This window comes from Oncorhynchus masou, chromosome 18, assembly GCF_036934945.1.
Source record: "Oncorhynchus masou masou isolate Uvic2021 chromosome 18, UVic_Omas_1.1, whole genome shotgun sequence".
NCBI classification, from domain to species: Eukaryota; Metazoa; Chordata; class Actinopteri; order Salmoniformes; family Salmonidae; genus Oncorhynchus; species Oncorhynchus masou.
Genome location: NC_088229.1, coordinates 53755279 through 53898988, shown reverse-complemented (window position 1 = coordinate 53898988; position 143710 = coordinate 53755279). Strand labels below are relative to the sequence as shown.

The following is a 143710-nucleotide window of genomic DNA, read 5'->3' as shown; positions in this document are numbered from 1 at the left end:
ATTTGTGTAAATGTAATATACTAACTATTACTCTTGTTAAAAATATGAATTTCTATTCAATTTGATGAAGAGCACATGACTTAAGGACTTGGGACTTGTCGGTTTGGACTTGGGACTTGAGTTCTAAGACTTGAGACTTACTTGTGACTTGTAAAAAGGGTGCGACGCAATGGCGGAGGCATGCAGAGGCCAAATTGAGTTCCGAACCGCATCGCCATGCGCATCCCAAATTTTGTAACAATGCGGTGGTTCTGTATAGCTCTGCATTGACATGTTTGGTTGATGGTAGGTGGGGGCGGGGCGGGAGTTCCTGTATAAACACAAACTCACTTCCTTGACAACAGCTCTGCGCTGCTCTGCGAAGCACAAGAAGTATGAGCGTAAATACTGCACGGCCAATGCAGATGTTGTATTGACCATGCAGGGCTTTTTACCCTGCAAGGTCCAGAGTAATGCTGGTTTTCTGTTCTACCAGATAATTGATTGTTCCCACCTGTTGTCCCAGGTCGAAATCAGTCCCCTACACTAACGTAAACCTAGGAATAGGGAGTCTAGAGCCCTGATTTGGATTGGTCACATGACAATTTATCGTGGAGATTTACTAAGCTCTATCTGTCTAACTCAAGATCTTGTTTGTTTTTGCCAGGGCCAGGAGGGAGCCCAAACTCACACTCCGACAGTGGGAAGACTTCCTCGGAGTCAGGGGAATCAGACAGAGAGCTGCCCAAATCAGACAGACCGTACAACTGCTCTCTGTGCGGAAAGGGATTTTCCCAATTGGGGCATCTGAAATTACACAATAAAACGCATACAGGAGAGAAACGCTATGGCTGTATTCAATGCGGGAAGAGTTTCGCAAGGTCAGACTATTTAAAAAAACATGTGAAAATTCACAGTGTAGAGAAACCATACAAGTGCGCTGTGTGCGGCAAGGTATTTGCTAGGTCAGACATCTTAACCATACACAAGAGAGTTCACACTTCAGAGAGGGTGCAGCGTCCCACCAAAGAGAAACTCTATCCCTGCTCTCAGTGCGGAAAGCGGTTCTCTCAATTGGGAAACCTCAAATCGCATGAGAGCGCTGTGCATGCAGGAAAGAAGCCTTTCAACTGTCCTGAATGCGGAAAGGGGTTCTCACATTTTGGTAACATGCAAAAACACCAGCGTGTGCACACTGGAGAGAAACCATACATGTGCCCTGATTGTGGGACAGGTTTTTCCAGATCACATCACCTCAAAACACATCAGCAAATTCATAAAGGGGAGAAGCCTCACTTATGCACTGAATGTGGGAAGGGTTTTGCTAGGGCAGACTCTTTAACGGCACATCAGCGAGTGCACAGGCTAGACAACAAGCCGTACGGCTGTTCTGACTGTGGCAAAGCCTTCTCTTCATTTGGAAACTTAACACAGCATCAGAGAATTCACACCGGAGAGAAACCATATCAGTGCTCTCAGTGTGAGAGAAGCTTTGCTTTTTCAACAGATTTGAAAAATCATCAGAGGAGACACACTGGAATGAAACCATACTATTGCTCGGACTGTGGGAGAAGTTTCACAACGGCATCTTCCCTAAAATCACACCAGAAAATTCACAAATTATAAAAGTCATGGTCTCTGTGTAGTAGTAATGTCTCTCTACATTGTCAAACACTAGCGAAATACTCAGCTGTCAAAATCCTGCCGATGGGGAAACCTTGAGGAGGCTCACATTTTTCTTAGGAATACTAGAGGCACAATATTCTCATGGTTTAATCCTTGGTTGAAAAACAGCATAGGAATTCAATGTTTTGTTTTTAATACAGTGATTTTTGTTAATTGGATGGTTATTTTTACACTGAAACTACCTGAATTGTTTTTACCCAGAAATATCTTAATGTTTGAATGTGTTTACTAGATAGCTCCAGTTGTATGAATTTGATTCTATATATGTTGCTAATGACAAGCAAAAAAACATGACTATAGGGAACCAGAATCTCCTGCAAATTATGTTAAGTTTTTGTTGTATAACCTGCATTTGTCATAAGAGGGTCAGGACACATTACATTGCAATCACAAAACATATGCAAAGTTATATTGACAATAAACTTTAGTTGCAAACTCATTTGAAGCGTTTATGCTTTAATTTAGTCTTCTGACACTAGTTCAGTTGGTAGAGATAAGAGTGTCTGCTGAATGGCATACTGACTGGCTGCATCACTGCTTGGTATGGCAATAGCACCCCCCTCGATCGCCTGGCGCTACAAAGGGTTGTGCGGACAGCTAAGTACATCACTGGGGCTGAGCTCCCTGCCATCTAGGACCTCTATCAGGTGGTTGACTTGACAGCTCATGCAGTTTTAGTGTTCTGATTACAGAGTTCTGATCATGGAACACCATGTGTCTACACCTACACAGTTGCCACATTAAAAAAACTGTGATACTCTGAAAAATACGAGGTCAAATCATGACATCCGTGATCTTCAGGTCGGAAAGTTGGAACTCTAGAAAGAGGTCCGAGGTCCCGAGTTGGAATTCCAAGTTTGATGACTGTTCAAAATGATTTTTCCCAGTCGGAGCTCGGGAGGCTGGTCTCAGATGATCCCGCAGGCGAAGAAGCCGGATGTGGAGGGCCTGGGCTGGTGTGGTTTCACATGGTCTGCGGTTGTGAGGCCGGTTGTACAGTGCTGTGAAAAAGTATTTGCCCCCTTCATGATTTATAATTTTTTTGCCACGCTTAAATGTCTCAGATCATCAAACAAATTTTAATATTTCACAAAGATATCCCAAGTAAACACAAAATGCAGTTGAAGTGATAATTTTATTTATTAAGGGAAAAAGCTATCCGAACCTTCATGGCCCTATGTGACAAAGTAATTGCCCCCCCACCTTGTTAAATCATGAATTTACTGTGGTTAATCAAATTTTTTGGAAAGCTGAGTTCAATTTCACTTGCCACACCCAGACTTGATTACTGCCAGACCTGTTGAATCAAGAAATCACTTAAATAGAATGTGTCTGACAAAGTGAAGTAGGCCACAATATCTCAAAAAGCAAGACATCATGCCGCGATCCAAAGAAATTCAGGAACAGATGAGAAACAAAGTCATTGACATCTATCAGTCTGGAAAGGGTTACAAAGCCATTTCTAATGCTTTGGGACTCCAGTGAACCATGGTGAGAGCCATTCTCCACAAATGGAGAAAATTTGGAACAGTGGTGAACCTTCACAGGAGTGGCCGGCCTACCAAAATTACCCCAAGAGTGCAGCGACGACTCATCCAAGAGGTCACAAAAGAACCCACAACAACATCTAAAGAACTGCAGGCCTCACTTGCCTCAGTTAAGGTCAGTGTTCATGACTCAACCATAAGAAAGAGACTGGGCAAAAATGGCATCCATGGCAGAGTTCCAAGGCGAAAACCACTGCTGACCAAAAAGAACATTGGCTCGTCTCACTTTTGGCAAGAAACATCTTGATGATTCCCAAGACTTTTGGGGAAATATTCTGTGGACTGACGAGACAAAAGTTTAACTTTTTGGAAGGTGTGCATCCCGTTACATCTTGCGTAAAAGTAACACAGCATTTCAGAAAAAGAACGTCATACCAAAAGTCAAATGTGGTGGTAATGTGATGGTCTGGGGCTGCTTCAAGACCTGGATGACTTGCTGTGATTGAGGGAACCATGAATTCTGCTCTCTACAAAACAATTCTGAAGGAGAATGTCCGGCCATCAGTTTGTGACCTCAAGCTGAAGCGCACTTGGGTTCTACAGCAGGACAATGATCCAAAACACACTGCCAAGTCCACCTCATAATGGCTTTAAAAAAACAACAAAATCAAGGTTTTGGAGTGGCCTAATCAAAGTCTGGACTTAAATCTGATTGAGATGCTGAGGCGTGACCTTAAAATGGCAGTTTATGCTCTCAAACCCTCCAATGTGACTGAATTAAAACAATTCTGCAAAGAAGAGTGGGCCAAAATTCATCCACAGTGATGTGAAAGACTCATTGCCAGTTATTGCAAACACTTGATTGCAGTTGTTGCTGCTGAGGGTGACACAACCAGTTATTAGGTATAGGGGGCAATTACTTTTTCACATAGGGACAAGAAGGTTCGGGTAGCTTTTTTTCACTTAATAAATAAAATGATCACTTAAGTGCATTTTGTGTTTACTTGGGTTATATTTGTGTAATATTAAAATGTGTTTGATCTGCAACATTTGTGTGACAAATGTGCAAAAAGAAATCAGGAAGGGGGCAAATACTTTTTCATGGCACTGTACGTACTACCAAATTGTCTAAAATGACATTGGAGGCGACTTAATGTAAAGAAATTCGCTTTCAATTCTGTGGCAACAGCTCCGGTGGATGTTCCTGCAGTCAGCATACCAATTGCATGCTCCCTCAACTTTTTATTTATTTTTAGTGTGTAGATCAGCTTTAATATTGCAGATTGTAGCTTCGATCAGCGCAATTGTCTGCATTATTTCCAATCCCCCATATTCTTTTGCAAATATATACAGTACCAGTCAAAAGTTTGGACACACCTACTAGGTTTTTGGATTTTTCTTTTCTTTTGACTATTTTCTACATTGTAGAATAATAGTGAATACATCCAAACTATGAAATAACGCATATAGAATCATGTGGTAACCAAAAAAAGTGTTAAAAAATATATATATTTGAGATTATTCATAGTAGCAACCCTTTGCCTTGATGACAGCTTTGCACACTCTTGGCATTCTCTCAACCAGCTTCATGAGGTACTCATCTGGAATGTATTTCAATTAACAGGTATGCCTTGTTAGAAGTTAATTTGTGAAATTTATTTCCTTCTTAATGTGTTTGAGCCAATCAGTTGTCAGATGACCTGGCCTCCACAATCACCCGACCTCAACCCAATTCAGATGGTTTGGAATGACTTGGACCACAGAGTGAAGGAAAAGCAGCCAACAAGTGCTCAGCATGTCGGAACTCCTTCAAGACTGTTGGAAAAGCATTCTAGGTGAAGCTGGTTGAGAGAATGCCAGGAGTGTGCAAAGCTGTCAAGGCAAAGGGTGGCTCCTTTGACAAATTTAAAATATATTTGGATTTGTTTAAACACTATTATTCTACAATTTAGAAAATAAAGAAAATCCCTTGAATGAGTAGATGTGTCAACTTTTGCCTGGTACTGTAAAAAACAAGTCACTAGGTGAGGGCAAGGCCATAAGCAAATAGGTAAAATGGTATTATGGTGATTTTCCTTTCCACGGTAGCAAGAGCTTATCTATTTTTGCCAATGTATTGTAACGAGAATTTCTTTCAGGTTATGAATACTGAGTAGGCCTATGTCCGCTTCACCGTCAGAATACAGTCAGAAAAGTTTTTGGGGGATCCAATATGTAATATCATAATATATCACTTATCATAATTTTGTTGTAATCCAGAGAGGTTAGAAAAAGTATCTAGATCATCTATGAGGCTGTGGAGGGATCCAAATTGTGGATTTGAAAGAAAATGTGAATCCGTGTACAATGACACATTTTGTTTTCAAACCCTTGATTTCTAGTCCCTTGATATTCTTGGATCTGATTTTAATAGCTAACGATTCGATGTCCGTAATAATAATTAGCTATGCCAATAGTGGACAACCTTGTTTTACTCCTCTTGACAGTTTAAAACTTTCTGAGAAGTAGCCATGATTTACTATTTTACACCTAGGGTTATTATACATACAGTTGAAGTCGGAAGTTTACATATACCTTAGCCAAATTTAAACTCAGTTTTTCACAAAACATTTCCTGTCTTAGGTCAGTTAAGATCACCACTTTATTTTAAGAATGTGAAATGTCAGAATAATAGTAGAGAATTATTTATTTCAGCTTTTATTTCTTTCATCACATTCATTGTGGGTCAGAAGTTTAGATGCACTCAATTAGTATTTGGTAGCATTGCCTTTAAATTGTTTAACTTGGGTCAAACGTTTCGGGTAGCCTTCCACAAGCTTCCCACAATACGTTGGGTGAATTTTGGCCCATTCCTCCTGACAGAGCTGGTGTAACTGAGTCAGGTTTGTCGGCCTCCTTGCTCGCACACGCTTTTTCAGTTCTGCCCACACATTTTCTACAGGATTGTGGTCATGGCTTAGTGATGGCCACTCCAATACCTTGACTTTGTTGTCCTTAAGCCATTTTGCCACAACTTTGGAAGTATGCTTGGAGTCATTGTCCATTTGGAAGACCCATTTGCAACCAAGCTTTAACTTCTTGACTGATGTCTTGAGATGTTGCTTCAACATATCCACATAATCTTCCATACTCATGATGCCATCTATTTTGTGAAGTGCACCAGTCCCTCCTGCAGCAAAGCACCCCCACAACATGATGCTGCCACCCCTGTGCTTCACGGTTGGAATGGTGTTCTTCTGCTTGCAAGCCTCTCACCTTTTTCCTCCAAACATACCGATGGTCATTATGGCCAAACAGCTCAATTTTTGTTTCATCAGACCAGAGAACATTTCTCCAAAAAGTATGATCTTTGTCCCCATGTGCAGTTGCGAACTGTAGTCTGGCTTTTTATGGCGGTTTTGGAGCAGTGGCTTCTTCCTTGCTGAGCGGCCTTTCAGGTTATGTCGATATAGGACTCGTCTTACTGTGGATATAGATACGTGTGTACCCGTTTCCTCCAGAATCTTCACAAGGTCCTTTGCTGTTGTTCTGGGATTGATTTGCACTTTTTGCACCAAAGTACGTTTATCTCTAGGAGACAGAACACGTCTCCTTCCTGAGCGGTATGACGGCAGCGTGGTCCCATGGTGTTTATACTTGCGTACTATTGTTTGTACAGATGAACGTGGTACCTTCAGTTGTTTGGAAATTGCTCCCAAGGATGAACCAGACTTCTGGAGGTCTAATAAAAAGATTCTGAGGTCTTGGCTGATTTCTTTTGATTTTCCCATGACGTCAAGCAAAAAGGCACTGAGTTTGAAGGTTGGCCTTGAAATACATCCACAGGTACACCTCCAATTGACTCAAATGATGTCAATTAGCCAATCGGAAACTTCTAAAGCCATGACATGTTTTTCTTGAATTTTCCAAGCTGTTTAAAGGCACAGTCAACTTAGTGTATGTAAACTTCCGACTTCAACTGTAAATGTAACCCATTGTATAAGAGATTCTCTAATATTGAAATATTCCAGGCATTTATTTATAAATTCCAATCGTACTTTATCAAAAGCCTTTTCAAAGACAGCTATGAATACCAGGCCTGGTTTTTCATAGTGTTCTATTGTTTCCAGTACTTGTCTTATATTATCTGCAATGTATCATCCATGTAAAAAACCTGTCTCATTAGGATAAACAATATCAGATAAGTCTTTTAATTCTATGCTAGTTTGCTTTATTCTTTATAATATATTACACAAGAAAGATCAAGTGTAAGTTCCTCCATTTCTTTTTGTATTTCCTCTAACATATTCTGTACCTCTATGGTACTGTTTTTATTGCTTTCTGTACTGTTAGTCCCTCTATTTTCTTTCTTAATATGGATTATTTTGACTTAAATTGCTTTTGTTTTAAAAATGAGTCTTTAAATTGCATGGCCTCTAAAGGCACATTTAAAAGAGTCCCATACAATAAGGGGATCTGCTGTACCTATTATGTAGGAAAAAGTCAGTTATGAATTATTCTGTCCTGGTTAAAAACAAGATGTCATCCAATAGGCTTTGATTAAATGTCCAATATCCTCGCCCATGTGGAAATTTTGTAAGAGTGATGTATTAAGCCAATGTTTTGATGGCCTGACCACCAATTGCACGCTCCCTCAAAACTTAAGACATCTGTGGCATTGTGTTTTGTGAGAACTGCACATTTTAGTGTGGCCTTTTATTGTCCCTAGCACAAAGTGCACCTGTGTAATGATCATGCTGTTTCATCAGCTTCTTTTTATGCCACATGTTAGGTGGATGGATTATTTTGGAAAAGGAGAGATGCTCACTAACAGGGATATTAACATTTGTGCACAACATTTGAAACTTTTTGGGCGTATGGAAAATTAATGGGATATTGTATTTCTGCTCATGAAACATGGGAGTAACACTTTACATGTTGTGTTTATAGTTCAGTATATGTTTAAGAATGTTCAAACTAGTTTTCATTTGGAAGGTAAATAAAGTGTTTTTATCAAAGCAATCACTTTTGCATGTGAAACCACAGAATTCTACTCATTACTCCACGTGCTTAACCTATGTCACTTTTGTTTTCAGAATAGGGCACCGGGGCAGCCCAGTTCCAAAACTAATGCAATCAACTTCAACACTTTGACTCGGGCCAGGCCTTAGCCATTAATAGAATCCCCTCTATGCTAGGTGTAGCTAACAGTGTTCAGCCAATTAGGTGACCCTTAACAAAGAGTCATGCCCTGGTCCATTTGTGCAGTGTTTGGCTGAACGCCATATGCAACTTCCTGGTATAGCACTAGCATGATGGTGATAACTGTATGTCAGCATATTTAAAAAATAAAATGTTTTGCTCTCCTTCTAAGTTGGTAAAAGATAAAACTGATGCTATTGCAGTCTGAATAGAACATGCTTAATGTACCTGCTGGCTCAAGGGCCGAATTGGTGTGCTAGCCGACGTAGCCTACAATGTGCGTCGACGATAGTGGACCCGTTAAAAGACAGGTAATTAGCGACCACTAGCGGCTGTCCAGATTGTGTTGTTTGGTCCTCCCTTTACGATTTGTAAAAGCTGTTTATTAGGCTTTAGGGGGGGGGGGTGAAAGTGCATGGTGATGATCTTGATGCTCATTTCCAATAAATGTATTTCTATAACCAGTTTTCTTAAATAATTCCTTATTTCTTTATAAAATAAACTGAAAACATATCAGCTAACCACAATATGGCAATCAGAAGCAGACTATGCAGTTGATGATATGACGCACGTCTTCAATCCACCAAACTACTTGATGTTTAATTCTGTATCGATCAGCCGTGTAAAATGGTGCTGGAAGAAATGGCAGCAATTTTATGGGCGCCTAACCAATTGTGCAAAAAGAAATTGCATTATTTGTAACTTATTTTGAACATAATGTTTCTGCCACCGTATTTTACTGCAAAAAAAAGCTTCTGGATATCAGGACAGCGATCACTCACCTAGGATTAGACTAAGATTTTTTTCTTCAACAAGCAGGAAGCACAGGATATACTGCGAACACCCGACAAGGCCGACATCCCCGTGATTGGCAAGAGAAAGAGACGCAGGTATAGAGGACACAGAGCGGGGTGCCTCATAAGAATCCGGAGAAGGCGAGAGGAAAAGCTGCCGTTACCGTCAATATTACTCGCCAATTTACAATCATTGGACAATAAATTACGATACGATCACGAATATCCTACCAATGGGACATAAAAAAACTGTAACATCTTATGTTTCACGGAATCTTGGATGAATGATGGCATCAGTAGCATGCCGTCGTTCTGGGGCCTGGGCCTTCAGTGAAGTCCTACACAGTCCCACCCGAATTAATCCACCTCTTATTACCATCATTATGATGCCATGGCTCTAGACACTATACATTTAGACAGAAACGCAGTATAACCAGGCCTTGCGTCACCTTGAAATTTACATTTTTTTTCCGAGAATTGCAGGGGAAGAGTACAATATAGTACAGTTCAACTAATAGGCAAGAACATAGTCGAGTGCAACAGAGTTATATTAATATTCTTCTTCTATACATTTCTTGTCCACAAACTTTGAGCTTTAAGCCCCCCCCCCCAAAACAAATACAATGTGTTCACTAAACAGCACATTGTCGCACCCAAAGCAGTTTCACCGTTATGATAAAGACATAACTGTTCACCGGAAATAATAGAAAGAAAACAAATAATTTGCAACAGGTTATTTGCCATTTTATTTTGTTAATATATAGGCTATTTAATATTAACGAAATAAAATGCGAAACATACATACACCTTTTAATAAAAAATAAAATGCATTGTATGCCTACTCAAAGACTGATTATTTGAACACAAAATCCTTCCTCCTTTCTTTCCTCAAGAATATTTCAATGACTGTTGTACAGTCTATCTGTGCGTTTTAGTTCCACCAATAAGTCCTTTTCTATCGACATGGAGGCTAATGCTGAAAGCCGAGTCTGTCCAGTAGCATTTCTGGAATACGTTTTGATTCGCTTTAAGGCCGAGAATGACCGCTCGACAGAAGCCGTGGACACAGGGATGGTCACTGTCACACACGCCAATTTTTTAAAGTTCCACCATTTCCTCATTCAGATTTTTCTGTTTAAGGAAAACAACGAGATCAGAGGGACTTTTCCCTTCAAAATCAGTCATAGCATACATTACAGTCAGTTCTGTTTTTAGCTTGGATAGGTCGAACAGTGTTCCGTGACTCTCTGTTAAGCTGGAGAAGGCTGTTTGCGGGATTTTTTTCCGGTAGGTCTGAAAGTGCTGGGGGTCCAGGAGGGAGAGAAACATACATTTTTCGTGGTCTTGAAACCTGTTTCGTATCTGGCAAAGAATGTTGTCCAGAATATTGCTGTGGAGTTGTTGGTAGTATGTGCGAGGGTCTCCTTGTGCTGGGTGAACTTCAGATGCGCGCTGTGTCATCGTAGATTTGACTGAACCTGCGCCTCTCTCGCTCAATTGTGTCACAAAACTCGTTCACCCTTGTCAGGCAGAATTGTACATCCAAAGTTTGTTTCTGTAGAATTCTAAAAAGCACATCCGAATAATTAAAAATCCCATTGAATGTTTCAAGCAAAAAACAAAACTCAAAATCATCCAAACGTGCATTAAATCCATCAGCCATAAGCACAGTATCCCCGTCATGGTCATCATGATGTTCCAGTAAGTGGTTAAACAGCTCCTTTAGGGCAACTCTCTTTTCAAAGACTGCATTGACCAATCTAGATGTATATTGCCACCTCGTTGGTGCAACCTTAGGAAGACGACGCTTGCAGATGTCATCCAGCAGTTGCGTGCGCTTAGGGGATCGTGAGAAAAATGCTGCAAGACCATTGAGGTTGGCAAAGAAGACCTTGCATTCTTTAAGCTTTGAGGCTCCTTGAGTCAGTACTAAATTTAGTCGATGTGCATAACAGTGAATGAATAAGGCCATCGGTGCCCTCTCCTTAACTTTAGCCTGCACCCCATTGAGTCCAGATGCCATGACTGCCGCGCCATCAAAACACTGTGCCACAACTTTATCCAGACTACATTCATTTTCCTCCAAGAAACGGAAAATAAGAGCGGCAATGTCATCAGCTCGCTTGCCACTTGTCACATCTTCAAATCGGATAAATCGCTCCTTGACTCCTGTGTCCGTCACATAACGCAGGACAAGTGAGAGCTGTGCTGCATTTCCCACATCTGTTGTCTCGTCCACCATAACAGCAACAAAGGGAGCTTTTTTAATCTCCATTTTGATCTCTTCTCCCATCACTTCAGCAATAGCATAAATTAGGTCATTTTGTATTTTGCCTGACGTCCCAATGAACACTTTGTTAGTGGACAGGTGGTATTGTAAATCTGTGTTGCTTTCAGAAAGAAAAGAAAGAAGCTCCACGTATTTCCCTTTGTTTGTGGAGTCAGCACTTTCATCGTGTCCCCCAAATGAAAGTTCCTGTTTACCCAAAAACATGACACAATCAATGAGTCTTTTTAATATTTCCCTATTTTTCTTCACCTTTTCATTGTGCAGCTCCGTTGCCCTGCGCGCTTGTTCATTGAGCTGTAGATCCACTCGGGTGTCACCAAAAGTTTTCAAAAGCACCATTGCTTGTAAGTGCCCAGCCGTACTTTGGTGTCTCGTTGCTGCCTTGTGTAGACAACTCAAGTTTGCCAAGCCAGTGTGGCTCCAAACACCAAATCGATCACTTGCAAATAATAGGCATTCCCAGCAGTACAGTTTGCAGTGCTTCTCGGAGCCTGTGACCCATTGATAGCACTCGTAGTTGGAACTTTGAAAGTGGCGAACGAACCCCTTTCTCACCTGTGACAGGCTTTGCAGCGTCGGCATCGGGCGACCTCTCCTTACAATGTCTAACTTTTCTTGAAAAGTTTGTCTTGAGAATGGCGTTATAATTATATCCTAGACCAAATCGATATCTTCTCCTCCTTCCGCCATTGTGGGTTGAAAAAACAGCTTAGTAGTACGCAAATTAATTTGTTTATCAAATTCAGTTTCCTAGTTCTAAGGTTCTGTATATACCTGCCCATAGGACCTGCCTCTCAATATTGGTAATCAAAAGATGAGCACGCACTACGCCTGCTAGCTGGCTCCTGTGTAACACTGGAGCCAGCCAGCAGACGTACAATAGCCAACTCTAAAGCTGATTGGTTGACACTAAAGTTTAATTTCCATTCACTTTAAGCTACAAGCGCCCGCACTGTTGATTCTGAAGGCCTGAGGGCATATTTTAGACCCCTGGCAACACATGATGGCTGAATATGATTGGATAAAAGATCTAACATAAAGACCAGCCCTCCAAATCTCAACCTGGGGCTGGAAGCAGTGCAACCAAGAGGAAAGCTATGAAATGAAGAGTATAACTCTTACTCTGGGGAATAATTTAATACATATTTATGGGAAAATATATTTAAAAAATATATATATATTCTGATGATGTTTAGGCCAGCAGAGAAGGCCTTCCTGGCCCTGACGGCCCACCACTGGATGACATGAATATTCAGCTAGCAGGATATACGCTGCACTGGCTAGATAGAACAGCACACTCCGGTAAGACGAGGGTGGGCAGTCTGTGCATATTTGTAAACAGCTTGTGCACGAAATCCAAGGAAGTCTCAAGATTAGAGAGTATCTTATGATAAACTGCAGACAACACTATTTTCCAAGAGAGTTTATCTATACTTTTCGTGGCTGTTTATTTACCACCACAGATGGACGCTGGCGCTAAGACCACACTCAGTCAGCTGTAATAAGGAAATAAGCAAACAGGAAACTGCTCACCCAAAGGCGGTGCTCCTAGTGGCCGGAGACTTCAGTGCAGGGAATCTTAAAACAGTTTTACTTCATTTCTATCAACATGTTAAATGCGCAACCAGAGGTGAAAAAAATCTAGATCACCTGTATTCCACACACAGAAATGCGTACAAAGCTCTCCCTCGCCCTCCATTTGGTAAATCTGACCACAATTCTATCCTTCTGATTCCTGCTTACAAGCAAAAATGAAAGCAGGAAACACCAGTGACTCAGTCTATAAAAAAGTGGTCAGATAAAGCAGATGCTAAGCTATAGGACTGTTTTGCTAGCACAGACTGGAATATGTTCCGGGATTCTTCTGATTGCATTGAGGAGTACACCACAAGTCACTGGCTTTATCAAAAATTGCATCGAGGACGTCGTCCCCACAGTGACTGTACGTACATACCCCAACCGGAAGCCATGGATTACAGGCAACATTCGCACTGAGCTAAAGGGTAGAGCTAGCACATTCAAGGTATGAGACTCTAACCCAGAAGTTTATAAGAAATCCTGCTATGCCCTCCAACAAACCACCAAACGGGCAAAGCACCAATATAGGGCTAAGATTGAATCGTACTACACCGGCTCCGACGCTGGTCTTATGTGGCAGGGCTTGCAAACTATTACAGACTACAAAGGGAAGCACAGCCACGAACTGCCAGTGACACAAGCCTACCAGACGAGCTAAATCACTTTTATGCATGAGAGCATCAGCTGTTCCGGGCGACTGTGTGATCACGCTCTCCGTAGGCGATGTTAGTAAGATCTTTTAAACAGGTCAACATTCACAAGTCCACGGGGCCAGACGGATTACCAGGACGTGTGCTCAGGGCATGTGTTGACCAACTGGCAGGTGTCTTCACTGACATTTTCAGCATGTCACTGTCTGAGTCTGTAATACCAACATATTTCAAGCAGACCACCATAGTCCCTTGTGCCCAAGAACACTAAGACTACCTGCCTAAATGACTACAAACCCGTAGCACTCACATCCGTAGCCATGAAGTGCTTTGAAATGATGGTAATGGCTCACATCAACATCATTATCCCAGAAACCCTAGACCCACTCCAATTTGCATACTGCCCAAACAGATCCACAGATGATGCAATCTCTGTTGCACTCCACTCTCACTTTCCCACTTGGACAAAAGGAACACCTACGTGAGAATGCTATTCATTGACTACAGCTCAGCGTTCAACACCATAGTACCCTTAAAGCTCATCACTAAGCTAAGGATCCTGGGACTAAACACCTCCCTCTGCAACTGGATCCTGGATGGGCCGCCCCCAGGTGGTGAGGGTAGGTAGCAACACATCTGCCACGCTGATCCTCAACACTGGAGCCCTCAGAGGTGCGTGCTCAGTCCCCTCCTGTTCTCCCTGTTCACCCACGACTGCGTGGCCAGGTATGACTCCAACACCATTATTAAGTTTGCTGACGACGCAACAGTGGTAGGCCTGATCACCGACAATGACAAGACAGCCTATAGGGAGGAGGTTGGAGACCTGGCCGGGTGGTGCCAGGATAACAACCTATCCCTCAACGTAACCAAGACTAAGGAGATGATTGTGGACTCCAGGAAAAGGAGGACCGAGCACGACCCCATTCTCATTGATGGGGATGTAGTGGAGCAGGTTGAGAACTTCAAGTTCCTTGGCGTCCACATCACCAACAAACTAACATGGTCCAAACACACCAACACAGTTGTGAAGAGGGGACGACAAAGCCTATTCCCCCTCAGGAAACTAACAAGATTTGGCATGAGTCTTGAGATCCTCAAAAGTTTCTACAGCTGCAACATCGAGAGCATCCTGACTGGTTGCATCACTGCCTGGTACGGCAACTGCTCGACCTCCAACCGCAAGGCACTACAGAGGGTATTGTGTATGGTGTCAGAGGAAGGCCCTAAAAATTGTCAAAGACCCCACCCACCCCAGTCATAGTGTTCTCTCTACTAACGCATGACAAGTGGTACCGGTGCGCCAAGTCTAGGACTAAAAGGCTTCTCAACAGCTTTTACCCCCAAGCCATAAGACTCCTGAACATGCAATCAAATGGCTACCCGGACTATTTGAATTGTGTCCCCCCACCCTCTTTTACACTGCTGCTACTCTCCGTTTATCATATATGCATAGCCACTAACTATACATTCATGTATATACTACCTCAATTAGCCCGACTAACTGGTGCCCCGCACATCGGCTACCCGGACTATCTGCATTGTGTCCTGCCACCCACCACCCCCTCTTTTATACAACTGCTTTATAATATAAATTCTGTTTATCATGTGTGCATAGTCACTTTAACCATACCTACATGTAGATACTACCTCAATTAGCCTGACCTACCAGTGCCAGTATATAGCCTCGCTACTGTTATTATTCACTGTCTTTTTACTGTTTTTTTTATTTCCTTATCTATTGTTCACCTAATACCTCTTTTTTTTTACTTAAAAATTGCACTGATGGTTAGTAAGCATTTCACTGTAAGGTTGTACTGTACCTGTTGTATTTGGCGCTTGTAACAAATAAACTTTGATTTGATCTGTTATCTTTTGACAATGGATAAAGGCCATGATTTCTCATCTGCAGCAGAAATAAGGACTGAGACCGGTGAGACGGGTGCGTATAAAGCTTCTCAGAGCGGTAGTGCTGATCTTGGCTCAGGTTCTACCTTTTTTCAATATGACTTAAAAGGTCAAACTGATCCTAGATCTGCACTCCGACTCTTAGATGCTTTGTGATTACGGGTCTGGTGCAACTTATAAATGTTGAACTGAAGTTTGGACACTGATCTGTTTTAAAATAAACATTATAGTCTATGATGGTGGGAATCGCAACATGACTGGGTTTGAGGTTCATTACAAAGTTCATTGCTGAGATGCCAAGCAGGTTTTTACAGGTGGTTGGCCTACTGTCCATTTCCTGTCTGTGATTGTATTCTTTCTTTCTCCAGTGGTGCAGCGGTATAAGGCACTGTATCTCAGTGCTAGAGGTGTCACTACAGACCCTGGTTCGATTCCAGGCTGTATCACAACCAGCCGTGATTGGGAGTCCCATAGGGCGGCACACAATTGGCCCAGCGTCGTCCAGGTTAGGGTTTGGCTGGGGTAGTCCATCATTGTAAATAAGAATTTGTTCTTGACTGACTTGCCTGGTTAAATGACACTTCTGTGTGATGCAATAAAATAGATAGCCTACAAATAAATAAAACATTGTATAATATAAATTATATAATAAAATGGAACCAGATTTATTCTATCAATAGCAGAAATGTTGTTTTAAGTTCGTATTTCACAAATAGCACCAACATATCAATAGTGACCTCTGTCGGCTGATTATGAAATATAAATGAACAGCTAGATATTTTCGCTGACTGCATTACCCAGATGTCCCCAAATCAATTTATCAACCAATGAATGTTGTCCATGTGCAACCGGTAGCGAGATTGGTCAAATGGGCATGTCTCTTTATCGAAAAAATAATAACAATATTGGACAGTGGTACAACAATGTAGTTAGCCATTAGGAATAGCCAGTTACAGACCAGATTTAAACTTAACTCACATTACCTTGCTACAGCATTTTCACAAGGTAAAGTAACTAACTATTGTCACTCTTCATGTTATTTCTACGCACGAACGCAGTTGTCCGTGCTAGCTTGCTTACGCCGCAACCTACAGTAGCTAACGTTAGTTTGCTCGGTTTTAGTCAGCGAACGTTAGCGACATACTTCAATGATAGCTATGGGTTGTGTATGTCATGGTAGTAAATTGAAGGTGTAGTATTTTGACAATATTCCGGGGTGTACGTCGTTGCCAAGTAAAACTCCACTCTAATTGAAACTAGCTAGCTACTCCACAACGCGGAGTTGAGGTTGGCAATGTCCTGATCATAACCAACGAACGGTAACGTAGTTAGCTTGTTCACGTTAGCTACTTGGCTATCCAGCGAGCTGCAAGTACCAGAAACTAACGGAACAAAAACAAGTCAAGTAGCAAAGCTAACTAAACACATGTCCTCGAATGTTCCTATTTCTTTAGCGAAGGTCAATGTGTCTTATAGTTAACTTAGCTAGCTATAGTAATAAGAAATCATTCGTCTTCGTCCGTGTGTTCAGTCGTTATTGATTTACCAGACGTAGCTACCTACGGTTTTAGTCATTGGTAAAAGGCCAGGGTGACAGCTTTCCCTTAAATAGGTCGTTATCAATAAAACGTCACATTAAGGTGCAGACCCCCTAGCTCCACTAAAAGCTTTGACAACTGCGTGCGGTTTTCAAGGGATTGTTAAATACATGTCAACTATTTGGTTGAAATATCACAGAACTACACATTTCTTATTATTCCATGCAAAACAATTGCGAACATTTAGCGCTATCAGAGTTATACCGCAATTAACTTCTTTCATGGTCAGTAAACATAAATTGATCATGTAATTTCGGATACGTGAGTGTAGCATCACGATATCTCTCAATATTGGCCACAACTAATTGGATATTTGAGTGATATAAAAGTGAACTATACCTGACAGGTATGAGTGGTTTTGGTTAATTTCCCATCCTTTATTAAAAAAATACTTTAGGTCTACTTACCAATATGTTTAACCAATTGTGCAAAATTTCTACCAGTAGATATAATTGCATAGTCGAAACTACTTTGCAATTTCTAAAGTTTGTTTTTAAGAGTTTCATCAAGATTGCAGCTGACAGACATGATAGGCTAGCTACGTGTCAAATGTTCTAGCAGAATATAAGGGATAGCTTGTTATATTGACGTTTTTCAGGGGATAAATTCGATGGCTATATTTGCTCGCCATCTATAGTGCTGAAGACAGTAGTCCGATTTACAACTTTACCTGGAGGAGGGTTTACCCATGTAAAGCTCTTTCCAAAAGCTTAATCTCTGTTGAAGCAAGCTAAATGGCACATGTTGTTTGCTTAGCTAGCTAGGTACAGTACATGCCAATAGGTGAGGGTAGCCTATCTAATCTGAAAATAGATGTTTACTGATCATGAAAAGCATTGCTGTAAAACGCTGATGATATAGTTAAATGTGGAATAATTGGAAATGTGTAGTTCTGACTATGCTCTTCAAGAGGTGGTGATATTAAAGCCAAATAGATAACATTTGTTTAGCAATCCCTTGAAAATGGCATGTAGTTGTCAAATCTTCATTGACCTGTCAAAGGCTTTCTATACGGTTGATCACTCCCTGCTAATTCAGAGGCTTTTCTCAATTGGCCTAGACCAGGCTGCATGTAACTGGTTTAAAAATAACTTGACAGATAGAACTTAGTGTATCCACTGATGGTGTTAAATCAGGTTTCCTGAATATTACGAAAGGTGTCCCACAGGGGTCTATTCTAAGTATATGTTGTATATGTTCTGAAGAGCGCATAAAAATAACTCTGATTTAAGTACTTTGAAAGGTGTCCATATTAGTACCAAAATATACTTTGAAAGGTGTCGATCCCTGCTTACAGATATCTGGATAGATGAAAAAATAACTCCTTGATAAAATAAAATACACATTTCAGCGGCGCTGGTCTCCTTGCTCCCCAGCAGCCAAATTGATCGCTCTGCGTGGTATTGTGACGTTTTATTAATAACAACCTTTAGCTTAGGTAACTAATTAATAGGTATAGGTTTTCCTTAGTGTTTTTTTGTGATGGTGTGACCCTGCCTTTTGCTCTACCCCAGACATTGTGCCAAGCGTGTGTCCCTGCTCCTGTGACACATCTGGCCAACATGTCCATGTTCAGCACGGGCATCCTGGTGCTCACCTCTCCCCTCCACACCCTTCCCCTGCGCATTGCCCCTGTACTCAGCTCGGCTGCCCAGGTGGTGGAGCGCACCCTCTACGTCCATCTCCATCCAGGCCTGAACCTGGGTGCAGGTGGAGGCCAGCCCAGGCCTGTCTTCATCCAGCCCGTGGTGGATCTGTCCAGCCTTATCACCGGGCTCTACAGCAATGCTGCCAATGTGTGCGGCCACCTGGATGTACGAGTGCTCCTCACCAACGTCCGCGCCCAGCCCAACAACGCCTCCAGCCCAGAGACAGGTGGGACAGGAGTAGCATGTAACCCCTTCCCATCCCCACAGCCGCTCTCCCACTCCCCCGAGGTGGTGCTAACAGACTTCGCCCTGCAGGACTCGGGCCAGTCCCCGCTGGTGGCCCAGTGTCTGCAGAGGTACACGGGCCACTGTTACGTCTGCACGCCCGGCTTGGCCTCGGTGCTACTCCACCCACAGCTGCAGAAGCTGGAGGAAGAGGTAGAGGAGGGCCAAAAGGATGACTGGAATAGTAGGTCGGAGCGCATGGAGACTTACAGTGAGGTGGTGGTAGGGGGAACGTTCGACCGCCTCCACGGGGCGCACAAGACGCTGCTGAACATCTCTTGCCTCTTGGCTAACAAGCGGTTCCTTATCGGGGTGTGTGACCAAGAACTTCTAAAAAGTAAGTGGAATGATGAGAAAGGGCAATGATTGCTGTGTAAACAAGTTTCTTTGGGCATTATTAGGTCTCCTTGTCTTCTATCCATACAGACGGTATTAGGTTCCTTACCCCATAATGGGCTATATAATCTGATCTGGATTGCCATTGTTAAAAGGACTTTGGAATTCACTGTGCTCCAGGTTTTTTTCTCTGGATCAAAAAGTGTTTCAGGTGGTGGGCAGGGGGTGCAGACTGTCGGCGGTGCAAAATTTGAGGTCCCCCATCTAGACATTTTAGAATTTTTAAGGCCATTTCCTGTTATTCAAATTCTTGGAGCTGAGAGAAAATAGTTTTGTTTTAAAGTTAATTTCCTATGCATTTTGCCATGGCTAATACTGTGTTGTTTTGCGCAAACATAATAACAAAATCAATACTGCTAAATTCATTGTTTTTGGTATTTTAAATTCTCCCCGGTTGTCTAGTTTTTATTTTGGGGATTGTTAATTGTCAAAGATGATATTATTGAAAAACATAGAGGTCTATTATCTTTTCTACATATTTTCTGTTTTTAGGCATTTAAGTTAACACTGAAAGCGTTTTCCCATCACAAATGTATAAAGTTTGTTTTTTATTATTATATATATTTTTGTACACTGTTTGGATTTAGGAGACCTGGGAAAAAATGCTTAGGTGGCAGAAAAGTCCCTGTACTCAACCTTGACATTGAAGAGTGTGGATTTACGGATACGTTTGCACAATAGCGGAATAAAACGTTTGATGTCCCCTACCCTGCCATTTTCCTTGCCTCTTATTCTTCGTTCTCTTCTTCCTCTTTCTCCACCTCTTTTTCTTATCTTTCTCTGCCTATCCTCAGAGAAGGTGCTAAAGGAGCTAATTGAGCCATATGCTCTGCGGGTGCAGCGGCTCCAAGAGTTCCTGCAGGACGTCAAGCCCTCGCTGCAGTACGAGATCGTGCCCCTTTCGGACCCCTTTGGACCCTCCGTTATTGATGCCCAGCTGCAATGCATTGTGGTCAGCGAGGAGACCCGCAGGGGAGGCGAGGCTGTGAACAAGAAGCGCCTCGAAAATGTAAGTGCGTTGGGTTTAATGGCCTTCTTGCGCCAAACTGCGCATGTGCAGGCCGTCAAATCAAAAGCACTCCTTCGATATAATTTAAAACATTTTAGTTTGTCACTTTCAGGGGTTGGAGTAATAACATGTTGAACTAAAGACATTGGCTCAAATCCAGGTTGTGACTTTAGATTTCAAGACAATTAACAAACTACTACTAAGGAAGAATTCTTCACTCCTCTCATTGACTTCTCAAATCCCAAATTCAGGCCTGGTCTGTTTCGCAAGCGTTCCCGGAAGTCTCGTGATGTTGCGTCTCTGGGTTTAGAAACATACAGTACAACTTGAACAAGCTTCAATGGTATCTAATAGCTGGCAAAGACAGTCATAGTGTTATGAGCGGGCCTCTTGATACAGCACAGGCTGAGGGATGGCTGGCTATGTATTGTTTGTGTTACGTCTGAACGTAGCCTATATATTCTCTTTGTTATGTCTGGTGTCCTTGTCATCAACTGTCTGCCCTATTAGGGTCTTCCAGGACTGGTGCTGCACGAGATCCAGCTGCTGAAGGATGCCCACCACACTGAGATGGAGGAGGAGAAGATCAGCTCCTCCAGCCTCCGCTCACGCCTCCTGGGGACCCTCCTCACAGACCCAAAAGTACACACATTCCCCCTCTTCCCTTCCAGCCTGCTCATGGGTGTCACACATACCATACTAATTTCTACTTGGTATTTGAGACAGAAAGGGATTTTGTGTACCCCTGAGAGTAGTTTGTCGCTGACACCGGCAAAAGATAGGGCTATTTCCGTTTTTTTTTTATCTCTATGCAAATAACAGGGACTGTGTCCCAAATGGCACCTTATTCCCCATATCAGGGTACCCAACTGGATGGCTGAATTTCACCCTCAGGTGGTTTTATTTGACCCCCCCAATTTTCATTGTTGGATATAAAAGACCAAAAACACCAGGAAATCAGCCTCCAAGTGATTTTAATTTTGGAAATCTGTTCCCACGTATTTCCATGCATAATAGAGAGACGTCATCGTAGACAAATTTAAGCAAGATTTGAAATTATTGTTTTAGTCAAATATTGTATCTGTTTGTGCTGATTGCAGTCTATGTGCAATTGACTATTTATCTGTAATCATTTTCCAGCCCCCGATCATCCACTCAAGAAAAAAAAAATCGACCAGCGGCTTAATTTAGTTGATCCCTGCCCTATATAGTGCAATTCTTTTGACTAGGGCTCTGGTCAAAAGTAGTGCACCATATAGGGAAAAAAGGGGGCCATTAGGGACGCAGACAGGGCTTTTTCAGAACAACTGATAGTTACTCCAGCAAGGTTACCAGGGTAGAGAAGGCTATATTCAGGGACTCTTTCTCCTCAAGCAGAAGAAACATGCTTTTCATCCAGCTTCCGCAAATGATCTTTCAGTGGCAATTGCAGTCACACAATAGACTACTATTTCCTAATTGCCAGCGAGTGCTTTGTCAAGCACGTTGTTGGGATGCATCAGGTATCACAAGACCTGGTTTTTCACAATTCAGTTTCTCCTTATCTCATTGTAGTCTAATTGGACCTGAGCCTTAAGTTAGTATATGATTAAATGATGTGTAGTCAGTATCGTAGATATATGATATGTCAGACATTTAGTTTGATTATTTACAGACAAGCCCCCATATGACTGCCAATGCATTTTGATGCCCCGTTCACCTTTACCCCGCTTGCCTATCCCCTGTGAAGCAGAACAAGTCCCATCTCCCCCTGGTGCCCTACGTGATTGGCCTGACCGGGGCCAGTGGCAGCGGGAAGAGCTCCATTGCCCAGCAGTTGGAGGCCCTGGGTGCGGTCCGCATCGACAGCGACCAGCTGGGCCACGAGACCTACCGGCCGGGGAAGGTTGCCTACAACAGGGTGCTGAAGGAGTTCGGATCAGGTGCGGGTGGGTCTTCCGTCCACATAGCTGACAGAAGCTGTCATCATATTCTGTATCATGGAGAATAGATTTAACAGATATAATGTAAGGCTTTACCCAAAGCATCTGTTTCAATGAATGACTCTTATCATTTGCAGATCTTATTAATGAGGACAAAACTATCAACAGACGCGCACTAGGCAGGAAAGTTTTTGGAAACAAGGTAATGTTTGTGTGTGGCATGTGTGAAATACAGCCCAATAATATTTGAGAACATAATATTTGATATTTTATACATAATGGCAAGGGATGTAAAAAAAAATGTTGGTTTATCTAGTTGTATTTAGCATTTTCTTTTCAAATATCAATGGAATGGACTATATCAGCAGAGATATAGTGCCTTCAGAAATTATTCACACCCCTTGACGTGTCAAAGCTTAAATTTGTCACTTGCCAAGACTACCCCGTTATGTCAAAGTGGAATTATGTTTTTATAAATTTTTATGAATTAATTAAAGATGAAAAGCTGTAATGTCTTGAGTCAATTAGTATTCCACTGCTTTGTTATGGCAAGACTAAATAAGTTCAGGAGCAAACATTTGCTTAACAGGTCACAAAAGTTGCATGGACTCACTCTCTGTGCAATGTGTTTAACATGATTTTTGACTGACTACCTCATCTCTGTAAGGCCCTCAGTCAAGCAGTGAATTTCAAACACTGATTCAACCACAAATACCAGGGAGGGTTTCCAATACCTCGCAAAGAAGGGCACCAATTGGTAGATGGGTAAAAAATAATATCCCTTTAAGCATGGTGAAGTTATTAATTACACTTTGGATGTAGTATCAATACATGCTGCCACTACAAAGATACAGGTATCCTTCCAAACTCAGTTGCCGGAGGAGAAACTGCTCAGGGATTTCACCATGACTTTGGTGACTATAAAACAGTTAGTTTAATGGCTATGATAAGAGAAAATTGAGGATGGATCAACTACATTCTAGTTAGTACACAATACTAACCTAAATGACCAAGTTTAAAGAAGGAAGTCTGTACAGAATACAAATATTCCAAAACATGCATCCTGTTTGAAATAAGGCACTAAAGTAAAACTGTAAAAAATGTTGCAAAGAAATGAACTGGGGCAAATCCAACACATAACTGAGTACCATATTTTCAAGCTTGGTGGTGGCTGCATCATGTTATGGGTATGCTTGACATCGGCAAGAAATAGGGAGTTTTTTTTTAATGATTAAACATAAATGGAATAGGCCTCCTGAGTGGTGCAGGGGTCTAAGGCACTGCAGTGCCAGTGATAGCTGTGCCACTAGAGATTCTGGGTCCGAGTCCAGGCTCTGTCGCAGCTGGCCGTAACCCGGGAGACACATTTGGCCCAGCGTCGTCCGGGTCAGGGGAGGGTTTGGCCGGCAGGCATGTCCTTGTCCCATCGCGCACTAGTGACTCTTGTGGCGGGCCGGGCGCAGTACATGATGACGCGGTCGCCAGGTGCACAGTGTTTCCTCCGACACATTGGTGCGGATGGCTTCCGGGTTAAGTGGGCATTGTGTCAAGAAGCAGTGTGGCTTGGTTGGGTTGTGTTTCAGAGGAAGCACGGCTCTCGACCTTCGCCTCTCCCGAGTCCGTACAGGAGTTGCAGCGTTGAGACAAGACTGTAACTACCAATTTGATACCAAATTGAGGAGAAAACCGGGTAAAGGAAAGAAATGGACTAAAGCTAAGCACGGGCAAAATTTTAGAGTAAAACCTGGTTGTCTGCTTTCCAACAGACACTGGGAAACATTCACCTTTCAGCAGGACAATAACCTAAAACACAAGGTCAAATATACACTGGAGTTGCTTACCAAGATGATATTGAATGTTCCTGAGTGGCCTAGTTAGTTTTGAATTAAATGGCAACACTTGAAAATGGCTGTCTAGTTATGATCAACAACCAACTTGACAGAGCTTGAAGAATTTAAAAGAAAAATGTGCAAATATTGTCCCCAAATACATTTCTCAACCAATGAATGTTGTCCATGTCCAACTGCTAGCCATCTAGGTGTCTTTATTGAAAGAATAATAACAAGTGGTACTACAATAATGTAGTTAGCCATTGGGAGTACCCAGCTGCAGACGAGATTGTCACTTAACTGATGTTACCTTGCTAAAGTATTTGTACAAGGTAAAGTAGCTAGCTATTGTCACTCTTCGTGTTTGTTGTTATTTCCACGCACAAACGCTAGTGTCTGTTCTAGCTAGTTTACAGCAACCTACCTTGCTAGTTTTTCCCAGTTTTTTTGTCAGCTAGGGATATACTTCAATGATAGCTATGGTTTGTGTATGTTATGGTAGTCATTTCAATGTGTAGTCTGCTGACTACTCTGGGGTCTACGTCGGTAGCCAAGTAAAACTCAACTACACATCAACGCGGAGTTGACCTGTACTTGTTGGCTATCCGGGGTGTTGCAAATGTTGTGATTTATCATAGCTAACGTTAGGCCAGACACAATTGATTCAGTTTAACAGATTTTCTCCCAGAAAAGTGAGGCGAGCGAGGGAGGGAAGAAAAAAAAATCATTAGGTGGATAAGGAATAACAGTACCACATTGTCCTAGGCTATATGGACATTAACAATTGGCAAAATATTCCATTTGACTGATTTTCAGATTTATTATCATTAATACAGAAATTAACGTTAATGAACATTATTCACATAGAATATTGCATTCTATTTATTATACATCCTATCATATTCAAAAATGATTTAAAGGTTATGAATGTATTATCAGTTTATTAATCTACTTAATTGTATAGCCTAACAAATTCAAGAATGATCAACAATAAATACTTGTAATCAAATTAAAACTTTGATGTATAATAATGAGTTCATTACCTGAATGCGTCTCTATAGCCTAGGCGTTAACAAAATATTCATACAAATATGATTAGGCCTCTCATAGACTAGAGGCCTTGTAGAAAGAGGGTCAATCAAGTTAGCATTGGAAAAAAATACATAAATCCAGCCATAGTGCGTAACCTTTAATCATAAAAAAAAGTTTAACATGCACAATTAGAAGCATCAATCTATATTGAGCAAGCGTGACTAAATTCGAACACAGTAACTTTGTTCACCGCATCCTCCTCCGATTGTCTCGCCTGGCTGCCACAAAGTCCCCACCTGCTGATCTACACGAAGTGTGTGTGTGTGCCACTGGCGATGTACTTTGCTGAACATACTCGCTGCTCTCGGTGGCGCATTATCACTTCAAACGCATTCCGTCGTGGTATCGGTTGTCCTACTACTACTGGTTGTACCGGTAAAATGTAAGTTATGAATCGCAAATCACTGTAGAGCTGACACTGCGATTTCATTAATAATTTTGACAAAATTTTGGTTGTCCAAAATACTACCAGCTTGCACTGCGTCTTTGCTGATGAATGCCATGCTCTCTGGCCAGTCAATTGGTTAAATTGCATTGTTGTTTCGTCTATTCAACGCTTCTAATAGATACCGAAATGATGCAATAACCATTCATTTAACCGACTATTTGTTTATGAGGGACATCCCACGTGTAACCTGGTCACATAAATAGTAGGACATTGCGCTGGCTTCAGCCATGACGACATGAGAGAAATGAAACATCTGCAGGTGTGAGCATGTGTGTGTCACTTTCCAATCCGAGGCTCGGAACAAATGAGTGCTTGATCTGAGACTGTTTGGTCTCTTGGGCATCAACTTGGGAGAGCGGACAATGCATTATAAACAAAGAGCCGCATATATTGGGTGTGTGGAGAGAAGTGAGGCGGGGCATCCGTGAAATAGAAATTCAACTTTGTCCGGCCTCAGCTAATTGGCTGCAATTAACTAGCTAACAAATAAACAAAGAAGTAACTTAGGCTTGCTAGCTAAACACATATGTCCTCCAATTGTCCTATTTCTATAACTATAAGACACCTTGATCTTTGCTAACGTCAGTGAGCAAATAAGAAACCAAACTGTCTTCATCCGTTTAGTTGTTATTGATTTACCAGATGTAGATGCCTACTGTACCGTTAAGTCCTTTGTAAAGTTCCAGGGGGACAGCTTTCCCTTCAGTAGTTTATCAGTAAAATGTCACAATCAGGTGCAGAGTTATTTGCTTTACCTCCGCTAAAAACATTGACAACTGCCTGCCATTTTCATGGGATTGTAAATAAATGTTAACTATTTGGTTGTAAAGTCATCACCTCTTGAAAAGCATAGTCAGAGCTTCAGATTTCTGACTATTCCATGCAAAACAATTGCGCACAATTAGCACTGTCATCAGTTAAACAGCAAGTAACTGCTTTCATGATCGGTAAACATCAATTGATGATGTAATTTCAGATATGTGAGGGTAGCCTCACGATATCTCTCAGTATTGGTCACCTGGATATTTGAGGGATGTAAAACAAGGGAACTACAGTGCATTCGGGAAGTATTCAGACACCTTGACTTTTTCCACATTTTGTTACATTACGGCCTTATTTTAAAATGGATTAAATCGTTTTCCGCCCTCGTCAATCGGCACACAATACCCCATACTGACAATGCAAAATCAGGTTTTGGGATTTTTTTTGTTTTTAAACTTACATTTACGTAAGTATTCAGATCCTTCGGCATCGATTACAGCCTTGAGTCTTCTTGGATATGACGCCACAACCTTGGCACACCTGTATTTGGGCAGTTTCTCCCATTATTCTCTGCAGATCCTCTCAAGCTCTGCCAGGTTGGATGGGGAGCGTCACGACACAGCTGTTTTCAGGTCCCTCCAGAGATGTTTGATTGGGTTTAAGTCCTGGCTCGACTGGGCCACTAAAGGACATTCAGAGACTTGTCCCGAAGCCACTACTGCATTGTCTTTGCTGTGTACTTTGGGTCGTTCTCCTGTTGGAAGATGAACCTTCGCCCCAGTCTGAGGTCCTGAGCGCTCTGGATAAGGTTTTTGTGAAGGATTTCTCTGTACTTAGCTAGCAAATATATTATTTTAGAGTAAGGCTGTAACGTAACAAAATGTTGAAAAAGTCAAGGGGTCTAAATACTTTTCAAATCCACTGTATTTGATCCATTTTGAATTCAGGCTGCAACACACAACATGTGGAAGAAGTCGAGGGGTATGCATATTTTATTTCTTTCCCGCAATCCTGACTAGTTTCCCAGTCCCTGCCTCTGAAAAACATCCCCACAGCATGATTCTGCCACCACCATGTTTCACCGTAGGGATGGTGCCAGGTTTCCTCCAAATGTGATGCTTGGCATTCAAGCCAAATAGTTTCATCTTGGTTTCATCAGACCATAGAATCTTGTTTCACATGGTCTGAGAGTCTTTAGATGTCTTTTGGCAAACTCCAAGCCGGCTGTCACGTGCCTTTTACTAAGGAGTCGCTTCCGTCTGGCCACTCTACCATAAAGGCCTGATTGATGGAGTGCTGCAGAGTTGGTTGTCATACTGGAAGGTTCTCCCATCTTAACAGAGGTACACTGGAGCTCTGTCAGAGTGACCATCGGGTTCTTGTTAACCCCCCCCCCCCCAAACTTCTTCCATTTAAGAATGATGGAGGCCACTGTGTTCTTGGGGACCTTCAATGCTGCAGAAATATTTTGGTAGCCTTCCCCAGTACCCTCTACTAACAACTCCTTTGACCTCAAGGCTTGGTTTTTGCTCTGACATGCACTTTCAACTGTGGGACTTTATATAGACCGATGTGTGCCTTTCCAAATCATGTCCAATCAATTGAATTTACCACAGTTGGACTCCAACCAAGTTGTAGAAACATCTCAAGGATGATCAATGCACCTGAGCTCAATTTGGGAGTCTCATAGCAAATGATCTGAATACTTGTGTAAATAAGGTATTTCTGTGTTTTATGTTTAATAAATTAGCAAACATTAATATAAACCTATTTTCACTTTAACATTATGGGGTATTGTGTGTAGATATATTTTTATTTCACTTATTTTAGAATTAGGCTGTAATGTAACAAAATGTTGAAAAAGTCAAGGGGTCCGAATACTTTTCAAAATGCACTGTATTTGATCCATTTTGAATTCAGGATGCAACACACAACACATGGAAGAAGTCAAGGGGTATGCATACTTTCTAAAGGCACTTTGTGGGCTTCTTTCCCAAAACATTATCGGGCCTGAAAATGTGTTGTCAGTTTGGCTCTGTGACTTAATGGTATCTGCTTCTGTTAATCATTATATCAATTGATATCCTCAAACTATGCTTGTATGCTTTTATGATATGTTATTCTGAACTTGTTTTTTCTTGTAACATTTTTCTTGTATGCACATTAAGATTACACTTGTGTAATGTAATAAATTAGTATTACTATTGTTGCAGGAGAGGTTGAAAGCCCTCACCGACATTGTGTGGCCGGAGATAGCTCTACTCGTCAAGGAAAGGATCCAACAGGCCCGAGAGGAAGGTATGTTGCTGATTGATACTTGTCAAAGTTGTGTGTGTGTATATATATGTATGTATGTTTGTGCGCTTTCACCTGTGTGTACAGACGGTGGGCTTGTGTTCCCCTGTAGCTCAGTTGGTAGAGCATGGCGCTTGCAATGCCAGAAGAGTGGGTTCTGAACATAAAATGTATATACGCATGACTGTAAGTCGCTTTGAATAATTCTAAATGGCATGTATTCTATTATTCCCCCTAGGTAAACAGGTGTGTGTGGTGGACGCGGCTGTGCTGCTGGAGGCCGGCTGGACGGACATCGTGCACGAGGTCTGGGTCGCCGTCATTCCTGAGGAAGAGGTATCCCACATCTGTGCTTTGAACGTCTGAGAATAACCTCATAGATAACTGCGCAACGGGCACACTTTAATTTTGATGCATTACACAACCTGGAATTTAGGCATAGGGGTTTATCTTAACTCCTCAACGCAACTTTGTCCTCAATGTCAGTGACAACATACCAGAACGTTTTGGAATTGAAAATAATAAACAAAATGTTACTTAAACAGTGGTAGTTCAATTACATGATCATTTTACATTTTAGTCATTTAGCAGATGCTCTTATCACAGTAACTGTGAGTAAGACCCTTGCATAACATCTAATGCTAAAAGACACAACACTGATACAGACACTTTTTTAAAATAATTATTTATTTATTATCCACCCCAACACTCCTACCCCCCCAGGCGGTGTCTCGGATCACGGTGAGGGACGGTGTCAGCCAAGAGGATGCTGTGCGCCGGCTGCAGAGCCAGTGGCCAAACACACAGCAGGTGGAGCAGGCCAACGTGGTGCTCTGCACACTGTGGGAGCCCGAGATCACCCAGAAACAGGTAAGGAAGGGAGAGGGAGACCAGGTCCTTGTTCATTAGGAACCAAAAGGAAGAAAACAAGGAGGGACTGGTCCATTTTCCCATTGCAAAACATTTTGTTACGGTATTCCCTAATGAACATGACCCAGGGCGAAGCCAGACACACTGACGGGGGAAAATGGCCCGATAAAGCACATTTGAAAAGTCCTGAAACCTTTACCATCCACAGACAAAGGCTTCTTGCATTTTTATAGGAACAATCATTTTTATGTATCTGAAGCTGCGTCCAGATTCTCCACCCTTCTTTTAAAGTGGGCATGCCACTTGCACACTGCCAATCATGGATTAAAAAGTATTGGATTGGTGTAAACATTGGCTGGAGAGAGTTTCCACTAAAGCTTACCGTATGCTTCCCAGTCAAAACAGTTTGAATTATGACTAAGTTCTATGACTTTTTGGTGCTCGGCAGTTTTTATTTTCTTACAGCTGTTCGAGCACACAAATGTATTTCTTGAGGCAAGCCCAAGTTCGGAATCCCTACATCCCTTCGTCGGTGAGTGGTCGAAGAGTAGGTTTTCTTCAATTAAGTGTTAACTAGTCATCTGTTGTTGAATGACAACTTTCATGCACATTTTGTCACCTTAAAAATACTGCACTTAGATGTAAAATTGTGGCTAAGACCTCAGTAAAAACAATTATGACAGAGTTCTTGATTTATCTTTAGATTGATTCTGGCTATTTTGAGGAAGTGTTACTGTATGTTGTTGCTACGGCGTCTCAAGGGGAAAAACAAATTTTTTCCTCTCTCCTTGTTTTTCAAGCAAATGTATTTTTAAGGCAGTATGCGAGGCACTGATGCTCGCTTCGCGTAGCCGAGTTCTGCTAGGAGAAAACCAAACCTTGTATGCGGACGCCTTTCGGGGGTCACTACTCGGACAAAACGAGTATCGTAACGGATGTATTTTTTGTTGTTGTTATTTTCCATGATTGGGAAAAACATGGATTTAAAAAAATATCTAACAAGTGGAGGGAGGGTAGGAAAAAAGATGAAAGGCTGACGTACGTTCTCAGGGGTTAAAGTTCTCCGTCAATGATTTTGTGTTTTACATTATTGAAAAAGATTGGAATTGGTCAAACTTGCAGTTTAATGTACAAAATTATCCTATTTCCTTAAAAGCATGATGGTCATGACATTTTTACATGGGAGGTTAACTTGGCCCTGCAGACAATCGATCTGAGATCGAGATGGGACGTTTTATTTTAGTATTTTTTTAAATAATTTTTGCTTTAACCCCTGCATTCTGATGGAGTGACAGCAATCGAATCTACCCACTGCTCCTGATCTGCAGCTTCCTTGGTTTATATGAAAGTACAGGGAGACGATTAGGTATTGCCAACCTCTATTTAGGTGTTTCAAAGCAGTTTTTCCAATTACGAGTATTATCCCTGTGAATTTACGGATGCAAATAAGAGTATGGCAAGATCGGCACATCCCTAGTTTCCACCATTGTTAAATCCATGACAGGAAGTGTGGAAGTGAAGAATCTGGACGTAGTTTACACATTAACGTTTAACAACCAAGTATTTTCATTATGGCTTTCAGGGAGGATATAGATACCAGTCAATGCATTGTATAAACAAACCCTTTCTCACGTCTTCCTCTGCATTTAAATCCCAGGTACGGAAGGCCTGGGATCTTCTTCAGAAGCGGATCCAACAGAGTCGGGAAGGAGCCAAGCCACCGTCCTGAGTCAGACCTCCACGCGCACACACATACACACCACAACAACCACAGTGAACTGCACACATACCGACTGTAAGCCCTGCAAGGGACGAGGGTGGCTCCAAAACTGCCAGGGTGCAATCATGTTAGGGACGTGTCTGCCTTAAAAAGAGCACCACAGCGGTTGCTTTGGTGTGCCTGCAAAAGACGCTGGAGCCATACTTGTGAACATTAGAAACAGTTTAAATTTAAACAGTTTCTCCATCTCAATGAGCATCAGCCAATTAAAACGAGTAGAATGCTACATTGTAGCTGGTTCCATCAGATAACCTGGCACACGTTAGCCCTATGCTAACCTCACCAGATGACAGTGATTATTTCCTGGAACAAAATCCCTCATCAGCCTATCAAAGATCTTTATTTCCACCATCTTTATTTCCACCAACCAATAGACATGTTGGTTGTTTAGCAACAAAACCGACAAGTAAGCAATTATGGAGTAAAACTTAGATTGTTGACAACATGTAAACTAATTTTGTCTCCAATATTTATTGAAGACATTAATACATTTGCACAACTTTGATCCATATTAGCATAGACATTACATCAGTCAACACCTCGAAACAAGACATTGTATCAAGAACAAGATAAAAAAAAACTAGATGAAACGAGCCACCTACAATTCCCTACATGGCAGCTTCTTGTCATTGTTGCTAGATATCTGGCCATCCAGAATCACAACACCGACTTCTGCCCCATTGAAGTGTGTGCGTTGTTTTCGTGACATTGGAAGATAACCCGTCTTTGGCATTTCTTAAAATGGGTCAACCCAGGTCATTAAAGGGATATTTTAAACCTACAAATGTAAGGTTTACTTTTGTTCCCGTTGGTCTGTAACAATGTTGCAGTGATGCATCCTTGACTATGCTACTAGTTCTAACGTTAGACAAAATGTTCAAATTTTCAAATATGACAAAATCCCAAATTTGGCCTGTCCATTTCACGCACATTCATGTGCTTTCACAACAGTAAAGATTTAGGAGGATTATACAACATGTACGTTTATATTCATATATCGTAAAAAAAAATATTTTGTAAAGTAAAGACGCTATGACTTTTGGTGGTGTGATCCTCTAAGGCTGTAAGCCCAGAGACTGCAAGGTATGAAGGCCATGAGTTCGAATCCCCCTCAGGACCAGGTTTTTATTGAAGGGAAAAAAACGCTCCCTGTTGGGCCTCGAGTCAAATAACGCATATGTGACAAAGTAGATTTATCAAAATGAATATAAAATATAATCAATAGGTTAGCTTTTCAAACTGCGTGCCCGGGGACTGGGAGCGCACGCAGTGTAGGCTACCTGTGATTTCGTTATCTGATAACTTTTTTTTAATTTCGTGTGTGTAGATTCACTGGATATATTCACTGCAGTATTAAGCCTAGCATTGAGCTAATGAATTATGGCCTAATTTATACGTGTATGCATATCTTAGGCTACACATTTCGAGCCGGTCTGTGTTCGTGTTTTTTTTGCGCATTTACGCACCTGGCTGCCTCTGCTATTCGTCTTAAATCGGGTGGATTTCCAGGTAAAGCCAAATTACAATAGCTTGTTGGACACTTGTTTTGACTTTATATTATTTAATAATAGCCTATTGGAGAAGAGATGCTCTCTTGCTTGCTGAATTAAAAAAATATATATATATTAATAAATAAAGAAAATGTATGCACTCACTACTTTAAGTCGCTCTGCATAAGAGCGTCTGCTAAAATGTTAATGTAAAATAGGCTACAGCTTTAAGAACTGGCGGGGAGTTGGAAAGGCGAAAGAGACGTTTGTGTCAGAAGAAGCCCATATTATCTTAGCACCGATACATCCTGACAAAATACAATTTATGAGTGGCTTGCTAATGTACTCCTTTTCTGGACCTCCCAAAGTGTCTAGAATATACCCATAACTGTTCCAAATGGTTGCACAATCAGGCCTAAGTCGTATGCAGTTATTTCGGCTAAAACAGGACATTTGAGCGGTTATTAAAATTTGATCTATAGACCACAGATTACTCGCTTGATAACAATAATACATTCCTCATTGCTTTGTGTTGTAGAATCGTTAGGGGAGCTTTGAGCAACGAGGCAAGCAATGACATGCTGTAAAATATATGCAGGCTAAACGGTGTTTGCTGTTGAATTGGTACATTTTTAAATATACGTTTTTATATTTTTCAATGTATGTACAATGAAGTATTATTTGCGGTTGTCGCTATGACAAAAACACACTCTGAAAGCACTGAATTGTCTTATGACCTTATTAATATGTCTAACGCGTGCAGTAGGATGTGTTGATCAGACGATTGACAGGTGTGCTGTAGAACGATAAACAATGAACCTTTCCTCTAGTGTGGATGCTTGCTAACGTGAGTTTGAGTCCGGACTCGCGATACATCTTGAAAATAACAACATTGCCGCAATACTGTCATCTGTGGGATGATAACGAGAGACTTTGTTAGACTTCTCTCAGGAGAAGTATTTGTTCACGTCCATCTAGGTCAACATTTGCAATTGGCTGATGCAGAACTTGTTCCAGGAAATAATCACTGTCATGTGGTGTACCAGGTTATCTGATGCGACCAGCTACAATGTAATGTTCTGTCATCTACGATTTTCTGTTTCTAATGTTCGTAAGTATGGCCCCAGTGTGTGTGTGTGTGTGTCTGATTTGACTTTTCACACACTCGTTTAGAAATAGTTGTTTCTTTGTCATTTGGTTGGATATAGTGGGAGACGAAACATGGCCAGAGAATTAGGACTCGATTTCAATCCATATCGCAGAAGATCTGCTGTGTAACGCAATTTAAATTTAAAGATTATTTCCGATTGTGCTGACATATGCAGCATTTACTGTGAATGCAGTCTGCGAACGCAGGAAAAAACATTGCCTTACAATTTAAAATGCGCTATACCGCAGATCTTCCGTGATATGGATTGAATCGAGCTCTTAATGTTACTACTTAGTGAATAAGTTTGAAGATTTGCTGTTTTAATGAACAAATAAAAGTCCCTCGCGACCTGGTTTTATATGGATGTTTAAATGGATCATCGGACATCAGACAATCCTAGGTATAATATACTCTAAAGACCAAACTGTACTGTAAATACAAACATTTCAGACACGAGAATGCATAAATCGAGTCAAATAGCGGTGGGCATTTTGACTACGGTTTCTTTTGTAGGGCTTAGGGTCAATCAAGTATTTGTTAATATAGCTTTAAGTTAAAAAAAAAAAGTGTTGAGTATAGTGAAAAATAATGTTTGGGATGTTTATAAGGAATTGTGGAATAAAAATGTTGCACTAATTTTGTGCTGTTTCTAGATTGAGAAAAGATAGATTAAACATGACAAAAACAGATCTGGGACCAGTTTAGGAGAGCGTAGATACAGTGCCTTCAAAGTATTCATACCCCTCCACTTATTCCTGATCTTGTGTTAGCTGGTTGAGAGAATGCCTAGAGTGTGCAAAGCTGTCATCAGGCAAAGTGTTGCTACTTTGAAGAATCTCAAGTATAAAAAATATCTTGATTTGTTTAACACATGGAATCATGTAGTAACCCAAAAAATTGTCATTTCATAGTTGTGATGTCTTCACTATTATTTTACAATGTAGAAAATCTTAAAAATAAAAAACCATTGAATGAGTATGTGTCCAAACTTTTGACTATTGCTGTAAGTATTCACACCCCTGAGTCAATACATGTTAGAATCACCTTTGGAATAGATTACAGCTGTGAGTTTTTCTGGGTAAGTCTCTAAGCACTTTTCACACCTGGATTGTCCAACATTTCCCCATTTTTATTATTTTCAAAATTCTTCAAGCTCTGTCAAATTGGTTGTTGATCATTGCTAGACAACCATTTTCATGTCTTGCCACAGATTTTCAAGCAGATATGTCAAAACTGTAACTCTGCCACTCGGGAACATTCACTTTCTTCTTGAAAGCCACTCCAGTATAGATTTGTCCTTAAGTTGTAGATTATTACTGCTGAAAGGTGAATTCATCTCCCAGTGTATGGTGGAAAGCAGACTGAACCAGGTTTTGCTCTAGGATTTTGCCTGCTTAGCTCCATTCAGTTTTTTTTTTATCCTGAAAAACTCCCCAGTTTTAAATTATTACAAGCATACCCATAACATAATGCAGCCAACACAATGCTTGAAAATGGTACTCATATGTTGGGAAAATCCAATACTACTGAACACTTTGTATTCAGGACAAAAAGTGAATTGCATTACCACTTTTTTTTTTGCAGTATTACTTTAGTAACTTGTTGCATGTTTTTGAATATTTTTTATTCTGTACATGCTTCCCTTTTTCACTGTCAATTAGGTTAGTATTTTGGAGTAACTACAATATTGTTGATCCATCAGTTTTCTATCTTCTCGCAGCCCTTATTTTGTAACTGTTTTAAAGTCACTATTGGCCTCATGGTGAAATCCCTGAGTGGTTTCCTTCCTCTCCGGCAACTTAGTTAGGAAGGACACCTGTATCTTTGTCGTGACTGGGTACTATAAATATTAAACTTTCATGAAATCACAAGTGCAATACATCAAAATAAAGCTTAACTTATTGTTATTCCAGCCGCTGTGTCAGATTTCAGAAAGGCTTTATGGCGAAAGTAAACCATGTGATTATCTGAGGACAGCGCCCAGCACACAAATGCATAACAAATCATTTTCAACCAGGGAGTTGCGACATGAAAGTCAGAAATAGCGATATAATATATGCCTTATCTTTGAAGATCTTCTTCTGTTGGCACTCCAAAAGGTCCCAGATACATTACAAATGGTCCTTTTGTTCGATAAATTCCTTCTTTATATCCGTAAAAATTCAGTTTAGCTGGTACGCTTCAGTCAATAGTCCACTCATTTTCCCTCATACAAAAATGAATCCCAAATGTTACCAATACTTATCCAAACAAGTCAATCAACCCTTTGGTACCCAAATACGCAAATAAACGATAACATTTAAGATGGAGAATCGTTATTGTCTTTAACGGAGAAAAATACAAAGCACGCGCTGTCATTCACGTGCTTGGAAACACGACATCCAAAATGAGAGCCACCTAGAAAAACTACAATTTGTGGCAAATTTTTCCAAAAACCAGCCTGAAACTCTAAAGACTGTTGACATCTAGTGGAATCCCTAGGAACTGCAACCGGGCATGAGTTTGCCCTATTACAAAAGTGCCAGCCATTGAAATCAGTGGTAGGACTAAATTCTTTTTGGGGGGATGGTTTGTCCTCTGGGTTTTGCCTGCCATTTCAGTCCTGTTATACTCAGACTAGTATTTCAACAGTTTCAGAAACTTTAGAGTGTTTTCTATTCAAATCTACAAATTATATGCATATCCTAGCTTCTGGGCCTGAGTAACAGGCAGTTTACTTTGGGCATGCTTTTCATCCGGACGTCAAAATACCACCCCCTATCCCAAAGAGGTTATAAACACTATAATTGCACACAGTGAGAGTCCATGAAACTTATGTGACTTGTTAAGCAAAGTTTTATTCCTGAACTTATTTAGGCTTGCTATAACAAAGGGGTTGAATACTTAAGACATTTCAGCATTTCATTAATTTGTTAATGTTTATAAAAACATAATTCCACTGACATTATGGGGTATTGTGTGTAGGCCAGTGACGACAAAAAATAATCTACATTTAATCCATTTTAAATTCGGGCTGTGACAAAATGTGGAAAAAGTCGAGGGGTTTGGTAAAGCGTTGTACTTTGCTGGTTTTGAAAGTTGGTGTATCAAATGAAGTGTCACAACTGAATCAAAGTGAATGGAAAGTGGTGTGGTTTGACCTTTCTACACCCTCCTTGTGCATCTAGCTGTGAGAGGCACCATTGAGGAACAGTTTACTGTCTGGAAGTTATGACAAAAATCAACATGGAATAGTGAATTTACCCATCCTTGTGCACTTGTCATTTCTTAGTTTGCCCTTGCTATACATTAAGCTTTACTGTGACTTTTTTAGACCTCAGTTCAGTCCATTGTGTATTATATTGTCTTTGAGCCACCCTTGACATCTGTGGACAGCTGAACAATGACCGTATCTCAAGTCTAAAGTGGCCTTCTCATCTCTCCTACATCTTGCAATGATCGGAAGTCCTAGGAGAGAAACATGACTGACAGTGGTCAATCTATCCCAGGGTCAAAAAACAGAAAAAGCAACAAAGAAATGGCATGAAAACAGGTCTACAGTATCCTAATGAACATCCTGGAATTTGCTTTCACTGGTTCTTCCACCTCAGAGCAGTTCACAACGATTATACATTTTAAACCAAGGTCACCTAGATTGCATTGTAGTTCAATTGCTAATTAAACTATATTTTGCAGTAGCTTGATAGTAGTTAAGCTAAATTAAAATCTTGATTGTGTTTTCAGCAGTTAATTACTTTTTTTTGCCATTAAGCTAACTGCTACACACTTATTTTGCTAAAATATGGGTGAGGTAGGCAATTTCCTTTCTTTTTCGACATCAGACCTGCCTAATTCTCACTTGAAACATTGTGTAATTTGTCCTATTAAGCAAAAAAACATTCTATTAACAAGAGTGATCGGTTCTTGCAATTTGTAGCTTAACTTCTTCCAGTGTGAAGTAATTGGTAGTTTGGTAAACTATCTTTTCAGAGTAGCTTCCCCAAAATTGATTGTAGGCTACATCCCGATTCTGCACCCTTCTCCCAAAGTGTGCACTTCCACACTTCCCGTTATGGATTCAAAACATTGGATTGGGGTTATCATCGGCTACTAGGGAGTTTCCAGCATTGTTAAATCCATAACGGAAAGTGCACACTTTGGGGAAATGGGTGGAGATTAGGGATCCAGATGTAGTTGTTTTGTGTTTTCAGGCTACAGTTCCACGGTAAGTTTGGCCGAGCACAGCGCCTCCCCTAGGTCGTTGGTAGCTCTGCACTTGTAAACCCCAGTGTCGGCAGGTCCCAGGTCAGTCAGGACCAGCTCACACATGCCGTCGTACTCCACGGTGACCCTCGAAGATGACTCCACTGTCTCCTCATCCTTATACCACACCACCTCCGGCTCGGGGTAGCCTGTGATGGGGAGAGACCAGGGTTAAAATGATGAGTGAAAGGGCGAGAAGGGTTGAAATGTTTTGCCCTGTGGCTTGTCAATGGTGCAAAGGGCAAGTGACGGGGATAGCGTTAAAATGGTGAGTGACGGGTTCAAATGACGAGCGACGGAAAACTAAGGTTACAATAACAAGCAACATGAGACCAGGGTTAAAATTAAACTTGAAGTTCACAAGGGTCACCCTGAGCACGCCGATGGGAAGACTGCTTCACTGGCAACAGAGTGCTCTCATTGATCGTGTGTAGCAAATGGGTTTTGAGCAGGGTTGAGGTCAAATCTAACTGAAGTCGCTCAAATTGGAATGATTTGAATTGAAAATTCCAAAATGGAAACACTTTTAAAAATAGCTTCTCCTATTCCATTTATTGAGAAGTCATTGGAAATGGATTACATTTTTTGTTCAATTATCGAATGTGTTTATTCCTGAATTGACTTCAATTCGAATTGGCCCCAACCACTGCTCTTGATTAAGCTTCCAACCAAACGTACCCTGGACGCGGCAGGCCAGGCGGGCGGAAGATCCCTGGGGCTGGCTGGTGTCCCTTAGGACCTGCTGGAAGCGGGGTTCGCTCTGCAGCTCCTGATCCAGGGTCTGGATGGCCTGCTCTGCCGCCGGGCTCCAGCTAACCTCTGGGTGGGGGGAGGAGAGAGGGAAAATAATACTGTCATCTTCCAACAATGGTTATTGAACAGGAGCACACTACCATGGAGCGTACTACTTTGCAGAAGTTGATTTAACATTAAAACCCTGGATGGTCAATGGATGTGTCTCTTACCCTCCCCGGGGCTGCCAGGAGAGTCGGGTCCGTTGGTGAGGTTGGCCATCCTCTGCAATGCCAGGACAGCCTTGCCTGTTTTCTATAATTATGGAGAGAGATAAAACACCACATCACTGAGAACCAGGCATCTGCCATTTGAATCAATGAGACGCTATTAACACACCCCTTGTTGGTTCATTCACTGAGTTAGCCTGCTGGCCCAGTTTGTTTATGCTTTAGCTCACTCCTCTCTGTTCATAGTCGTGCCAAAGATGTTTATATGGCTGGACATGATAACGACTGAAGAGTTGGCTTCAGCACATACCGTATGGGGCCAGGGATATTGTTCATTAGGGCAGAAAACGTTTGAAATGGAATGTGATGTAGAATTGATTTGTGTAAGGTAATATACCTTCCATCTGCGCTTGGCCAAGAAACGTCGAATCTTGTCCTTCTTGAGGGACTTGGTGGGCCGGTGGACCAGAAGGGTAAAAGAGGCCATCCAGGGGTGGGCCAGGGCCTCGTCACACAACAGCCTACACCTGAAGACGGGGTCAGGGTTTGGGGAGGGGAGGGGAGGGGCAAGAGCACACCCTTATACGATTTCTCGCTTCTCACATTCAGTTGCAAGCACAACACAATAACCTGCTCCAACTCCAGTAGTATATTGTTAGCCATTTCTTTGGATTTATACTCCACTAGATGTACTATATAGAGGCTCTGTGACTTCACCACACGCCGCAGGTCTCCACACAGAATTTGGGTGCGTGTCAGAGGTCGTAACTAAGCAAGTGTCAGTAATGTTTCGCTAAGGAGAACATTTTGGTATAAAATCTAGCCTGACAGACTAAACATGCAGGCACGCATGTACACTTGTCCCCAGTGCATAAGACAATATGGATGCCAGCAAGCAGCCATCCAGTCAGCCAACATATTGACAGTAGGAGACACAAACCTTGTGTCCTTCTTGAGCAGAGAGGTGATGAAGTCTTTAGCCTGGTCCGAGATGTCCTCGAAGCTTTGCTGGTCAAACTCATAGCGGGCGGCCGTCACCAGGCTCAGGGTCTCTGCATCACTGTTACCTTGGAAGGGCAACTCACCGCTCAGCCTGGGAGGCAGCAGAGAAGCAGGGTCACATTGCCCATTTCTTGTGTTTATTGAACCATTCGACAGTTCCTATGGGGCACTGTTTGTTATATTTTTATAGCCAGCAGATGGGAGTAAAGGCAAGCTTTACACCCATTGCCACAAAATAACTTACACTTGACCATGTTCAATAATGCACAATGTTGCAAACTGTCTGATAGAAATATATGGTGTACAACAGCCATGTCTCTGTGACATGTAGAGTCAGCAAAAAAAACTGCTCTATTCATGGTATTTCTATCTGAAAGGTTAAGCATGTTGCACCAGTGTGAACGCAACCTAGACATTTTATTCTACAGTGCGCCCTACTGAACACCGGACCCTGGTTTACTTGAATAGAAGCAAGTCGGTGGGCCTGTTCATAACTCACAAGATGAAACAGATGACTCCGATGCTCCACATGTCAGTGGCCAGCCCTACCGGCTCGTAGCTGATCACCTCAGGGGCCACAAAATCAGGCGTCCCATGCATCACCATCAGTGGAGTACCAGGCTCTGGCATTGGAGAGGAAAACAGTTGAAAAACATGCTGGTCAAGGTTATTACATTGATACCGGCCACGTTCCAGGCTCCCTTTATTGCAGTCTCAGAAGACTGCTGTGTCACGTTAATGTGGTATTGTGAGATCTGGTCAATTGCACAGCAAGCCTGTAATAAAGATGACCTGTAACGTGCCCATTGTGTTCAAGATTTTTCATCCATCTCTGTACAGAGCAGATGAAATCACAATGGAACAAACTCAAAGTGAATTTCACATCTAAATACAGTATACTTTACAGTAAAACAATCAAATACATCGACAATAATACGTTAAAGGATGGCAGCAAGCGTCTCAAGAGTTATGCTCTCCCAATGTCCAGTAGTCAAATACAAAAATAAAAATGGGTAGTGGATATCAGAATGCAAAAACGAAAAAGGGTAGTTGGTACTGGATAGCAGGTAGTGTAGGGCCCATGCATGTATCTGCTGACAAGCGATGCTAGCCAGTGCAGCTGCAGGATATGTGGACTGCCCTTTCCTGTTTACTGACCTCCTTCCCCCCTGCTGATAGTGTGTGCCCGGCAGAGTATGTGAGCGAGGAGCGGATCGTGCCCAATTTGACTGGAGCGTGGAGCGAGATGACCAAAGGCTGGTGCGTAGGCTTTCTTTCCCGCTCCAGCCTCACTTCACAACTGAGCTCAGGGCATGCCCGCCCCAGCATGCATTTGTAGTCTACTTGTGTGCTGCTAATAACCGCTTGCTTTAGCTACTGTCATGGAGTTTCATAAAGAAATTCATCGAAACACACAGATGCTAAATCAAGGTGACTTACTAAGATGAGGACCAAGAGCAAGAGAGTGAGTGCGGTGCGGGTCTGTGCCCAAACAGTTTGAGCTTCTACTTTTAAACATCCACCATTCCAGAAATAAGTATCTCACTGTTGCCACATGTTATAGACCCCCCTCAGCCCCCAGCTGTGCCCTGGACACCTTACGTGAATTGATTTCCCCCCATCTATCTTCAGAGTTTGTACTGTTAGGTAACCTGAACTGGGATATGCTTAACACCCCGACCATCCTACAATCTAAGATAGATGCCTTCAATCTCACACAAATGATCAAAGAACCTACCAGGTGCAACCCTAAATCTGTAAACACGGGCACCCTCATAGATATCATCCTAACCAACATGCCCTCCAAATACACCTCTGCTGTCTTCAACCAGGATCTTAGAGATCACTGCCTCATTGCCTGCGCCCGTAATGGGTCCGTGGTCAAACGGCCACCCCTCATCACTGTCAAACGCTTCCTAAAACACTTCAGCGAGCAGGCCTTTCTAATTGACCTGGCCCGGGTATCCTGGAAGGATATTGACCTCATCCCGTCAGTACAGGAAACCTGGTTGTTCTTTAAAAGTGCTTTCCTTTCCCTCTTAAATAAGCATGCCCAGTTCAAAAAATGTAAAACTAAGAACAGATATAGCCCCTGGTTCACTCCTGACCTGGCTGCTCTTGACCAGCACAAAAACATCCTGTGGCGTTCTGCATTAGCATCGAATAGCCCCCGCAATATGCAACTTCAGGAAAGTCAGGAACCAATATACACAGTCAGTTAGGAAAGCAAAGGCATTGGGACACTGTAAAGTCCATGGAGAATAAGAGCATCCCCTCCCAGCTGCCCACTGCACTGAGGCTAGGAAACACGGTCACCACCGATAAATCTACGATAATCAAGAATTTCAATAAGCATTTTTCAACGCCCAGCCATGCTTTCCACCTGGCTACCCCTACCCCAGCCAACAGCTCTGTACCCCCTGCAGCAACTTGCCCAAGCCCAGCCTCGCTTCTCCTTCAACCAAATCCAGATAGCTGTTGTTCTGAAAGAGCTGCGAAATCTGGACCCCTACAAATCAGCTGGGCTAGACAATCAGGACCCTCTCTTTCTAAATATATCTGCCACAATTGTTGCAGCCCCTATTACTAGCCTTTTCAACCTCTCTTTCGTATCGTCTGAGATCCCTAAAGATTGGAAAGCTGCCGCGATCATCCCCCTCTTCAAAGGGGAGACACTCTAGACCCAAACTGTTACACACCTATATCCATCCTGCCCTGCCTTTCTAAAAAAGCCAAGTTTACAAACAGATCACCGACCATTTCGAATCCCACCGTACCTTCTATGCTATGCAATCTCGTTTCCGAGCTGGTCATGGGTGCACCTCAGCCACGCACAAGGTCCTAAAAGCTACCATAACCGCCATCAATAAAAGATGGTACTGTGTAACCATCTTCATCAACCTGGCCAAGGCTTTCAACTCTGTCTCCTTGGTTTCTCAAATGACTGCCTCACCTGGTTCACCAACTACTTCTCAGAGTTCAGTGTGTCAAATCGGAGTGACTGTTGTCCGGATCTCTGGTCGTCTCTATGAGGGTGCCACAGGGTTCAATTCTCGGGCCGACTCTTTTCTCCGTATACATCAATAATGTCCCTCTTGCTGCTGGTGATTCTCTGATCCACCTCTATGCAGACAACACCATTCTGTATACATCAGTCCCTTCTTTGGACACTGTGTTAACAAACCTCCAAACAAGCTTCAATGCCATACAACACTCCTTCCATGGCCTCCAACTTCTCTTAAATGCTAGTAAAACTAAATGCATGCTCTTCAACCGATCGCTGCCTGCACCCACCCGCCCGACTAGCATCACTACTTTGGACGGTTCTGTCTTAGAATATGTGGACAATTACAAATACCTACAGTTGCAGTCAGAAGTTTACATACACTTGGAGTCATTAAACAAATTTTTCAACCACTCCACAAATTTCTTGTCCTAACCGACTTGCCAAAACTATAGTTTGTTAACATCTACAGTGCCTTGCGAAAGTATTCGGCCCCCTTGAACTTTGCGACCTTTTGCCACATTTCAGGCTTCAAACATAAAGATATAACACTGTATTTTTTTGTGAAGAATCAACAACAAGTGGGACACAATCATGAAGTGGAACAACATTTATTGGATATTTCAAACTTTTTTAACAAATCAAACTGAAAAATTGGGCGTGCAAAATTATTCCAAATGTGGGACCTGTCTATGTAAAGGTCCCACATTTGACAGTGTGTGTCAGAGCAAAAACCAAGTCACGAGATCGAAGGAATTGACCGTAGTGCTCCGAGACAGGATTGTGTTGCTGCACAGATCTGGGGAAGGGTACCAAAAAATGTTTGCAACATTGACGGTCCCCAAGAACACAGTGGCCTCCATTCTTTATTATAATACATTTAGAACCACCAAGACTCTTCCCTGTGCAGTTTCCTTCCTCTCTGGCTACTGAGTTAGGAAGGATGCCTGCATGTTTGTAGTGACTGGGTGTATTGACACACCCTCCAAAGTGTAATTAATAACTTCACCATGCTCAAGGGATAGTCAATGTCATATTTAAACATTTTTACCAATAAGTGTGCCCTTCTTTGCGAGGCATTGGAATACCTGGTTAAATCTGTGTTTGAAATTCACTGCTTGACTGAGGGACCTTATAGATTTTATTTTTATTTTACCTTTATTTAACCAGGCGAGTCAGTTAAGAACAAATTCTTATTTTCAATGATGGCCTGGGAACAGTGGGTTAACTGCCTGTTCAGGGGCAGAACGACAGATGTCAGCTCGGGGGTTTGAACTCGCAACCTTCCGGTTACTTGTCCAACGCTCTAACCACTAGGCTACCCTGCCGCCCCTATAGATAATTGAATGTGTAATGTACAGAGATGAGGTAGTCTTTAAAAAAGTCCTGTTGAACACTATTATTGCACACAGAGTGAGTCCATGCAACGCATTATGTGACTTGTTAAGCACATTTTTACTCCTGCTTGCCATTAGAAAGTGGTTGAATACTTTGACTCAAGACATTTCAGCTTTTCATTTTTAATGACACTGAACAAATATAAGTGCAACATGGAACAATTTTAAAGATTTTACTGAGTTACAGTTCATATAAGGAAATCAGTCAATCAAAATATATTTATTAGGCCCTAATCTATGGATTTCACATGACTGGGAATATAAATATGCATCTGATGGTCAAAGATATGTTAAAAATGTAGGGGCGTGGATCAGAAAACCAGTCAGTATCTGGTGTCCCACTCCTCTTCAATGGCTGTGTGAAGTTGCTGGATATTGGCGTGAACTGGAACACGCTGTCATACATGTTGATCCAGAGCATCCCAAACATGCTCAATTTGTGACATGTCTGGTAAGTATGCAGGCCATGGAAGAACTATGACATTTTCAGCATGCGACAGATCTTTGCGACATGGGGCTGTGCATTACCATGCTGAAACATGAGGTGATGGCGATGGATGGATGGCACGACAATTGGCCTCAGGATCTCGTCACGGTATCTCTGTGCATTCAAATTGACATTTATAAAATGGAATTGCGTTCGCTGTCCGTAGTTTATGCCTGCCTTTGCCATAACCCCAACCCCACCATTGAGCACTCTTTTCACAATGTTGACATCAGCAAACCGCTCGCCCACACGTCTGCCATCTGCCCGGTACAGTTGAAAGAGTACACTTCTCCAGCGTGCCAGTGGACATTGAAGGTGAGCATTTTCCCACTCAAGTCAGTTACAATGCCGAACTGCAGTCAGGTCAAGATCCTAGTGAGGACAATGAGCACGCAGATAAGCTTCCCTGAGGCTGTTTCTGACAGCTTGTGCAGAAATTCTTCAGTTGTGCAAACCCCAAGTTACATCAGCTCCGGGTGGCTGGTCTCAGATGATCCCGCTGATGAAGAAGCCGGATGTGGAGTTCCTGGGCTGGTATGGTTACATGTGGTCTGGTGTGATGAGGCCAGTTAGACGTACTGCCAAATTCTCTAAAACAACTTTGGAAGAGGCTTATGGTAGAGAAATGAACATTAAATTCTCTGGCAACAGCTCTAGTGGACATTCCTTCAGTTAGCATGCCAGTTGCACGCTCCCTCAAATCTTGATACGTCTGTGGCATTGTGTTGCATGGCAAAACTGCACATTTTATAGTGACCTTTTATTGTCCTCACTGCAAGGTGCACCTGTGTAATTATTATGTTGTTTAATCAACTTTGTGATATGCCACACCTGTCAGGTGGGTGGAATATCTTGGCAAAGGAGAAATGCTCACTAACAGGGATGTTAACAAATTGTGCACAAAAAAAGAAACAAGCTTTTTGTGCATATGGAACCTTTCTGGGATGTTTTATTTCAGCTCATGAAACATGGGACCAACACTGTACATGTGATGTTACTGTTTTGATTTAGTGTCATTTTTTAAAACATAATTCCACTTTGACATTATGGCGTATTGTATGTAGGCCAGTGACAAAAAACACCATGTAATCCATTTTAAATTCAGACTGTAAGACAAGAAAATATGGAAAAAGTCAAGGGGTGTGATACTTCCTGAAGGCACTGTAGGTCTGTTCTACGCAATATTTATTTTGACCTTAATTCTGAACGTTCCACAACGCTGTGCCCTACTGGCACATGGCCCTTGTATCTGCAGGACACTATGAAGACCCTTTTTACACTACTGGGTTGAGCTTCAGCCAAGCTGTACTGTGCAAACAAAATATCTGAGCCAGGAAAGTAGCAAAATAATGTTTGGGTCAGCACGATAGTCTGAAAATACTATTAGTCTCTTCTCCAAACCCACTCACCCAGCTTGGCTGCCAGGCCAAAGTCGATGATCTTAATCCTCGTGCCCGTGGTGTCCACGCACACAATGTTTTCTGGCTTGAGGTCCAAGTGGACAATGTTCTGCCGGTGGATGTACTGCATGCCCTCCAGGAGCTGATGCATGTAGCGTGCGCTGGTAGGCTCCGTGTGCTCAAAGTTGTCGTCCGCGATGCGCTCAAACAGTTCCCCGCCGGCAATGCTAGAGATATAGATGGTATAAGGGAGACCAAGGTCCTCATGTCAAACCAATCCATAGATCCTGTAGCTCTAGAGGATTGGATAGGCCTTGATGATACAAGCCCATTATTAGACTGATCCCTTGCATATGCACGTTCAATGTAAACTATGTAGATCTCTCAACAGCCGTGTAACCTGGTCCCAGATCTGTTTGTGTGATTTTGCCAAGTCCAAACTTGGCAATGACAACAACCATAGGAGATCTAGGTACCTGGCTACAAGCAGTCACCCTCAATCCTATCTCCAGGAAAGTGCAGAACAGAAGATAAACACACCATAAACATGCACACATATTGACATGCACACATTATATTGTAATGGAAACTCAGTAAAGACATCAATGCAATTGTACTCCTAGAATAATCTTATTGATTGGAACTGGCTGTGCTTACTACTCCATCACCATGATGATTTCGGAGCGGGTGTCATAGGCCCCGAGGCACTGCACCAGCTTGGGGTGGTGGAGACAGTTCATCAGCTCGATCTCCCTGCGCGCCACAGCCTTCGCCCTGGAGCTATGGGCCCGGTAGAACTTCCCTGCACACACCTGACCTGTCTCCTTGTGACTCAGCCTGAACACCTGGCCAAACTTCCCCCTGTTGAGGTTCCAATAGGCAGTTAGCAGGGTTGTGTTTATTAGGACACACAGTAGCAAAACGTTTTCAAGTGTTTTAAAATGGGTCGCCACAGAAAATGAAAATCGACAAGTTCATGGTCATATTCACTAGACGCCAAACAGAAGAAAACTAAGCAAAACTGGGAGGGAATATCTGAACTTGTCCAATGAGAACACTCATTGTCAGTTTTTGTTTGCTATGATGAGCACAAATTAATTCAACCCAGATAGTACTTCAGTTTCATACATTTGTTTTCTGTTTCATGCCAACTGAACACAACCCAGTTCAGCAATGAGTCAATATACTGAGTGAGTGACCATATAATGCTTACACTCCCAGCTTCTCATGCACATTGTAATGATCCTTGACTTTGTGTGTGGTGTCAATGGTGACAGTCACGTACGATTGGGATTCCTCTTTAGGCTCTCCTTCAAAAGCACAGAATCAAGATTAGTCAACAAGAACTACTGTACAGTATATGTGTAGTTGAATTCAACAGAATGTAGATACGAGACATTTAAAGGAAAAACCAATAGACAGAGACAACCAATCAGATCAGCAACTGTTTTAAGATCTAAACTTGTAGTAATCATCAAAGTCACTGTTTGGAGAAAATCAATATCCACCAACCTCTGGTGTCCATCTTGACACAGTCTGACACCTCACTCGGCTCACTGACACCTGCCAAATTGTAGGCCCGAACGCGAAAGCGGTACTCCCCCAGGGGCTCCAGGACCGAGCGGATCCGGTACGAGGTGTTCTTGCAGTGGGTCGTCACCTCAGTCCAGTCCTCGGGCTTCTCAGAGCCTTCTCGTCTCACCTCCACCGCGTAGCCTGTGACGGCAGTGCCCCCGTCGTAGCTGGGCCCCGACCATGAGAGGACCAGGGAGCAGGAGGAGAGCTGGGAGACCATGGGACTAGATGCCGGAGGGTGAGGCCGGTCTGAGAAGACAGGGAGACAAACACAGAGCCTGTGAGATTACATTTGCTTCCTTTTGAAAGTACTGATCTGACATGACTGGTGTGGTGGATTTGGATTCCTAAGGAAGGATGCCATTTGAAAGCATTGGAACAAGATCCAAGGTTGATGTGGTATAGAATTGGAACAGGGCCCAAGTTAGATGTGGTTTCCTAATACTTTACTTAACTCATTAGTTCAGTCATGTTAGAGCAGTGATGATACCTCAATGTAGGAAAGAAGGAAGGAAGTCATTTAAAACTATTGGAAGAGGGCCAATGGTCAACTTTAGATGGAAGCAATTGAGCTCCGAGAGACCAAATGCATAACCTCTTTTGACGTAGTCGAGATCAGCAGCTGTGAACTTTTCCTGCTTCACCCTGAACAAGACTATTCAAGAGGAAGACACATTCCCCGACCCTAAGGGTTCGTTGACATTGAGTTTACTAGCAGGACTATTCTTGGAATTGTTACGTGTGAATAACCATCTCGTCTTGTTCTGTGGTTCTCCAGGAGCAGAATCGAGGCTCATTGGTATTATGTTGTGGTAATGCAATCTATCAGCAATAATTGTTAATTGGGATAAGGCAGGGTCGTATTCATTAGTGTACACTGTAGCCAAATGTTTTGCAACAAAAACCTTAAACAGAGAGGGACAAGCTGGATTTCAGCCCGTCCCTCTCTGTATCAATACGTTTTCTTTCATTTGGTGTCTAGTGACTATGGCCCTAGTTTATTGAACGGTTGAAACTTTAGTGATCATGAACACGCCCCAGGATACTCACCGATAACACTGAGGGTGACTGTGTGCTGAGCCAAGCCCCTGCGATTCCGCACCAATATAGTGTATGTACCCGCATCATCCGGACAAGCCTGAGATATCTCCACACTGCTGTCAGTGTCACTGCTCTCTACACGAGTCCTCGGCCCGCCTGCAACCACCTGCATAGAGGGAGAAGAGGCAGAATAAACCTATTCTTGGACTAAAATGCACTTGAGATTGGTGTTTAATCCAGGACTAGACTTAAGTCCGGTAAACTGGTCCCAGATGTTTTGAGAAGTAAAACATTCAACTTAATCTGTGAAAAGTTGTACATTTATTTAAAGTATCAACAATAGATATGGTAAAGGCATACAGCCTTATTTCTGACCCCAAACCAATTAAACCCAGACCTGCTCTCTGTTGTAGATCCAGCAGGAAGCCACAGGAACACTGCAGCTCCTGAATGCACAGTGGAGTCTGGCCTTCCCTCCCACCCGCACCTCCAACTGCTCTTGGGGGTCAAGAAACTCCAGCAGGGGACCTGGAAGAGGCAGAGACAACGAGTGGTTAACATTGCATCACTAAGAGCAACTCTTTTTTTGCAAAGCATGCAAACTGCCGGTTTGAAGCATATTTCAATTTGGGTAAAGTTTGTCTTGTTCTTGGTACTTTAAGTGTTTACATGCGAATAGGAGGGCCTTTGTCTTGATATTTGTTATTCTAAATCTGACTGGAAGACAAGCAGTTGTCAATGGACCAACTCACCCTTTTCAGTGGAGACTCTTCTCTTTGAGGTGATATCTGAAAAGAAAAGTGTCACATTACATGGGTGATTGACTATGGGAAGATAGCAATTAATATTCAAACTTTTTTAGGGGGGGGGGTGGAAGATCGCAATTGCCTACTTCACGCATCCTCTCTTCTGTCTCATCATCTCCTTCTTCTTTGGGTGCACACATCCAGGGCTGTTACGGTGACTTATTACTGTCACACCGGTGGTCATGCCGGCAGTCAAATTCCACATGACCGTTTAGTCACGGTAACTAGGCTTCTCCAAGCTCTGATGCTGCCGATGGTCATTAGTAGCCTTCCAAACGTGCTATTTGCATGGTACTCAGCACTCTATTGTCCCTCTAATCACTCTGACATCAATGCAAATGCGATTGAGCATCTCATCAAACACGTTGCGCAGCAATTCAATAGGCTATGCAATTGTGTGAGAAAACAGACTGAAGGCCTCTATTAAAAAGAAGAGGATCCCATCAGCTTTCTATAGGCTAGGCCTACTATGTTTATTTCACAACTTTCCTAATATTAAGCACATTGCTTCTCTTTACAACAGGAGTATAGCCTACATGGCTGGCATGAAAATGAACCATGGGAAAAGCGTCCTCTATTCACTATTTAAGTGCATAGATTAAGTAAAAATGTTTCTTCCGCCCCTGTTGAGACAGGTGAATGATAATGGTCCATTCTAAATCAAAACTAATTTTACACATATATTATTTAGTATATGTAAAGGCAAGATTACATCAAGAATAGTCTGATGGGTGACAATATTAGCCTATCACTTGCGAATCAAATCAAATGTAATTTGTCACATGCGCTGAATACAACACCTTACAGTGAAATGCTTACTTACAAGCCCTTAGCCAACAATGCAGTTTTAAGACAAAAAAAGTATTTACTAAAATAAACTGAAGTAAAAAAAAATTTTTAAAGTAGGTGTTCCTTTTGTCCAGGTGGGAAAGGGCAATGTGGAGTGCAATAGATATTGCATCATCTATGGATCTGTTGGGGCGGTATGCAAATTGGAGTAGGTCTAGAGTTTCTGGGATAATGGTGTTGATGTGAGCCATGACCAGCCTTTCAAAGCACTTCAAGGCTACAGACGTGAGTGCTATGTGTCGGTAGTAATTTAGGCAGGTTACCTTGATGTTCTTGTGCTCAGTGACTATGGTGGTCTGCTCGAAACATGTTGGTATTACAGACTTGGTCAGGGCCAGGTTGAAGACACTTGCAAGTTGGTCAGCTCATGCTCGGAGCACACATCCTGGTAATCCGTCTGGTCTTACATCGGCTACAGAGAGCGTGATCACACAGTCGTCTGGAACAGCTGATGCTCTCATGCATGCTTCAGTGTTGCTTGCTTCGAAGCGAGCATAGAAGTTATTTAGCTCGTCTGGTAGGCTCATGTTACTGGGCAGCTCACGGCTGTGCTTACCATTGTAGTTCATAAAAGTTTGCAAACCCTGCCACATCCGACGAGCGTCGGAGCCGGTATAGTACGATTCAATCTTAGCCCTGTATTGACGCTTTGCCTGTTTATGGTTCGTCTGAGGGCATAGCGGGATTTCTTATAAGCGCCCAGATTAGTGTCCCACTCCTTGAAAGCGGCAGCTCTAGCCTTTAGCTCAGTGCGGATGTTGCCTGTTTTCCAGGGCTTCTGGTTGGGATATGCCAGTGACTGATGTGGTGTACGCCTCAATGCCATCGGAAGATTCCCAGAACATATTCCAGTCTGTGCTAGCAAAACAGTCCTGTAGCATCTACGTCATCTGACCACTTCCTTATTGAGTTAGTCACTGCTACTTCCTGCTTTAGTTTTTGGTCAGATTTGCCAAATAGAGGGCGAGGGAGAGCTTTGTACGCGTCTCTGTTTGTGGAGTAAGGTGGTTTAGAGTTTTTTTTCCCTATGGTTGCACATTTAACATGCTTGTAGAAATGAGGTAAAACAGATTTAAGTTTCCCTGCATTAAAGTCCCCGGTCACTAGGAGCGCCACCTCTGGATGAGCATTTTCTTGTTTGCTTATGGCCTTATACAGCTCGTTGAGTGCAGTCTTAGTGCTCAGCTTAAAGCACGAGACAGCGCATGCTTTTTATCCCAACTTTTTCAAATCAAAGTCACACACTCGTGTAGCCTAGCCCGTAGGCCTATATTTTTTTGATAAGGTTTGTATTTGTTAATTATTTTTATTTTACCTTTACCACGTCAGTTAAAAACAAATTCTTATTTTCAAAGACGGCCTAGGAACAGTGGGTTAACTGCCTTGTTCAGGGGCAGAATGACAGATTTTTACCTTGTCAGCTCGGGGAGTCGGGATTCGATCTTGCAACCTTTTGGTTACAAGTCCAAGTCTAACCACTAGGCTACCTGCCGGCCAATATCACATCTAAAGCAGCTAATCAACTTCTTAAAATGAAGGACATTAATCCGTTTTACACGGAGTGTAGAGCCTAACTGACATACATACACAGCGAGTGAGTTTCAAGTTTGGGGAAGATAATTTTCACCATAAAAATGCACCTTTAAAAGAAAAGCATTACATTTGTGGTCACTTTTGAGAATGGTGTTTATACCTGCAAATGTTCCATTTGCGCTTATAGCCTACTGCCCTGTGCACATTGCTATGCTTATAATGTGAAAAAATAGCCTAATAGTTTATCAACATTTTAAGCTAAACGTTCTTATCTGTTGCCTCAGCCTCATTTCTCAAAATGTTTTTTTATGCTAGTGATTGTATTAATTTGGGATCTATCCAGTGGTGATTTTAGCATGTCCATTTTGATGGGGCCAACTCCCCCAAAATTGTGATGATTGCTATCAAAGCCATTACACAACACAACAGTAAACAATACATTAATTGCACTATAAAGGTGACAAACGGTGCCCACAAACTGTTAGGGCCTACATAAAGTCCCAACAGCAGTCTCAACACCTTACCACTGCTACACCTGGCTATCAGCTGAGCCTTGTCTGGCAGCGAAACAATTCATTCAGCCTCATTTACTGCCTTTAAAAAAACATAGCTGATATGGCTGACTTGCTTAAACAAATATGTTTTTTTTACAGATAATTGAGATGTACAAACTATGGCTTAAGGGGACGACGAGTGGATAAGAGGCAATCCGTAATTTTGATTAAGACATTAATGAGCGAGCCAGGACAGACATGGTCAATAGAACTATTTGTTAAGCACTTTTTAAATGTGCAACCACAGAATTCTGAACGTGGGCCGTTCTTACAGTATTCTCCCTGTACACCAAGTCAGAAGCTTTTAAAATATTTGATGACATTTCTCTAAAATAGGCTATAGGCTAAATGTGCACCACCAAGGAAATATACCTGTCACGCTGGTATAAAGGATTTGGAGACAGGCGCAGGAATACATCTGGGTTTTTAATAGACCCAAAACAAGCACATATGCAAAACACTGGGATGTACCCAAACAAAAGAGTGAGGGTAAACCTCGCAGAACAGGCTGAGACGCCGCATACAGAAGGTACTCACATGACCAATGGTCAGAACAGTAGGCTAAGTTATGAGGGGAAAAGGGACCGAATTATTAGGGTGACTAATTTGGCTACTAACTGCTTACTACACAACATACACTTAGTATTTATTTCTTAGCTGCAGTATACACATCTCCCTGGCATATTACATAATTTATGCAGCAGCATACAATACATTTTTGTACAATGTTGTTGTGCTGTGGTCACTTGAACAGGAAGGTGGCGCGGCGGTCCTTCGTGGGTAAATTATGTCATCAAACTTAATCAAATTCTGTCATTCTCTGGATTTATGGTGCTTTCAAGACAACTGGGAACTCAGAAAAAAACAAGGTTGAATCATTACTTCGGTGATCTTCAGATCGGAGCTCTACAAAGAGCCCTGAGTTCCTGAATTGGATGACCGTTCAAAACTTATTTTCCCAGTCGGAGCTTGTCCCCCGGCTTAATTACTCCTGGCTCGATGCCAACTCTAGCCCGGCCGATACGAGGAGCTGCGATGTAGCGCACCGGGCTATGCCTGCGCACTGGGGACACCGTGCACCTCACGGCATAACACGGTGCCTGCCCGGTCAACCTCCTGCCATGGTAAGCACGGGGAGTTGGCTCAGGTCTCCTACCTGACTTAGCCACACTCCTCATGTGCCCCCCCAAGAAAGTTTTGGGGCTGCCTCTCGTGCCTGTTGCGTTGCCGTGCTAACTCCTCATAATGCTGCCACTCGGCTTTAGCTGCCTCCAGCTCTTCCCTGGGGTGGCGATATTCCCCTGCCTGTGCCCAGGGTCCCTTACCATCCAAAATCTCCTCACATATCCAGGAGTCCAGAACCCTCTGCTCCTGGTTACTACGCTGCTTGGTCCGGTTGTGGTGGGTAGTTCTGTAACGATCGTCATAGGTGGAATAAGGAGAGGACCAAGGTGCAGAGTGGTACGTGTTCATGATCTTTTAATTACACTGAACACTAGATAAAAAACGGAACAAACTAAACAGTTCTGTCTGGTACAGAGACAGAAAACAACTACCCACAACTCAAGGGCAAAACCAGGCTGCCTAAGTATAGTTCTCTATCAGAGACAACGATTGACAGCTGCCTATGATTGGGAGCCATACCAGGCCAAACACATAGAAATACAAAACATAGAACAAAACATAGAATGCCCACCCAAACTCATGCCCTGACCAACCTAAAATGGAAACATAAAAAAAAGGAACTAAGGTCAGGACGTGACACCTTTTTAGATGTAAATATAAGGCAGCTTTGCTGGCTTGAACCTCTAAATAGGTGTTATTTATTTTATGTCACCAATGTTTTGGCAATAGGCTCATGCATTCAAACATGTCATAATTATAACTGGAATTAATAGAAAATGTTATAAGTGGTTCAGTTGTATAGATACACAAATGCCTTTGAACATGTTGATATTGTCAAATCAACAAAGCAAAAAAGAGCCTTCTGGCCATACAGCAAGGTAGGATAATAACAACAAACATCCAGCACTAGTCTAGGGGCTTGCTTACCTCGAGAGTCAGGCAAACACCTCTGAATCATATGCTAATTAGGTTTCAGATGATCATTGAGGGTCAGATGCTTGAGTTCAATCACTGAGATTCACATAGGACCAATGCCCAAAAGCGTCCACATAACTACAAAATGATGACTAAAATGATTACTACCATTGCCACGATAAAGCACTATGCTATTTTTAAAGTTGGTCTGAATCCCGTTCTTCAAGAGCCAGAAATATTTGATTGATGACAACAGTAAACTATTTAAAATAGTTCAAACTGATTCCTTACCTGTTGATATGGTTCCCTGCTTGCTGCTACCCCCCCGAGCAGTGTCCCTGTCCTCCAGCTCATTCTTGATCCCCTTCAACACAAACTGCCGAGGGGCGGCAGGCTTAAAATCCATCCGAAAAGTGGACACAAAAGTCTTCTTGGGGCCCATACTGTCTTTGTCCATCTTTGCCAGGTGAAAATAGCCAAATCTGAAGAGGCAACCATTCAATGTTAAGCATACATGACAAGGTTTCCGATTCGCTGTCTGTCAACAACCCCTTTTTCGCAATCTCCTCTTATTGGCTGTCTCCTTTTATTTCTTCTTGATTTCTCTCTCTCTCACTCTTATCTCTTTCACTTTCCATCTCTCTGCAAAGCGATGTGTGAAACTCTCTTATGTTCCCTTTGGTTCACAATTCACACCTCATCTGGCATTGCTTTCACACTGGCTACAGCCCACTGGCTAGCTCTCAACCCCAACACAGGAAACCACTATATTTATCAGGTTCAATTATATGGCTAGCCAGTGGACCGCCTCCCCCTCCCACAACACAACAGACAGAGAGAGAACAGACTCACACACACAGCAAAAACAAAGAGAGATAGAGAGAGACCAAGAGAAAGAGAGACATGGAGAGAAATTAACGGAGAGAGTTCACTTACTTGGTTATGTCCTTCACCAAACACGGTCACCAAACGCCTCTGCCAAGCACACCTAGCCAACTGTCACAATAAATCACATACACACAGAACACACAACACAACAAACAAAAAACAGCCTCGTTGTGCTCCTCTGTGGCATGTTGTTTGGCAATCTCTACGCCACTAATGACATCACAGGAATCTAGGAGAGCAAGTAGGACAGCTTTTTATATTTGTCTAACCCACTGTGTCAAACCACACTACAAATAACAATCTCCACTCTAGCTGAATGAATCTTACAGTTAGGGATTTCTCACAGCGATAGAACGTTGTGGATAGAATTGAGGTACAGGTGATATACGTTCACTTGAATATGTTCACTTGTTTTTGGAAATCCCAATGCAGGCTTGTTGTTTCCGAGAGTGTCTTGTTGTGTCTGTCGTTCACGGTGTGTTCCATGGTTCCAGGGTTTACAGCAGTTTCGCCAGATTGGGCTGGCAAAAAATGTTACTTTTTTTGTGCATTGGGCAGGAAAGTGTCAATAGTGTCTGGCAACACTGGTTCACAGTTGTAGTACAGAATGTCCCTCTGCCTGCTAGCTGGGTGTCATGCATAGGTGTAATAGGTGGCAGGGAAGTCAGGCGCAGGAGAGTAAAATGGAGTGTAAAATGGAGTCTTTAATAAAATTCATGGCGTATGCTCCATAACACTAAATGTACACAAACAAACAAACAAACAAACAAACAAACAAACAAACAAACAAACAAACGAGGACCCGACGCGCACCTATACAACAATAAAACAATCTCTGACAAAGACATGAGGGGAAACAGAGGGTTAAATACACAACAGGTAATGAATGGGATTGAAAACAGGTGTGTGGGAAGACAAGACAAAACCAATGGAAAATGAAAAAAGGATCAATGATGGCTAGAAGACCGGTGACGTCGAACGCCGAGCACCTCCCAAACAAGGAGAGGCAACGACTTCGGCAGAAGTCGTGACACTGGGGCCATTGCTAGGTCCATCTTCTCTCATGCATATATAAAGGACTGTGTGAAGAAGCTGACTTGCCACTCTTATCATTGGAAGGCACATTGTTTACTTGCCCTTAAAAATGTTTTGGAGCGTTCAAATTTTATATTTAGTTTTTGTGACAAAATAAGCAAGTATAGTGTAGAGAATCATTGTACAATCAAAACCGCTCTGAAATACCTTTTACATAACATAAAATATTTTATCTTCAGCTGTTTGAAGCTGGTGCACAAAACCGAAAGTAAAAGCCCAAACTAAATTAAAGAACAGGGAGCATAGAAATACCGCCCATAGAAGAGATCTAACCATTTGTAGATGTTAAATGACAATTACAGATCTATAACACACATTTCAATGTGAATTTGGCCAGGTTGCCCGAAAACATATTGCCCCTTTAATGTTTGGTCAAGTCACATTTTGGCCATTTCAGTTTCATATTTGAGTGCAGTAATTTAGGTCTACCCATTTGCAATCCTCCAAGTCCATTGGATGTGCAGGTGCAAATGGACTCTCGCTCTAGTCCCATGCACGTCATTCTTTGTAATGGGAGCATGCGCAGGTGCTCGGCTCATTCATAATACGCCTACATTTTTCGGCCTGTTGACCTGCAGAACTATTGTGAAGCGTATATTCATTTGTTAAAAGTGTTCCTGTTTTGAGATTGAGCCAGGAACGTTTTAAATGTCTACTTAGCCGGGATATGTACATTTGGGTGAATAGAGCTCCATGGGGTATGGTCCATAGGGAGGGGTCATCTGTATATAATGTACCTGTACCTGTTATCTTCTAGCTCATGTAAGTGAGCTGTGTGGAGAGGCTGTCCATAGCCTGAAGGTACTGTATTCCCCAACTTGCTGTGGTTATTTTGTCAGGGGAGGCCTGATCGAGGTTTAGGTTTTGATATCAGATTATCAAAATAAATTATATGAGAGTCTGATTCATGGCAGGCCCGCTCATTAGGCAGGATTAGGTCGGCCGCAGGCGGCCGCAGATTGACGAGGGCGGCCTTTTCTGAGCTAAACTGACCAATATGCACCTCCAACAACATGTAAAACCTCACAATTCTGCCCTAAACCAGTGGTAAGTTCTCTCAACCAGTGGCATAAGGGATTTTTATTTAGGTGAGTGTTGATGCCGCCCTGTGATAAGCAGCGCCCACTTTGTCAAAGGCAGGGGCGCCACTCTAGGGTGCTGTCAGAGAAACCACCAACGTTCCGTCAAAAAGAAATGATCTAACATAATTCATGTAGCAGATAGAGGATGTGGTAGAAAGAGTATGTGGCCTTTTCTGTAGCCTACACGCTGAAGATAAAATGTATGACAATGTAATGTATAAGGGCACAAGGCGAGAGCCACATGCAGACACAGGGGGCAGATAGTTGGAGTCTTAGATGTTTATTAATCCAAAAAGGGGTAGGCAAGAGAATTGTCGTGTACAGGCAAAAGGTCAAAACCAGATCAGAGTACAGTAGGTACCGAAGGGCAGGCAGGCTCGAGGTCAGGGCAGGTGGGAATGGAGTCCAGAAAACAGGCATGGGTCAAAACCGGGAGGACTAGCAAAGAGAAGAGGAAAAAGGAGTACAGGAAAAAACATGCTGATTGACTTGACACACATACAGGACAAACTTGCACAGAGAGACAGAAAACACAGGGATAAATACATTGGGGAAAATAAGTGACACCTGGAGGGGGTGGAGACAATTACAAGGACAGGTGAAACTGATCAGGGTGTGAGACAGATACTTTTTAAATCATGCAGGTTTCTCCGATCAAATATTGCCCAATCAAATAAAACAATGCATTGTTATCTCAACAACATATCCTAAAAACAGGACAGGTCAAAGTGAAATGGACAATCCCAACTGTTTGTATCTGTCAGTTTTTGACAAGCTGATCATTTTTTTAAATTTTACCTTCATTTTACTATGCAAGTCAGTTAAGAACAAATTCTTATTTTCAATGATGGTCTAGGAACAGTGGGTTAACTGCCTGTTCAGGGGCTGACCAACAGATTTGTACCTTGTACTTGCAACCTTTCGGTTACTAGTCCAACACTCTAACCACTAGGCTACCCTGCCGCCTCATAATGGACAAGAAAATACATCTGCATTTCCTGCTGTGCGAACATATTGCAAATAGACTCCAGTGATGGGCATTCTGGCTCTTTTGGCTCCCAAACGTCTCTTTAAAAAAAGTGTCTTTTTTCAAGTCAAACCGTTTGCGATAGTTTGACTATGATTGGTGTTAGAACAATTCAAATTAAATTATTAAATGAAATCATAGTCTACCTTTACCACAATGTATTTAAAAATGAATTGGTTTGTTATGAAAAAGAATGCTATTAAACATTTTCATGTAAAGTATAACTTTTTAATGTTTATAAACAAAGTGCATATAAATCTAACCAATTTAAACTAATACAATCTGAACAGCATAATAGAATATTGCACCATATCAAAGAAAATAAACAACCATTTGTAAAACTGCAGCATCCCACAAATTGAAATAAATGTAAAAAAGAAGGATGCTATTACACATGTGCATTTAAAGTATAACTTTTTTAATGTATATAAACGTATTTATATAAATGTATATAAAGTGCATATAAATGTAACAATTCAAAACAAATACAATCTGAACAACATAATAATAGAATATTGCACCATATCAAAGAAGAAAGAAAAAACAATGATGCAAAACTGTAGCATCTCACATTAAACTGGTCCCTCTTTTCTCTCTCTCTTCTTTATTGCCATGTTATAACCAGCAGCACACAGCAATGCTGACCATATTTTGCTTTTATGAGAGATTTGCATTCAGAAATGCAAACTGCCTCACTTTCGAGGGGCTGATGTGGTTTCTTCTCTCAGTAATTATTTGTCCCGTTTTCGAGGAGACCCTCTCAGAGGGAACGGATGTGGCCACTATGCAGAGTCTCCCTGTCATGACTTTAGTAAGCCGTGGGTAGACAGATGCCTTGTTCTTCCACCAGCTCAGAGGATCTGCAGATCTTTGGAGGAGGGGCTCCTCCAAATAGGATCGGACCTCCATTATGGCATCTGCTGAGGGATTCCTTCGTGCTGCATACCCAGTTGCTCTCTCTTCAAACAGCATCTAAACAGCAGACGTTTGTGGCACTACTGCTGGTGCTTCTGCTCCATCTGATCCCTCTTCTTCCTGTTGCCCTGGTGCTTGAGCCAGCTGGCTGCTGGGGCTGTCCCTCCCTGCTGCTGAGGTTATTCTTAGAAGAATAACCTCATCAATCGCTCTGGCATCACTGAAGGCTAACTTCTTAAACCTGGGGTCAAGTGCAGCAGTTTCTGATAGCACATGATTATATTCCATTCTGTGGAACTTTCTGTCCATTGATGAACATAGGGTGTTCAGTAACTTATTAGTTTAGGTTCATGTTTTGTCTACTACATACCCATCTGCTGCTCATATACATATATAATACTGGATTAAATAATGATGTAGTAATAACTGCTTACTGTACCTCTCTCCACTGATCTCCACAGTGACCTGCTCAAAGGGTTCCAGGACTCTGCACACCTCCTCCACCACATCCCATTCCTCTTGGGTCAAAGCATCAACAGGTGCATTGACAATGGCCAGGGTAGAGATGATGGCATCCTTTGACTCAAGAAACCGCTTCAACATATAAAATGTTGAATTCCACCATGTAGTGCAGTTTTTTTTAAGCCTCAGCTCAGGCATCCCCATCTGGCGTTGTGTAGACTTTAGTTTCTCAGCACCTACTGTGCTCCTGTGGAAGTATTCCAATATTTTTATAAATAGATTCGGCTCTTCTGATATGCGAGTCGGCTCCCAACGTTTACCTAAAAGAGACAGCTCTTAGAGCCGACTCATTCGTGAACGACCCATCACTAAAAGATGTTATCGGCTACTCCTGATAAAGTTGGGTAGCCGATATTCAGAGCTTAAACATCCAGATTTATTAGTCAGAGGAATCAGGACTAATAAATCTAAAGCAAAGGCTTGCTTTACAAATGGTGGGTCTCATAAAATTCCATTGTGAGCTGACATGATAGGCGACATGTTACATCTACACCCACTCCTCCCCTTCGGCATTCAACATTGCTGGTATACTAACCACAGGTCCTGGGATCCATCATTACGCACACCTGGCATCGATAATTACACGCACCTGCACGTCATCATGAGGCACATCTGGACTCCATTACCTCACTTATTACCTCCCCTATATCTGTCTCTCCCTTAGGTTCTTTCCTCAGTCAGTATTGTTCCTGTAGTTATGCGTAGGTGCTAATGGTATCTTGGTAAATGTTTGGTGTTTCACCTGCTTCTTGACTCTCAGTGTCTCCGTTACAGAATACTGACTCCAACAATGGAGGCAGCAGGAAAACAAAATATCTCCCAGATGGTTGACGAGCCCCTGCTCGTCAACATCATGACAAACTGACACAACTGGGGATGGCTATGGAAGATGTTCATTACGGTACCCCATCTAAATGCCGTGGCCACCTACATCAATGCTCCCTCTACTTCACGCACCAGATGGGAGCCCCCACTACCGAGAGGACCAAGGTTCCCACAGTTATTTCTCTGCTGATTGGGCGGGTGTTGGAATGGGCCACGGCTGTCTGGGATGGGAGAGGAGCTAGATTCATATGAGGGGTTCATGGCTCTGTTCAAATGCATATTTGATCACCCAGAGGGCGGAGAGTGGGGTGAGCGCCTCCTCCAATTACAGCAGGGGCGGCAAGGTAGCATAGTGGTTAGAGCGTTGGACTAGTAACCGAAAGGTTGCAAGTTCAAACCCCCGAGCTGACAAGGTACAAATCTGTCGTTCTGCCCCTGAACAGGCAGTTAACCCACTGTTCCTAGGCCGTCATTGAAAATAAGAATTTGTTCTTAACTGACTTGCCTAGTAAAATAAAGGTAAAAAAAAAAAAGGGGGGGACCATATGGCTGCTGAGTACGCGCTCACCTTCCGGACAGTAGCAGCATCCAGCGGATGGAACGTTGCTGGACATCCAGGTATTTCTCGCACTACCCAATCCGTCTCTGAAATGTACTGCGGCGCAGGATGTCACTCGCTACGCCAAATCTTGTTCTGCATGTGCCCAAACCAAATTCCCTGGAACGCTCCAGCAGGGAAACTCCTTCCCATGCCTCAGCATTGTCACGCCTTGGTCTTAGTATTTTGTGTTTTCGTTAATTAGTTGGTCAGGCCAGGGTGTGACATGGGTTTATGTTGTTGTATTTCGTATTGGGGCTTTGTAGTTATTGGGATTGCGGCTGAGTAGGGGTGTTGCATAGGCTTGGCTGCCTGAGGCGGTTCTCAATCAGAGTCAGGTGATTCTCGTTGTCTCTGATTGGGAACCGTATTTAGGTAGTCTGGGTTTCACTTTGTATTTCGTGGGTGATTGTTCCTGTCTCTGTGTAGTTTTCACCAGATAGGCTGTAATTAGTTTTCACGTTCCGTTTGTTGTTTTGTATTTATTTAAGTTATTTCATGTATCGCTATCTTCTACATTAAAGACATGAGTAACCACCACGCTGCATTTCGGTCCGACTCTCTTTCAACAAACGAAGAACGCCGTTACAGAATCACCCACCACACACGGACCGTGCAGCGTGTCAACAGGCAGGAGCCACAGGAGAAGCAACAAAGGCAGCAACAGCGATCACAGGACTTCTGGAATTGGGAGGAGAAATTGTTCGGAGAAGGACCCTGGAATCAGCCTGGAGAATATCACCGCCCCAAAGAAGAACTGGAGGCGGCGAGAGCTGAGAGGCGCCGGTATGAGGAGGCAGCGCGGCGACGCGGATGGAAGCCCGAGAGTCAGCCCCAAAAATTTCTTGGGGGGGGCTCAGGGAGAATGTGGCAGAGTCAGGAGTCAGACCTGAGCTCACTCTCCCTGTTTATCATGAGGAGCCAAGGAGGAGACCAGAACCGGTGTTGGAGGTGAGCGAAGCAGAGACTGTGAAGGAGTTAATGGGGAAATTGGAGGAGAGAGAAATGAGGGAGTTGCTGTGTTGGTGCTTTTTGCATGGAATTCGCCCGACGGAACGTGTCAGGGATTTAATGGCACCTGGGTCAGCGCTCCATACTCGTCCTGAGGTGCGTGTTAGTCGGCTGGTGAAGTTGGTGCCAGCCTCACGCACCAGGCCTCCTGTGCACATCCCTAGCCTTGCACGTCCTGTGCCAACACTGCTCTCAAGATCTCCAGTGCGCCTTCACGGTCTAGCCCATCCTGTGCCACCTCCACACACCAGCCCTCCGGTGGCCGCTCCCCGCACCAGGCTTCCTGTGCGTGTCCTCGGCCCAGTATCACCAGTGCCAGCACCAAGCATCAGGCCTACAGTGCACCTCGCCTCTCCTGCGCTGCCGGAGCCTCCCGCCTGTTCAGCGCTGTCAAAGCCTTCCTCCTCTACAGCGCTGCTGGAGTCTCCCGCCTGTTTAGCGCTGCCAGAGCCTTCCTCCTCTCCTGCGCTGCCGGAGCCTCCCGCCTGTTTAGCGCTGCCAGAGCCTTCCGCCTCTACAGCTTTGCCGGAGTCTCCTGCCCGTTTAGCGCAGCCAGAGCTGCCAGTCTGCATGGAGCAGCCAGAGCTGCCAGTCTGCATGGAGCAGCCAGAGCTGCCAGTCTGCATGTAGCAGCCAGAGATGCCAGTCTGCATGGAGCAGCCAGAGCTGCCAGTCTGCATGGAGCAGCCAGAGCTGCCAGTCTGCATGGAGCAGCCAGAGCTGCCAGTCTGCATGGAGCAGCCAGAGCTGTCAGTCTGCATGGAGCAGCCAGAGCTGCCAGTCTGCATGGAGTAGCCAGAGCTGCCAGTCTGCAAGGAGCTGCCAGTCTGCATGGAGCAGCCAGAGCTGTCAGTCTGCAAGAAGCCGCCAGAGCTGTCAATCTGCATGGAGCAGCCAGAGCCGCCAGTCAGCATGAAGCAGCCAGAGCCGTCAGTCTGCCAGGATCCGCCAGTCAGCCAGACTCTTCCAGATCTATCAGTCAGCCAGACCCTTCCAGATCTGCCAGTCAGCTAGACTCTTCCAGATCTGCCAGTCAGCCAGACTCTTCCAGATCTGCCAGTCAGCCAGACTCTTCCAGATCTGCCAGTCAGCCAGACTTTTCCAGATCTGCCAGTCAGCCAGATTCTTCCAAATCTGCCAGTCAGCCAGACTCTTCCAGATCTGCCAGTCAGCCAGAATCTTCCAGATCTGCCAGTCAACCAGACTCTTCCAGATCTGCCAGTCAGCCAGACTCTTCCAGATCTGCCAGTCAGCCAGACTCTTCCAGATCTGCCAGTCAACCAAACTCTTCCAGATCTGCCAGTCAACCAGACTCTTCCAGATCTGCCAGTCAACCAGACTCTTCCAGATCTGCCAGTCAACCAGACTCTTCCAGATCTGCTAGTCAGCCAGACTCTTCCAGATCTGCTAGTCAACCAGACTCTTCCAGATCCGCTAGTCAACCAGACTCTTCCAGATCCGCTAGTCAACCAGATTCTTCCAGATCTGCCAGTCAACCAGTCTCTTCCAGATCTGCCAGTCAACCAGAATCTTCCAGATCTGCTAGTCAACCAGAATCTTCCAGATCCTCCAGCCAGCCAGGATCTACCGGAGCCTACTACCTGCCTGAGCTTCATCTCAGTACTGGGCTTCCTCTCAGTACTGGGCTTCCTCTCAGTGCTGGGCTTTCTCTCAGTACTGGGCTGCCCCTCAGTTCCGAGCTGCCCCTCAGTCCCGAGCTGCCCCTCAGTCCCGAGCTTCCCCTCAGTCCCGAGCTTCCCCTCAGTCCCGAGCTGCCCCTCAGTCCCGAGCTGCCCCTCAGTCCCGAGCTGCCCTTCAGTCCCGAGCTGCCCTTCAGTCCCGAGCTTCCCCTCAGTCCCGAGCTGCCCCTCAGTCACGAGCTGCTCCTCAGTTCAGTGGGGTTCTGGGTAAGGACTATTAGGCCATTGTCGGCGGCAAGGGTGGATTATCCCAGGACGCGAAGGGGAGGAACTATGACATTTATGGAGTGGGTCCACGTCCCGAGCCGGAACCGCCACCATGGACAGACGCCCACCCGGACCCTCCCTATGGTTTTGAGGTGCGTCCGGGAGTCCGCACCTTAGAGGGGGGGTTATGTCACGCCTTGGTCTTAGTATTTTGTGTTTTCGTTAATTAGTTGGTCAGGCCAGGGTGTGACATGGGTTTATGTTGTTGTATTTCGTATTGGGGCTTTGTAGTTATTGGGATTGCGGCGGAGTAGGGGTGTTGCATAGGCTTGGCTGCCTGAGGCGGTTCTCAATCAGAGTCAGGTGATTCTGGTTGTCTCTGATTGGGAACCGTATTTAGGTAGCCTGGGTTTCACTTTGTATTTCGTGGGTGATTGTTCCTGTCTCTGTGTAGTTTTCACCAGATAGGCTGTAATTAGTTTTCACGTTCCGTTTGTTGTTTTGTATTTATTTAAGTTATTTCATGTATCGCTATCTTCTACATTAAAGACATGAGTAACCACCACGCTGCATTTCGGTCCGACTCTCTTTCAACAAACGAAGAACGAGGAGAGAGAAATGAGGGAGTTGCTGTGTTGGTGCTTTTTGCATGGAATTCGCCCGACGGAACGTGTCAGGGATTTAATGGCACCTGGGTCAGCGCTCCATGCTCGTCCTGAGGTGCGTGTTAGTCGGCTGGTGAAGTTGGTGCCAGCCTCACGCACCAGGCCTCCTGTGCACATCCCTAGCCTTGCACGTCCTGTGCCAACACTGCTCTCAAGATCTCCAGTGCGCCTTCACGGTCTAGCCCATCCTGTGCCACCTCCACACACCAGCCCTCCGGTGGCCGCTCCCCGCACCAGGCTTCCTGTGCGTGTCCTCGGCCCAGTACCACCAGTGCCAGCACCAAGCATCAGGCCTACAGTGCACCTCGCCTCTCCTGCGCTGCCGGAGCCTCCCGCCTGTTCAGCGCTGTCAAAGCCTTCCTCCTCTACAGTGCTGCTGGAGTCTCCCGCCTGTTTAGCGCTGCCAGAGCCTTCCTCCTCTCCTGCGCTGCCGGAGCCTCGCGCCTGTTTAGCGCTGCCAGAGCCTTCCGCCTCTACAGCTTTGCCGGAGTCTCCTGCCCGTTTAGCGCAGCCAGAGCTGCCAGTCTGCATGGAGCAGCCAGAGCTGCCAGTCTGCATGGAGCAGCCAGAGCTGCCAGTCAGCATGTAGCAGCCAGAGCTGCCAGTCAGCATGTAGCAGCCAGAGCTGCCAGTCTGCATGGAGCAGCCAGAGCTGCCAGTCTGCATGGAGCAGCCAGAGCTGCCAGTCTGCATGGAGCAGCCAGAGCTGCCAGTCTGCATGGAGCAGCCAGAGCTGCCAGTCTGCATGGAGCAGCCAGAGCTGCCAGTCTGCATGGAGTAGCCAGAGCTGCCAGTCTGCAAGGAGCTGCCAGTCTGCATGGAGCAGCCAGAGCTGTCAGTCTGCAAGAAGCCGTCAGAGCTGTCAATCTGCATGGAGCAGCCAGAGCCGCCAGTCAGCATGAAGCAGCCAGAGCCGTCAGTCTGCCAGGATCCGCCAGTCATCCAGACTCTTCCAGATCTGCCAGTCAGCCAGACTCTTCCAGATCTGCCAGTCAGCCAGACTCTTCCAGATCTGCCAGTCAGCCAGACTCTTCCAGATCTGCCAGTCAGCCAGACTCTTCCAGATCTGCCAGTCAGCCAGACTCTTCCAGATCTGCCAGTCAGCCAGACTCTTCCAGATCTGCCAGTCAGCCAGAATCTTCCAGATCTGCCAGTCAGCCAGACTCTTCCAGATCTGCCAGTCAACCAGACTTTTCCAGATCTGCCAGTCAACCAGACTCTTCCAGATCTGCCAGTCAGCCAGACTCTTCCAGATCTGCCAGTCAGCCAGACTCTTCCAGATCTGCCAGTCAGCCAGACTCTTCCAGATCTGCCAGTCAGCCAGACTCTTCCAGATCTGCCAGTCAACCAAACTCTTCCAGATCTGCCAATCAACCAGATTCTTCCAGATCTGCCAGTCAACCAGACTCTTCCAGATCTGCTAGTCAGCCAGACTCTTCCAGATCTGCTAGTCAACCAGACTCTTCCAGATCCGCTAGTTAACCAGATTCTTCCAGATCTGCCAGTCAACCAGATTCTTCCAGATCTGCCAGTCAACCAGAATCTTCCAGATCTGCTAGTCAACCAGAATCTTCCAGATCCTCCAGCCAGCCAGGATCTACCGGAACCTACTACCTGCCTGAGCTTCATCTCAGTACTGGGCTTCCTCTCAGTGCTGGGCTTCCTCTCAGTACTGGGCTGCCCCTCAGTTCCGGGCTGCCCCTCAGTCCCGAGCTGCCCCTCAGTCCCGAGCTGCCCCTCAGTCCCGAGCTTCCCCTCAGTCCCGAGCGTCCCCTCAGTCCCGAGCTGCCCCTCAGTCCCGAGCTGCCCTTCAGTCCCGAGCTTCCCCTCAGTCCCGAGCTGCCCCTCAGTCCCGAGCTGCCCTTCAGTCCCGAGCTTCCCCTCAGTCCCGAGCTGCCTCAGTCCCGAGCTGCCCCTCAGCCCCGAGCTGCCCCTCAGTCACGAGCTGCTCCTCAGTTCAGTGGGGTTCTGGGTGAGGACTATTAGGCCATGGTCGGCGGCAAGGGTGGATTATCCCAGGACGCGAAGGGGAGGAACTATGACATTTATGGAGTGGGTCCACGTCCCGAGCCGGAACCGCCACCATGGACAGACGCCCACCCGGACCCTCCCTATGGTTTTGAGGTGCGTCCGGGAGTCCGCACCTTAGGGGGGTTCTGTCACGCCTTGGTCTTAGTATTTTGTGTTTTCGTTAATTAGTTGGTCAGGCCAGGTTGTGACATGGGTTTATGTTGTTGTATTTCGTATTGGGGCTTTGTAGTTATTGGGATTGCGGCGGAGTAGGGGTGTTGCATAGGCTTGGGTGCCTGAGGCGGTTCTCAATCAGAGTCAGGTGATTCTCGTTGTCTCTGATTGGGAACCGTATTTAGGTAGCCTGGGTTTCACTTTGTATTTCGTGGGTGATTGTTCCTGTCTCTGTGTAGTTTTCACCAGATAGGCTGTAATTAGTTTTCACGTTCCGTTTGTTGTTTTGTATTTATTTAAGTTATTTCATGTATCGCTATCTTCTACATCTTCTATAGGCGCAGGTCCTAATCCAGGCACTTGTCATCTCCCGTCTGGATTACTGCAACTCGCTGTTGGCTGGGCTCCCTGCCTGTGCCATTAAACCCCTACAACTCATCCAGAACGCCGCAGCCCGTCTGGTGTTCAACCTTCCCAAGTTCTCTCACGTCACCCCGCTCCTCCGCTCTCTCCACTGGCTTCCAGTTGAAGCTCGCATCCGCTACAAGACCATGGTGCTTGCCTACGGAGCTGTGAGGGGGAACGGCACCGCAGTACCTCCAGGCTCTGATCAGGCCCTACACCCAAGCAAGGGCACTGCGTTCATCCACCTCTGGCCTGCTCGCCTCCCTACCATTGAGGAAGTACAGTTCCCGCTCAGCCCAGTCAAAACTGTTCGCTGCTCTGGCCCCCAATGGTGGAACAAACTCCCTCACGACGCCAGGACAGCGGAGTCAATCACCACCTTCCGGAGACACCTGAAACCCCACCTCTTCAAGGAATACCTAGGATAGGATAAGTAATCCTTCTCACCACCCCCCTTAATGATTTAGATGCACTATTGTAAAGTGGCTGTTCCACTGGATGTCAGAAGGTGAATTCACCAATTTGTAAGTCGCTCTGGATAAGAGCGTCTGCTAAATGACTTAAATGTAAATGTAAATGTACATTAAAGACATGAGTAACCACCACGCTGCATTTCGGTCCAACTCTCTTTCAACAAACGAAGAACGCCGTTACAAGCATCCCTGGTCCCATCTTTCTATTTTCTTTGTTACTGATTTGGGGCGGCAGGGTAGCCTAAACTAGTAACCGGAAGGTTGTGAGTTCAAACCCCCGAGCCGACAAGGTACAAATCTGTCGTTCTGCCCCTGAACAGGCAGTTAACCCACTGTTCCCAGGCCGTCATTGAAAAATAAGAATGTGTTCTTAACTGACTTGCCTGGTTAAATAAAGGTAAACATTAACTTGTAAGTCGCTCTGGATAAGAGCGTCTGCTAAATGACTTAAATGTAATGTAAATGTAAATTTCACCACCATTTTGGTGGTTGTGGATAGATATTTAAAATCCTGTTTTAATCCCTCTTTCTGATCTCCCTACTGCCCTCTAGATCGCTGAAGCACTATTCCAGCAGGTCTTCTGGCTTTCTGAAGGACATCGTCTCTGACCGTGGCCACCAATTCACATCATGGGTATTGAGAGCCTTTATGGAAAAGCTGGGGGAGGGGTCACATCCTCACTTCCGGGTATAGGCCTCAGTCCAATGGGCAGGTGGCGAGGATGGACGAGGAGCTGGGGAGGTTCCTGAGGAGTCACCGGCAGGGAGAGTGGGCTTGACTCCTTCCATTGGCTACGTCACTCCTCCACTGGGTTGAGGCCATCATCACACACACCTGCACGTCTTGAGGCACACCTCGACTCCATTACCTCACTTACCTCCCCTTTATCTGGCACTCCATTAGGTTCTTTCCCCAGTCAGTATCGTTCCTGTGTTTATGCTACTGTTATGTTTCGTTCCATGTTTTATTCAACGTTTCACCTGCACCTCGACTCTCAGCGTCTCCGTTACACTACAACCCAGTAAGCACGAGCTGATGTCTGGTCTGGACCAAAAGAAAGACATCTTTTTTTTGTTTTACAAATGGTAGGCTTACCACATAGATGGGCATTCTCAAACATTTTTTGGTGCAGTTTGGACTGGCCTTGATTTCCACATCCACTGCCATTGGTTCAGATTTGGTGCGGACTAAAAACCAGTCATCTGTTTGCATCTGTTTTGTACAGTCTAGACCAGCCTTGATTTGGCCCAAACATAGATAAATAGAACCAAAAATTGCCTGATTTCAACATCTGGAAAATACGTATTTTAGACATGTTTTCATTGTCATTTTGCTTACTGAAAATTTTCTAGTTTCTGGACTCTCCTAGGGTGGCAGAACGGCAAGGACCGCCCCTGGTCTGATTATCATAAAATGAACTTTATTTTGCACCTGATCCTGCTGCCTTCTGATACTACTCCAACAAACAGTCCCTACGACAGATCAATGTTTTATCAGTCTGAGAACCCCATAGCATTAAAATACTGAGGGAGTGGTCTCCCTCAGTCTCATACATTATAGTGGTAATTTGCATTTAATTGGGAGTCACTAGGTCAAATATGTGATACTGCAGGTATAGGCTCATTTTTACTAGATACCTCATAGTATCAATCTCTTTATAAACTTAGTTCTCTCCATCCAGCAGTCAGTGAATTATTTCATTTGAATGTATTGGGGAAAAAAGTAAACCTCTACAATGATCGGTAATAGTTCCCATAGTTTCTCATGGAATAGTGTTGTCAACAACTTTTAAATAAATAATGGCGGGTTGGAATTGACAGTAATAACAAAATCATCATGCATTATTACAAATGGATTAAAGAGCAACGAGAGGACAAGAAGGAAAACTAGCATGACACTGGGCTCCACACTTAAAGACTTGGTGAGGCTGGTGGTGAAGTTCAGAAGCATCTGAAATGGTTTAGCAGGTAAACGTGGGCTCGTGAAGAAGCACGGTGATTATTGGGCCAGGAGAAGGCTGTGTGAGTTAAATAATTCCAAGATGGCCACGCTTGTTACTCTTTGATCTCTTGTGAAGAAAAGGTAGTACACCATGCAATCCGGGAAGATCAAACTGTTTTAAAAGCCATGATGTGTTTTCAGTGTCACTAAATAGATTAAAACTACACAGTAGGCAAAAGGTTGCAATGACATTTTCACGTTGAAGTTGTATACTGGTTGTTAAGAGGATATTTTGTCTGACTTTTTAGCAACCAGAAAATATTTCTTCATCTGGTTTTAACTTGGATATCTGACGGGTACATAGTATGACATCTTGATAGAGAGGATTCAGCATGGCCTATCCATAATGTAGAATTGGAAATCCTATGGTTATTTAGAATTGATTTTACATTTATTGAGAAAAAAAGATGTACTGAGTACAAACCAGGGGATTCCACTTGTTTACAATGGATGGAATACAGACAAAATAATGATTCTAACCTGATCTATTCTATGGACCACATTGATTGCGTTTACACAGGATGCCCAAATCTGATGTTTGGAACAATTATTGTTAAAGATCTGATTGGTCAAAAGACCAATAATTGGGCAAAAGATTCAAATTGGGCTGCCTGTGAAAACACAGCCATAGAGTTCATGGTAATTGTCAGAATTACATAAAGGGGATACAATCAGCATTCAAAGCCCCACGCCTTCCTGGTTCTACACACTAATCGTTATCAGAAGGAAATCGCTCAGTTTTGACGAATTCCAAACAGGAAAAGCACAGATGGGGAAGCTCAATTTTTTTTCTGTCTCTGAGTGTGTATTCCAAATATGTTAACAATTCTTCATCCTGTTCCCACACGTTCCATATACATGTTTCAGTGGGACAGGGGCCTTGAAAAATACTCCTGAAATTCCTCAACAAGCAGGTAAAGGGTGAAGCTGCACCTAGACACTGATCTTGGATCAATTTTCCATTTCCCCCACTAATGGTTAAGGTTAAGTTGGAGGAGGGGAAGCTGATCCTAGATCTGTATCTAGTGGAATCTTCACCCCGGAGCCAACAAGCATCAATGTTTCTGAGAGTGAGGCTATTGCCATTAAAAAGACGCTGTAAAAGATGTCTTTGTCTGACGTTGAAGTCACGTTAATTTTCATTTCTAAGTGAAAGTTGAAAATACATCTTTTACAGAAGTTTAAAATACATATTTTACGTATGTTGAAAAGATGACGTTAAAAACATGTATTTGTCTGACATTGAAGACAAGTTCATTTTCAGTTCTAAGTGAAAGTTGAAAAGTGTATGATATGTATCATCATATATGAACATTGAAAATAAGTATTTTTTTGGGTTGTTATTTCTATGGCTACATTTCAACCATACCTCATTTCACTTACATCTATATGTACATTTAAAAGTCATTATGTTACATTCATACATTTTATTTTCAAATAAAATATCAAATTAGAGTAAAATGGAGAACAGTTATTATTGCTACAATCTGTCACTTGCACTTACCTTAGCCTTTTCAAACACTTTAGAATTGGCAGTGAACATGTTCAAAGTTTTCTGACACCACCAACAGAACTCTTTAACTTCTCAGTATGAGTTACAGAAACATTTGACTTTCTCCACACTAAAAAGAAATAGGTTCCTGGAGTGTCCTTTAGGGGTTCTTCAAATTAAAACTGTGGGAGTGTATGACTGTGATATGTAGTTGTTTAGCTACCTTAGTTGTATGCACTGTAAGTGGCTCTGGATAAGTGTCTGCTAAATGACCAAATTGTAAATATAAAAATGAACACTTGCAAAGCACCCTGGGTATTATTCCAATGAGCTCTGCCCCCAAACAAGACCAAATTTGGCAGGTCTGGATTAACCTAACGTAGCACGGGTAAAAGAAACGCCTGAAACTAAATGACCCACATTCTGGTCAAATGTCGGGGAAGGTTCTCTTCTGGACTGTTCAACCAATCCAGTAAATGTGGAGGAGGAGTTAAGATGGAGTGTCACCTTGTTAATATTCAGGATGGAAACTACTTCAGAGAGCAAGATAGCAAGTGTTATCTAGCATTAATGGAATCTCTGCCAAAGAAGACATCAACAAAATTGGTATGTGGTGTCTGTTGACTTTGTGTCAAGAATTTAATCTCAAAGAAAAACAAACAATATTATATATCAAGTTATATCTTTCATCTTTTCACACATCCAAAAGTGGAAGTCGATTCATAGTCTCTCTTCCTTTTCCACTGGAAACCATATGTCTCCAATTTTTGCCAAATGCTGAGGGTGGGTCCGGACTGGACCAAATTTGAACCAATCATAGACGTCTATGTTTGGGCCAAAACAAGGCCGGCCTGGACCAGACCAAATCTGAACAGATCATAGTCTATGTTTGGGCTAAATAAAGACAGGTCCAGATGGATCAAAAATCTAAGTCTGTAGACATTGAAATCAAGGCCATAGCGGACGGAACAACCATCAACCAATAATCAATGTCCATGAATGTCCTGTGTCAGTCAGTGCTCACTGGGGTATATCATTTTGGCCAAATCAAATACATTTTTGGGCCAAACCTAGGCCGGTCCAGACCAGACCAAAAATCTAAGTCTGTGGACTTTGAAATCCAGGCTAGGGCGGACTAAACAAATATCAACCAGTAATGCTCACTGGGGGTATGTCATTGTCTTTTTGTCTATCAAAAGTAGGCTATAACTCAAGTCAACTATTGTCTGATGAGTTCCATTTGTGAAAAAGACTGAACGTTAGGCCAGAGTTTCCCAAACCTGGTCCTCGGGACCCCAAGGAGCGCATGTTTTGGTTTTGGCCCTAACACTACACAGCTGATTGAAATGCTCAAAGCTTGATGAGTAGTTGATTATTTGAATCAACTGTGTAGTGCTAGGGCAAAAAAACAAAACGTGCCCCTTTGGGGTCCCCAGGACCAGGTTTGGGAAACCCTGCTTCAGGCGATAGTAGGATAGCGCCCTCCTCTTCAGAAGTGACTTTATCACGACCACTTAATTCGAGACACAAGTCCTTTTTAAGTCAACATTTGGGAAAGGACAGAAGTGGAATTTGTGATTTTAGGTCATGAGTCATTGACAAGTTGCCAACCATTACATAAACCACTCCCAAACCAAACATGAAGCTTAAACTCTTTACGGAATGAGCCAGTGAAAAATTGTGGGACCGTGAGGTCTGATTTAAGATGTTTATGTTAAAGGGTCCTATGATAATCCATCATTTGAAGACTGCGAGAGCTAAAAATGCTTCTCTTCTAGTTTGGTTTGCGACCTATCGGATATGTTAGACTTGTGAGAGAGCCAGTATCCACAATAATACTTTTTTATCTTGTCATTGTGTCATGCCTGAATTCCATTGTCAGGCAAATTAGTACATGTAGATATGTTAAGTACAGTCAGGTCCAAAATTATGGCAACCTTGATAAAGATGAGCAAAAAAGACTGTATAAAATAAACAATACAAATACTGAACCCTATTGTATGAAGAATATATATATTTTTAATTATTTTATACTAATACAACTGCTCAGAGAAAGGGATTTTGATTGTAAAAAATGCATTAAATAAGATAGGGGTCAAAATGATTGGCACCCGTTCGTTATCAATACTCCGGCACCCTTGGGCACTGAGCCTTTTTCTAAAATGTTTTATGAGATTTTTTGCTCATCTCGGCAACCTGCCTGAATGGCAACATGCCTAAGTGACTACAGACCCGTAGCACTCCTGTCCGTAGTCATGAAGTGCTTTGAAAGGCTGGTAATGGCTCACATCAACACCATTATCCCAGAGACCCTAGACCCACTCCAATTTGCATACAGCACAAACAGATCCACAGATGATACAATCTCTATTGCACTCCACACTGCCCTTTACAACCTGGACAAAAGGAACACCTATGTGAGAATGCTATTCATTGACTACAGCTCAGTCCCTCCTGTACTCCCTGTTCACCCATGACTACATGGCCAGGCACGACTCTCCAACACCATCATTAAGTTTGCAGACGACACAACAGTGGTAGGCCTGATCACCGACAACGATGAGACAGCCTATGGGGAGGAGGTCAGGGACCGAGCCAGGTGGTTGCAGAATAACAACCTATCCCTCAACGTAACCAAGACTAAGCAGATGATTGTGGACTACAGGAAAAAGAGTACGTGACCTAAACGACACAGTCCCGTGTGGCACAAACACTGACACAGGAAACAATCACCCACAAAATACCCAAAGAATATGGCTGCCTAAATATGGTTCCCAATCAGAGACAACGATAGACAGCTGCCTCTAATTGAGAACCAATCTAGGCAACCATAGACATACAATTACCTAGAACGGACACAGCCCCATAAACATACAAAACCCCTAGACAAGACAAAACACATACATCCCCCATGTCACACCTTGACCTAACCAAAATAATAAAGAAAACAAAGATAACTAAGGCCAGGGGGTGACAAGCTGATCTAAGAATAAATGTGATTTGATGTGATTTGAATGAAGTGGCCTTCCGAGCGGCACAGTGGTCTAAGGCACTGCATCGCAGTGATGCGGCGTCACTACAGCCTGGGGTCATTACCGGTTGTAACCAGGAGTCCCATAGGGCAGCATCGTCCGGGTTAGGGGAAGGTTTGACCACGGGGGCTTTACTTGGCTCATCGCTCTCTAGCAACTCCTTGTGGTGGGCCAGGTGCCTGCAGGCCTACTTCCGGTTGTCAGTTGAACAGTGTTTCCTCCGACACATCGGTGCAGCTGGCTTCCGGGTTAAGCGAGCGGGTGTTAAGAGGCGCGGTTTGGTGAGTCATGTTTCAGAGAACGCATAACTCAACCTTCGCCTCTCCCAAGCCCATTGGGGGAGTTTCAGCGATGGGACAAAATCGTAATCACGAAATTGGGGAGAAAAAGAGGGGTCAAAAAATTCAATAGGAAATAATAGGATGTAGTGCAAAATCTACATATTTCTTGCTTTTAATTGGAAATCCTCCATACTCCCTCCATACTCCTTCCATACTCCCTGCTCCCTAATACTGGTTTGGCAGCAGAGGCAAGTTGTGCCTCTCTTCCAGCAGGTCGCAGGGCTGCAGCATGTTGCGGCAGCCACTCCAGCTCCAGCTGTAGGTGGAGAATGTGTCAGAGAAGGCATTGTGGCCCAAAGAGTTGTGGTAGCTCTGCAGCGAGCCCCAGGAGTCCCAGGCATCCCGCTGCTTATACTGGCTCAGTGTCTCCAGGTAGGTGTTCAAGCCCTCTTTGGACTGGGGTTAGAGAGGGACGGATGGAGGAGATTGAGGGAGGGAGGGGAGATAGATAAATATATGTAGTGATAAAGAGAAGTAGAGGGATACAGAGATGGAGGAGAGAGAGAGGGAAGTAGAGAGTAACTCCCTTTAACCAGACCTTTCCAAGCAGAGATATTGTTTGTACAGTAGCCCTACATTGTATTCACACGTATTACATAGCACATAGCACACTGTTACACAAAAATGGCAGGGATAGAGAGAAGAGAGAGGCATCTTTGCTGAGAAGATTTGGAATAGATGGAAGGGGGAGACAGAGACAGGAGGAAAGAGGGGAAGACTCAAACATGGCCATTTCTAACTGAAATACTGCAAAGGTATTGACTAAAATGGCAAATGCATGATGCTGTTGTTATAGTGTGAGCTGGAGCACCTTGAGGCGTATTTGGTTGATGTTGTCATAGGTGAGACGTTCTCTGTCCTTCCCTTGCAGGTCCACCTTGATCTTGACCGGAGTGATCATGTCCTTAGTCTCCTTTCCTGGGTACTTGATTGATAACTGTGGGAGGGACGGAAGGAAGTGGAGAGAGAGAGCAAGAGTGAGCGAGAGTGAGCGAGAGAGTGATAGGGAGATGAGTAACTCACAATCTCCTCCCTATAGGCTGTGTCATTGTCATTGGTGATTAGGCCTACCAGCATCGTGTCGTCGGCAAACTTAATGATGGTTTGGAGTCTTGCGCGGCCACAGAGTAGTGGGTGAACAGGGGGTACAGGAGGGGACTAAGCATGCACCCCTGAAGGGCCCCGTGTTGAGGGCCAGCATGGTGAATGTGTTGTTGCCTACCCTCACCACCTGGGGGCGGCCCGTCATGAAGTCCAGGATCCAGTTGCAGAGGGAGGTGTTCAGTCCCAAGGACCTGAGCTTAGTGGTGAGCTTTGAGGGCACTATGGTGTTGAACGCTGAGCTGTAGTCAATGAACAGCATTCTCATGTGGGAACTATGTTGGTCTGCTGAAACATGTAAGGATTTTAAAGGGGGTCAGGGAGAGTTTGAAAATGCCAATGAAGACACTTGCCAGCTGGTTAGCGCATGCTCTTAGTATGCGTCCTGCTAATCCGTCTGGCCCTGCGGCCTTGTGAATGTTAACCTGTTTAAAGGTCTTACTCACATTGGCTAAGGAGAGCATGATTCTACATTCGTCCGGAACAGCTGGTGCTCTTATGCGTGGTTCACTGTTGCTTGCCTCAAAGCGAGCATAGAAGGAATTTAGCCTGTCTAGTAGGCTAGTGTCACTGGGTAGCTCGGGTTTGGGTTTCCCTTTGTAATCCGTGATAGTTTGCAAGCTCTGCCACATCTGACAAGCGTCAGACTGGTGTAGTAGGATTGGATCTTAGTCCTGTAGTGACGCTTTGCCTGTTTGATGGTTGATTTCTTATAAGCATCTGGGTTAGTGTCCCACTTCTTGAAAGTGGCAGCTCTAGCCTTTAGCTCAGTGCAGATGTTGACTGTAATCCATGGCTTCTTGTTGGGATATGTATGTCCGGTCTCTATGGGGACTATGTCGTCAATGCACTTAATTAAGCCGGTGACTAATGTGGTAAACTCCTCAATGCCATTGGATGAATCCCAGAACATATTCCAGTAAAACAGTCCTGTAGAGTAGCATCCGCTTCATCGGACAACTTCCGAATTGAGCGTGTCACTGGTACTTCCTGTTTGTTCTTGCTTGGAAGCAGGAATCAGGAGCATAGAGTTATGGTCAGATTTGCCAAATAGAGGGCGAGGGAGAGCGTTGCATGTATCTCTATGTGGAGTAAATGTGATCTAGAGTTTTTCCCACTCTAGTTGCATAGGTGACATGCTGGTAGAAACAAGGTAAAACGGATTTCAGTTTTCCTGCATTAAAATCACCGGCCAATAGGAATGCTACCTCTGGATGAGTATTTTCTTGTTGGCTTATGGTCCTATATAGCTTGTTGAGTGTGGTCTTAGTGCCAGCATCGGTTTGTGGTGGTAAATAGACAGCTACAAAAAATATAGATGAAAACTCTCTTGGTAAATAGTATGGTCTACACAGCGTATCAAAGGTATTCTAACTCAGGCGAGCAGAACCTCAAGACTTCCTTAATATTAGAGATTGCACGCCTGCTGTTGTTAACAAAGAGACACGCCCTTGAGTTTACGAGACGCTGCCGTTCTGTCCTGCTGGTGCATAGGAAAAAAACTGTTGAATTGACATAAATCATGTCCTCGTTCAGCCACGACTCCGTGAAGCATAGGATATTACAGTTCCTCAGGTCCCGTTGATAGGATAGTCTCGAACGGAGCTCGTCTCGTTTGTTCTCCAGTCATTGTACATTCACCAATAGAACAGAGGGTAGAGGAGGTTTATTTAATCACTGCCGTAGTTTCGTCAGGGTGCTCTCACGTTGGCTTTTATATCGCCGTCTTTTCATATTTGGGTAAAATATATTAAACTTCCCCTGCTATTATCCTTTTATTTTTAGATTCATAAATAGGGATAATAATGAATGAATTGCTGATTCAGAACTGAAATAAAGATAAGAAGCCAGGGAAGATAACATCTAGATAAAGTTTGGTTACATCAATGAAAAATACTTGACAATATTCAACACAGCATGCAATACAGCGGTGATCCAGATGCATTTTCAGTCAATTCAGGTCGTTATTGTAAAATATAATTGATTTATTCTCGATGACTTACCTGGCTAAATAAAGGCGCAATAAATAAAATAAAGTAATAACCGAATTTACTGAATTTAAATGGAATTGTCTCCAACCCTTCTGTCGTTTTAGCTCATACCTGTCTGATGCGCTCCTCAATCTCCACGGTCTTCCAGGTCTTGGCAGAGGGGACACTTCCCTGTGTCGCCACCCGCTTGCCCACCATGACCTTTGACTTGACGTTCAGGCTGGGCCGCTTAGAGTATGGGCTGGTACTGGGAGCTGAGAGAGTCACACAAACAATGCAGTGACTCGGATTAAATTCAATTCAGGAATCCAATGTTGCCAAAGAAGGTATAGGGTTACTTAGAAATGTGTTTCTTTTCAAAAGAAATACAGAGTAGACAGCTGGAAAACAGCAGATTTTTTATGGAATATCTACACAGGTGTTCAGAGGCCCATTATCAGCAACCATCACTCCTATGTTCCAATGGCACGTTGAGTTAGCTAATCTAACTTTATAATTTTAAAAGGCTAATTGATCATTAGAAAACCCTTTCGCAATTATGTTAGCACAGCTGAAAACTGTTGTTCTGATTAAAGAAGCAATAAAACTGGACTTCTTTAGACTAGTTGAATATCTGGAGCGTTCACATTTGTGGGTTCATTACAGGCTCAAAATGGCCAGAAACAAAGCACTTTCTCCTGAAACACGTCAGTCGATTCTTGTTCTGGGAAATGAAGGCTATTCTACGCAGGAAATTGCCAAGAAACTGAAGATCTGGTACAACGCTGTGTTCTACTCCCTTCACAGAACAGCACAAATGGGCTCTAACCAGAATAGAAAGAGGAGTGGGAGGCCCCGGTGCACAACTGAGCAAGAGGACAGGTACATTAGAGTGTCTAGTTTGAGAAACAGACGCTTCACAAATCCTCAACTGGCAGCTTCATTAAATAGTACCCGCAAAACACCAGTCTCAACATCAACAGTGAAGAGGCAACTACGGGATGATGGCCTTCTAGGCAAAGTTCCTCTGTCCGGTGTCTTAATCTTTACTTTTTATTGGCCAGTCTGAGATATGGATTTTTATTTGCAAATCTGCCTAGAAGGCCAGCATCCCGGAGTCACCTCTTCACTGTTGAAGAGGCAACTCTTCACATTAACAATGTCTACACTGTATTTCTGATGAATTTGATGTTTTTTTAATGGACAGAAAATGTGCTTTTCTTTCAAAAACAAGGAAATGTCTAAGTGACCCCAAACTTTTGAATGGCAGTGTACAGTGTAAAATTGAAAGATAGGTAAGGAGTACAGGAGGTTGCTGAGGGGAGGACGGCTCATAATAATGGTGGAACGAAGACAATGGAATGGCTTCAAACACATAGAAATAATGTGTTCTGATGTATTTGATACCATTCCACTGATTCCGCACCAGCCATTACCACGAGCCCAACCTCCCCAATTCAGGTGCCACCAATCTCCTGTGCTAAGGAGGGGAAGTAATATACACAAAATTAAACCAGGAACTGAAATTATGTAGTTTAGATATGTTTCCCAAACACTGGTCAAACGTTGTTCAGATGTTACACAGACATTGCCCAGACATTGCTCACCATTGGGTTTGATGTACTTCATCAGCTGCTTGGGCTGCAGGCCCACCAGATGGGCCCCCTTGGCGTAGTAGGTGATCACGTGACCCCTGCTCTTGTCCTGATGCGGCGCCACCCGCAACACATGACGCAGCGACTTCTTATGGTAATACCTGGGTGGAGACAGAGAGACTCAAAGAACGAGAACTTAAGCTGACAACATTTTATTTTGGGGCTTTTGTTCTTCATATTTTGTCATGAGCAACAGTTTACTCAAATGATTTACTCTAATATTTATTCTCATAATAAACCTCACAATTCTTGGGACCTCCCGAGGGGCGCAGCTGTGTAAGGCACTACATCGCGGTGCTTGAGGCGGCACTACAGATCCCAGGCTGTGTCACAACCGGCCGTCACCGGGAGTCCCATAAGGCAGCGCAAAATTGTCCCAGCATTGTATGGGTTGGGGGAGGGTTTGGCCAGGGGGGCTTTACTTGCCTCATCGCGCACTAGCGACTCCTTGTGGCGGGCCGGGCGCCTACAGGCTGACCTCTGGTCGTCAGTTCAACCGTGTTTCCTCCGACACATTGGTGCGGCTGGCTTCCGGGTTAAGTGGGTGGGTGGGTCATGTTTCGGAGGACACATGACTCGACCTTCGCATCTCCTGAGCCTGTTGAGGAGTTACAGCGAAGAGACAAGATAGTAATTGGATCGTAATTGGATATCACGAAATTGGTGAGAAAAGGGGGGTATATCTTTTTTAAATATATAAAAAAAATAACAAATAAATCTTGCATACATGTAGTGCCTGACCAGAAGTACTGCTAGTGTATATTTTCAGAGAAGGAACGTTTGTATTTTACCGAACTATCTCCCCAGTGGCACTGCTGGGAATAAGGCCCGCATTCAGCATCTGATTCAAGGCTTTGTAGAATACAGAGTCTGACTGATCCACACTCTGAGATGGGTCAGGGGACTCTGCTACAGAGAGAGAGAGGGAGAGAAAGAGAGAGAATGGAGAGAGAGAGGGGGAGGTTTGATGGAGAGGGAAAGGGGAAAACAGAGGGTGACAATGGAGAGGGATAGAAAGGGAGAGATTAAGGGAGGAGGAGTAGAGAGCAGTTGGCACCTGTTTCATGGCTTGAAAAAAATATGTCATTGTGAACATGTGCATGCCATCTAAAATCTGTCAAAACACACTTTTCTCTCATACAGGCTTTTTACCGTTTATACACCTGGCGAACTTCTGACTGTCTGTCATCACACACAGAAAGTCTTGAAAACCTACCTCACCATCTCCTAGAAACAAATCACATTTGAATTATTGTTCCTTGCAATAAAAGTACAGATAGCTTTCATATGTTCTACGAGGGATGGGGATTTGAAAGAACGTCTGTGTTGGAGTACTCTCATCGAAATCATTTTGAGTCATCAAGTTATTGCATGTTAGCGTGAAACGGGGCTGATGGCAAAAAAAGTATCCTATTGGATCTTCCAATTAAGCCTGTGGTTGTTCTGATACACAACTGAAAATGTAATTCAACATAATTACTGCACTTGACATTCTCCACACACATTTAAACGTTTGAAATGTTCTCTGTGCTTTATACATTGTACCTGATAAATAGCTGCATTTGTGCATTTTTGAGTATTTGTTAATAAGCAATTGAGTACAAACCTTGAATCAACCACTCACACCCACCCCATCATATTCTACCCGTCTTTGATTTCACAAACATCTGAAAGGCTAGTTTGGAGTTAATTTTTAGTTCCTAAATAAATTGAAAATGTATTGGAGCCAGGTTATAAAGGCATTTCACATTCAGTGGAACATGTTAGAATTGCTAATGGAATGTTTTCATCTTGTGAAATTTCCAATAGCATCATTCCTTGATCCTGCATTGGGATACATTGCATGTGTATGTCCTTGTGAGTGACCTCACCGTCATAGTCGGCCCTATGTAGGGCAGCCTCAGTCTGCTCGGGGCTGAGTCTCATGTTTACTGTGTCCAATAGGGAAGAGAGACCCACTATGTCGATGCAGCCATGACTATCGGTGGCAAACAGCTTAAAGACAGCCTGGAAAGCTATGGGATAGGATAGAATAGGAAAGGATTAACTTGATTGTCCCTGAGGAGAAAACAAACTCCTTCTGGTTGAAAATGGATGGTTTGTACACTGATGACGGTCCTATGACCAAAACTTAAGCTTGAGATCCCTTAAATACACAATTTTTCCGATTGTATTATTTTCCTGTTTGTTCGACTGGAATTAACTAACCTTCTTTTCATTTTAAATTCTTTCGACAGGCATGCACAGCGATTGACACTCATTTAAAGTATAGAAATTATTGTGTTTGTCTTTTTTCACTATTGGTGTCACAAGGTGAATTTTGTCACCTTCAACTTGAGCATCTGAGAGTGGCTCCTCTGCAACCATGGTTGCCAAGTCCTTGAGCTGACCCACACCCCTGTTGGTCAGAGCCATGGTGTGACATTGGTAAGTAAGAAGGGACATTGTCATCAAACAGTTCTAAAATTCTAAAACCTCTTTATTTTCAATAATACCGACTCAGCACTGTTGGCATACTTGCTCAATGAATCTATTCTAGATTCCTCGCCTCCTCTCTCCTCGTCTCCTTGCCAAAACGCCTTGAAGGAGAAGGTGCGAGAGGAGGTACCTTGGACCTTCTCCTCCAATACAATTGACAAGGAGGTGAGGAAATAGGATGTGAAAATTGCGGAAAGACAAGTTGAGGTAAGAGATGTAGTTTCAAAAATTTGGAATGATAAAACAGACTGCACTTTACACTGAGTGTACAAAACATTAAGGACACCTTCCTAATATTTTGTCCCCCCCCAGAAACTCCAGAAAGTTGAGTGAAATTCAGTCTTGTGCTTTTCTATGCAGGCTGATTCTTCTTCAGCGCTGCAGCTTAGAGGGAACATTGATGCTGGCCCATGTTGACTCCAATGTTTCCCACAGTTGTGTCAAGTTGGCTGGATGTCCTTTGGGTAGTGGACCATTCTTGATACACACAGGAAACTGCTGAGTGTGAAAACCCCAGCAGAGATGCAGTTCTTGACACAAACCGGTGTACCTGACACCTACTACCATACTCCGTTCAAAGGCACTTAAATATTTTTGTCTTGCCCATTCACCCTCTGAAAGGCACACATACACAATCCATAGCTCAAGGCTTAAAAATCCTTCTTTAACATGTCTCCTCAACTCCATCTACACTGATTGAAGTGGATTGACGTTGATAAGGAATCGTAGCTTTTCACCTGGATTCACCTGGTCAGTCTGTCATGAAAAGAGCAGGTGTCCTTAATGTTTTGTACGATCCATTGGAGGAGTAGGCCTAGTAGCATATAATGCTTGTCTGATTCATGTTGTTCTGATCAAAAATCTGAAGAAGAAAACAACGCGTACTCACAGAGAATCTAGGACTTCCTTCAAGTCTGAGGTTATCCTGTTGGGGTCTATGTCTCTGCTACCCTGACCCACAGGGTTTTGGGTGCCCTAGAAATACAAGTGAGGTGAAGGTGAATTATTTAGGAAATGTGTTTTTATGAAAAATGTTGTAATTATTATTATATCAATAACCTGTTTGTTTTTTTCTCCAGTAGAATATGTTTGTCTTATTATATCAATAGCCTATCTTTGTCTTGCTTTTTACTTTTTCACCAATATAATAAAAAGGCTAAATAGTGGGAAATGTATGTTACTAGCCTAACCTTCAACCTGCCTGCTGGGGTCTCTCTCATTGTGACAGGTATGGGATGGTCCATGCTTCTCAGATAAGCTCACATAGGGCGTTGACCCTGCAGGAAGGACAATTGGAGAGTTTTAGTGCAGTGATGGAGTATAAAATTATATCAAAGCCATGACGTCACAACCAGACCTACATCATAGAGGTCCTATTAAATGACGTATTCTTGATCCTAATTCTATTGCCTAAAAAATACGTTCAAAATAAGCTTACCATCTCAAATAAAAACGCTGAAGTAAACGCTGAATTGATCACATTGGTTACTTAAAGGTCTTCTAAAGTTAACGATCAGAATTGCCCATTTTGTGTTCTCACGGTGAGAGTAAAAGGAATGGTTTCCAACATCACTTCCCAAAGCACCTCTTATAGAAACAATCGAAGGGACTCAGGTTCTCACAGCCATTTCATTTGCACTAATTTTGGGGACACAAGTGTCATGGGTTACCTATGACGTACGCATCAGTGACGTTTCTTATTTATTCGACAAAATTAGCAGAAATCCCAATTACTCCGTCTCGCACCTGCCGTTTTATCTTGAACATTTTTTTCCTCAACAACAACAAAAAGTGTTACAAAAGCATAATACTGTATCTAATGTAGGTTCATTGTCCTGTCATGGCAAAAGTCATGTTTAACTAGGCTATAACACTTGATAGTCAAACTATCATCGCTGTAGAACAAGTTTCTCAGAGACCTTTGCTTAAACCTTGTTCAATACCATTCATCAGATGCGTAATTTGTTTAGGTCTAGCTCACAATTTCAGAAAGTGAGAATAGGATAATTCTATATATTCAGTGGAGACATTACCATTTCCATCCTTCGTTCTCCGCTAATACCCTTACATTTGGAATAATAATTTAGCCTACGGGGTAAGACATTTCATTTCGTGATCAGAATTGAATAACCTTTTTTTTGTGTCACCAAAATTATAAGAATATTCTGCATTAAGTTCCTTTTCATTTTATTTGTATATATAGCCTACCATTAGTCTTTACCATTCATCTTAATAAAGCTAATAACTCACCCAAAAATGTATTGAGAAATAATGCATTTACTGTATATTTACTATATATATATATATATAAAAGCCTATGTGTTATGGCATGAAGGATATATAATTTTTCAGAGCACATTGCAAGGGCTAAATGGCAGATTATTATGCCAAGGTAAATGCTCATTCATTGTAACAAAATGTAGCCTATACTTTTTTTATGATACACTCTATTTAAAAATAAAAAAAAGTTCCAAACACTTTGATAAGATATTTTGATATGATGATATGTCTTCAAGTCTTGTCTTACCAGAACTGGACGAAGTGTATTGACTTTCATCACATCTTTCTTTTTTTGAGGGTCAAAATACTAATATAGGCCTACACTCAACTATACTTAGACTTGTGTCTCAAACCACTTTTAAATGTTTTAATACAACATCTATTTGAAATAGTAATTGTAATTGTAATACTCACAGCTTTATTTCTAGGTGTCTGGCATTGTCCTTATTGTCAATGGGTCAATGTCGCTCACGAAATACACAGAGATAGCGACTTTCACCGGCAGTGGTCTGTCCCGCACCTCCATGTTGCTTATCGCACAGGACATCATCGTAGTGGGCATCACAGTCTCGGTCATCTTCCTTGGGTGCTTCGGGGCGCGGACCGATAGTCGCTCCCTTCGGGCCTCAGTGAGTAACATCCAATTAATTAGACCTACTGCATTTTTGCCCTGTAACCAATGTTAGCATTATAGCCCCTTAAAGTTCCAGTGCAGTCAAACTTGATTTTCCCTTGTTTTATATATATTTCCACGCTATGAGGTTGGATTCGTACTTTGGAATTGTGAAAATGATGATAATGCCATTTTAGTGTAAGAGCTGTTAGAAAAGACCTGACATTTCAGCCTGTTTTGGATGAGAGGGAGTTTTGGCCTTTCAAGATGACATCACCATGAGGTAAATTAGTTAATTGACCAATAAGAAAAAAAGTTCCAAACCTCTCTACCCATAACAGCAAATGTTCTGTTTCCCCTCCCCACTCAAACCACTCCCAGACAGTCCTAGCAAAATTCTTGCTTGGGAAATAGCTTTTTGCTAAGAAGCTATTTAAAAAAATGTTTTTAAAACTATTTTAATTGAAAGCAATCACAGTACGGTACTTAATTGTTACCCAGAAATAATTTGATATTAAGATTTTTAAAAGGCTGCATTGGACCTTTAAAGCTAATTATTTTGGATACCATGAGTGCAGGCTGAATCAGGTTGGAATCAACACCTTGTGGTCATCAGGACCAGAATTAAAGAAAGCCCCATGAGCTTGCAATACGCAGCAGCATACACCCTGCATACCACTGCTGGCTTGCTTCTGAAGCTAAGCAAGGTTGGTCCTGGTCAGTTCCTGGATGGGAGACCAGATGCTGCTGGAAGTGGTGTTGGAGGGCCAGTAGGAGGCACTCTTTCCTCTGGTCTAAAAACATATCCCAATGCCCCAGGGCAGTGATTGGGGACACTGCCCTGTGTAGGGTGCTGTCTTTCAGATGGGTGTCCTGACTTTCTGAGGTCATTAAAGATCCCATGGCTGAAAATAATTAACATATTATTAAAAAAATAAAAAAAAAAAGATCCCATGGCACTTATTGTAAGAGTAGGGGTGTTAACCCCTGTGTCCTGGCTAAATTCCCAATCTGGCCCTCAAACCATCATGGTCGCCTAATAATCCCCAGTTTACAATTGGCTCATTCATCCCTCTCCCCTGTAACTATTCCCTAGGTTGTTACTGCAAATGAGAATGTGTTCTCAGTCAACTTACCTGGTAAAATAATGAATAAATTAAAAAAATAATTTGCATTAACACATTTTATTTGCTCTGCCATTTAATAATGCTAAGATCCTTGTCATGATCCTGACTATGGAGATTGTAGCAGGGATTTCCCTGTAATGTCCTTCGAAGTAAGGTGATATATGTCAATTGTGTGTTGCATTTTGCAAATGCTTTTCAGTATTGAAGATAAATATTTCACAATTAACAGCAGTGCTTCTCGAGTTCCCATGTATTTTGTTGGGCAGAAAGCTACGCCCCTCTGCCTAGCTCTGCTGCCCCCTACTTCAAAGCCCACAATAGTTTCAATAGGAAAGGTTTGTGGCTGCTGCTGCAATTGTTACATCTAAAGCGGCGCCTTGGACGAAATAGTGGGGAACCGATGAGCTGTTTTGGTGAATGTGCTGTATAATTGCAAATGTAATTAATTATGTCCTATACTGCCCTCTGCAGGTGGATGAGACAATCAAAAAGAAAGTCCGCTCCGTGATCTCAGAGTACAGCGTGAAGAACAGACCTGTCATAGATGATGTTCAGGATGAGGTGACACAGTTACCACAGCTTTATTCAACCATTGGCCTATCACTATTGACGAGAACAATGATCACCTGTTGTATCCGTCAGTAACTTGCTGTGATGCATTATGAAAAAGGAAATCCATCCATTGGAAGTTGTATATTACACGCAACTGTAATATTGTGTAATATAGTCTGACATTGGTTGGACCTGTGTGTGTGTGTGTGTGTGTGTGTTTTGCATGTGTGTGTGTGTACTTCATATGTTGCCCTGTATGTTGCTGTGTTGCAGTACCACTGCTGTGGTGCAGAGAACTACACCGACTGGTTCCGCAGTAAGGGCTGGGGCAACAGAAGCTCAGTCCCAGCCTCATGCTGCCTGGTAGAGTATGATTTCTGTGGCCACGTCATCAGTAAAACCACTGTATAACTGAAGGTCAGCAAATACACACACACACACACACACACACACACACACACACACACACACACACACACACACACACACACACACACACACACACACACACACACACACAAATGCATGTCCCTCTACAAATAGACAGACTGCACACATGTGCAGAACACACACACACGCACGCACACACACACGCACACACACACACACACACACACACACACACACACACACACACACACACAGAACGAGAGAGCCATCATAGTGTCATCATATTGATTGATGATAGTGACTGTATGATCCTTAGGGTTGTGTCCAAACCATCAGACAATGCCCGGGGAAGAACCTGGAATGGGTGGCTGCTGCCTGTATTGGTCTGGGAGTTGTGGAGGTAAACAAATGTCAATCTGTCCATCATGTTCTATTTTGACAGCATAAGACATGCGTTATTGTGTCACATTCATACAAACAAGAGGCATATGTAGAACATGTGTGTCAACACATTCACAGCTAACTGACTAATTTGTTGTGTCCTCTAGGTCTTTGGAGCCTTACTCGGAATGTGTTTATTTCAAGACATGAGAAGAAGAAGCTACGAAAAAATGTACTTAAAAATGATACTATCATGACAAATTCCACACATCTGCTACTGTTAGTAAGATGCTGATATTGTGTTTGCTTGGCGTGCTTTCTGTCCACATATATTTTACCTTGTCATTGGAAACCTTTTTAGCTTGAAATGTATTCTTTGTTGGGAATAAAGTTTATTTGATGATGTCATGCTTTATATTTGTTTATTTATAGCCAACAACATAAACATAAAAATATAAGATATAGCTGCCTAAAATACCAATGAGTGTCAACAATGAACTTCAACTCCCAGAAACCCTTACAGGAAATAAGTCCGTCTAGAATTTGCGTCTGATTTAGAACGAACTGAAGCGTTAATTCCGAGGTAGAGGCACGAGTTGAAGCATGCATTGTCACGTTTTACCAAAGTATCTTGATAGGGAATGATAACCTTACTCATCAAAGCTACACGTCAAAGTAAAGGTAAAATATGTGGATATTATTGTGATGATGCAAGCTGAAACTATTTTCACCGGTGCCTCGTTCTCAGAATAAAGCTAGCTAGCTAGCTAGCTAGCTACCACTCGAAAACACGTTTTATTAATGTGTAGCGCAGAAGGTTGGCGGCACCTTAATTGGGGAGACCGGGCTCGAGGTAATGGCTGGGGCGAAATAGGTGGAATGGTATCAAATACATTGGTTTCCATGTGTTTGATGCCATTCCATTTGCGACGTTCCAGCCATTATTATGGGCCGTCCTCCACTGAGAAGCGAGGGTTTTCAGCCGTTACATTCGCCTGCATTTGGCTCCACATAAACTACCATTCCGACGCTGTGTTTTTACGTTTAGAAAAGTAAACCTTCGCTTTCAAACCGGTTCTCGGTTTGAACATGTGCTCATATTGCCCATATCAGCGAGAAAATATTTCAAATAAAAATGGTTATTGTAGCAGTTTTGAACAGATACTCAAGCCTTGTGTTCCTCCAGTTGACGAACTACATTACCTCCCCAGTTATGCTTACACACAGGTGTTCAGAGCAGTTAGATACCTAATTAGCACATGTGGCTGCCTATGTCTTCCATCTGTCTTAAGTAAACAAGCAATGTAACATGGAGATATGGCAGTGTGGGAACAGTAAACCTAACCAATATAAAGCTGTGTAGTGATTTAACCTTTTTTAAATGTATGTTATTTTATAATTTCTTGCTGATATGAAAGATGCGTTCCTTATGTTTCCAAAAATGTATGTCGTGGAAATTCTAATCCAATAATGAAGAGAGAGGAGGTCAATCACCAATCGGGATATGACTTTATGCTCTCCCTATTATTACGTTTTGAATAGAGTAATTAATTGCTTCTATAATAACGAGGCTGGTCATCTCAACACTCCCGTGTTATGGCAAGCAAATTTGATGTACAAAGAATACAAATATTTTATAGCAAAGTTACGCCCTTTTAGTCTACATGAAAAACAATAGATGTATGGAATGGGTCACAAGGTGAAACTTGATATATAAGAAAGGAGTATCCCGGGGCCAGATAGTATTTGCTATGAAGGCTGTTCTTATTGTTCAGAGTTTGGCCCCTAAGACGAGGCGCTGATCTCATCCCTGTTACTTCATAACACAAACACCAACTCATTATATGGCATACATACAATTGTGAACTCCAGACACTCCTATCTCAAGTAAAACCCCTTCTTGACCACATGCCTGGACAAGCTCACTGAGGGGAGTGAGCCTCTAGGTCATACATTATCCCAGGATAGGTGCAACATCCGAGATGACATACAATGGTTTGAGACACTACCCCACACATCTTGTCTCAGACCTCATCTCCCCCAAGGCCAAAGGAGGGAGTGACTGGTGCACAGACATTGTGGAGACAAGTAATTGGTTCCCCATTAATCACACCATCCCTCACGTGGTTTAAAATAGTTAGACACATTCACATATGAAGACGATGTTCCCTCCTGTCCTTCTCTTTCTGATATTCTGCATAGCACCAGGGACATGTGATAGACAAGCCTGACTTCTCCCCTCTCTGGGCCCCAGGTGATTGAGCCCCAACTGAGGGAGGAAGTGCAACTGCCAACACCAGAGTCCGAAGGGAAACATTCTAATAATGAGTTCAACCGTTCAATTATATAAGCATATTATGCAGTTAAGACATCTTATCTATGTTACCTAACTAATTCTGACTTCCGCCACATGTACTGCAAGTAATCCGTATTAATGTTTAGAGCAAGCGCCAGGGGTCTTAACAAAACTCCGGTCAGAAGATACTATCGTCAATAGGCGCTAAAGCATTTACCAACATGCTAACTACATCTGAATCACATACTAGACTAATTAAATTTGTATATCTTTACACAGCTAGCAAGCTGACCTTCTGCAGCAGACAATTGTGTAGGTTAAGTTCGTATGTTAGATTTGTCACTGTCTGGTGACTAACTAAATCAGAAATACTCTAAAAAGGAATGTCTTAGTTACTAGCTACATTCAAACACAGTCCAACTCTTTGTCATTCTAACTTACTTTCCAGATAAGTTATTTTGCCGTTTGCAAAGCAACATGTCTGAGGAATTACTACAGCGAGTGAGAGACCTGGAAGGAGAGGTGGGGAGACTGAAAGCACAGCTGAGAGAGAAGGTCAAGGAAGGAACTGGGGGTGAGATGGCGGTGTCAACCAACTCTGATGGAAAGAAGGATACCAGCAAGCCTGATGCTGGTGGCAGGAAAAAGGGCAAAAGAGTGAGTCGGGACCGACCGTTTGATTTCTCTGCCCATCCTCGGCGCCATGTTGCGCTCCGCTTAGCCTACCTGGGCTGGGCCTATCAGGGCTTTGCTGTCCAGGAGAACACAGACAGCACTGTGGAAGCCCGGCTCTTCGAGGCTCTTCTGAAGACTCGACTGATCCAGGATCGCCAGAGTTCTAACTATCACCGTTGTGGCCGCACTGACAAAGGAGTCAGTGCCTTTTCCCAGGTCAGATAACTTGGCCTACTACACCTCCAACAATAATAGTTCTTGAAAACATTGGCACAATAGCGGGCAACCTCTCCCAACCCAACTATGTTACTTCAAATCATATGGACAAGTTTGTTATGCCTTAGATTAAGCTAGCAAGGCTATATGGTTGCTAGCTGTCCATGCATGGACATAAACATGTATATTGTAACAGATTCCCAACTCCCATTTGTTTTTTGCCCTCATGTAGCCTTAACAGTATATATATATATTTTTTTTTCTTGACATAGGTCATGTCCATAGACCTGCGCTCCACTCAGTTTTGTGGAGGCCTAGGAGTGACTCTCCCGTCCAATGTCGACGCTGATGTCAAGAACGAAGTGGACGTGGCGGAGCTACCTTATGTGAAGATGCTGAACAGAGTCCTGCCCCAGGACATCAGGATTCTCGACTGGTCACCTGCTCCGCAGGGCTTCAGTGCACGCTTCGACTGTCAGTCTAGAACCTACCGGTACTACTTCCCACGCGGGGCTCTGGATGTAACGTTGATGGCAGAGGCTGCCAAACGGTGGGTGGTGCCAAATTATCCTGCATGTAATTTGAAGACGGGTCAAATAAATAATGAGTCATATTGTCTTGTTTACCCTAGATTCTTTCTAGGGCAGGTTGCAAAGCTTAGGCCTTCTAAACAATATTTGCTATTGAATCTAAAAATGTCAAATGATGCTGACTGAAGCTAAATTATTTAGTCAGGTTGGCAGCAGTATGGGTAGGCTGGGACAACCCGCCCTGCTTGATTAAAAAGCAGGCGAAACGTTTCCTGTATGTTCTCACCACCACAGTTTGAAACAATAGTCATTTTAGAAGCTGAACTGAAAGCCCCGCATCTTCTCCTTACTCATTGGTCTACAGCTACGAGGGCACTCACGACTTCCGCAACCTCTGCAAGATGGACGTGGGCAACGGAGTGCTGCAGTTCCAGAGGACCATCCTGTCTGCCACGGTCCAGCCTGTCCATCAAACTCCCCCTCCTGCGCCCACTACCGCAGACCCATACGACCTCTACATATTTGAGATCAAAGGACTGGCCTTCCTCTATCACCAGGTCAGAGAATGCTCCCTGACTCATTGGGCATACATGTTTTCATCTGTGGCTTATTGCATATGTTTTAGCGCTTTGGGTTTTTGAACAGCGCGTTACAAATAAAATGTATTATTATATCACCCAGTACTAACTCCATGCTATGTTGTCTGTTGTTCTTTCCACCAGGTGCGGTGCATAATGGCAGTGCTGCTGCTGATTGGCCAGAAGCTGGAGCCCCCAGAGATAGTGGATCAACTCCTGGATGTGAAGACGAATCCCAGGAAACCCCAATACAGGTGAGTTGGTCTAGGCATTGCTATCCAGAGACTCTTCCAAACACTTATTAGAAAAGCAAATAACATCTATTTTGGACAACAAGACAAGTCATTAGAAAACATGTCCACCATAGTGCTTTGGCGTGTTCATTAGTTACCAAATGAAAGAAAACACTCAAACAGGGAGGTAATGTCTGAACATGTACAAAACGTGTCATTTATCCATTGTAAAATATTTTGCCTTAGTGTGCCCTAATGAACAACCCAGTACAAAAGCGAGTGGTCTTTCTATTTTTCATTCAGCATGGCGGTGGACTTTCCCCTGGTGCTGTTCGACTGCCATTTTGAGGGGTTGAGTTGGCGCAGGGAGGCTGAGGAGGTGGAACATGCCCTGGCCACGCTGCAGCACCACTGGACACAGACAGCAGTCAAGACCCAGGTCATTCACGGCATGATCCAAGGCCTAGATAGCACAGGTCTGTCAATCCTTCATTGAAATCAAATCCGACTTTATTTATCCCTATCCTATTGTCTAGCACTGCATAGGAGACTGTGGTCAAGAAGTATAAAGGCTACAGGTAACTGACAAAATAAAGGAAACGCCAACATAGTGTCTTTAATAGGGCGTTGGGCCACCACGAGCCAGAACGGCTTCAATGCATCTTGTCATAGATTCTACAAGTGTCTGGAACTCTATTGGAGGGATGCTTAACCATTCTTCAACGGGAAATTTCAGTGGTGGAGAACGCTGTCACAGGCACCGTTTCTAAATCCTCCGTAAGTCTTCCATTGGATTGAGATCTGGTGAACGAGACTCCCATGGCATATGCTTTGCATCGTTTTCATGCTCATCAAACCATTCCGGGACCATTCATGCCCTGTGGATGGAGGCATAGCCATGGTTTTGAAAATAATGGCCTGCCCAGCACAGTGGAGCCTCATAATAATGGCCGGAACGGAGCAAATGGAATGGCATCAAACCCCTGGAACACGTGTGTTCTGATGTATTTGATACCATTCCACTGATTCCGCTCCAGTCAATACCACAAGCCCGTTCTCCCCAATTAAGGTGCCACCAACCTCCTGTGATTTTTATACATGACCCTAAGCATGAGCGAATGTTAATTAACTCAGGAACCATACCTGTGTGGAAGCACCCGCTTTCAATGTACTTTGTATCTCTCATTTACTCAAGACTTACCATTATTTTGGCAGTTGCCTGTATGAGCAAGTGCTAGTTGTCTTATACTCAGGTAACATTGGGATTTTGTATGGGGATGTGCAATGGAACATCCTATTTTCTCCAACAGGTGGGACCTCCTCTCCCCATTGCTGGCTGATGGAAGGTACCAAACAGCGGAACTATCGGCCCTTGCTTGAGCGTCCACGCTGCGAGAGCCTGGAGTCCAGAATAGAACACTTTGTTAAAAGAGGCAGGCTTGAACGAGAAGAAGGAGAAAATGGTGGCGAAACGGTACACAAGGGCAAAAGGCCAAAGCACTCGCACAATACCTCCATTTCGTCTGTCCTCCCCGACGTGTCGCCGTCCTTCTGACCCCAGGGCCAATCAGAAACCATAAGATTGACACCTGCTAGAGAAATTGGACTTATCATATAATATTGTCTGAATTCTTAATGCTGTTATTTTACTTTTAGATTTTTTTTTTATGTAATGGAGAAACAATTGTAGGTTTTTGTTATTCTCTGGAATAAATCAATTTGAGATTAATCCAAAAGGGTTTAAAGTGTAATGGAGAACTTGGATAGGGGATTAAAATAACCTTTCATCATTGAAGATTTGTCAAGTTACGTGGCCCACCCATAGAATTAGAATGAATTATAGTAATTTAATAGGATCTCTGTTCCCACCAAGGAAGCTCAAGTCGAAACATTTGTCACGATCAGGCGGAACCTTTCGTAGAATTCGAGTGAATACCGGGAGCTTATTATCGATGCACTGAGCTAAACTAGCTAGTAAGCTAAAGAAAGTTGACTAGCTAACTTAGATGTTTCTTACCTAACCACATGGAACAATGAACCAGATGTATAAATCTGAAGCATCCGGTTGGCATTTCCAATCACCACCAAATATGTTGATGAGAGGAAGCCCAGTGGCCGGCATTGGGAGAAGATGGCGCGAGATGGATTTTGGCCAACATTCTGCAAATGTTCTCATCTATTAAACACTTGATCGCAATAGCTCTGCCTCCTTTCAACGCAGATGCAGAAGTGCGACATCGGCGGATGCAGTGGATTGAGATGCATTCATTGCAAAACCCAGATATCTCTAGCTTAAACTGACAGATTTTGATGATTTAAAAAAAAAATTGTTATATAGATTGACATACCTGTAACATTCTCAGAACACCACCAATTGTGTGCTATTCTAGGTACCCAAGGCAGAGCATCTATCCTCTCAGAACAGAAATTATGTCATGGTTGGCTTGCAAAAGAATCAGGGCACATCAACACAAAGTGATCCTCGAAATGAGATTTTACAAGTTCAAGGTAAACATCAATTATGTTATCACTGAACCAATTTCCATTGCTTATTGTATCAATATTCTCAGCTGTGAATGAAGACAGTTTCCTCTGAGTTGGCTTAGTCGACTAACCTGTACTCCAGCACATTGACTCTGTATTTATTTAGATGTATCCTTTATTTAACCAGGTAGGCTAGTTGAGAACAAGTTCTCATTTACAACTGCGACCTGGCCAAGATAAAGCAAAGCAGTGCAACACAACAACACAGAGTTATACGTGGAATAAACAGCGTACAGACAATAACACAATAGTAAAAAAAAAAAAAGTCTATATACAGTGTGTACAAATGCCATGAGGAGGTAAGGCAATGAATAGGCCGTAGTAGCGAAATAATTATAATTTAGCAAATTAACCCTGGAGTGATAGATGAGCAGATGATGATGTGCAAGTATAAATACTGGTGTACAAAAGAGCAGAAAAGTAAAAAAACAATAAAAAAAAAAACAATATGGGGATGAGGAAGGTAGATTGGATGGTCTATTTACAGATGAGCTATGTACAGCTGCAGTGATCGGTTAGCTGCCCTGATAGCTGATGTTTAAAGTTAGTGAGGGAAATATAAATCTCCAGCTTCAGCGTTTTTTATTTATTTTTATGATAATTTAAAAAATAAGAATATTGCAATACGTTCCAGTCATTGGCAGCAGAAAACTGGAAGGAAAGGCTTTATGGATGACCAGTGAGATATACCTACTGGAGCGTGTGCTACGGGTGGGTGTTATTGTGACCAGTGAGCTGAGATAAGGCGGAGCTTTACCTAGCATAGACTTATAGATGACCTGGAGCCAGTGGGTCTGGCGACAAATATGTAGTGAGGGCCAGCCAACTACAGCATACAGGTCGCAGTGGTGGATGGTATATGGTATCTGTTCCCCCTGTATATAGCCTTGTTAATGTTTTAATGTTACATAAAAATAAAAAAGTTAATATTTCCTTAACTCTATTTCTTGAACTGCATTGTGGGGTTAAGGGCTTGTAAGTAAGCATTTCACAGTAAGGTAACCTGTTGTATTTGGCGCATGTGACTTGAATGCCTTTTATGTTAAAGAATCACATTCCTTGCAGTTGACAGTGTATAAGTGAATGACTTCTTTCAGACCAAAGTGGAGAACCTCCACTACTTATGTGGTCCCTTGTGGCTCAGTTTGTAGAGCATGGCATTTGCAATGCCAGGGTTGTGGGTTTGAATCCCATGGGGGACTAGTACAAAGGAAAATGTATGCACTCACTACTCTAAGTCGCTCTGGTTAAGAGCGTCTGTGCTACATTATTAAAATGTTAATTGCAGCTAGACAACGTGTCTTTGTGCAGCTATTTGTTGAGTGATTCAAATCTATAGCTCACTGATGACTCATGTCTCAGTGCAGTTTACGTGCCAAAGATGGTTGTGACATGTATACAATTTCACAAATGGGTATTTGTCTGAAAATGTGACTACTGGACAAATTCTATGCATGTTTGATAAATATGCAAGGTAGAGGAAAGCTACTAGGTAATTTGATCCTAGCCATGTCCATTTTTACAAGCAAAGTCTGTGGGGCATGAAAGCTTGATCGTTGAGAGCCTTTTGAATTCTTAGATATATTGCGCACACTTCTCTGTCGATTCGAACCAACAAGGTATTTCTTGCTGCAGAAATGTCCCTGGGTTCTATCAGTTTTGTAGTCTGGCCATACACTGCCTGGGTATCACATTGACTGGAAATGTTTAGACTGAATTTAGAGAATATCATTTGTGGGTGGAATTTCTTGAACACTAATGTTCAACTATGTCCTTTACACCACTGTAATGTAGTTCTTGAACCGTGGGTTGTGAAAATGTCACTGAATTCAATGCTTCAAACTGGGAAATTAGACTTTTCCATTGGTTAGCTCTAAGTAAACTATTATGGCTTCCAGAGAATTCTGATGCAGTAGTGAGAAAGATGTAAATGGGTAACATTTTATCTACTGTGTGACTGGAAAGTATTCATACTGTGGAATTACAGAAATTATATCATTCTGAATCAAGTTTGTTTGTGTCTGAGGCTCATTTAACTACTTCATAGAAATATAAAACCCCTTCTGTACTCATGCCAACCCCTTCCCTAGTCGTGCCAACTGAAATGTGTAAGTCATTTGCCTGTATCTTAAGTGTTCAAATCTAGCTCTGACCAGAAATGCCCCCTTGTTGATTTTGTGCCTGAGTGAAATATTACAGAACTCAATCTGTACATCTGTTGCTTGTTGCCAACAACTGGGATTTCAATTGTACTGGATGGAAAAATGGGGTCTCTTAACTCTAACATTTTCTGCTACACGGGTACAACAAGAACAATTAGGATCTGGTGTGGTAGTCCACTACACTGTAAATTCTGATCATTGTTCATCCCGGTCTTTTTATTAAGACTGAACGATTTAGAATGTATAGCTGGAGGAATTTGAAAAGACCTTCAGAGATACTTTGGTGCTTTATTTTCCTTTTTCATAGCTTTCCTCAGGTTAGCAGCTTTGTGTTTTTTGGGATTGCGAAGTTTGATTTTCTCATGTATCTCTGGCCAGCTTTATGCAGAGTATACAATTTGACATTACAATAGTCAATTCTATGTTTTGTTTCATCAAGAAAAGAAAAAAAAGGTGTTTTGACGTTACCTCACTAATTGCTGTACTTATTCTGTCTTGGGTTTGACTTGTATAAGGCTGAAAACATCTGTAAATCTTCTGCCAAAAGGTCAGATCAAATTGGTATTACAAGGAGAACGTTTTTGAAAAGTGTGTCCAACATCCCTTAAAGGTTTTGATCTGTGCATTGGACACTACTATTGTCTTTGATGCTCAGTGATGATTTTTGTTTCTTTCAGAACTTTGCCCAGTTGCTCAGATAATCTGCACCGCAGTTCATCCATTGCATTGCGTGGTTCACTTTTAGAATGGCTGTTCGACTGTCCTGCTTGGCTATTCACATTGACAAGGCTCTGCTCTACCAATGTAGAATTAGTTCTGCTCCCCGGGGCAATGCAAATGTCATAGACTAAAGCGCAAATTTCCTGGCATTTTTTGGAATTCAACAACAAACTGAATATGTACATGCCAACTCTATACCTATCATCTTTACCATAAAATATATTTTTTTACGGAGTTCACTAGCCTGTCGCATTAAGTAACTTTCACTTGCTCGTATGATACAGGAGTCCAGATCTTTTGCCGTGGCTTGTCCAGTGACTATTTTTCAGCAGCGCCGCAAATACGTCAACATACTGTCGCTATTGAACATTTTCATAGCTGTATTCAACAACACTTATGGACCTACCACCATTTTGTACAGGTACCGTTTTACTGTCATGCACCAGCTTTTCTTTGTCCCTCATTGCATAAAGCAACTGCTCTATTACAATTTGTGTGTGATCCTCGCTTACCATAACTGCTACAGGGGCATAGTAGTTTGGTGCGGCAAGGCAAGCTACAAGTATCAGAGCAAAATCCTTATTTTTATTGACTCTAGACTTGATCCCACCACCAGTGGTGTCCCAGAATACTGCACTGTGCTTCGTCATATCATGCCAGTCTCTTTTTTTTTCTCCCACCCGCCCCCCCAGTAAAACATAAACCCCTTGATAGCTGTATTTTGGTCATCTTCAAGTTATTTCTTTTAGTAATTGCAGTGATTTGATTTCATCAGAATCCCAAAAGTTGTTTTTGTGTGTCGTTCAGATGTTTGTCAACACTGATGTATCTAGTCCAATGCCACTTCTGTTCTGAGAGGCCAAACATCTGATGTCGGCATTGGCTGTTAATACAGCCCCATATAAAGTTCACAGGAAATTATGTGATGACAATGCAAGTCGATCCCTCTCTGGAGCTCGGAATGGTCTTCATACCATCTTCATCTGAATGTGTGATATCGCCTGAACATAAAACAAGGACATCAGTGCATTCAGTGTCCACAACACATTTTAGCTCGCATGATGAAAGGCCACAGTATCCGTTTATTTTTAAATGTTTTTATATATCCTTTTCTGAGCGACTGACATTTGATATTGAAAATATACTACATAGTAAGAATTTGAATATTTCCTGGAAATAGGCCTACCCATGAGAACTTGGTGTTATTACAGTGTAACTATGAATAATTACAATTATTACAATACTTGTTAGTGTAATAAGAACCCCTTAAAATGAAGTGTTACCACAAGTTCTCATGGGTAAGCATATTTCCAGGAAATATTGAAATCCTTACTATGTAGTACATTTTCAATATCAATTAGTCATAGTTCCACTAATAACACCATGTAATTACAGGGGTGAAACAGCGAACGCTTGTTACAAATGTTAATGATTCCTATAGTATCCCAATGCACCATAAACAGGTCAACATTCACAAGGCTGCAGGGCCAGACGAATAACCAGGATGTGTACTCAGAGCATTCGCAGACCAACGGGCAAGTGTCTTCACTGACATTTTCAACCTGTCCCTGACCGAGTCTGTAATACCTGCATGTTTCAAGCAGACCAACATAGTCCCTGTGCCCAAGAACGCCAAGGTAACCTGCCTGAATGACTACCGACCCTTCGCATTCATGTCTGTAGCCATGAAGTGCTTTAAGGCATCAGGTCAAGATCTGCTCATCTGCACAACACGCTTGAAATAAAAATGACATCGAACATGTAACACAGTGTTTTGGGTTTATTTGTTGTGTGACCTATTTTCACCATATTTATGTCACCTCATTTCTCCTTCCCACTCTGTGTTTGGTGTTTTTGTGCCAATTAGTGTACTGTCTTTGAGTATGTTGCACTGACTTGGGTTTTATCTTCCATCTCCTTCTATATGGGTGACAGGCTCAAAGGGTTGATGAACTTAATCTGATTAAGAAGACTTTGAATGTTACTTCTATTCTTGTTCCACAATGGTTGTTCCTTTTGGCCATTGCAAAGATTTGGCAACTTTCTTCCAAAATTGGAACTCAAATATTTGATCATACTGCCATTGAAATAGCATGATAATCCAAACATTTTTTTTCCCTTTCTTGGGCAAGTCTTAACTTTCTGTTGCTCCTCAACATCACGACCACCCCATACAATGTATTTGTCAAATTTGGTTCAGCAGCCTTTATAATCTGTCAAATTATTCTGATCAATGGTCAAATTATCAGTACGGTCAACTCCACAGTTAAGTCCATCACCACAGACAAAAGCATCACTATCTATACAGTCATCTCCTACCATAGGACTAGGTCCACCCTACTACACCTTCCTGTGACTCAATTAATTCAAGCACTTGATTAAACCAGTGTTCGGCACAGACTCTTTACATAGTTATTGCCTCAGCACCTTACTCTGCTTAATCCTTCCTTTAGCTGCATAACACGAGTGCATGTATCACCATTCTCATCTTTCCACAGCCACTTAAGCTACCTGACACGCAGATTTTCTGTGTTTTTTGTAGCAGTTGGCCATTGCAGAACTTCTTTCCAAAATGCATTATCAATGTTTTCATTGTGCTGCAGATCAGAATGAATTGCAAATTAAATAGCAGGATTATCCATAGGTCTCTGTGTCCTCTCTTTCAGTGTCTGAGCATGCACTGATCTGCTGCCTTCTCCCTGACCCTACCCTGCTGCCTGCCCCTTCTCCCCCTGATCTTACCCTTCTGCCTGCCCCCTTCTCCCCCTGACCACTCCCTGATCTTACCCTGCTGCCTGCCCCTTCTCCCCCTGACCACTCCCTGGGTTGGGTCTCTCTCTCAGAGGTTCCTTCTGAACTCTGTAGGACTTTGTGAAGCACAGCATGTCCACCTTTGAGGGTCAGCGTTTTTGCAACGGTTAGGTTTTGCAGTGATTATTATACTTTCTAACACATGCACTTAAAAGAAATGTGGATGAAATCTCAGCCAATAGCAACAGTAAATAAATACCCTATATATGCCCTGAAAGTACTTATTTGCACGCCACTGTTGCACAAAAAAACATCTTGCATCCACATGGCTGAACTGATGGAGAAGCAACAGGAGTAGGAGCATGTGGGCCATCATGTAAGGCTCTACGCAGGGGTCCTAATGGGTGTCCTCTAGAAGTGGGGGCCCTGGAGATCTGGACAACCTTGCCTCCACTCGATCGTGAAATCCTTAATTTTTATTTTATTTAACCTTTATTTAACTAGGCCAGAACAAATTCTTATTTACAATGACGGCCTACCAAAAGGCAAAAGGCCTCCTGCGGGGACGGGGCCTGGGATTTAGATAAAAAAATACACATCACAACAGGACAAAACACACATCACCACAACACTACATGAAGAGAGACCTACGACGACAACATAGCAAGACAGCAACACATGACAACACATCATTGTAGCAACACAACATAACAACAACATGGTAGCAACACATGGTACAAACATTATTGGGCACAGTCAACAGCACAAAGGTCAAGAAGGTAGAGACAACAATGGGATCATTGTGCTGAATTTAAAAACGTAATTTGTGATCTGGACAGTGCTGAGAAAATAAGGAAACACTGTACTATTCAGAGGTCCTACTATAGGCCCTACTGCGTATTGCCTGCTAGAATAGTGTTGGCTCTATAAGCCAATATGTATTCCATATACAGTGATTTGGATTGTGGCCAATGGAATGGGTGGAGTAAAAGGCCAGCAATACTCCATATTATTCAGAGCCTCATGAAATGACACCATATACATCCTACTGAGTATTTCCTACAATACTTTTACTGCAGCACCTAGAATAGTTTTTGCTCTATAAACCAATGTGTATTCCATATACAGTGATTTGCTTTGGGGGCATTTATTTGACCTTGGAACATGTTTAAAAACCCACATTTAATTCAAATGTCACTTAAATATGAAGAAATATGAATCACTGTCAATGTTTAGACAATTATTTTTCATATATCATGAATACATACAGGCTATTGACACTTTTCTACTATTACGTGGGGGACTTTTATTTTGAATATTTTCTCAAATCTGTGACCCGGACGTACTTTTTTAGTGTTGCTGATGAGACAGCGATCTGATGTGGTCTATCGTGGGTTTGTTATACAAATCTTTGACCTAACGTAACCGAACACTGTCAACTTTCGTCAAGCTGGGCTTGTATTGCGCTGAAATCGTCGACAACGGTATGCGTAATGTCTGTGGCCGAGACGGCAGTGACTGTGCAGACTTATTGGAGAAAATAGATATGGTTTTGAAAACGTTATCCAACAAGAACAAGACTTGTCAACAACTGACGTCAGCTAGCGAGCTAACGTTATAGCTGCAGTGCAATCTCTTGGACCGGATTGCCCTAACGTTACCCCTGCACAGTTTTTAATTGAAAGAAAGGACTCTTGAGGTCAAAAGTAAGTTAATAAAAAGTGTTTACTGATTTAATCAGGGTTATCACAAGTTGCCACAAAGTAATAAACCCCGCCTATTTCTACAATTGATCTGAAAGTGTGATTTTAAACCTAACCACACTGCAAACCTGCAGGCCTAACTACTTGTATTTGTGACAGTTGTTGACATGGTGAACGCACCGAGCTGTTTGTTTGAACTACTGCCACACAGCTCAGACACCCATGCATCCCCCACAAGACATGCCGCCAGAGGTCTCTTCACAGTCCTCAAGTTCAGAACAGACTATGGGAGGTGTACAGTACTACATAGAGCCATGACTACATGGAACTCTATGCTGATCCAAGCAGTAGAATCTGATTTTTTTTTAAACAGCTACAAATGCACCTTATAGAACAGTGGGGACTGTGAAGAGACACACACAGGCTCAGACACATGCATACATACGATAACATACATACCAAACAGACACGTACACATGGAATTTGTGTTGTAGATAAGTGGTAGTAGAGTAGCGGCCTGAGGGCACACTTAATGTGTCGGGAAATCTGTTTTGAATGTATTGTAAGGTTTTGAAAATTGTATAACTTTCCTCAACTTTGCCGGACCCCAGGAAGAGTAGCTGATGCTTTGGCAGCAGCTAATGGGGATCCATACTAAATACAAATACCTACTCTGACCTATCTTCGTGTTTCTGTAGGATGTTTTTGGTGGGGTTGACGGGAGGAATCGCCTCAGGGAAGAGCACTGTGTCCTCTCTGCTGCGAGAGCTTGGCTGCCCCATTATCGATGCCGATGTGGTGGCTAGAAAAGGTACAAGCTATGGGACTGAAAGGGATTTTTCCCCCTCTCTCACACACACACACACACACACACACACACACACACACACACACACACACACACACACACACACACACACACACACACACAATATTGGGTCCATTTTGGCATTCCACACTCTTGTATTTGCATTCATTAAAAAAAAACATTGTGCAGTTTAAAGCCCTATGCAAAATTTACTTGAGCGTGCCCCAATTTATTTGTATTGATCACTATGTCATGCAAAGGAGGTTGGTGGGAGGATATATGAGTATGGGCTCATTGTAAAGACTCGAATGGAATCGATAGAACAGTATCAAACATGGAAACCACATATTTGGCGCCTTTCCATTAATTCCATTCCAGACATTCTATCTATATAGTGGGTATGGAAAGTCAGCACGACCTTTCAAAATGTTTTGTTGCCTTATAGCCTGAAATGAAAACCCATATAATCTGATTTTATTTACACACAGTAACCCACAATATCCAAGTGAATTGTTTTAATACAAAAACATCTGAAAGTTAATACTCGGTGGATCTGCCGTTTGCATGAATTACAGCCATGAGTCTCTTTGAATACGTCTCTGCTAACTTTGTACATCTAGACTGTGCAATATTTGTCCGTTCTTCCTTGCAGAGTTGTTCAAGCTCAGTCAAATTGCACGGTGACCGCGCATGGACTGCACTCTTCAAGTCATTCCACAGGTTCTTGATGGGATTTGGGGCTCTGATTAGGCCATCCTTGGGCTCTGATTAGGCCATCCTTGGACATTCACCTTCTTGTCCTTCAACCACTGTACGGTTGCTTTGGCGGTGTGTTTTGGGTCATTGTCATGTTGAAACGTGAACTATTTTCAACTTCCTGGCAGAGGGCTGCAGGTTCTCAAGAATCTGTCAGTATTTTGCACTGTCCATTTTCCCTTCTTTCCTGACAAGTGCTCCTGTCTCTGCTGAAGAGAAACAACCCCACAACAGGATGCTGCCATGGCCATACTTTACTGTAGACATGGTGTTATTTGGGTGGAAAGATGTATTGGGTTTTCGACCAGACCTTTTTACATTCAGCCCAAAAAGTTCAATTTTGGTCTCATCTGACCACAGCACCTTTTGGCAAAAGCTCAAACGAGACTTGATGTGGTTTTTTCCTTCTTGCCTCTCTGATCAGTCTCCTCCTTGCCCGGTCATCCAGTTTGGAGGGATGGCTTGATCTATGCATGGTCTGGGTGGTGCCATACGCCTTCCACTTCTTAATAATGGTCTTCACTGTGCTCCGAGGGATAGGTAAAGCCTTTGAAATATTTTATATCCATCCCCTGACTTGTGCCTTTCCACAACTTTATCTCGTAGATCTTTTGAAAAAACCTTTCCGCCCATAGTGGATTCTTTGCTTTGAATTGCACTACTAAGCAGTCCTCTATCAACAACTGCTTTTATTTTGAACTAATCAAAGTCACTACAATTGATCACAGATGGAAGCCAATTAGCTTGATTTGTGATCTGGAAGGTGGTTGGTTATACCTCAGCAAGTTTGCAATTGCAATTCTAAGGGGGTTCACTTATTACTGTTTTACTTTTAATTTGTTTCCAGAGTTTAAAAAATGTTTTACTTGGATATTGTGGGTTACTGTGTATAAATAAAGCTGGATGTTATGTTTTCATTTCAGGCTGTAAGGCAACAAAATGTGAATATTTTTGAAAGCGGTGATGACTTTCTATACCCAATGTAGCTCCTCCCACCAGCCTTTTCTGATATGCCATCATGAATCCGGTCTTATTCAATCCAGACTCATTTTGAAAGAGCTGTCCTGTTTACATATTTAAAGGGATTCTGTCTGTTTTGACAACGCTAGGGTTGAATAGCGGGAACCGGGTTACCGAGAATTACTGAGATTTACGTCCCAAACCCACACCCTTTTCCCGGGATAAGTAACTGAGAAACTGGTATATTACACTAAACAAACGCAACATATAAAGTGTTGATCCCATGTTTCACGAGCTGAAATAAAATATCCCCGGAATTTTCCATATGCACCAAAAGCTTATTTCTCTAAAATGTTGTCCACAAATTTGTTTACATTCCCGTTAGTTAGTATTTCTCCTTTGCCAAACTAATCCATCCATCTGACAGGTATCAGATTGCGCTAGGGACAATAAAAGGCCACTCTAAATGTGCAGTTTTGTCACACAATACAGTGCCACAGATATCCCATTGAATTTAATGTTCATTTCTCTACCATAAGCAGCCTCCAACGTTGTTTTAAAGAATTTGGCAGTATGTCCAACCGGCATTACAACAGCAGACCATCTGTAACCACGCCAGCCCAGGACCTCCACATCAGGGCTCTTCACCTGCGGAATCGTCTGAGACCTGCCACCTGGGCAGCTGATGAAACTGGGTTTGTACAACGGAATAATTTCTGCAGAAACAAGCTCACCTGCCTGCTCATTGTCCTCACCAGGGTCTGGACCTGACTGTAGTTTGGCGTCGTAACCGACTTCATGGCCACTAGCACACTAGAGAAGTGTGCTCTTCACGGCTGAATCCCGGTTTCAACTGTACTGGACAGATGACGTTGTGTGTGCGAGTGGCTTGCTGACGTCAACATTGCGAACAGACTGCCCCATGGAGGCGGTGGGGTTATGCTATAGGCAGGCATAAGCTACGGGCCAATGAACACAATTGCATTTTAACAATGGCAATTTGAATGCACAGAGATACCGTATCGAGATCTTGAGGCCCATTGTTGTGCATTCATCTGCTGCCATCACCACATTTTTCAGCCTGATAATGCACGACCACATGTCACAAGGATATGTACAAAATTCCTGGAGGCTGAAAATGTCCCAGTTCTTTCATGGCCTGCATACACAACATGCATTGAGCATGTTTGGGATGCTCTGGATTGACACATACACAGCGTGTTCCAGTTCCCACCAATATCCAGCAACTTTGCACAGCCATTGAAGAAGCCACAATCAACAGCCTGATCAACTCTATGCAAAGGAGATTTTTTTATTTTTTTATTTTACCTCTATTTTACTAGGCAAGTCAGTTAAGAACAAATTCTTATTTTCAATGACGGCCTAGGAACAGTGAGTTAACTGTCTGTTCAGGGGCAGAACGACAGATTTGTACCTTGTCAGCTCGGGGATTTGAACTTGCAACCTTTCGGTTACCAGTCCAACGCTCTAACCACTAGGCTACCACTCGCGCTGCATGAGGCAAATGGTGGTCACACCAGATACTGACGGGTTTCCTGATTTACGCCCCCCAAAAAACTATTTAATCCATTTTAGAATAAGTCTGTAACATAACAAAATGTGGAATAAATGCACTGTATACACACTGAACAAAAATCTAAATGCATTATGCAACGATTTCAAAGATTTTACTGAGTTAAGAGGATATCAGTCAATTCAAAAAAATAATTAGGCCCTAATCTATGGATTTCACGTGACTGGGAATATAGATATGCATCTGTTGGTCACAGATTTTCATCGATAAAATGCAATTGTGTTTGTCTGTAGCTTATGCCTGCCATACCATAACCCCACCTCCACCATAGGGCACTCTTTTCATAACGTTGACATAAGCAAACCGCTCACCCACACAAAGCCATACACGTGGTCTGTGGTTGTGAGGCCAGTTGGACGTACTGCCAAATTCTCTAAAAAGACGGAGGCGGCTTAGGGTATAGAAATTAACATTAAATTCTCTGGCAACAGCACTGGTGGACGTTCCCTACAGTTAGCATTCAAATTGCACGCTCCCTCAACTTGACACATCTGTGGTATTGTATTATGTGACAACTGTTCATTTTAGAGTGGCCTTCCATTGTCCACAGCACAAGGTGCACCTGTGTAAGCATGCTTTTTAAATCAGCTTCTTGATATACCACAACTGTCAGGTGGCTGGATTATCTTGGCATCGGAGAAATGCTCACTAACAGGAATGTAAACAAATATGTGCACCAAATTTGAGAGAAATAAGCATTTTGTGCATATGGAACATTTGTGGGATCTTATTTCAGCTCATGAAACATTGGACCAATACTTTACACTTGCGTTTATATTGTTGTTCAGTATATATAAAATCCTACCCTACCTCTTTCAGGTAATAAATTGAATGCAGTATTAGCGTTGTTTATCTAATGAATGATGGGTGATGCATAAGCTTCTAACTTATAGCCTCTGTCTCTTACGCAATACGCACCTGCGCTACGCTGGCCTCTCTCCTTTAAACGCTTCTTCCCACTGGGCGCACACTGGTTGACCCAATGTGGAATAGACGTTGAATTGACATCTGTGCCAAGTGGGTTAGCTCTTGGAGTCCCAGGAAAAGCTAGACTATTGCTGGACATTTTTGTTTCTCTTCCGTTTAATAATAGACTATTCGAAGTGGGATGCAAGTTCTTGTTTGCTGAATGTTAATTACAGCAGCCAATAGAACTCGCGGGGAGTTTTGAAAGAAGAGAGAACACACGCAATTTATTCAGACCATAACCATTCAATCTTTGTGAAAATAATTGAAAGCCGTTTGCATCTTATTCTAGTCCTATGTTATTCATTGTCATTACAATTATGAAGATAAGTACAACATATTTAATTTAGCTGTTGAAAGCGAGGAAGAAATGAAGCAACAATAGAGAGTGAAATGGGTAGGATTATTATGAAAGGTAGCCTATACAGTTGAAGTCGGAAGTTTAGTCATTAACTTGTTTTTCAACCACTCCACAAATTTCTTGTTTACAATCTATGGTTTTGGCAAGTCGGATAGGATATCTACTTTGTGCATGACACAAGTAATCTTTCCAAAAATTGTTTACAGACAGATTATTTCACTGTATCACAATTCCAGTGGGTCAGAAGTGAACATACACTAAGTTGACTGTGCCTTTAAACAGCTTTGAAAATTCCAGAAAATTCCATCATACAATAGTACACAAGTATAAACACCATGGGATCACGCATCCATCATACCGCTCAGGAAGGAGACAAGTTCTGTCTCCTAGAAATGAACGTACTTTGGTGCGAAAAGTGAAAATCAATCTCAGAACAACAACGGACATTGTGAAGATTCTGGAGGAAACGGGTACACAAGTATCTATATCCACAGTAAGACGAGTCTTATATCGACATAACCTAAAAGGCCACTCACCAAGGAAGAAGCCACTGCTCCAAAACCGCCATAAAAAATCCAAACTACGGTTTGCAACTGCACATGGGGACAAAGATTGTACTTCCTGGAGAAATTGTTACGCACGCCTCTATGAAGAGGGAACGCGACACCCTGCTACAACTAAACTCTCCGTGAAGTGAAAAAGGTATGGACTGTAGGTGTGAGTAAGGATGACAACAGACAGAATGTGGTACCGTTTACAAGGACTTTATTCCTTTACACGGTAATATGGGGAAAAGGGGCTGGACGGAACCAAAGCAAAGAAAGTAAATCTCAAAGCCCCCCCTCTCCTATCTTACCTGCCTACCCACTACTTACCTAATTTAGCACCACCTGGTGCCCTAACCAAAATACAAGGGGGTGGTCCGCCCAGGTCTTACCTAGTGTGCCTAGACAGCAAATATGCTACGGGTATATGTATGCCCGCGGGCCTCTTGCCTAAGCACTCCCTAGGTGCCTTCCCCTTCCCCCCTGGGAACAAATGAAACAGAATATTAAACAATTTTCGCAAACAAACTAAGAAACAAAGGATGTCAAATAAGCGCTATCTGAGCAACAAACTCACTAAACATACCAACTCTCAGCAATGACCTCCCAGCAAAACTCTCTAGCAAATCTACTTCCAGCAAAATTCTCTCTAGCAAATCTACCTCCAGCAAAATTCTCTCTAGCAAATCTACCTCTAGCAAAATTCCTCTAGCAAATCTACCTCTAGCAAAATTCTCTAATGACCTCCCAGCAAATCTCTCTAATGACCTCCCAGCAAATCTCTCTCCTGAACAGAACACTGGCATTTATATAGCTTCAGAATGAATGGGTAATTGGAGACAGCTGCGTCTTGACGAGGGGGTGGGGTCAGCTCTCCAATTAGCCATGGAGTTGACCAATCAGCTGCTTGAGGGATTTCAGGAAGCCATTTCCTGAAATAAACACATGCAAATACACAAACTACAACACATAAACTGGGGAACGTAACAGAAATGTCCTCTGGTCTGGTGAAACAAAAATAGAACTGTTTGGCCATAATGACCATCGTTATTTTTGGAGGAAAAAGGGGCAGGCTTGCAAGCCGAAGATCACCATCCCAACCGTTAAGCACGGGGGTGGCAGCATCATGTTGTGGGGGTGCTTTGCTGCAGGAGGGACTGGTGCACTTCACAAAATAGATAGAATCATGAGGACGGAAAATGATGTGGATGTATTGAAGCAACATCTCAAGACATCAGTCAGGAAGTTCAAGCTTGGTTGCAAATTGGTCTTCCAAATGCACCAGCTCTGTCAGGAGGAATGGGACAAAATTCACCCAACTTATTGTGGGAAGCTTGTGGAAGGCTACCCGAAACATTTGAACCAAGTTAAACAATTTAAAGGCAATGCTACCAAATACAAATTGAGTGCATGTAAACTTCTGACCCACTGGGAATGTGATGAAAGAAATAAAAGCTGAAAGAAATAATTCTCTCTACCATTTTGCTGACATTTCACATTCTTAAAATAAAGTGGTGATCCTAACTGACCTAAGGACAGGGAATTTTTACTAGGATTAAATGTCAGGAACTGTGAAAAGCTGAGTGTAAATGTATTTGGCTAAGGTGTATGTAAACTACCGACTTCAACTGTATATGGTTAAAATAAGCTCTATTATATTTCACAATTTAAATCAAATTCGCTAGCCTTTGTAGGCTGCATGTCCAGCACCAGCATCGCATGGTTTGAACGCGGTGTGTAATTCCAGTCCATGTAATGCAGCATAATACAGTCCACACTCAAAAATATTAGCTTACTGGAGCTTGTTGCATTCATTTACCATTCATTTACCATTTAGCATAACTACATCTATGGGCTTCTGTCGTGTTCTTCTGTCGTGCATAATGTGCGGTAGTCTATCTATCATGTAAATCATTGGTTAATGGCAAAATCGTTTGGGCATTTTTAGGCATGGGCTCATAAAATATCCTTAATGTATGGTTCATCAGGTTCAGGTATCATCAGGCTTGAATTTTCATGCCGTTAGAAGCTCTAAATCAAATCCAGACATATTTATATGCTTTAGATTGAGACTACCTGTTTTGGCTGGAAATACTGGGTTACCCAGAGAAAATGTGTTAAATCTTGGGATGGAACATTTTTGTAAAATACCGGGAAACTATTCAACCCTAGACAACACAGGCGTATTTATATTGGATGGCTGTGAGAAAGCCGTGGCAAGGGTTGTCGTATTCATTAGGCACCAAATAGGGGAAAAAATGTGACTGAAACCGAGAGGTACTACATGGACTTGTCAATTAAGAAATGCTAATTTTTGTTTTCCGATGCAAATGTTTGAGAACACATTCTGTTGCGTGCCTTAATGAATATGACCCATGTCTTTAATCAGGTTAAGCTAACCGTGTCCTGTGTCTTTGCCAGTGGTGGAGCCCCACAGTCCGGCCTACTGCCGGATCGTGAAGCACTTTGGCCCCGAGATCCTGCTGGAAAATGGAGAGATCGACCGGCAGAAGCTGGGTCAGCTCATCTTCGCCAGCGAGGACAAGCGGCGCCTGCTTAACTCCATCACCCACCCAGAGATCCACAAGGCCATGCTCAAACAGATCTTCTTTTTCTTCCTCCGAGGTTAGCTAACTAAGTGTAAAAAAGACAATTACAGCAGTACATTATTATTTTTTATTTTTTCCTGGGGTGGTCTTCCCATCTACAGCAAATGTATTATATTTTGTAAAGCCACTAAATTGCATATGTCATAACAATCTCATGAAAAAGTGTAAGGAATTCTTAATAGGACATATGGAGAATAAACCATGGAATACCTAACATTGTAACTTTCCATAGAGGGTGGATTGGTAGGAGCCACAGTACAGTACAGCAGTTCCACGGCTCTGGTGTGAGGGCTCTATTGTAGTGCTGCTGCTCTTTCCCCTCCAGGTTATCGCTACGTGGTGCTAGATGTGCCCCTGCTCTTCGAGACGAGGCGTCTCACCCGCTTCCTTAACCACACTGTGGTGGTGTACTGGTAAGACCAACTACGGCTCTCCGACCTTTAATTTCTAAAGGTTTGAACCTGCTTAAAGGTTTCAACATAAAATATGATGTGCTCTAGCTTGGAAAATAAATGCGACAATATCTGTTTGCTTCCTACCTTAGGACTGTTTTCCTCAAGAATTGTGTTCTGCTTCATGTTGACTTTCCTTCCCATGATACATTGAGTTTTGTGATACTGAGTATCATGACAACTATTGCAGCACGGCGCTTTGGGGTAGTGCGCTGCGCTCAGAATTCAGGTAAATTGAATGCACAACCATGCGGCGCCTTTGTAGCTTTCCTAAACCTAGACCAGAGAGAAGTTCAACAAGGGCAAGTATTGTTTCCAAGAGACCATTTCCTTAATGTCAAACAGAACTTACCCAGAACGTGGTCACCATGACCTCAGAATATTCAATATTAATGTTCTAGACACGTTTCGTGAGAACGCTGCAAGAACATTTCTGTGTCCAGTTCTCCGAGGGTTATGGGAATATTCCTTCAAAGAATATTCCATGGATACAGTTCTTGCAGCGTTCCAATTAAACGTGTCTAGAACATTTAATATGGAATATTCTGAGGTCATGGTGACCACGTTCTGTTTAATATTTAGGGAATAATCTTCTAACTCTAATGCCAGAACCTGCTAAATAGGTTTCAGGAGGTTTTTGCTAACGTACATAGAATGTTCCCCTAACTAACTGAAAACTACATCTGGGGAACATTATGGGTCAAATAAAATGTTATTTGTCACATCCGCCTAATACAACAGGTGTAGACCTTGAAATGCATACTTACAAGCCCTTAACAAACAGTGCAGAGTAAGAAAGTATTTTCTAAATAAACGAAAGTAAAATAACAATAATGAGGCTATATACAGGGGGTACCAGTACCAAGTCAATGTACGGGTTATTGGGCCATACACACTACTCTTTGTAGCGCCTTGCGGTCGGATGCCGAGCAGTTTCCATACCAGGCGGTCATGCTCTTGATGGTGCAGCTGTAGAACGTTTTGAGGATCTGGGGACACTCTTTTCAGTCTCCTGAGGGGAATAGGTGTTCTAATGCCCTGTTCAAAACTGAATTGGTGTGTTTGGACCATGATAGTTTGTTGGTGATGTGAACACCAAGGAACTTGAAGCTTTGGCCCCGCTCCACTACAGACCTGTCAATTTGTGCTCGGCCCTCCTTTTCCTGTAGTCCTCGATCAGCTCTTTGTCTTAATGTTGAGGGAGAGGTTGTTGTCCTGGTACCACGCTGCCAGGTCTCTGACCTCCTCCCTATCGGCTGTCTCATCGTTGTCAGTGATCAGGCCTACCACCGTTGTGTCGTCTGCAAACTTATTGATGGTGTTGGAGTCGTGCTTGGCCACACAGTCGTGGATGAACAGGGTGTAGAGGAGGCGACTAAGCACAAACACCCCTGAGGAAGCCACCTTGTTGAGGTTCAGCGTGTCAGATGTGTTGTTACCTACCCTTACCACCTGTGGGCGGCCTTTCAGGAAGTCCAGGATCCTGTTGCAGAGGGAGGTGTTTAGTCTCAGGGTCCTTAGCTTAGTGATGAGCTTTGAGGGCACTGTGGTGGGTAACATTACAAAAACGTTATCTCTGTCGCTAGAATTGTTAGTTGGGGAAACTGTCACTAGAAATAATAATGTGGTGATACAACCCGACAGGATGCTCTCAATTGTGCATCTGTAAACGTTTGTGAGGGTTTTAGGTTTTAGACAAATTTATTCAGCCTCCTAAAGTTGAAGAGGTACTGTTGCGCCTTCATCAACACACTGTCTGTGGGTTGATATTTTCAGATTGTCAGTGATGTGTATGCCAAGAAACGTGAACCTCTCCTCCTTCTCCACTGCGGTCCCGTCTATGTGGATAGAGGTGTTCTCCCTCTACTGTCTCCTGTAGTCCATGATCAGCTCCTTCGTTTTGTTGGCGTTGAGAGGGAGTTTTTTTCCCTTTCACCACTCCGCCAGGGCCCTCACCACCTCCCTGTAGGCTGTCTCGTCGTTGTTGATAATCAGGAATACTACTGTTGTGACATCTGCAACCTTGATGATTGAATTGGAGGCTTGCGTGGCCACGCAGTCATTGGTGAACAGGGAGTACAGGAGGGGTCTGAGCACGCACCCTTGTGGGGCCCCTGTGTTGAAGATCAGCGAAGTGGAGATGTTGTTTCCAACAACGGTCCATTATAAATTGTAATCTGGGTCAGGTGGGCATACATATAACGCTTGTTCTATTGCTAACATTACCAGCTAAATTATGAAATACTATATTAGTGTTAGGCTTTCACAAGGCAATTCACAGAAGCACATCGTAATTGTGGTGGCCATAGAACAGAGTCATGAGTGCATTGTATGACATCAAATCAGTATTATATTCCTCAAGTCTCATTTTTGTAATTTACAGCATTTCCCTCACCCAGACAACAAAACAATTGCCAAAGTTGCCCAATTAGCTGGAGGGATGGGTGCAACTTATTTTCATGCAATGCTCAATTTTAGAACGGCTGTCAGTCAAAACCCTCTGATGTCATGTATATCATGTTACTGTACAGCCACTGCATTCCAATTTAGGCGCTTAATCATTGTCCAAATCTGCCAGTGTAAAGGGTTAAGCATGTTCTCTTTTCCTGATCCAGTGACCCGGCCACCCAGCTGTCGCGCCTCATGAACCGGGACGGGCTGACCCAGGAGCAGGCGGAGCAGCGTGTGGCCGCCCAGATGCCCCTAAATGAGAAGCGGGGATTGGCCAGTCACGTGGTGGAAAACTCGGGCAGCCGCGAGGACACCCAGCGCCAGGTGCTGCGGCTGCACACCAAGCTCGAGGACTCTATGGAGTTCTTGCTGGCCAGGGCCATTGCCATAGCGACCGCTGCCGGCCTGGGCGGACTACTTCTATACGCCGCCAAATTGCTGGCGTCTTAGCGAATGGAGTGAGAGTTTGACGAGAGTCGCCCTCCTATGGCAATGCAGTGTTGAATTGTGATTGAGACTGCGGCACTTTGAACTTAAGCCATAGCATGTAACCGACCACTGGGCCCAGCACGTGTGGTGAGAGGTCCAATAGTCGGTTATGTGTTATGGCGTGAGTTGAAAGTTCACATGCAGTTTGTACTTAGAAAGTGGTCAAGTAACGTGAGATGTTTTCTTGTGTAAATTCCTTGTTGCTCTTTGAATGCTACAGGAAACAGTGAACACCTAGGTTTCCTTGGTTTGCATTTTAAAAGCCAAGAAGTTATTTGGGAAAATATTTTTGGAGTCACTAGACTGCTTTTTTTAAAGCAAATATCTTTTCTGTATGAGATATCTGGACAGAATAGTTCAGCATGGGCTGAGAAGCAATACTGGTGATGTAAGAATGTTTTTAGCTCATTGTGCCTATTTGTTTTACATGTTAAAGGGATAGTTCACTGAAATTGCATATTTACCTTTAGTGAGTGGTGTATGGACCTGGAGAGTCAGCGACCGAAGATTTAGATTTCTTAAAATGAAATGTTATTGTTTGCGTACACAGTTTAACAAGTGCTATATAGTGGGTGCAGCGATATGCTTATGTTCCTATCGATCGGTGGCAGTAAATTTCAACAAGCACACAATAATCGCAAATTTATTTTTAAAAATGTTTTATGTAGTACAGCAATGGATGTATAAATAGTATGTAAATATTATTAAAGTGACCAGTGGTCATTGACTATGTAGTAGTCCCTAAGGTGCAGGCTAGAGTACCCGGTGGTGGCCAGCTAGTGATAGTGACTGAGGGGCAGAGTAGGGTAGTGGGCAGACAGCACAGTACTGGGTGGAGGCCATCTAGTGGTGGCTATTTAACACTGATGGCCTGGGGATATAAGCTGTTTATCAGTCTCTCGGTCCCAGCTTTGATGTACTGTCTCTGTCTTCTAGATGGTAGCGGGGTGAACAGTCCGTGGCTCAGGTGGCTGAGGTCCTTGATGATGATCTTGGCCTTCCTGTGACACCGGGTGCTGTAGATATCCTGGAGGGCAGGCAGTGTGCCCCCGATGGTGCATTGGGCGGACCGTACCACCCCTAGAGTGCCCTGCTGTTATCGACGGTACAATTGCCATACCAGGCAGTTATACTGCCTGACAGGATGCTCTCAAGGGTGCATCTGTAGATGTTTGTGAGGGACTTAGGGGTTGAAGAGGTGTTGTTGCGCCTTCTTCACCACATTGTTGGTGTGAAGGGATCATTTCAGGTCTCTGTCAATTTGGATGAGGGTGTGCTCTCTCTGCTGTCTCCTGTAGTTCACGATCAGCTCCTGTCCACGATCAGCTTTTGTTGACATTGAGGAAGAGGTATGGTCAGATTTCCGAAGGGAGGTTAGGGCCTTGTAGCCATCCCAGAAGGGAGAGTAGCAATGAACAAGAATTCTCGCACCACGAGTAGCAAAGATGTTGATAGCATTTTGGTAGTGTTTTCCTCAGATTTCCTTTGTTAAAGTCCCCAGCCTCAATAAATGTTCCTTCAGGATATGCGGTTTCTTGAGTGCCGTCGCAGTGTCTGCTTGTGAGGAAATGTACATGGCAGTGACTATTACCGAAGACAACTGTCTTGGGAGGTAATGTGGTCGGCATTTGAAGGAGGTATTCCAGATCGGGAGAACCAAAGGACTTGAGTTCCTGTACGTTACCCAATAACACCATGAGTTGTTTGTCATGAAACATGCTCCTTACCTTTGTGTTTCCCGGATAGTTGTTTGTTCCTGACCACACAATGAACGTAGGACCACGCTGGTTCTATGGACGGGGACAATGTGTCCAGAGAGAGCCACGATTCTGTAAAGCAGAATATGTCTCTGTCTGGACGATCCTTGCACTGAGCTCATATATTTTATTGTCCAGGGATTGACGGTTACAGAGTAATATACTCTGAAGCAGTAGGTGGTATGCCTGTTTCCTGAGTCTGACTAAGTCCCCACTTCTCCTTCGGCAGTTGTTTTGGAGTGTCACCCGGGATGAATGGAGTTGCCTCGGGCAGTTTAAACAAAGGGTCCAGGAAGTTCAATTTATGGTGAGTGACCACCAATCTAATATCCAAAAGTGATTTTCGCCTGTAGGTAATAGAGAAAATAATGTAAGAAATAATTTTTAAAAACTAAAATACTGCAAAGTTGTCTAGGAGCTAGAAGCAGGGCGACTATGTTTGTTGGCACGATCTTTAAAGTTGTTTACTTAGTGTTAACGGCGTTGGATACTGTTAGATTCTTCGTTAAACTTGGAACATTGTTATACTCAAAAGTATAGTATCTAAGCAGTGAAAGAGACTGGTTTTTACATCAGAAGTTAATGGTTATCTGTAGGAGCCAGATGGCTTTGGAATGTATTGGATGGACGGGAAGAAGTCACAGGAGTGCTATAGGGGATACGGATGGACATCTGTGGATTAGGCAAAATAAATTATGGTTTATTACCCTATTACTTAGTCTTCCTGTTGAACCATAAAATATGTAAGGATTTGAGAGAAGGAGTGCCTAAATTGGAGTTTATATACTTGTGGTGGTGGAAACATGTTTTGTCTGAATGCAGCTGTATTGACCCTCTGGGCTTTCATAATGTGTGTTTTTACTCTGAGAATTAGAACCTAACAACACAAAGCAATGGGGATGGTAGGGAGTTGGAATGAAGTGACTGAGTTGATTTGGGAATGCTTCGATCATGCTACCATGGCTCCTATAAGTCTTATTATTTTGTGCGCAACAATGCTAATGCTAATATGTGAGAAAGTAAACTCCCAGGTTCCATAGATTACTTCCTGTTTATCAATAAAATTTGGTGCATTTGTGATTTAGGATAAATAGAATTTTAAGGATGGGGTAACTATGTAATATGGGTAAACTAATCAGTTTAAAAAATATTTGATTGACTCTGTGATGACGCTAGAATGAAGACATAGGTGATGTATTCGACAATCCACTTGTCAAACTAAAGAGTTTTCTAAACGGTCGAAGGAATGAAGATAAATACTTCCTTGATGCCACTGTGTCTTTTCTAACACTTGAAGCTACAGTATCTTCTGTACTTTTTCAGTCAACTCTATTTTTTTTAATTTTTTTTTTACATCCGCACACGAGGAACTAAAAGATTTTATCTGTTTTATCAGCTGCTGTAAAAAAAAAAAAGTAAAAGAATGTCAATGATCTCTTATCCATGTCTGAAAATAAACAGAACTATATTACTACAATGTCCCATCCTACATTGTGCTTTTGCATCCTTTCGTAATATTGCATTCTCATACTCTTAAGATACTAACATTTTTATAGAGGCACACTACATTCTGTCATACTATAACAATAGTCCCATAAAGATAGTTATAATAAAGTTAATGTTGCAGTTATTGGATGGGCCGAGTAAACACAAAGTCTTTCTTTGACCGATTTACTTGAAAATGACTTTAAAAATATAACGGCACCTCACAGACTTGAAGGACCTAATTATTTCATTTCGGGATGCATTGAGGATGACTAACTTGCAGAAATTTATTGTTCACAGCCTTGAGAGGGGAGACCTCCATTGGTATGATCTTGCTTCCTGGCTGGGCCTTGTCTGTTTGTGTGTTGGCAGCAGTCAGGCTAGTGGGAGGGCGGCAGGGAATGACATAATCCACATGTGTCTGGTGCTGTGTGTCGTGGGTAATGTGTGTGGTGGGTACCAATTTTGTGTGTGTATACCAAGTACATGTATGTGTAGTGCGTAGCATTTGTGTGTCTGTGTGTCACCCTTGCACTGCACTGGGTCTCTCCTCTATCAGGGGACTTGGGGTGGCCTGAGTGTACTGGCTACTTGGATTCCTTCGTACATCGCTGCTGGCCGACGCTCCTCTTTTATCAAGTGACTGCAGATTAATGCAAAGTGAAGGGGCTAAAGGGCAGTGAGCCACCGGGGACCCACAGTCTCACACACACACACACACACACACAAACACACACACAAACAAATTAAGTCAGACACGCACATATATGCACACGCAGATACACATACACATGCAGACAAGCACACACACACTTGGTACTGACAATCAGACACACACTCACTCATACGCAGACACGCACACATACACATACACACACACAGGCTGTACCAGAAATCACCTCTGAGCTGTCCGGTCCATTGGCAACAGTAGAGGAATGAAGCGCAGTCTATTTTTAATAGTGGTTTTCAGCTGTCAGTCCACAGGCCACTGTACTTACTGGTCTGGTCAGCCAGCTGTTTAGGAGAGATTCCAAGTGTCCCTTTGTCAGTCCTCTGAAAGACAGACAAGGACCTGATGTAGAACTGGTGGGGTTTTTGAGATGAGGTCTCTTTCCCACCAAGTGACAAGTTTATTTGACATGGAACCCATGCATAGTGCATATATGTGCAACGACACACAGTGCACACACACAAACAATGTATTCATGTGCAGAACATGCACGCACACACAAATGCATGCATGTACACACACAATTCACACAAACTTTTTTGTGTGATTTACAGAGGGGAAGATAGCAGATAATTGTTTCTTGGCAGGGGATAGAGAGTTTACGGTGTCTTGTTGTTTTCATTTAGAGATTAGCCTCAGGCTCCACCAAAGTGTGGCGACATTTTGGAATCTCTTGTCCGAGTGATTTCCTATCTGTCTCTGCCACCCACTGTTGTCAAAGAGAGACAAATACAAACACTTTGAATGCAATATAGTACTTTGTTTTTTATTTGTTACAAATACAACTATTCATCTCAAGCACCAACCATACTATGTTTCTTGTATTTCATATGGGGTATTTAGTATGCACCTATACGAACAAAGTCAGAGTGTGGCGTCAGGAAAACAACCTCTCACTCAATGTCAACAAAACAAAGGAGATGATTGTGGACTTCAGGAAACAGCAGAGGGAGCACCCCCCTATCCACATCGACGGGACAGCAGTGGAGAAGGTGGAAAGTTTTAAGTTCCTCGGGCATAAACATCACAGACAATCTGAAATGGCCCACCCACACAGACATTGTGGTGAAGAATGCGCACCAGTGCCTCTTCAACCTCAGGAGGCTGAAGAAATGTGTCTTGTCACCTAAAACCCTCACAAACTTTTACAGATGCACAATTGAGAGCATCCTGTTGGGTTGTATCACTGCCTGATCCAGCAACTGGACCGCCCATAACCACAGGGCTTTCCAGAGGGTGGTGCTGGCTGCACAACGCATCACCGGGGACAAATTACCTGTCTTCCAGGACACCTACAGCACCCGATGTCACAGGAAGGCCAAAAAGATCATCAAGGACAACAACCACCCGAGCCACTGCCTGTCCACCCTGCTACCATCCAGGAGGCGAGGTCAGTACAGGTGCGTCAAAGCTGGGACCGAGAGTCAGAAGCTCTTTTTCAGTCTCAAGGCCATCAGACTGTTAAACAGCCACCACTATCACAGTGAGGCTGCTGCCTTCATACAGACATGAAATTAATGGCCACTTTAATACATGGATCACTAGTCACTTTAATAATGCCACTTGAGTAATGCAAGATTTGTAAACATTATTAATCTCATATGTACAGTTGAAGTCGGAAGTTTACATACACCAGTTTTTCACAATTCCTGTCATTTAATCCTAGTAATATTCCCTGGATCACCACTTTATTTTAAGAATGTGAAATGTCAGAATAATAGTAGAGAGACTGATTTATTTCAGCTTTTATTTCTTTCATCACATTTCCAGTGGGTCAGAAGTTTACATACACTCAATTGGTATTTGATAACATTGCCTTTAAATTGTTTAACTTGGGTCAAACATTTCGGGTAGCCGTCCACAAGCTTCACACAATAACTTGGGTGAATTTTGTCCCATTCCTCCTGACAGAGCTGTTGTAATCTGAGTCAGGTTTGTAGGCCTCCTTGCTCGCACACATTGTTACTGTTCTGCCCACACATTTTCTATGGGATTGAGGTCAGGGCTTTGTGATGGCCACTCCAATACCTTGACTTTGTTGTCCTTAAGCTATTTTGCCACAACTTTGGAAGTATGCTTGGGCTCATTGTCCATTTGGAAGACCCATTTGCGACCAAGCTTTAACTTCTTGACTGATGTCTTCAGATGTTGCTTCAATATATCCACATTATTTTCTGCCCTCATTATGCCATCTATTTTGTGAAGTGCACCAGTCCCTCCTGCAGAAAAGCACCCCCACAAGATGATGCTGCCAACCCCGTGCTTCACGGTTGGGATGGTGTTCTTCGGCTTGCAAGCGTCCTCCTTTTTCCTCCAAACATCATTATGGCCAAACAGTTCTATTTTTGTTTCATCAGACCAGAGGACATTTCTCCAAAAAGTATGATCTTTGTCCCCATGTGCAGTTGCAAACCTTAGTCTGGCTTTTTTATGGCGGTTTTGGAGCAGTGGCTTCTTCCTTGCTGAGCAGCCTTTTAGGTTGATATAGGACTCGTTTGACTGTGGATATAGATACTTTTGTACCTGTTTCCTGCAGCATCTTCACAGGGTCCTTTGCTGTGGTTCTGGGATTGATTTGCACTTTTCGCACCAAAGTACGTTCATCTCTAGGAGACAGAATGCGTCTCCTTCCTGAGCGGTATGATGACTGCGTGGTCCCATAGTGTTTATACTTGTGTACTATTGTTTTTACAGATGAACGTGGTACCTTCAGACGTTTGGAAATTGCTCCCAAGGATGAACCAGACTTGTGGAGGTCTACAATTTTTTTTCTGAGGTCTTGGCTTATTTCTTTTGATTTTCCCATGATGTCAAGTAAAAAGGCACTGAGTTTGTAGGTAGGCCTTCAAATATATCCACAGGTACACCTCCAATTGACTCAAATTATGTCAATCAGCCTATCAGAAGCTTCTAAAGCCATGACATAATTTTCTGGAATTTTCCAAGCTGTTTAAAGGCACAGTCAACTTGGTGTATGTAAACTTCTGACCCACTGGAATTGTAAGTGAAATAATCTGTCTGTAAACAATTGTTGGAAAAAATGACTTGTGTCATGCTAGAAGTAGATGTCCTAACCGACTTGCCAAAACTATAGTTTGTTAACAAGAAATTTGTGGAGTGGTTGATGACTGCAACCTAAGTGTATGTGAACTTCTGACTTCAACTGTTTATACACTCATTTTATACCATCTATTGCATCATTGCTCTTCCATATATTTATATCTATATATTATTATTGTCATGTCTTATTATGTCTTGTTCCTGTTCTTTCTCTTCACTCTGTCTCTCTCTGCTGGTCTTATTAGGTTACCTTCTCTTTCTCTCCTCCTCCAGCTGTTCCTCATCTCCTCTAACTACCTTGTTCACCCTTTTCCCACCTGTTCCCTTTTTCCCTCTGATTAGGTCTCTATTTCTCTCTCTGTTCCTGCTTCTTTCGGTGTCAGATTCTCGTTTGAGTTTCTCATGCCAGAAACAAACTATCGTCTCGTTTGCTTCATCCTTGTCCTATCCTGTCGGAATCTGCCAGGCAGGTGCATCCTGTACTCAGCTAACTGTCTTTCGTTTGCACTGTGTCCAGTTCATCTGATGCTACGTGAGATCAGGTACCACTGTTCCTCTACGACCCGCGCCTACCCAGAGCGACCTGCAGCCTGTCGCCGCTAACCCAGCTATTCTCCTCTGCTGCTAAGAAGGGGACTCTCTTGTAATATTCAGAGGGACTTTATGTTTCATTTGTCGCCCTCTCTGCGGGTTGTCTATGTTTTCCATTATCTACATCTGAAGAGGATCTATGTCTTCCCTGTGTTCACATTAAAGAACTCTGTTTTTGTTAAATCACTTTTGGGTCCTCACTCAAGTGCATAACAATTATTCCATTCTTTTACTTAGATTTGTGTGTATTAGGTAATTGTGTAATTCATAGATGACTTGTTAGATAGTTACAATGTCAGAACTAGCATTTAGCTACACTCACATTAACATCTGCTGAACATGTATATGTGACCAACAAAATTTGATTTGATTTACTGTTTGGTACCTAGAGGGTCACTTATAGGCGCTGATAATGGTCTGTTCATTAAACTATACCAACACATTCACTCCAAACCTCTTGAAATTCATAGAGATTTCAATTCCCAACCCATGCTCATTATACTACAATAATCCAGCGTACTCATGTAAAAAGTTTCTCTTTACTTCAGTTTTTTTTGTACTCTTATTGCAGATACTAAATTCACCATGGTAACAAATTAAACCCCATGTGTCTTTATGCGTTCAAAGGTTCTAATGTCAGCCCGAGGGCAGTGGGTTTGCAGGGGCGAAAGAATATTGCTCAGAAGTCCTTTGACAGCCCATAGACACAACACATGACTGTTGCGGGGGTGAGGAGACAGCCAACATGGCAGCCTGTCCCACCCAATGACTCAAACTGTCCTTGCTCATTAGCCCGGGATGGGTCAGGGCTGTGGGAAAAGCCTGTTAGGGTTGAGTCACTGACATACCGACCACCCCAGAGAAATCATGCATGTCAAAGGTATGTTATATTCACTGACTCAAAAACTAAATGAGAGCATTGATCAGGTGGAAAGTCGGCTAGCGAGAGAGTGTGAGAGAAAAAAGGATGGGATATGCTGTGTGTGTGTGTGTGTGTGTGTGAGACTAAGAGGGAGAGTGAGCATGTGATTTAAAAGTAAGAGACAGTCAAAACATGTAACCGTGATTTGTGATCTTTCTCTCTTGCCTGATGGGATGGATACGTTGCTGTATGCTGAAGATATGATGCTGTGTGCTGAAGATATGATGCTGCATGCTGAAGATAACACATAAAGGCGCCATTGACATAGCATCAGACCTTTGAGTAGAACAGCTCTCACTAAGCCTATACTGGGAAACTGAGCTCTACTCTACACCTCACACACAGTGCAATCCTGATAAGACCCAAGCCTCACCAGTTGCCAAGCCTCAACATTTGGTAGCTGCAAATGTTAGCCCCATGCACTTCCACACACAGGCAAGGAGTGAGTGTGCAAATTATGATTTCCATTTATTTGCCTACAAGAGGATTTCCTATATTTAAATAGTTCAGGAGTTTGAGAATGGATCCCTTGAACATTTAGCCGAATATCTTCGTGCCGGGTAGGTTTTTGCCACTGTCAAAACCCAGCTAAGAGGAAGCTGTTTTTCCCCTGTGCACTCAAAAACAATCACCGGAGTCTGGAATTAAAGATGGTGCCCGACAAGAGAGATAACATTGTCTGCCTTCTCTTCATATGCCTCTAGACAGAACATTAGTCAGACTTGGGAAGGGGGGATGAACGTTCTAAGCCTAAGGCATGGTAGCGAGAAGATAGTAGTTAGCATTGCATTGCTAACTAGGGTTATTTGTGACCTTGCTAATGAGTTGGGATATACATTGCCACTGCAGTCTGATGGTTAAATGATTGATCGTGGTGTGATCCTCGGGAGATATCGTTGTGCTATTGACAGCCTCCTAGTAAGCCAATGTACTGTATGGTCAGTATTTCAAGGAGTCCGGCTGTTAGCTTTATTGCTATGGCTAATAGACATGTTCGCTGAGTCAATGTCTGCACAACATCATAAGGTAAAATGCGACATTGTACGAGCTTTGTTCTGCGGGCATTTTTACAGCGTAAAGACAACTCGATGTTAAATCTTGACAAGATTGGCTTCTAAGCCTAGCCGGACTTCCGACTTAGCTTCTTTCCAATCACGGCTCACAATTTAGCGCAGTGAAAGTTAAGAGTTTTAGAAAGTACAGATGTTGCCACTTGCCGCTGATGTTCAGTTCAGCGTGTTTGTAGAACAGAAGCTAGTTCTCTCAAGACGGAGGGGCTTTTGCCTTTGACATGGTGACATGAAGTCACTAATTTGACGATGTGCTCACATGCCCTCGCCCCCCGGGATAAGTGACCTCTGCATTGGAAAATGACCCTCAGTTCTAATTGTGTCCAGAGGATTTCTGCTGTCTCTGAGACTCTAAAGAGAAGCTGAGGCTTTGAACCTGGAGGCCTCGGAAGCTCTCGGAATTTCTGAGCGTACTGCAGTTGGGTAGACACGGAGAGAGCTGAAGCACAAGCATGGTATGCTAATAGGCCACCCGCTTTCCAAGAATAGTGAATAGTAAGGTTGAATTTTAATGTAGATGTATGTGTGCTTTTCACAACAATTCTTGACCTTTCAAGAATAAAATTTTCAAGCAAACTATAATTTAATATCAATCACTTTCATGTCTATCATAAAACATGCTGCTTGAACAGTGTATTCAATTTTACATTTGAATTCTAAATCTTGATATAAAATTACATTTAGGGCCGGTTACATTTAATTGACTGTATTATGATTCATGCAGGATTAATGGTTTTCATTGTTGTGTTTTGGTAGCCACCAGCAAGATAATCATATTTCAAACATAAAAATATTACACCAAAGCAAACTCCACACGCAAAGGATTTGTCCGGTTAACAGGTATGGTGTCTTAACAACATACAGTATGGCCCTGTGTGGCTTAGTTGGTTGTGCTTGCAACATCAGAGACCGGTTCGAATCCCGCTGGGGCCACGCAATGCGAAAATGTTTACACGCACTGCTGTAAGTCGTTTTTCATAAAAGCGTCCACAAAATGGCATATGAAAATTATCCATTTGTATGCGCTTGGTTTTGTTATTGCGGAACCTAATTTCCCACTCCACCAGGCCTGATCTCTGCCAGGATTTTTGTTCAAACAACACCCGTCCCTCCCTCTTCTTCCCCACCGTGCCTCCCGGCAACTCAACACGTATCTTCCTCACCCATTAGGAAAGGAACGATAGCTTCCCTTTGATTGTGATAGGCAATTATGTCTTTAGTTGTTTGGCATTTAACACAGCTGTGAGCTCCCCTCGCTTTCTCTCTCTCTTTATCTCTCTTTTGATCAGACTCTCGCTGTGCTGTTTTGATATGACTCAATCTCATCCTTCACCTTCTAGAGTGTGAGAATGCCAACAGCCGAGGTCTGCATGGGTCCTTGGAAGTGCGAAGCTGATCGGACGGACCAATTTCTGATAGATAAAAAAGGAGGAGAGCGTGAATAAAAGGAGTGACATTAACCAGGGGACGTGAGAGGAGAAGCAAAAAATCCCATTTATTACCAAAAGTCATGAACGATTAAAGCATGAAATAGAAAAAGCACACAAAAATCCCTTCCACTCCCTGCCATCAATTACATTGTCATTGGCCGACATCTTAGCTAACTTTCATTGGTTGAAACGGATAACATTGACTAGAAAACAAAATATGCATGCACTATCAGAATCAATGGCTTTTGGTAGATGGATGTGGTGAACATCAAAATGCAAGTACCACTCACTTGTGACATTTTACATCAATATCCTAAATGGCTGCATCATTTATTAGCCTGGGTACCAGTCTATTTGTACTATCATGCCTCTCCTTTTCATGCCAAGGAGTACTCCTTTTCACTCCTTTTCAACAAGGAGTTGGCATGATACCACAAACAGATCTGGGAACAGGTGAATCATGTAATAAGGATATTTATATACAATGAGTGTACAAAACATTACATTTCCACAACATAGCTTTCACCTGGTTAGTCTATGTTCCCTTATTGATATCACTTGTTAAATCTACTTCAATCAGTGTAGATGAAGGGGAGGAGACAGTTTAAAGAAGGATTTTTAAGCCTTGAGACAATTGAGAGATGGATTGTGTATGTATGCCATTCAGAGGGTGAATGGGCAAGACAAAAGATTTAAGTGCCTTTGAACGGGGATATGGTAGTAGGTGCCAGGTGCACCGCTTTGAGTGTGTCAAGAACTGCAACGCTGCTGGGTTTTTCACACTCAACAATTTGCTGTGTGTATCAAGAATGGTAGAATGTTCCACCACCCAAGGAACATCCAGCCAACTTGATACAACTGTGGGAAGCATTGGAGTCAACATGGGCCAGCATCCCTGTGGAACCCTTGACGCCATGTAAAGTCCATGCCCCGACAAATTGAAGTTGTTCTAAGAAGAAAGGGGTTGTGACAAAATATTAGGAAGGTATTCCTAATGTTTTGAACACTCAGTGTATGTCAGTTATAGTGTGGTCCATTGTTATTGACACCCTTGATAAAAATATGGGAAAAAACACAGGGTAAAGTAAATAATACAACTACCGAGCTATATTGTGTGCAAAAAAAGGACAATAATATTATTTTATACTAATACAATTGCTCAGAGATTTTGCTTAAAAATAGCTTTTTGGCCACGTACACAAGTGGTGGATTTGGCGTCTACAAACAGAAGCATATGCAGAAAAGTACCTCATGCCTACAAAAAAAAGGATATGGTGCTGGATCTTTGATTTTACGGGGATATTTAGCTGTTACTGTTCCTAAGGCCCTTGTTAAGGTCAAAGGCATCATGAACTTTACCAGAGAGGAAGAGGCGAAGGTCAATGCGAAGGTCAATTTCCTAAGTGAGGCTTATTTGAACAAATAGAAATTAAGTAATGGTTAGGTTGTTTACGAATGCACAAAATATAAGTGGACGTGGCATTTCGGCAACTTACCCAAATACGACTTTAAAATCGAAGTTGTGCCTGTTGTCATGTAGATAGATAGAGGACTCATCATGGATATAACCTGTTTTAGCATGAACATTGCCATTGAGGGCTTTCACCATTTTAAAGTAGTCAACTGGGTGGTGATTCCTATGAGTGAGCAAGCGGCCAATGAAGAAGAAAGCCTCTGCTGTCACAGATGCTATAATGGCACAGATACAAAGATGAGTCCTCTATCTATCTCAATGGCCTGGTATTCACACTCATATCTGCCCTGTCATTGGCTAGAATGGTCCCACTTGAGCACGCCTCCTACCGCCTGCCTTCCATCTTTGAGGACATGTATTTCCATTGTTTGAGTGGTCACTAGAATATTTTGTCAGTGTAAAAGCAATCTTTGACTTTACCAAGTACCAGGCCATTTTAGTCAAAACCCTGTTTGCATCTGCCAGGAGGCTGACACTAGGCCACAAGTGGATCATCCAGCAAGACAATAAACTGAAACACTAATCAAATTTCACAAATAAATCATTAAAATGTACACAAAATCAACATTTTGCATTTGCCATCTCAGTCTCCAGACATTTCAGAAAAAGGCTCAGTGTCGTTATCCTCACAAGTCTATTGAGTTTTGAAAAGTATTGAAAACAGGGGAGTCAAAAAAAATATTACGCCTATCTTTTAGAGATTTTTTTTTATATTACTTGTTAAACAAAGTCTCGTTCTCTGAGCAATTGTATAAAATAATATAATTGTCCATTTTTTTGGGCAAACAATATAGCTCAGTATTTGTATTATTTATTTTATACAGTCTTTTTTGCTCATTTTTATCAAGGGTGTCAATAATTATGGACCCCAGTGTATATTGCATGCACTGAGTGTACAAACCATTAGGAACACCTTCCTAATATTGAGTTGCATCCCCTTTTGCCCTCAGAACAGCCCCAATTCGTTGGGGCACGGATTTACAAGGTGTCGAATGCATTCTACAGTGATGCTGGCCAATGTTGACTCCAATGCTTTCCACAGTTGTATCAAGTTGGCTGGATGTCCTTTGGGTGGTGGACCATTCTTGATACACATGAGAAACTGATGAGCGTGAAAAACCCAGCAGCGTTGCAGTTCTTGACACTCAACCCAGTGATTCTGGAAACTACTACCATACCTCGTTCACAGGCACTTAAATGTTTTGTCTTGCCCATTCACCCTCTGAATGGCACATATAGACAATCCATGTCTCAATGCTCTCGAGACGTAAACATCCTTCTTTAACCTGTCTCCTCTCATTCATCTACATTGACTGAAGTGGATTTAACAGGTGACATCAATAAGGGATCAGAACTTTCACCTGGATTCGCCTGGTCAGTCTATGTACACTATAATTTTATTTATATACACACAGGGTTATAAGTGCAGTACAGGCACTGCTCCAATCAGTGTTGGCGTCAATTCGAATTGAAAGCACTCAATTCAGGAAGTGATTTGAATAAACAATTCTAAAACTTAACCACTTATGGAATAAATAGCTTCTACTTTTTAGTTTATTGAGAATTCAGTAAAAATAGAGGCCCTTTTTTCAATTATTGAATGGGAATTTCAGTTTAGTTTCTGTGTTGAAGGCCTTCATTTTGAATTGACCCGAACTCTGGCTCCAATGGTGTTTGCACATTGATATTTATTTACATAGAAATAAATGAATAATATTTAAAAATGTACTATTACAAGATATCTTATTCATCAGACAACACTGGGTTAAAAATCTCAGTCGGTTTAATGACACGTGTCTTAATTCCTAAATTGCTCTAACATAAAGAGACCCAATGGATCTCAATTTTGACAACGTGAAAAAGCAATGCTAGTGTCAAAAAATACTATTTGTTTTTACCAATACTTGTAAGCTAGTAGCATAATTCACCCAAAATATAAACGTGACTTCCTTACCCTGTAAACAGTCGTTGATTTGGGTATGAAGTGTAAAACATGCTAATTTGGCAGACATTGGCGTGACATTAATCTGACATGGTTTTTGGACAAAAATACTAAAGGTAGCAATTGGTGACCGCAGCCTGGTAAACAAAACCAAAGCATGGATTGCTGTCTCCAAAGACTGCTTACAGGGAAAGGAAAAACATATCTATTTTGTAATTTGGTGGAACTATCCCTTTAATGTGGGTTTACCATGTAACAATATCAGACCAGGGTTGAATTAATATTAGTATCTTTTGAAAGACTTTGAGCATTTGATTGAGACTGTCTTTAGTGACAGATGCACTTTTAAGATTCAATTCAAGATTCAATTCATTCCACTGTACCAGGGGAGCTCAAGTTTTTGAAGGAAAACAGTACTATTTGAACCCAGGTCTGAACGATGGAGATTATTGATACGCAATACAGTCACGTAACCATTGAATTCCAGACGTACATTTGAAGTGATGCAGGTTTAGGTTGACAACAGCGCTGCTTTTCTGCACTGTCAAAAAGTCACCCTTACATCAGCGTCATAACTGAAAGAACAACCATAAGTGAACCACTATTGTCAATAGACCTCCCTGCATCTTCACAATGATAATAGGCACCCCATAAAAAAAATGGAACTCTATATGGAGAATGAATGAGAGTGAGGAGTGAAAGACAGGAAGTGAATGCCCTGTAAACCATGACCTACGACCCCCTAATCAGTCAGCATAGAGGATGAACCCTGAGAAGGTGCTGTATTTGTTGCTGTTGCCCCCATGGGCCTTGCCCCCGTCCAGTTTGATGAAGACTGCATCCCCGGCATCCAAATGAAGGATGACACTGTTGCTGGCGTAGTCATAACTCTGGTCCTGGTCTTGGGCTATGGCACTGGCCCTGACCTGAAACAGATACAGCACATGTGTAAGAGAGGGGGAAAGAAAGAGAGAGTGAAGGAAGGAGAGAGTAGGAGAGAGAGGGGGGAAAAGGGAGTGAAGGAGAGAGGGGGGGAAAAGGGAGTGAAGGAGAGAGAGTGAGAGAGTAGGAGAGAGAGAGAAAGCAAGATTTTAACAATGACATTAAAACAGATCACATTGAATTGCACAAAAGAAGTCCTGGGTGTATTTAGTTTTGCTGTACTTTACAGGAGTAAAAGAAAAAGGTATCCATTGCCAAAAAACGAATAACATTGACGTGCATGTAATTCAAACACCATTTACCAACAACAAACAACGAATTAGAAACGGCAAAAACAATGGTGGCATTGGTTTTCCAGTGAAGAACATCCAGTGAAAAGTGGTTAACTGACTGAAGCACGTCCACCAACGCCACACCTATGAATGTCTTTCGCAAGGACTACTAGATAGTTTTGGGGAAGGGGTGGACTGATTGAATAAGAAGTCAAGTCATCAAGATGTCTGTGTAAAACTGTCCCCCACGGCAAATCCCTTGTTTTTATCCACCGTGAATAAGGCCTATGACTCAATTGGAAAAATGTGCCCTATTTTCTCTACTATTACCCCAGATTTACAGTCAGACCTCCGATATTTCCAAGGTTGAACACAGAAAATCAGTGTCCGGTGCTCTCGAGAGAGTTTCAAAAGCAGCCTTGGAGATATTGCTCTTTGCTAAGAATATATTTTTTGGGGACCAATCACAAGGTACTTAATTGTTACCCAGAAATGACCTAATATTGAGATAGAAATGTCTGCATTGGACCTTTTAATCACAACTGCGCTAAATCTGGAGCAAAGTGTCTTGAACCGCTTTCACACATTCTGAGTCGACGTCGGAATAAAAGTGACACTGTGTGACTTCAAGGCGCTTTTCCAACACTGAAGAACATACAAATAGTTTATTAAAAAGCTATTAGCTAAGAGTTGGTGTTGCCAGGTTGGAGTGCGCTAAGATCTGCCACACTGTAGCCTAGGAAAGCTAACTTCTCTGGACTTTTTTGCACTGTCTAATCCAACTAGCCCTCCGGGGGCGACTGTCTTGCTGCCTGTTTCAGAGCGAGGAACAAAACAAAAGCATGGGGTTGTAATTAGTGCTGGCTGAACGAGGATGTAAAAAGCAAAATATCATGAGCCCTGGAGGCTCCTGGGAGATGGCTTGGTCAGAGTGACAGGACGATGACGGATGTCATTGCATGGATGATTGGTGACATGACATGGCTGTACCCTTCCCTCCCTGTCATCAAGAATATAAACACTTGGCAAAATAATCTACTGCAAGGTTCCCCAACTGGCGGCCCATGAGCCAAATTTGTCCCGCGGGTGGTTTTATTTGGCCCCTCAAGTTTTCTGAGCAAACAATGATATATGGTTGGACAGAAAATACTGTGAAAACACCAGGAAATCAGCTCCAAATTCTTTTCATTTTGGCAATCTGTTCCCAGGTATTCACACACATAATAGAGACGTGAGGCTTGAAATGATTATAATTGAGTCAAATATTTTATCTGTTTGGGCTTCTTGAGGTCAATTTGCAGTCTACAAATGATTTGTAATTATGCTCTGGCCCACCGACCACCCGCTCAAGAAAAAATCAGCCCATGGCTGAATCTAGTTGAAGAACCCTGTGATATACAGTACTGTATTATGATAAGGTTTGTGTAATATAAAAGGCGCCTTAAAATATTTTCCAAAGGAAGTAATCCTATTGGAGTAGAGGTTAGCAAGTTTGCCTATGGGCTGGGAGACCAAGGTTTTTGATCTGCAAGGGGAATTGCACTGTCTCTGTCCACTACAATGTATTTATGTTCTTCACAATAATGAATAATAAGGACTCTGGCAACAGCAGTAACACATAATTATATAAATACACAATTAATGATACATTGTAAAAGTATGACAATTACATAAGAATTGGCCTAGCTATAATAAAAAATATTATAATAATTTTGTAAATGGGCTCCAGAGTGGCGCAGCGGTCTAAGGCACTGCATCTCAGTGCAAGAAGTGTCACTAGAGTACCTGCATTTACATACATTTACATTTAAGTCATTTAGCAGACGCTCTTATCCAGAGCGACTTACAAATTGCATCTCATCCAGTGGAACAGCCACTTTACAATAGTGCATCTAAATCATTAAGGGGGGGTGAGAAGGATTACTTATCCTATCCTAGGTTCAAATCCAGGCTGTATTACAGCCGGCTGTGATTGGGAGTCCCATAGGGCGGCGCACAATTGGCCCTGTGTCATCTGGGCTTGGTTGGAGTAGGCAGTCATTGTAAATAAGAATTTGTTCTTAATTGACTTGCCTAGTTAAATAAAGGTTTAAATAAAAAGTATGACAACTACATAAGAACTATTGGCCTAGCTATATATATGTGCCCGTGAGCAACGCACCTAACCCTCATTTGTCCTGTTAATCGCTCTGGATATGAGCGTCCGCTAAATTACTCAAATTACTATAAAATAAAGTGTGTCCTATAAAGCTTATGGTGGACTGCACCTTCAAGGTTTCCCTCTGTGTCAGTTACATTTACAATGTCAATGTCTGTGATATGTCTGCACTCAGAGCAATAAAACCAGAACATTATCGGGTAACTTATACAAGCCGTAAAATCAGATTTTAAAAAAACTGCACCATGTGGAACAGCGCGGACTGTGGAGAGACACACACACATGCGCAGACACACACATACACAAACATGCTAACACACGCACTACACACACGTACATATAGATTTTGCGTTGTAGATATGTTGCAATAGTGTGTAATAATGTGTTGTGAAGTGTGATATTTAATTGTATGCAAATTGCCTTAATATTGCTGAACGCCAGGAAACATCCATAATAAAATACAAATACAAAACACTCATCGAAAAGCCAATATTCAATATCTACTAGCCTCCACGTTGAACGGGTTGATATACAACTTAACAGTTATGCACACTGGCAATGTATCATTGATTATGGTCTGTTTTAACTGAACTATGTCCAGGGGCTGTATTAGAGAGAGAGTGTGTGTGTGAGAGTGTGTGTGTGTGTGTGTGTGTGTGTGTGTGTGTGTGTGTGTGTGTGTGTGTGTGTGTGTGTGTGTAACTGAGATATTTATATCCTGTTGACATGTCTCAGGAAGCATCATTCAACGATAATCATGTTCCTACAGCTCTGGGGTGAAGTTTAGGATCAGCTGATCTGGGATCCCCCCCCCCCCCCCTATCATTACTTTAACCATGAATGGGAGAAATGCAACTGACCCAGGATCAGTGTCTAGGGGCAACTTCACCCTCTACTCCGTTTTTACAGTACATGAAGATACACACGCTCTCTTTCACAATTTCCCACCGCGATTTCCCAGTCTTCTAGTGATTAACGGACCGTGCCACTGCCAGCCTATGATCGCGACACTCATGTATCTCAATTCATCATATTAGGCACTGAGACCCCCATTAAATTGCAAGTAAATGCGAGGCCCATGTTCGGAATGTAATCTTATCATGGCTGTTCAGATAGGGATCATGAAAGGTGCGAGCAATTTTGTGAGGCTACATTGTATCGTTGTTTCTTCTTCAGAGCTCACTGTTGAGCAAGTTGATACATGGTCTAATTTTCCCTTCACCTTGAGAACCACACGTTTTTAAGTTTAGCACTGTATCCACACATTGTTCTGGTGTTCCTACATTTTGTATGATACAATTGGAATCACCTTCACAATTATTTAAGAAATTAACTCGAGATTTGTATTTAAAAAAAATGACGTGTAGGCTACATTAGATGTCATTGGAGCGTTATACATTTTTCTTACGTGAACTGTTTTGCATTTTCCTTCATCCCTTTGACTGTCATTATTCAAATACATTGATTCAAATACATTACATTCAATGCATCATCTTATTTTGGAAAGAACATGCTGATATTTTCTGCCATCTTTGGCGCAAGATTGCAATAACTATTTACCGATTGTGGACTAAACTGTTGGCATAAATTCTGCACAGGTTTGTTGCATATTATGATGAGTGTGAATGGGCTAGTTGATATACAAGGCGCAGTGCGTAAACTGTACACTATACATTAATGGGCGCTTATATATGTTATAGATAGAGTGGAGGAATCGCTTTATTTTATATAGTATATGGTTACATCAGGCTAACATCAGTATTACGGGGCCTTCTACCTATTTTTTTAGCTTACAATATGTCAAAGTTGAAGTGCATTGCGGTTGTATTCCCCATTATTGTAATCTTGCTGCTTCGGGAAACATTTTAGTGAGGACTAGGCCTATTATACAAGTTCAGCAAACCGAGAGTGACATTTTGACCAACTAACCTGTACTTTAATTTGATAATGCTCTGTAGGTAATGTAACAGTTACATTCAAAATGTGTTTTGTGGATTTAGGCTAGCTAGCCTATGCGGCCTAACAATTGTCTCCTGGAAATGTGTATTTTAAACAATGTATGGCTACAGTGGCGTATGAACGCAATTATAACGGGTTATAGGCCTAGAGCAAACAAAGCCATCATCACAACATACAGTAGATTGTAATATGGCATTTTTCCTGGTTTGACTCCCCTAGTGATTTTACCCACGCACGCTACTGCCTTCAAAGTGCAGGGCTCACGGTTGTTCAAATGGCATATTCACTGCAGTTTACAGACTAGAGTTTTGTACTCACTTGAAAACAAAAATACAATTCATCATTGCATTGTATTATTGGATAGGGCGAATACTTGGAGAGTCTGGAGAGCGCACAGAGTGCACCTGTCTTTTGATAATCAGATGTTGTTGTTTTTTAAACTTGCGACTAGATTATCTGCAGTAGGCCTCGTCTTACCGTATGTAGGCCCACTGTTTCTGAAAGATATAGCAAAATAGCCTATCTCAAATAACATATAGCCTACCGGATCATGTGAAGACACAATGTATGAAATTAACTGAAGAAGAAAGTCTGAAGTGATGATGAAGACGAACTTTAAGACAAAAATGATATGCCATCTGTCCTGTAGCCTATAAATAATGACCCGCCATTTATACATTTTTTTTAAAGCAGGTGGTTAAATGTTGACACTATTTGATTGCGATAGTATGCTCTGCCCTCGCACCTTTAAAAAAAAAAAAAAAAAAAAAAAAATTACATTTAATTTGTGGAACACTGAAGCAGAGTTTAAATAACGCGGGCATATGTTTAGGAGAAGGACTGATAATGTTTCCCACTGAATTTGGTCAGGCTGACCTGATTGCATTTACATGGAGCTGGAACACAATGCGAGCTAATCCACCTTGGAGGTGGTTAGGCAAATCTGTTTACATTCTGAACACGCGCATTGTGCGCATATAGACCTTGCATTAACATGTGCTTCTTGTTATGCGAATGCCAATGTGCATACAGCTCGCATTTTTTTATGCAAGGTTTAAATGGGGTGTGAGTGTGCGCACACTTGTGATTATTTCATGTGCATGTCCACATGAATCATAATTTTAATCGTGCCTACTGTAACCAGCCCCTCGTGGAGTACAGCGAATGTCTAACACCCTCACACCTACCAGTCTGTTTGAGTTATACTTCCACTCCTTGTCACTCCTTGTCATGGTAAACACACATTGTCTACAGGGAATGGAATGTTACCAAAACAGGTTCTGGATTTCACACTACACCAGGGTTAGGGTCAATTTGAATAGAAGTCAGTCAATGAAGGAAGTTATTTGAATAAAACATAAAAAAGTGGAAAAACATATAGTTAAATAAATAGCTTCCCCTTTTCAGTTTATTGAAAAGTCATTGAAAATGGATGCCCTTTTTAGCCTCTTTCATGGATGACTGACTTTCGTAATTGTCACAAGAATCATGTGTGCCACTGTATTTTCAGAGAGAAAAGAGGGAATAGGCAAGTAAAAAAAGAGTAGCCTAAAAGTAAAAGAGTTAAAGTGTGACAGTGTCACCCACCAGACCGTTCTTCATCAGGTCCGCCCACATGCTGGTGCCATCCCCTCCCCTCATCAGCACATTGTAGATGAAGAAGTAGGTGCCGGGGATCTTGCACGTGAACTTGCCAAGCGAGCTGTCGTAGTTATCCCCCAGGTTGGTGACCACATCGTCAAACTTCAGGACCTCGTAACCCTCCTGGGGGTTCCGGAGTCCCGCAGAGAAAGCCACCCGTGGCGTGGTGCTGTAGGTGGCTGTGGCGATGGCTCCTTGGCCCCCCAGACCCAGTAACCCCGTCTTCAAAGCGTCTCCTCTGTCCCCTGGAGGTCCTTTGGGCCCAGGCGGACCGGGCTCTCCGGGTGGTCCCGGGGGTCCGGGTTTCCCAGGCCGTCCAGGCTTTCCCTGTGAACCATGGCCACCATAGGTGGGCAGCGGCGGGCCGATGCTGTGGTCAATCAGCTCCTCAGCCTCTGCTTCCGCCTGGAGGCCCGTGGTGGAGGTAGCTTTCCCTGTGCCCCCTGAGTCCAGATAGGGATCGCACACCATGCGGCAGGTGCCTAGCATCTCAAAGTGGCTGGCGTCGTCTGTGCCCACTGAGCTGACCAGAACGGGGATGAGGACCACCAGCACCAGGACTAGCATGACCCCCATGGCGGCTGCCACCAGGGTCTTCCTCCCAATGCTGAGCCGCGGAAGGGGCTGCGCTGCCAGCGTGGAGCTCTCCGGGGCGGGAATGGTGGCTCCTGGGTAGTGGGCCGCCGTCCACCTTCGAGACCAGGGATGCGCTTAGGATTCCCGGGAGAGACGCAAGACAGCGCGTGAGTGAGGGAGCAGAGGGAGAAGAGGAGGATGAGAGTGAAAAATTTTGTGGGAAGGGGTAGACAGAGATCAAAATCAGAGAGAGAAGAGAGAGAAGGATGGAGAAAGAGAGACAGAGGAAGACAGATATAAAAAGAAGAGGAAGCAAGAGGAAGAGAAGGAGCAAAATGCACTCACACTCACCGCTGACTCAAATGTATATGACTCAGGGTTGGGGGAAAACAAGAGGTGGGGCCTCGTTCCTGGGAGAGAGAGAGAGAGAGAGAGAGATGAGAATCCTCTTCATGTTGCTGAACTGTCACTTTACTGAGAAGCTCTGCAGGTGAAAGACAGAGAGCGAGAGAGAGAGAGAATCTTATTTACTGAGCAGCTTTGGGGGCTTCCCTGAGGTGAGAGGATTGAAAAACACAGACACAAATTTTTCATCCAAACAAATAAAACACCTATTCGTCAGTACATATCTTGGGGTCACTGTGCTTCATTGAAATATAAACTATAACACACTATCACAGATTATTGTGAAATAGACACAAATTACTTATAAAATAATTTGTAACAGGCACACACCTGTGTTACACGGTTTCCATCACAAAGCATTTCATTTGTATTAAACTATTTCCTTTCTTCATAACACATTTGTGTATGTTACACAAATTCCAATTTGTTGTGGCTAACATTAGCTAGGCTAGCTAGGTGGCTAATTCTAGGGTTAGGGGTTAAGGTTAGGTAACATGCAAGCTAAGTAGTTAAAGGGTTGGGGTTAAGGTTATGCTAAAGGGTTAAGGTTAGGTTAGGGTTAAGAGAAGGGTTAGCTAACATGCTAGTTGCACAGTAGTGAAAAGTAGTAAGTTGTTGCAAAGTTGCTAATGAGTTATAATGCTAAAGTTGTCCTTGATGAGATTGGAACACGCAACCTTTGGGTTACTAGACTTTCTGTTTTATGCCCACCCATCCTCTACGACCAACCACCATTCACCATTGTTTCTGTAACCTAATGTCTTTACCTGTGATTGAAATGCACTGTATACAAAATTGTGTACTGCACGCAAGGAAATACACTTCTTTTGTGTGCCTGTCACGAATTTCCAAGAAGCATTTTGTGTCTATTTCACAATAACCTGTGATACTGGGTTGTAAAACTCATATAATCTCGGGGGGCAGCAGGAAGTGCATCTGTGTAAATATTAAAGATGCACTATAAAGAAATCACTCCACCATGTCTTGATCTGTGGTTAGGCTATTAGCTGGCCAAAATGAGGCTACATGAAAAGTGCAATACAATTAATAAAACCGTGTGTTTGTGCGGGTTTTCAGTGAATTAATGTCAATCATGAAGCTCATTTGCATTTCCCTTCGGCGCAGGAAAAATTCTCAGCAACAACAGTGATGAAATTTAGATCAACATCTGTAGAACTTAACACAAGTTACTGTATCTTTAACTTTGACCTTTGTAGAGTATAGGGGTGCTATTGTGCCAAAAGGATTAAATGGATAGAAATATTTTCCAGAAATGACTTTGTTGAACAGAAAAGGGTACACCTTCACACACACCCACGAGCAAAAGCATATTGTTTGACTAAAACAAAGGATTTGTGTGGTGTTCATTAGATAAGAAATAAATTTAGAAAATGTCTAAATTGAATGTGAACAATTGACTTCCATACGGGATCTTAAACAGCATGTCTAGCTTCTTGGCCATTTATTATTAACACTCTGTCCTTCATGTCAAATGTTTAGTCTAAAGTTTTTTTTAAACATGGGCATTTTTATTTAGTATTATCTTATTTCTCCCTATATGGGCTAATTAGACATTGAAGCAATTCCAGCTGGAGGGTGTTCGAGATGTCAGACAGAGCAAAGCCAGCAGAGAGTTACTCAATAATGCTGTCATGGCCTCCGATGTATAGCCTCATAAATGTGGGGGCATAGGATTCCTGTTTTTCCTATTGGAACATGACATTATGACATGTTCGTAATGGTTGTAATGGTGTGTGTCTGTGAGTTCGTGTGTGTGTTGTTATTAATGAATAAATTACAAAACATTTAGAGGAAACTGTAATGGTGTTTTGTGTCGCAAAGATATTACATGTTCAAATGTATCTTATATACAAAAGAGGTCAAGGAGGAAAAGGGTGGTGTTATGGCCTAGTTGACTAAATTCCTTACAGTCACGATTTGGTTAAATTTATAGACGTTTAAATTCGGCAAAATGTGCTCTCAAACGAGTTGTATATATTGCTACATTAGACAAGGACTCCCCCTAGTGGTCAAACGTATACTAGATTAATGTGTGTTACTGCTTGGCTGGAGCAAAGGCCTGCACCCAAAGGGGCTCCCATAAGGTGAAATGCCCAAACCTGACCTAGGTTCCTGGAAGAGAAACAAGCATCACTGCTCACAGACATGCATATAACTTAAGGACAAAAAGAGGACATCAATGTCTTAGGTTTGACATCTTGCCTTCTGATACGTTAGACCATTTTTTTGCCCCAAAATATTGGCATATCACCAAGCATATAAGGGCAAGGGGTCGATTTGGAATGGGCATTAGACAGAATTATTCCGCCTACCATTGGCAACATTGTCTTCAATTGCACTGTCAGTTCTACTGTGATAAAATGTTTCTCACCCAACCACAGATGTATCTCATACGAGCACAGGGGACATGTAAATGTTTTTTTGTGGCTCAAGGAGCATTGTGTCATCAACCGGAGGGTGTTTGAGACACAACAGAGAGAGAGACAGTAAAGTCATGGGACGGTGACTCAATAATGCTGTCATGGCCCCCAACAGTATAGCCTCAGAAACGTTGGGGAGTAGAGAGGAGGATTCCTCTTTCCCGTTGGCAAAGAACAACATAGTCCCTGAGCTAAGGACATCCCCTTAAAAGATGCCCTAGCTAAACATGATGAGCATGCAGTATAGCTTTGTCTATGGGACAAATTTAATGAGATTGTTTTTTCCCCTCCTTGCATAAAATGGACTTATTCTGAGGCACCTTTTAGGTATGCAATTGATATTTTAATGGTAATAATGCATAATAATGTACAAAATAATAATGTGATAACGCCTCAGACCTTGAATGGGCTCATTCTGTGTGGAAACAGAGCAAGCTGCTAATCCAAACTGAAGAGGTAAATAGAATTACTACGCACACATGAAATGTCTCCTTGTCAATCAATCTTTCCCCGGGTAAGAATGATATGTATTGCAAAATAAATAAAAAAAATCAACCATTACTAAGAGTGCGAGGTAGGTGGATACCATAATGTGTCCCAAGAGATAATGCATGTCCAACACAGATCATTTATGTGTCTTTTAAAAAAAAAACATGTCCTCTGTTTCACAGGCGCACAGAGTAGGCATACAGGTTGACACCTGCGCAAGACAATGGATGCATTCTCCTTTCATAGGACCTGGTCCGTGAAGTTGAATCCACCGACAGTGACTCAGGGTTAGAGGTCTAACAGCACAGCCCTAGAAGTACATGGTACTATCAACTCACACTTGCCAGATACCACATTCTAGTAAAGGTCCAATATGCAGAAATGGATATGCCATTTCCTGGTTGCTAAAATTCCAATAGCTTGTCTAATTTCAGTTTATGTGACAAAACAAGCAATGTATAGCGTAGAGAATCATTTTACCTTCTAAACTGCTGTGAAATATCTTTTGAATAACCAAACATATTGTATTTGTAACTTTTTGAAGCTGGCATACAAAACCGAATGTAAAAGATTCAAAAATGAAACTTAGAATGGGAGGCATGGAAATAGCACGACTAGAACAGCTCTACTGCTTCTTAGACTTTCTTTCAATGAGAATGATGGATCTATAACTCACATTTCTGTGTGAATTTAGTCAGGTTACCTCAAAAGTTACATAGTGCACCTTTAAACAACAGCCAGCCAAGTATGTGTTGCCTTTCTGGTTTCATACCTGGCAACCCGAAGCCACAGAACCTGTGCTATGCACAAACAGTACTGTCACACCCTGACCATAGTTTACTTTGTTTGTTTCTATGTTTGGTTGGTCAGGGTGTGATCTGAGTGGGCATTCTATGTTGGATGTCTTGTTTGTCTATTTCTATGTCTGGCCTGATATGGTTCTCAATCAGAGGCAGGTGTTAGTCATTGTCTCTGATTGGGAACCATATTTAGGTAGCCTGGGTTTCACTGTGTGTTTGTGGGTGATTGTTCCTGTCTCTGTGTTTTGCACCAGATAGGGCTGTTTTTGGTTTTCGTACGTTTGTTATTTTGTTAGTTTAATCGTGTATAGTTTCCTTATTAAGTAAAAATGAATCACAACTACGCTGCATTTTGGTCCGCTCCTCCTTCCCACAACGAAAGCCGTGACAGAATCACCCACCACAACAGGACCAAGCAGTGTGGTAACAGGCAAAAGCAACAGCAGGAGCAACATAAAGAGGAATGTACATGGGAGGACGAATTGTTTGGAGAAGGACCCTGGGATCAGCCTGGAGAATATCGCTGCCCCAAAGAAGAACTGGAGGCAGCGAGAGCTGAGAGGCGCTGGTATGAGGAGAAGCAACAGCGGCAGCAGGAGCAACAATATCGGCACTACACTACTTGGGAGGAAATAGACAGGTGGGCGGTCGACCCAGGGAGAGTGCCGGAGCCCGCCTGGGATTCACTGGAGCAGTGCGAAGAGGGTTATATGAGAATGGAGATGGCGAAGCAAGCACGGCGGCGCGGAGGGAAGCCTGAGAGTCAGCCCCAAAAATGTATTGGGGGGGATCACAGGGAGTAGGGCTACGCCAGGTAGGAGACCTGCGCAAACTTCCTGTGCTTACCGGGGGGCTAAAGAGACTGGGCAGGCACCGTGTTATGTTGTGGAGCGCACGGTGTCTCCAGTGCGGGTGCATAGCCCGGTGCGGTACATACCAGCTCCTCGTATTGGCCGGGCTAGAGTGGGCATCGAGCCAGGTAAGGTTGGGCAGGCTCGGTGCTCAAGAGCTCCAGTGCGCCTGCACGGTCCGGTCTATCCAGTGCCACCTCCACACATCAGCTCCGGTGGCAGCTCTCCGCACCAGGCTTCCTGTGCGTGTCCTCGGCCCAGTACCACCAGTGTCAGCACCACGCATCAGGCCTACAGTGCGCCTCGCCTCTCCAGTGCTACCGGAGCCTTTCTCCTCTCCTGCGCTGTCGGAGTCTCCCGCCTGTTCAGCGCTGCCCGAGCCTTCCTCCTCTCCTGCGCTGCCGGTGTCTCCCGCCTGTTCAGCGCAGCCAGAGCCTTCCACCTCTACAGCGTTGCCGGAGTCTCCTACTTGTTTAGCGCAGCCAGAGCTGCCAGCCTGCATGGAGCAGCCAGAGCTGCCAGCCTGCATGGAGCAGCCAGAGCCTGCATGGAGCAGCCAGAGCTGCCAGCCTGGGAGCAGCCAGAGCTGCCAGCCTGCATGGAGCTGCCAGTCTGCATGGAGCAGCCAGAGCTGCAAGGAGCTGCCAGTCTGCAAGGAGCTGCCAGTCTGCAAGGAGCTGCCAGAGCCGCCAGTCAGCATGGAGTAGCCAGTCAGCATGGAGCAGCCAGAGCCGCCAGTCAGCATGAAGCAGCCAGAGCCGCCAGTTAGTATGGAGCAGCCAGAGCCGCCAGTCTGCCAGGATCCGCCAGACTCCTCCAGATCCGCCAATCTGCCAGACTCCTCCAGATCCGCCAATCTGCCAGACTCCTCCAGATCCGCCAATCTGCCAGACTCCTCCAGATCCGCCAATCTGCCAGACTCCTCCAGATCCGCCAATCTGCCAGACTCCTCCAGATCCGCCAGTCAGCCAGACTCTTCCAGACCTGCCAGACTCTTCCAGACCTGCCAGTCAGCCAGACTCTTCCAGACCTGCCAGTCAGCCAGACTCTTCCAGACCTGCCAGTCAGCCAGACTCTTCCAGATCTGCCAGTCAGCCAGACTCTTCCAGATCTGCCAGTCAACCAGACTCTTCCAGATCCGCCAGTCAGCCAGGATCTGCCGGATTCAACTGCCTGGCTGGGCTTCCTCTCAGTACTGGGCTTCCTCTCAGTCCCGAGCTGCCCCTCAGTCCCGAGCTGCCCCTCAGTCCCGAGCTGCCTCAGTCCCGAGCTGCCCCTCAGTCACGAGCTGCTCCTCAGTTCAGTGGGGTTCTGGGTGAGGACTATTCGGCCATGGTCGGCGGCGAGGGTGGATCATCCCAGGACGCGAAGGGGAGGAACTATGACATTTATGGAGTGGGGTCCACGTCCCGAGCCGGAACCGCCACCATGGACAGACGCCCACCCGGACCCTCCATATGGTTTTGAGGTGCGTCCGGGAGTCCGCACCTTGGGGGGCGGGGGTTCTGTCACGCCTTGGTCTTAGTATTTTGTGTTTTCGTTAATTAGTTGGTCAGGCCAGGGTGTGTCATGGGTTTATGTTGTTGTATTTCATAGTGGGGTTTTTGTAGTATTTGGGATTGCGGCTGAGTAGGGGTGTTGTATAGGCTTGGCTGCCTGAGGCGGTTCTCAATCAGAGTCAGGGGATTCTCGTTGTCTCTGATTGGGAACCGTACTTAGGTAGCCAGGGTTTCACTTTGTATTTCGTGGGTGATTGTTCCTGTCTCTGTGTTAGTGTTCACCAGACAGGCTGTATAGGTTTTTCACGTTCCGTTTGTTGTTTTTGTATTTATAAGTTATTTCATGTATCGTCATTTGTTTCATTAAAGACATGAGTAACCAACACGCTGCATTTCGGTCCGACTTTCTTGTGACAAACGAAGAACGTCGTTACACAATGTGTGCACACGTAGGCCTCTTCGGCAGGAGGCATTGAAACTCTCGCCTCTCGCATCTCCAAAATAGTTTTTTAGAAGCATATACCCATGTGGGTGATTGAAAGATGAACTGAGGTCCACACTCCAGTCCAGTTGGTGGTGGTAATGCACCTTAAAGTTGGTTGCCAACCGTCATATAAAGTCCAAAGAAGAAGAAGAAGCCTGGAGGAGAGATTACTAGAAACTAACTCGGGTTACCCTTTTATCTGTTGATTAATTATTGGAGTAGAGGAACTTGTGCATTTCAGGTAAAATAACAACCCAATGTTTATATCCCAGGACAAATTAGCTAGCAACAGCAAGCTAGCA

General features: G+C 43.0%; 7 protein-coding genes across 18 annotated transcripts in view; 4 read left to right on the top strand and 3 right to left on the bottom strand.

The window, feature by feature from the left end:
- The window catches only part of LOC135504819 (zinc finger protein 239-like), a 7513-nt gene extending 5377 nt beyond the window's left edge, over positions 1-2136 (top strand). The window contains exon 3 of the mRNA XM_064923697.1: positions 647-2136. Within this exon, the coding sequence (XP_064779769.1) occupies positions 647-1605 (959 nt within the window). The 3' untranslated portion in view covers positions 1606-2136. The remainder of the gene's footprint in view (positions 1-646) is intronic.
- A 14256-nt stretch (positions 2137-16392) lies between these two features.
- On the top strand, positions 16393-35103 carry coasy (CoA synthase). Of its 6 annotated transcripts, none has more exons than XM_064923694.1 (10): positions 16393-16558; positions 18666-19422; positions 20276-20490; positions 21001-21132; positions 22223-22412; positions 22550-22614; positions 28757-28841; positions 29077-29174; positions 29562-29708; positions 31366-35103. In XM_064923694.1, exons 2-10 carry the CDS (start codon positions 18714-18716, stop codon positions 31435-31437), a joined length of 1713 nt encoding a protein of 570 aa, XP_064779766.1. In that variant the 5' UTR covers positions 16393-16558; positions 18666-18713; the 3' UTR covers positions 31438-35103. The 6 variants fall into 6 exon arrangements, with proteins under 6 accessions (XP_064779766.1, XP_064779764.1, XP_064779765.1 ...); XM_064923692.1 differs by having other exon boundaries at positions 22223-22418; XM_064923693.1 differs by having other exon boundaries at positions 22220-22412.
- A 139-nt stretch (positions 35104-35242) lies between these two features.
- On the bottom strand, positions 35243-56349 carry LOC135504816 (myosin light chain kinase, smooth muscle-like). Of its 2 annotated transcripts, XM_064923689.1 has the most exons (15): positions 55957-56349; positions 55312-55502; positions 49991-50026; positions 49636-49766; positions 49248-49404; positions 48135-48446; positions 47836-47932; positions 47280-47483; positions 46632-46849; positions 40834-40957; positions 40273-40425; positions 39730-39859; positions 39336-39417; positions 39049-39189; positions 35243-38519 (listed from the first exon to the last, which is right to left on the bottom strand). In XM_064923689.1, exons 2-15 carry the CDS (start codon positions 55475-55477, stop codon positions 38320-38322), a joined length of 2151 nt encoding a protein of 716 aa, XP_064779761.1. In that variant the 5' UTR covers positions 55478-55502; positions 55957-56349; the 3' UTR covers positions 35243-38319. The 2 variants fall into 2 exon arrangements, with proteins under 2 accessions (XP_064779761.1, XP_064779762.1); XM_064923690.1 differs by lacking the exon at positions 55957-56349 and having other exon boundaries at positions 55312-55835.
- A 19300-nt stretch (positions 56350-75649) lies between these two features.
- LOC135559390 (EF-hand calcium-binding domain-containing protein 3-like) lies at positions 75650-83908 on the bottom strand. The gene is made up of 10 exons (XM_064993549.1): positions 83879-83908; positions 83578-83663; positions 82538-82608; positions 82082-82225; positions 81366-81437; positions 81002-81125; positions 80163-80311; positions 78688-78830; positions 76296-76421; positions 75650-75880 (listed from the first exon to the last, which is right to left on the bottom strand). The coding sequence occupies exons 1-10, from the start codon at positions 83906-83908 to the stop codon at positions 75650-75652; spliced, it is 1176 nt and encodes a 391-aa protein (XP_064849621.1).
- Positions 83909-88590: 4682 nt separating this feature from the next.
- Positions 88591-98702, top strand: pus3 (pseudouridylate synthase 3). Of its 2 annotated transcripts, XM_064923687.1 has the most exons (8): positions 88591-88712; positions 90607-90639; positions 90776-91218; positions 91491-91768; positions 92113-92305; positions 92471-92580; positions 92863-93035; positions 93870-98702. In XM_064923687.1, exons 1-8 carry the CDS (start codon positions 88673-88675, stop codon positions 94112-94114), a joined length of 1515 nt encoding a protein of 504 aa, XP_064779759.1. In that variant the 5' UTR covers positions 88591-88672; the 3' UTR covers positions 94115-98702. The 2 variants fall into 2 exon arrangements, with proteins under 2 accessions (XP_064779759.1, XP_064779760.1); XM_064923688.1 differs by lacking the exon at positions 90607-90639.
- A 3400-nt stretch (positions 98703-102102) lies between these two features.
- Positions 102103-122236, top strand: dcakd (dephospho-CoA kinase domain containing). Of its 5 annotated transcripts, none has more exons than XR_010450188.1 (7): positions 102103-102442; positions 103138-103250; positions 110851-111054; positions 111364-111451; positions 114106-116494; positions 119246-119792; positions 121980-122236. XR_010450188.1 is itself a non-coding variant. In XM_064923685.1 (5 exons), exons 2-5 carry the CDS (start codon positions 103139-103141, stop codon positions 114389-114391), a joined length of 690 nt encoding a protein of 229 aa, XP_064779757.1. In that variant the 5' UTR covers positions 102103-102442; position 103138; the 3' UTR covers positions 114392-117673. The 5 variants fall into 5 exon arrangements, 2 of the variants coding, with proteins under 2 accessions (XP_064779757.1, XP_064779758.1); XR_010450187.1 differs by having other exon boundaries at positions 119246-119802; XR_010450189.1 differs by lacking the exon at positions 119246-119792.
- Positions 122237-128209: 5973 nt separating this feature from the next.
- On the bottom strand, positions 128210-136840 carry LOC135504812 (C1q-related factor-like). The gene is made up of 2 exons (XM_064923684.1): positions 135810-136840; positions 128210-129817 (listed from the first exon to the last, which is right to left on the bottom strand). Exons 1-2 carry the CDS (start codon positions 136437-136439, stop codon positions 129638-129640), a joined length of 810 nt encoding a protein of 269 aa, XP_064779756.1. The 5' UTR covers positions 136440-136840; the 3' UTR covers positions 128210-129637.
- Positions 136841-143710: the final 6870 nt, after the last annotated feature.

Excerpts from the sequence above, each read along its gene's own strand:
- coasy (XM_064923691.1), top strand. The coding sequence starts at position 18,714 with ATGTCCATGTTCAGCACGGGCATCCTGGTGCTCACCTCTCCCCTCCAC. Across the intron at positions 22,615-28,756 it reads GGAAAGTTTTTGGAAACAAG|GAGAGGTTGAAAGCCCTCAC; the intron begins GTAATGTTTGTG and ends CTATTGTTGCAG. Across the intron at positions 29,709-31,365 it reads CCGAGATCACCCAGAAACAG|GTACGGAAGGCCTGGGATCT; the intron begins GTAAGGAAGGGA and ends TTTAAATCCCAG.
- LOC135504816 (XM_064923689.1), bottom strand. The coding sequence starts at position 55,477 with ATGGACAAAGACAGTATGGGCCCCAAGAAGACTTTTGTGTCCACTTTT. Across the intron at positions 50,027-55,311 it reads GCAGGGAACCATATCAACAG|ATATCACCTCAAAGAGAAGA; the intron begins GTAAGGAATCAG and ends TTTTCTTTTCAG. Across the intron at positions 47,933-48,134 it reads TGTCAAGATGGACACCAGAG|GAGAGCCTAAAGAGGAATCC; the intron begins GTTGGTGGATAT and ends GTGCTTTTGAAG.
- LOC135559390 (XM_064993549.1), bottom strand. The coding sequence starts at position 83,908 with ATGAGAGAGACCCCAGCAGGCAGGTTGAAG. Across the intron at positions 82,609-83,577 it reads AAGGAAGTCCTAGATTCTCT|GGGTGTGGGTCAGCTCAAGG; the intron begins GTGAGTACGCGT and ends TCTGACCAACAG. Across the intron at positions 78,831-80,162 it reads GAAGTACATCAAACCCAATG|CTCCCAGTACCAGCCCATAC; the intron begins GTGAGCAATGTC and ends TGACTCTCTCAG.
- pus3 (XM_064923687.1), top strand. The coding sequence starts at position 88,673 with ATGATAACCTTACTCATCAAAGCTACACGTCAAAGTAAAG. Across the intron at positions 88,713-90,606 it reads AGCTACACGTCAAAGTAAAG|CTAGCAAGCTGACCTTCTGC; the intron begins GTAAAATATGTG and ends ATCTTTACACAG. Across the intron at positions 92,306-92,470 it reads TGGCCTTCCTCTATCACCAG|GTGCGGTGCATAATGGCAGT; the intron begins GTCAGAGAATGC and ends TCTTTCCACCAG.
- dcakd (XM_064923685.1), top strand. The coding sequence starts at position 103,139 with ATGTTTTTGGTGGGGTTGACGGGAGGAATCGCCTCAGGGAAGAGCACT. Across the intron at positions 103,251-110,850 it reads CGATGTGGTGGCTAGAAAAG|TGGTGGAGCCCCACAGTCCG; the intron begins GTACAAGCTATG and ends TGTCTTTGCCAG. Across the intron at positions 111,055-111,363 it reads CTTCTTTTTCTTCCTCCGAG|GTTATCGCTACGTGGTGCTA; the intron begins GTTAGCTAACTA and ends TTTCCCCTCCAG.
- LOC135504812 (XM_064923684.1), bottom strand. The coding sequence starts at position 136,439 with ATGGGGGTCATGCTAGTCCTGGTGCTGGTGGTCCTCATCCCCGTTCTG. Across the intron at positions 129,818-135,809 it reads ACCTGATGAAGAACGGTCTG|GTCAGGGCCAGTGCCATAGC; the intron begins GTGGGTGACACT and ends TATCTGTTTCAG.